The sequence below is a fragment of the Vanessa cardui genome, chromosome 2 (genome assembly GCF_905220365.1).
Source record: "Vanessa cardui chromosome 2, ilVanCard2.1, whole genome shotgun sequence".
NCBI classification, from domain to species: domain Eukaryota; kingdom Metazoa; phylum Arthropoda; class Insecta; order Lepidoptera; family Nymphalidae; genus Vanessa; species Vanessa cardui.
The window spans coordinates 14157617-14301795 of NC_061124.1; the positions used below are offsets into that span (position 1 = coordinate 14157617).

At 32.5% G+C, this 144179-nt stretch overlaps 2 protein-coding genes across 2 annotated transcripts; both read right to left on the reverse strand.

Moving 5' to 3' along the window:
• Positions 1-12488: 12488 nt before the first annotated feature.
• LOC124542712 (neuroligin-4, Y-linked-like) lies at positions 12489-89335 on the reverse strand. The gene is made up of 11 exons (XM_047120633.1): positions 89086-89335; positions 35012-35516; positions 33729-33946; positions 22280-22432; positions 20813-21013; positions 20235-20733; positions 19977-20067; positions 18875-19048; positions 17849-18000; positions 15022-15140; positions 12489-14306 (listed from the first exon to the last, which is right to left on the reverse strand). The coding sequence occupies exons 2-11, from the start codon at positions 35371-35373 to the stop codon at positions 13312-13314; spliced, it is 2964 nt and encodes a 987-aa protein (XP_046976589.1). The 5' UTR covers positions 35374-35516; positions 89086-89335; the 3' UTR covers positions 12489-13311.
• Positions 89336-136722: 47387 nt separating this feature from the next.
• LOC124541800 (uncharacterized protein K02A2.6-like) lies at positions 136723-140978 on the reverse strand. The gene has a single exon (XM_047119723.1). It carries the CDS (start codon positions 140801-140803, stop codon positions 136835-136837), a length of 3969 nt encoding a protein of 1322 aa, XP_046975679.1. The 5' UTR covers positions 140804-140978; the 3' UTR covers positions 136723-136834.
• Positions 140979-144179: the final 3201 nt, after the last annotated feature.

The window sequence follows — 144179 nt, forward strand, 5'->3', positions numbered from 1 at the left end:
AAAACCAAAATCACTATAGGTGTGCCTATAAAATTTGAGGAGTTCCCTCGATTTCTCCAGGATTCCATCATCAGATCCTGATCTCCTGACAATGGGACCACCTGTAAAACATGCCCTTTCAAGCAAAAAAAGAATTGTCAAAATCGGCCCAGCCATCTTCGAGTAATTCGGTAACATACATAAAAAAAAAAAAAAAAAAGGCCCCGACGAATTGAGAACCTCCTCCTTTTTTTGAAGTCGGTTAAAATCGGTTAGTGCCATCTAGCTTCCAACCTTACCATCCTGCTCGCTCATTGGTCAAATCAGATACGCGCGCAATCCGTTACATACTTCCGTCCCTTTTCACGAAATACCATAATCACTACCATAAATAGAGATAGCATAGAGGGAGAGAGAGAGAGAAAGAGAGAGATACACATCAAAAAGTGATATGTAATCGGAGAATTGAATGCTTTTAATTTAAGCAAATGTATTATTTCTAATTGAAGTGCTTTTTCTCACACAACAGATAGGATGGACAAACGAGACACTTGACGGTAAATGATCAAAATCGATCGCAAATACTGATAATTTCTTCGAAAAAAAATGCACCATCAAATTTCGGGACTAATGTTATGTACCTACATTTAAACTGGATCAAATACGCTTTAAAACGAAACGCTACATTATTTACGGTTAAGCTTTACCGTCTTGATATAGAATATGTGATGAGTGGAAGGTACGTGACTAGCTTGACTTGTAATAAGCCCTACAACTGTAATATTTAAATTATATACGAATTTTTCCATTTCAATAATATTTGTATGCTTGATTTACTCATTGATCAATATTAATATTTAAATTAATATTTTATTTGTTCTGTTTTTTATTACAACATTTTAAATTACGACTTTATTCCTTTATATACAAAAAGGAATTTATATTATTTTGATATTGGTGAATTTTTATATTGAAAATGGAATGTCTGGAATTTAAAAAATATTAGTTGATCCGAAATTCGTTGCTAGTAACAAAATTCCCTGGAGTTCGTGGTAGTCTTAATAGAATTTCGCTTGTTTAAAATTTTACGAGGGCTTATAGGGGAAACAGTTTTTAAGTAGATTTCCAGTGTTTTGTCACCTTAAACATTTAAGTTCTAAGTAAATTGTTCTTACTTATAACACTAACGAAAATCATTTTTGTTCAAAGCGAAAGACTTTTATCACGAGTCTGATATCATGTAATAAATATTCGACTATTATTATGTAAACTCCCGTGCCTTGTATGGAATTATTAAATTGAGTGAACAGAGAGTTACAGTTATAAATATTCATATAATGTGGAAGTATTACACGAACTTCAATCCTTAGAAATCTACTTCCAGTTTAGAAAGAAACAACAGACCTGAAGTAACGAAAGAAACTCAGCACGATAATCTTTTAATAATATATATCATCACCAATATACATATACCACACCTATTCTCTACATATTCAAACTCAAATATTGTATTTATTCGTCGCAAAAAAAAAAACACTAGATAGCAGTCATGTTCAGTCAAAAACGAAGAGTACATTTGACATAAAACATTTATTCAATTCATCTGAGTGTTTCTGTTCACATATCACAAAAGTTATTTTCAGATAAAAAACTGTGGATCTCTCCCAATATTTTGATGTAAAAAATAATACACTTTTACGTGAAAATCTAAAGCATTTGGGTCAAATAAATAAAATGTATATAAGTTTATAATCATTATGTTGACAGCGACAGAGAAAAATTAAATAAAATCGGATTTAAAACCAAGACATCTCAGTGTGTCTGGTAAAATATATTTGCAATGACACGTTTGATTTAAAACGTTGCACTCAATCCATAACTTAAAAATCCTATCATGCCCAAGTAAAATTCAGTTCAAAAAATGTCATTCGATATTTCAGATATGATGTCATTTGGGCATGTCATTTAAAATCAACGTATAAAAATTCAACCTTGAGTTGTTTCTCTTATTTCTTTTTTTCGCCAAAAGAAGTTTTATTTAAAAAAAAAAATCTCGAAATGCCTCTCAGATATGAGATCGAAATTCAAATCTTTGTTCCACAATCCGAACATAGATAATGTTAGTATTATTATCAGTATCAGTAGCGCCGAATTTAGTTGCGAACTTTTCGGGTTAAGTGGGGTTTAGCGAGTATAATTATTATATTTGCAGAGCTCAGATTAAGAGACCTTTAGTGTGAATGATTACCATAATTAAGTCACATAATTCCGTCATATCTCTTTTAGAAGATTAATATCGGTAGTAATGATGAACCGTACTTATGTATTAATACTACAAATCTAAGATAACCTGTTGCTAAAAATGCATGATTTTTTTATGAGCTGAGATGGCCCAGTGGTTAGAAGACGTGCATCTTAACTGATGATTCCGGGTTCAAACCCAGACACCACTATATATATGCTATATATGTGCTTACCTTGTGTTTGTGTTCATAATTCATTTCGTGCTCGTCGGTGAAGGAAAACATCGTGGGGAAACCTGCATGTGTCTAATTTCACCGAAATTCTGCCACATGTGCATTCCACCAATTCGCATTGGAACAGCGTGGTGGAATATGTTCTAACCTTCTCCTTAATAGGAGACGAGGCCTTAGCCCCGCAGTAGGAAATTGACGGGCTGTTGACTTTACTTTTACAGATACATGACATATAAAAACTTGTAATAATTATTTTTTGATATCTCACTGATGAACATTAACTGTAACCCCATAGGTATCCTTACCATCATAACATCTTAATTTCTAAGGCTGATGACGCATTTTCGATATAATTTTTTTTTAATATTTCTTAAACCACGAATGTCTAAAGGCCTCCATCTAGGTAGGCGAAGACTTTTGAAACTTTTATACAAGCATTCACACGTTCTTTGTTGTGTCTCAATAAATGTCATAAATTTGTCCCAGAATGTACGTACCATGATATGACGGCACTTAGTATGCGATGAGGGTTGCACAGAAAGCCATAAAGCGTATCACACTATACAAACATCAGACAAAAGTCGAAAATATAAAGCATTGGTTCTTTATTGAAAGAAAATAGGCATTCAAGTTACTGATCTACCTGATGGTGATATTAACCATTTAGATATTAAGACATCAGATCTCTAATTATGGTATGATAGAGCGAGGCAGCTTAACTAGCTCTGAGAAAAGACAACAGATTTTTTTTATGGTATAGGATGGCGGACGAGCATATGGGCCACCTGATGGTAAGTGGTCACCATTACCCATAGACAATGACGCTGTAAGAAATATTAACTATTCCTTAAATCGTCAATGCGCCACTTACCTTGGGAACTAAGATATGATGTCCCTTGTGCCTGTAGTTACACCGGCTCACTCACCCTTCAAACCGGCACACAACAATACTGAGTACTGTTGTTTAGCGGTAGAATAACTGATGAGTGGGTGGTACCTACCCAGACGGGCTTGCACAATGCCCTACCACTAAGAAGATAGAGGATAAGTAGGATAGGATAAAAGAGAATGAGGTCCAACAGTAAGTTGGATTATCCAGGCCCAAATCTTTTATTTATCAACAATACACGATCATGAAGAAGAGCACAGGCAAGGAAGACCTACGAAAGTGAAGTCTGTTGTAGATGAATATCTACTTCGATAAGATTGTACCAATTTACTTGATGGATGCTTTCCGTATTGATAGCAATTAGACTAGCAATATTATAACATAAATATTATTCGTCAGTCGTAATAAAATAATGTCTAAGTGCTGCAAATAAACCAACTTTGCCATTACAGACTTTATATGCTCCTTTAAAATGACGCGCCATTTTCATTTTTATGGCGTGTTAAAGTAACATTGTGTCTAATTTCGTTACTTAGAGATGATGCGTTATTTTATGAAGCATCTGAAATGATTCGAAACATTTAAAAGTACATGGTTATTTTTAAAGACAAATACAATTGCTTTTTTTTAACGCGCGTTAGTGGTTAGAAGTCTTATATCTGAGGTCAAAACCGGAGCAGGTACCTTTGACTTCATGTAGTTAATTACTATAATAATGATAATAATGGTGAAGGATAATAACCCGGATGAGAATCTGCCACTTGTATCTACCAACTCGCATTAAATTAGCGTAATAGAGTAACCTTTATATCTCCTCAAAAGAGACCGGAGGCCTTGACCGAAGAAAGCATTTTTACTTAACATTAGATATATTTTTTTTAATAATAATACAGATCTTATTAGATAGCTCATTCGATTATTAATTTTATTATAATAATAAAAAAGTTCAAAATACCTTGGTAACTATCTGAGAGTTATTTTATGAAATACTATAAATATTCCCTTGTAAATTCTTTCACATCGAACTTATTATCTCAATTTTCAATCGCTCAGAAAATTATAGGGAAGTTAACACGCAAGTCATTTCGCTACCGACATTCCTTTAAAACAAAATAGTTCAAGTAAACATGATTTTTAAAAAAGGCTCCTTAATAACATTCAATTATTTTCCGAAGAACAAGTACGTTTTAAATATGAATGCTAAAAGTTATTTTCTTAAATTGCCAACAGTTTAGGTTCAATATATTCAAATGATATATAAATATAAATATTGGACAACATCACATACATTACTCTGATCTCATTGTAGCTAAAGCACTTGTGTTATGGAAAATCAGAAGTAGCGACGGTACCACAAACACCCAGACACAAGACAACATAGAAAACTAATGAACTTTTTCTACATCGACTCGAAACGAAACCAGGACCGTTTAATAATTAATTTGGCATGAAAATAAAATTATTAAGTGATATAATAATTTTATTAAGATTACTTAATAATTTTAATTGTTCAATAAAAATTCAAAAATAAACGTAAACACTCTTAGAAATCTTAATATGAGAAAAAAAAAATTCCATCACAACTATAGAAACGTTGACCAAAAATTTGACCATGAAATTGGATTTGACCTTGATTTAGGCCAATTTACCTGAAGTACTGAAAACGCTGTGAAGATATGATGTGTTTAGAAATATTATGAATACTATATGAGTCGTGGAATTCTAAAACTCTGCATGTGCATATTTCAGTACGTAAATACTCCGCACGTTAGATACTTCAGAAGTATTCAAGTACCTCTAAGTCCGCATATCTTCGATGCCAGAACAGGGTCATCAATCGACAAAAAACCATTCATATAGTTTTAAATTGTTTTAGAGGTCAAACATTTAAGAAAAAAGTTTTCGTTTACACGAGTTGTAGTTTTCATTTGTTTTTTTTATCCCAGCTAAATTTAAATATAATTTATTATTCTATCAATTTTTTTAACGGCAGGACAAATGAGGCTTTATATTTTAAATTTAACGATTCTGGTATAAATGGACAAAGTTTTTGTCGTAGACAATTTCTATACAATTGATGACTACTTTCGGTATATCATTTATTAAGGTTTTTGTTTAAAATAACAGGTTATCAATATTAATAAATCGAACTACAATTGTTAAACATGTCAGAAAAATCCAACCACCAGAAGGTTTTATCGGAAACGCTGTCTAATTTTGAGGTATAATAAAACAATAGATAGGGAGAATATTACTTTCTTATAGATTTATAGATCTATGTTAAAAAAACTTCTGTCAATCCGTGCGAAGCCGGAACGGGGCGCTAGTAAAACATAAAACCAATGCAATATGTTTTAATGAGTTTCTGAGTTGTAGTAGTAATGATGATGGAATATGATCCACAATGAGGATAAAAAAGAGGGCGAACGAGTTGTGTTATTCCTCTAAGTGGTGGTTTTAAAGGGCTTATTGATTTAATTCGGTTATTAATCAGGTAAGGTCAAATCAATTTATTAATTTATCAGGGTTTATAAAATCAATTATAAACATAGGCTGTTACAGTATTGGCACTACTCGCACCTTCTCCCCCCGCCTCAATAGGCGCCGCAGGGATTAGTCCCCCCCCCACCAGTACACTGGGAATCCACCCTAGGTGTTGGAGGCAAGTATAGGCGGGACGACCGTCAGAGCGTCACGGTAGCCTGCTTAAGCGATCCCGTGGCGTCTGCCGAAAGACGGTGAGGGTACCGCTGGTTTTTTAGTGGGTAAACCCGGTGTGCTTGGGCGCACTCAACGTCCAGGGGTCCGGGGAGTCCCGCACCCCCCCACTTTACATCGGGTGGGGGAAGTGCATAATGCGTTTCCAGCGAGAAAAAAAAGGCTATTACAGTATTATTTTAAAGAAAATATAATGACATCAATTGTATGATAAAGTTGGAACAATAAACGTGTAATTATACCAAATGTTATACTAAAATATTCTAAAGGAGATACGATCGGATATCATGATATGGTCGGACATCCATTTTTAATGAAATGGTTCACGTCAAAAGGATAAATTTATTATGAAAATTCGACGCGTACACAACAATATTGTTAGTTCAAATCTCGTTACGAACTTTCATAAAACAGCACAGTCTTTGTATTCGAACAACGTACGAACATGAGCAAAAAACGTTCGACGAAAACTAAAAATATTACACTGGACTTTCAAATTCAGTTTGAGAATTTTACGCGAAAAAAGAGTCATAATTGTACCAGCCCTTACGAAATGCATACGTTGCAACGTTTTAAGCATCCTTCAGTTTGCCGGAGGGTTTGTAATTTGGGTCAGAATATAAGCCTATATCTAGCAAAAAAATTGAATTTGATTACACCTCACATTTTTAGCAACCGTTGAGGCAAATTATTCCTATTTATTTTATATTGAATGCTACATTCAAAAACCGGGTTATTCTTGACCTGTTTTTATGAAAAATGCTAATTTTAGGCTCCTTTGGAATACGTATTTAATGGTTACATTAAAATCTCAGCTTACAGATTTTAATTGAGCGGGAAAGAATACAATTTTTTGGAAAATATTTATGTAAAAAATCATTGAGGAATTAGACTTTAAACCAAACCCAACAGGTAAGATGGAGTATACAAGATTAATTAAAATTTCTGTTCCGGTGTGTGAAAAAACCATTTTTGTAACTCTTTAAATATATATTTAATAACTAGTAGCCGCCTTTGACTTCGCTCGCGTTTATGGGCTTGTGTTATGTCATGTGTTAGGCAAAAAAATGTAACCTATGTGCTTCCTTGAAATTCAAGTTTGCTCCACACCAAACCAGCGGTTTGGTCGGGAAAGAGTGACAGACAGACAGACAGACAGCACAACAACAACAACAACAACAGCCTGTAAATTCCCACTGCTGGGCTAAAGCCCTCTTCTCCCTTTGAGGAGAAGGTTTGGAACATATTCCACCACGCTGTTCCAATGCGTGGTGGAATACACATGTGGCAGAATTTCTATGAAATTTGTCACATGCAGGTTTCCTCACGATGTTTTCCTTCACTGCTGAGCACGAGATGAATTATAAAGACAAATTAAGCACATGAATCAGCGGTGCTTGCCTGGGTTCGAACCAGCAATCATCGGTTAAGATGCACGCGTTCTAACCACTGGGCCATCTCGGCAGACAGACAGACTTACTTTCACATTTATATTAATAATGTAGATTATATTTATTTAATAAGAAAAATAAACATACAATAAGAATATTTCCTAGTATCAATAACAATTGTAAATAGAATTTTAATAAAACAAAACGATTTTAACAAAAACTATGTGAGAAAGTTCAAGTTGCTGCGGTTAAATGATCAAACCACTTTTAACCCTTACCCGCAGAAAGGGTCGTTTCGTCCCTGAAACAGAAAATGTTTTTTACGATTTCTAAGCTGAAAACTACAAATTACTATTACATATACGATTAATGTCCTTATATAACATCGAATTCTTTAAAAACATTAAATTTTGTGATAAAAATGGAAACAGAAATTACAGAATTCTTCAACAAACAAACTCGATATTTAAATAAATAAATCAATAAATATGAGATAACATCACAAACATTACTCTGATCCCAATGTAAGTGGCTAAAGCACTTGCGGTATGGAAAATCAAGAGTAACGACGGTACTACAAACACCCAGACCCAAGACAAAATAGAAAACTAATGATAATCTATATCGACTCTGCCGGGAATCGAACCCAGTCGGAGTGGCGTACCCATGAAAACCGGTGTACACACGTTGGAGGTCGTCAATGATATATCATTCTAAAGGAAAATTTTTAGGCTTTTGTAGTTTCTTGAACATATAATTGTTGTGGAAAAGGATTAACAATTTAATTATCTACATATTACGTACATAACAACAACAGCCGACACATGTAGGTTTCCTCACATTGTTCCTTCACTGCCGAGCAGTAAGCAAACCTTTGTCAATTTTAAAATTAATTCCCTTATTAAGTATCGAACTCTCAGTACCTTATGAATCTAAACATCAAATAATTGCGACGCAATAAGTCATTCTCAATTGGTAAAGCAGATTATCGTTCATACTGAGTACACGAAAATAGATCTTAAGGTGACGAACATTTTCTTACCCCGACTGTACAATAATGATAAATTAATTAATTTTGTTAAGGCCAGTCTGAAAATATTTAAAAAAAAACAATACAAACTATTTCATTCCATGAACTAAAAACCTAAGTAAAATTACAATGAACATCCGATATGAGTCTAAGCAAGTTTTATTATGTGGCAAAACATCTCATTAAATGCCGGCCTCTACCTGCGACATAAATAGCTCGTGTGTCGTTTGTTCATATAAAAGCAGTATAAAGAATGTGAAATTTTAAACAAGGTTATATGTAGTGTTGTTATAAAGCAAAATAACCTTTGTGTTTAGGCCAATTAGAACTTATATTCCTAATCTGTTTTCATGACATCGTATTTAACGTATATAATTTTTGAGGAATATTTTATTATTAGATAATGCTAATGCCTTAAATATTTACTTTTTACTTATAGTTTGGCCGACGAATGGGCCACCTGATGGTTACCATTACCCATAGACAATCAAAATCAAAATAAAAATAAACTTTATTCAAGTGGGCTTTTACAAGCACTTTTGAATCGTCATTTAACAATTAAGTGAAGCTACCACCGATTCGAAAAGTAGATTCTACCGAGAAGAACCGGTAAGAAACTCAGTAGTTACTCTTTTTCAACATTTAAAAAATACAATCATATTAGTTAAATACAATTATGTGTGTATGTAATGTATTCTGCCTGGAAGTCAACAGGTATTAATTCCAAGCTTTTTTATCATCTACAAAATCATTTATCGAATAATATGCCTTTTTTACCAATGTATTTTTTATAAACGATTTGAATTGTCTATGGGTGATGGTGACCACTTGCCATCAGGTGGCCCATATGCTCGCCCAACCTATAACATAAAAAAAAATATGAAACGGTAAAGTTAAAAATGTTAAAAATGACGCTCTTAGAAATATTTACTATTCCTTATATCGTCAATGCGCCGCCAACCTTGGGAACTAAGATGATATGTCCCTTGTGCCTGTAGTTACACTGGCTCACTCAACCTTCAAACTGGAACACAACAATACTGCGTGCTGTTGTTTAGCGGTAGAAAATCTGACAAGTGGGTGTTATCTACCCAGGCGGGCTTGCACAAAGCCCTACCACCAAGAATGATATGAAAAATGTCGCCACGGTTTTTCATGCTTCTTTAATGCATTGTATAATTCTGTACAGAAAACAATATGCCTTATTTGTAGATGTGATGTCCTAGGGTATTTTATTATACATTCAAATATCGTACCCCAGGAAGGAAGTACTTACTAACTTTGTGAATTCGAAAGCTTGGTGTTACGACTTTATGTATACTGCTCGTGTTTGTACGAGTGTTTGTCACTGTTTATATCAAAAGCATTGATTTTATTATGGATATGTGTAATATTATGTATTAAAATAAATAAAAAACAAACAGACTTAATTTGAATATCATTTATTGTCAGAAAAACTAAAGTAATTGTCGACCTCCATGGTCGAGTAGTGATTAAACCGATTTACATGAGTCACGCCACTCCGAGGTCATGAGTTTGATTTCCAGCCAAGTTGATGTAGAAAAAAGAATAGTTTTTATATTATACATACGTACATACTTTTCGATGCTGTCTTGGGTCTGGGTGTTGGTGGTACCTTCGTTACTCCTGATTTTCCATAACATAAATGCTTTAGCTACTGACATTGGGATCAGGGTAACGGATGTGATGTTGTCGAATATTAAAAATAATTAAAATTATAAAGCAATTTATAAATTATTTATAATTTAAGTAACATCCTAAAGTATTAAGACTTGATACTGAGAACAATGTAACGAATATATTAATATATTAAACGAGTATAAACGTCTGTTAGTTGTCTTACTTTATTAACCGCGTATGCTGATGAGTTGAGTGTCCCCTGAGGGATGATAAATGAGTATTCTATTGCGGCTTCGAATTTAAAATAATTCCTTAAAGTATTGTGATATTTACCAAGATACCTTATCATAAAGCTAGCTGAATAAGTTGTTGTTTTGTATAAGGAGACGTAAATGGAACATTTGCCATTTAAATCCTTATTTTTAGTGATCCAACTGTTATTGGGCCCTAATTATGTTATAAAAAAAGTCATGTGTATTGTAAAGAACTTTATTTCTTTGAGTAAAAATAACACACGTCAAATTATGGGCAAATGCTTTTGGGAACGATAACTTTCCTTTTATGCAAGCAAGGTGGTACGTATGTGTGAATTTATTCCAACGTATGTATTTACTGACAATAATTTCCTTGACTGCAAAAAAATATATTTTGTTAAAAATACTAACCATTCTTTACTACGCTAATGATTGGGAACTAAGATTTTATGCCCCTTGTGTATATAGTTACGATGTTTCACTCGACCTATTTAACTGGAACACGTCGATACCGAATACTTTCTGGTACTTCCATTAATAATTTCTAGCAAGAAATTTTCTAATATATATATATTATATACTATATCTTTATTATTATAAAAAAAAAATACATTGGTAGAGGCGTATTACTCAATACAAGATTTTGTAGGTAATAAAAAAGCGTGGAATTTATACCTGTTGACTTCCACGCAGGATATATTAATTTAATTAATTGTATTAACTAACATGACTTCGTATTTTTCAAATGTTGAAAAAGAGTAACTAGTGAGTTTCTTGCCGGTTATTCTCGGTAGAATCTCCTTTCCGAACCGGTGGTAGCTTCACTTAATTGTTAATTGACGATTCAAAAGTGCTTGTAAAAGCCCACTTGAATAAAGTTTATTTTGATTTTGATTTTTTGAATCTAACCGATATTTGGTATTGTTGTGTTCTGGAAAAGAACGTTTCTAATTTGAAGGATAAGTGCGCCAATATAACAACAGGCAATAAGGAAATGATATCATTGTCAATTTAAAGAATTGATATGATTTTTTCTTCTTCTAAAATTTAAAAATGCTACCAAATATAAAACCTTTGCGTAGTATACTGTGTGCACTAAAATATATCGTTATATCGATTTTAATGAATTCACCTACAAGAGTTTATATAATATGTAACACTGAAGGAGTTTCATGTTCAAAAAAGGATCCTTGGATGGACAGCATATAAATTGTCAAAGGCTCGCTTTATAGAGAAAATAGTTTCTCAAAAGCACTTAGCTTTTAAAGGACGTCTTTCTTTTACCGCCGTTTGACTTAAGTTCCTTTCTTTCTCTTGTATCTTAATCTAGATTTTCAAAAGTACTTTGTCGGATGCAGGTATAATATTAAGAATAGTTTCGTTCTCTTACAAATTTAATATTCGTCATCTTTACTTGCTGTGTAATGTCCAAATTAAAAAGATAATATGATTTCTTTTAAGGATTTCGGAAAATATAAATGGTTGTAGATATTTTTGTAAAAGAGTTTTCTATGTAACCCATACTGTCATATGAAGTTACTCTTATCTTTATTTTTCTATGTTTCGAAGAGCACTCACAGTCTTGAATCCTTTCTCGAAAGTCATGACACTCCGCTGTTTCATCCATTATCTTGAGCTAAAAGAGAGTGTATCTATGTGTAAATGCATACAAGGATACTTAAGGATTTATTTTCGTAGTTGTGAATAGAGAAAAAAATATTTTTTTTTTTTTGAAACAGTAAAAAGTATTTAAATAAAATATACCATTTAAGTTAAAAGAAAGAAAATATATGAATATAAATCTTTTAATACTCCTTCGTTTGAGGTAATTAATTTATAAGGTGACTTAAAATTACCTAAATTAGCTCGAAACACTAAATATAATATGATACAAGCAATTTATGAAAATATATAAAATAAATTTAAAATTGGAAATTGAAAATAACAAAAATTATATAACTTATTTTAATATTTATTTAAAGACAATATTTGTAGTTACTGTTCTTTTCGACAGTGGCTTTTTGAAATTAATGATTTTCTAAATATTATTTATTTCATAATATTTGACAAAAAATGAAAAAAAAATTACGAAGGAAAATAAATACGAGATACCATTTGTTATGATTTTATTCCATCTTATTTCATGTTTCACTTAATACTCATAAGATTTTAGTAACGGTAAGATAACATAGCGGTTTTCAAAGAAGCGTTCAACGAATTGATCTTTTGGTTGAACGATTGATACACAATTGATTACACAAATACACAAAATTTACGAATACATAACACAAAAAATACAATTTACGTAAAAATAACAAATAATTTCATAAGAATATTATACAATTTACAATTTAAATATTTTGTATTTTTTTTTCTTTCAAAATCAAATATTAATTATATTATCTGTGTTAAATTTTGAATTTGGAACCTGCAATTACAGAACATTAAAAATAATTTACATGAATCAAGATTTCACGATCGGTAAATACAGAAAATTTGACACTTAAACTTGGATCAGTAACTTTGCGATAATACAGTCTTTAGGTCCTAAACTATATACAATGACGTCATTCAGAATGACTTTAATCTAGGGCAAGAACATTTTAGTATTTGATTTTTTAATATTGATGTCACGAACTTTTTAAACGATGAAGTTTAAAATTAAATCAACAATGTTTCGTAGCTTCGTAATCCATTTATAATGGAGATGACCATATTTACACCGGGGAGAGTTAAATATACGCACATTATGACGTCACGTTGACCAATACACCTATGAACCTTAAAATGTTAACGTTATGGTTCAAATTAAATACATCTATTTACAAGGTTTTATACGATATTCACAACTATGTTTTGTTCAGTGATCATATTATTTTGCGTCCATATCACAACATTCACTTTACACATAATTGTAAATATCTTCCATTTCTCATACGTTCATTTCTGACATCGCCGCTTGGGGGACCCTCGATTTCTGGGAGAAATGCTGAGACGGCGGAGACGAAGAAGGGACCGATCCGTTCCCAGGTGTTTGCGACTGTCCCGTCTGAGCTTGAACATCAGGTAAATTTCCACTACTCACGAACGTAGCATTCTTCGGTAACGTCATACAATTCGACGCATTGCAAATCTGATTCTGATAACTGAAGCCCACTTTTCTCGGTAATGTCGTACACTGACCTCTGTTCGTTGGACTAGATTTCTGCATTAGATTCGACATTTGAATCCCAGTGTGACAGACGTTCGGACAGTTTGAGCTCGTAAAATGTGGCACACGATTTGTCATAGCGATTATCGCGTTCTTATCTTGGTGATCGATGTCGACAATCGTGCTGGAACTTTGTGAGTGTCCCACGAAATAATGCGGATGTTTCGAAGATACGCTATCGAAAGTTGCGTTATGATTTCTCTTCTGTTGCTGTAATGCTTTTACTTGCAATCTGGTTTTATCTCTTTGATAATAAACTCCGGCAAATATAAGAACATTCAAGATTAATAGGGAACATCCAATAGCAATCGTGACACTCAATGCTGTCGAGTAGGCCGTGTAACCAGCGACCTCTAAATTGGATACGTCTTGAGAATGAGAATTGTTGGTCTGACTTTGAGTGACAAGTGAGTCGGGTCGGGGCGACATGACGCTGATGCAAGTGGTTACGTAAGTTTCTATCGTAGTAGACGCTATATCTAGACTGACGTTATAAGGTCTTCGATAAAGCTCCAACGTTGGATCATAGTAGTTAGCGCGAGTGAGTGGATCAGGGCGCACTAAACCGTCGTACAATTCCGGGTCATTGTGGTTGCGAAATAGGTTGTGTTTCGCGACAACGTCCTTCATCCCGGCCCGATGGATTTCCGGGATTAGCCGAAGCCACACGGACAGCTGGTGGGCTCGGTAATGGTTTTTCATGCGCGGCTTCATCCCTGCAATTGAATTTTCGGTTAAAGCAATTTTGGTTAAAGCAATTTTTTTATCTTTTAATATACCTTATTTGATTCAATCGTATGGGAAACTTTTCAATTAAAATTTTAATAACGCGAATACATTGTTGAAGTTCGTTAATAAACAGGAGTAATAAACGGAAGTCGAAATGCCAATAATATTAATTAATGTCACCGATGTGTTTGAATATTAAAGTCATCATTTAACTGAGTTGACGTTATTTAGTAATTGCATTCGACGCATCAATTTACGATATTAATATTTATTTATGCGAGCGTAACCGTCGTTAATACTACGCATAATGCAATATTTTATAATGGGGTTTGATTTAAATAACATTTTCGAATCGTGACATGTAATTACTGTTTTTGTGGCGTATTTTATCGCGAATTAAGAATCATCCGTTAATTTACACGAGCGGTGCGGTGGCATTGAATTGATAGTTTGCAATTTATCTCATTATGGATATTTTTTATGTGTTCGATTAACCTTAAATTGACTGACGGATATATATATGTGTGTATTTTTAATCATTCCTTTATTCCATGATATTAAATCTCATACAAATTTTGTCTTCATAACAAATCCTCAACGTTGGAATACTTTTAAAATGATATATTAAAGCCGCTTCAAGTATACAAGTAACCATGTAGATTAAAAAATACTGTGTAATCCAGCTATCCTTAACAAACTTACCGATTTCTAAGTACTTTTGATGTAACGTGTCATACTCATCCCAGAAGATGCTCTTAAATTTATTTCGTTCTCTGGATATCGGCAATACAGCTTCCTGTTTTTGGGCTTCATTCGGGTTTCTAAGGGTAAAAAAATCATATATAAATTACACAAAGATCATACAAGTTGTTTATATTTCGAAGCTATCTTAATTAAAAATTCTTAAGATAGATATATTCAACTGAGATGGCCCAGTTGTTAGAACGCGTGCATCTTAACCGATGATTACGAGTTCAAACCCAGGCAAGCACCACTGAATATTCATGAGCTTAATTTTGTGTTTATAATTCATCTCGTGCTCGGTGGCGAAGGAAAACATCGCCAGGAAACTACATGCGACTAATTTTATAAAAATTGTGCACTTTGAATCTTCTTCTCAAAGGGAGAGCCGTAGCCCAGCAGTGGGAAATTTACAGACTGTTGTTGTTGTATAGATGTAGTGTACAGTTATTTATAACACGAAAATATTGAAACATTTTAGCTCATGTAGTTTCATTAATGTGACGTTATTACGAAATGAAAAGCCTTTTAGTTCAAAGGAAGTTTAAGACAAAATACTAAAATACCACATGTCCAATATTTCACCATCAAAATTCAAAATCGTGCTGGCAACAGTTGTGTGTAAGCACCGAGTGACCGACGTTATAAATTACATTATATTAGAGGCGAGAATGCGGTGGACCAACCTTTACACAGAGGGCTGCGGTGAGCCTACACGGTAGACTGGCTATTAGGATTATGACAATATTTATCTAAAAATATTCATAGCTTTACTAAAAATACCTTATGCATTCAATTAATTTAATACCAGATAGTTAATTATATATTTTTTATAAGTTCCCTGTTTTTATTATAACGCAGTTTTTCTGAGAACAGAATGCGTACATTTTAAATGATACTTAAGATGTAATATGTTCCGTGCAAGAATTCTAGGAACTAATATATTTTACTCTCTATCTCTACGTTAAGTGAAATTTCAAGGCACTTTTTTTAATTTAAAACTGGAGGACTGACTGACTGTACGAGTATATTCGAATTAGTATACGTAATTATTTGTATTTGTTTTTAAATTATAGCTTTTTTATATAGGAGTTGACTGTCAAATAGGTCACTTGATGGTAAGTGGTTACTGCATACATTAACGCTGTAAAAATATTAACCATTTCACCCATCGCCACTAAACTTGGAAGCTAATATTATCTCTTTTGTGTCCGTAATAAATGCGTTTCAAATTTGTAAAGATGCACAGTAAAATAATATTATTTTTATCTGAAGAAACGACAAATGAATCGAGCCGTTATAATAAACTTCGTTACTTTAAAAAAAATCTCAGTTACCAAACGAGGTAAAACCTGAAGACTAGTTGCTTTAATATTATTTTAGCTCATTCATCTGAAGGAAATTTTCTGTACCATCTGTTCAGTAAATCGTACTTCGATAATCAGCAGTCTATTAGAAAATTGCTCTATTCAGTGCACTTTTCAATCTGTATTTTGCGCTACTTTATTACATTACGACGCTTCAATAAATGAGGGTTTAAATATATAACAGCTAGAGCTTAAAAACTCCATAATACTTAGGAAATGTATCGTATCCTGTTAAGGAGGCTTGGACTCTATTTTAAGAAGTTAATATAGAAGTGGAAGAATTTATTGATCGCTACAAAACTCCGATGTAGATATATGTTAAATTAGGGAAATAAATTTAAATTAATGGATTTTTTTAAGTCAAGCAAATCTGCAGAACCGAGATGGCCAAGTGGTTAGAACGCATGCATCTTTATCGATGATTGCGGATTCAAATCGAGTACCACAATATTTTCCTGTGTTTTATTTGTGATCATTCATCTCGTGCATTTGATTCATCTCGTGCTCAGCGGCTAAGAAAACATTGTGGGACATGTGTCCAACTGGTATTATAACAGCGTGGTGTAATTATCTCCAAACGTTCTCCTTAAAGAGAGAGGAAGCGAGATATATAGACTGTTATATTCAGTAAATCAGATATCTAGGTCATACATAAAGCATTAAGAAAATTTACGACAAAAATTTGCAACCTTTTCACCGTAAAATTTCAATGCCAATAAAAACGTAAGAAAACACATGAATGCTGTGCTTCTCATTATATTGAAAAGCGAAAAGATCTTTATTGTTTATCACACAATACATTCACAATTAGCATTATTGAAATTGCATACATCTTGTGCACATTTCGCTATTGTTCCTTTGTGTGTCACTAGTTTTATTTGTATTATTTTCTTGCACACAGGAAGACTATTGTCCCTTTGTCTTTTAACGTGAAAACTGCTTCGTTGGCGTTTCATTTGTTCTTTAATTCAAGTTCTTTCGTTTCAGATTAAGAAACCAGTGGAATCAACTTTTATTCATGGAGTTTCACTTTTTAGTTATTGTTTGAACATACTGTACTTGTATTTGTTGGAATCGTTTAAATATGTTCTATATTTGGAACTGTGTGTGATATTACGCAACAACAGCCTGTACATTTCCCACAGCTGGTCTAAGGCCTCCTCCCTTTGAGGAGAAGGCTTGGAACATATTTCACCACGAGTTACTGAATTTTGATGAAATTAGACACATGCAGGTTTCCTCACGATGTCTTTCTTCACTGCCGACATTAAAAACAAAAATTAAGCACATGAATATTAAGTGCTGTTTGACTCGGTTCGAACCCATAATCATCGGTTAAGGTGCACGCGTTCCAACTACAAGGCCATCTTAGCTCTCTGTGTGATATTAATGTAATAAAATATACTAAAGACAGTACTTACCCAGTCCTTACGAAATTAGCCATGTATAGTATAAACGCTTCGGATAATGCGATTTCAGATTTTGTATAATTCTTTGGGAAATGACCAAGTCCTTCGACTAATGGTGCTCCAAATAAGTACGGCAGTTCTTCTCCATGTACGGAACCCATGCGCTAAAATTTAAGCAACGTTATTAGCAGCTGAGTTAAATACCATTGTATCACAAGGAATATAATATTAATCTGATCGAGGTGATGCTTAATATTAATATGATATGTCAATTTTTCTGCTTTCCACACACTAAATAAAGATAAAATTGTACTTATGTGAGTTCAAAGCTTTGTTATTTAATTTCAGTCGCTATTTAGTTGACTTGTTAAAACATTTCAATGAAATGTTATTAATATTCTGTAACAAAACTCATTGAACTATTTCAATCAAACTAAAATAGCAAATTCAATCATACCAATTCACGTTTCATTGGGCAACGAAAATACGTATTGTCGAATAATCATAGAGAAAATTGGCAAATTCTTTTTAAATCAAACAAATATATTATCAGTTAATAGAACGTTCGAACATAATGTAGTTTTAAATTAAGGAATAGTTTATACTTAAGGATTACTTACTAAGGGTATACTTATTATTTCACAAAGTTTTATAGTATAGGTTTAATTTATTATTCATTAAAACATATGATTAAGTTCAGTGTAAGTATCCTTTTGTATATTTTTCTTTTTTCTTTAAAAAAATATTTTTTTTGACATTGTCTACATAAGACATTACTGAAGTAATCAAGGCCTACAAAGGAACCGAATTAAAATCGACAATTAGTATTCAGTTGTGAAAGTAACGCAAATTTGATTGTGGAACAAATTAATATGTTGTACAGTAAAAAAATATTATTTTAAAGAGATTTTTATGCAGACGTTTTTTCTTCCCAATATTATTACAACTAATTTTAGATTAATTTAATTTGTAAAAAGTATTGAAATATTACTTTCGTCCAAATAAATATAAATCATCTACGGTGCATAAAATACGTACTTGAGGATAATCTCCATCCTTAGTTTGATAGTCGAAGACATAGAAGAATGTATTTGGACCAGTTCCTACAGAACTCTTACTGACACTTAAAAAATCTCCAGTCTGTACCAGCGGAGCTACATACTGTGCGTCTGATAACGCCAACACTGCCGCGTCTCGTGTATTGATTGGGTGCTGTTGAATTAAATTCAGTATAAGAGCTAATTTCAATATATTATTCTTTATTGAGACCAATAATTATTAAAAATGACTTATAAGTAGAAAGAAATAATGTTTCCTAGAAAACAAGTTTGAGGAGATTTATTTGTATAGAATTTGAACCCTTTAATATGGCACAGTTGTTTTGAATCGAAATACGATCCGAAAAGCATCGAATCTAATCTTCAGAGCTAGATTGGTGCCAAATGACTTTTGTTTCGCACTTCACCGCGCTTCGATATAAATTGTATTAGGAAATTGTATCAATCCGTTTAGATCTAAATTATCATTATACTATTAACAACATTCTTTAACTTATTTGTTTCGAAGATTATCACAACAATGTTTTTTTTTTTTTCAAATAATGATTGCATTTAAAAAAATATATAGGACAACATCACATACATTACTTTGATCCTAATAGAAGTAGCTGAAGTACTTGTGTTATGGAAAATCGGAAGTAGCGGTACCATAAACACCCAGACCCAAGACAGCATAGAAAACTATGAACTTTGTATACATCGACTCGGCCGGGAATCGACCCCGGGACCTCCGTTTTGCGTACCCATGAACCGGTGTACATGGTACCACGGAGGTCGTCAAACAACGATGTATATAACAATAGTGTTACTCATTTGTATGCTTTCGGTGATTTGATAATATCTTGTGTCCAGATGTCTCACTAAAACCATCTTTATTACAATTTACTACAAAAGTCCTATTACTTCGATTTAAAAAGGCTTGATCTCGGTTTATTTTTCCAATCACGTATGTAAGTAATGTGAAGCCGATAGAAATACTCTGATCAAGAAAATAATACGACATGAAAGGGATTGGCAATCTATGCTCTGACGGGATTTATTGTAGTGCGTAATAAGAAAATATATATAAGGGCGAACTTCACCTGAACTGTCCGCTCCCAATCTGTGTATTCGTTGACAATAGTGAAGAATATTTCACTCAAATGATATGTGTAGGCATTTCTCACATAAGTCCTGCAATATTATAAAAATAAGAGCAAAGTTTATTCAGTTCTATTTCTAGAGAAACGTAAACATTCCCCATTATTAGCCTTATTATTTCTCGATGATTCGTACATTATCGAAAGCTATGAAATCCCTTAAATTGCGTAAACTCCAATTTGCTATATAAACACCCTTACCTTATTATTCTATCCCGCCTCTCACCCTCGAATCCGTTTTGTATGTCTTGAGCCGAGAATTTCCAGAGAGCTTCGCTCGTTACCACTCCGAATAGTAGATCATATTTATTTTGCCCGCCCCTTATCCCGAAAATCCTATCTCCGCTCCTTTTGTCCGCCTTGATATTGTTGACACCGGATACGCTGGTAAATCCTTGGAGGTCGTTCGGTATGAAGAATGTGAGTAGTTCTTTCGCATAGTCAGTCTTTACTACAACACCATCAACTGACGGACCGAACGCTGTGAGGTAGCTTGGTGTACTAATTTCGGCTGACATTAGCTCTTGAAGAGGAACTTCTCTAAGGCAGTCTACAATTAGCTCGTGATCTTTGACGACGTCATCAGGGAGAGTGCAATTGGACTGCTTGGCTAGTTGGACGGAATAACTAACGGGGTCTTCTACAAGTGCCCATGAGCTCAACGCTGAGCCTGATAATAAGATCGCTCTGTGGAAGAGACCTAAAAGAAAACTTAATATTTGATTGTGCTTTTAAATTTGGATACTATATTGAATAATTATTTTTTTTTTTTTACTTACCGGGCATAACCGTTGGTGATATCATTAGGAAGTTGATACAAGCTGCTCCCGAACCATGTCCAAGCATTGTCACATTGCCAGGGTCTCCTCCAAATAAAGCGATATTCTGCTGAACCCAATGTAATGCTGCTATTTGGTCCATTAATCCATAGTTTGCTACTCTTGCTTTCATATGCGGTATGGGGTTTGCATTTAGAAAACCTGTGAAATTATTCTTTCATTTAGCTAAAGTTGATTTATTTAATATTTAGATAATAAAGTTTTAGTTAATTATAATAATTGGCTTTCTCGTATTATGGAAATATATATTTTAATGATAAAACGTGTGTTTTAAATACTAGTACTTGCATTCCTGTTTTGTCATAGTTTTAACTGGTAGGCTTGATTATTGCTATCATCCTGAGTATTGTTTATCTACGGCCTGTTAAATAATATACTCAGTCATATACCAGCATATGCTGGTTTTGGTAAATACGCTTATTAAAGTTACCTTAGTTTATGTGTCGTACTATTAATAGGGTCCTAATTTTCTGTATCGAAACTACCAATTAATTCTTACTGCACAATATTTATATTTAATTTGTCAAGTTATTCATAATCTGAAAAATATTTCAAACTAACATTAAGTCCTTCTTGATGAAAAATTAAGAACGAGCTGTTACTCGGTTTTATTTTTCTTTGGCTCCAATCTAATTATGCACAGCTCTTGTACGATAGCTTCGTCACGTTTCACTTTACTTAATTAAACATTTCTTGTAGCGCTTTTCTATTACAAAATAAATATTACGCGCACATGGAATATGCAGTCCTATTCCTAATACGTAGAGTACATTTTAGTTTAACGTTGAAGTATATTTTACAATTTTAATGAATTCATTTTCGCGGCAATTTAGAGTACGTGTGCATTTAGGGTGTCACATCCTCTGGGTTCTGAATGACCTGATTACTATTAAATATAAATTTGGATCTCACGGTCGTTGAATAAAATATGTTAATAATGTAATCACGCTGATATATTGTCTAGTTAACCTTACAAGGGCACTCGCTACATTCTATTATGAAAGAAGATAAAATTTGATCACATTAATTATTCGACTAATAAGTAAAATTAAGTAATTCTTTGGGTTTTACGCGATAATATTTCATGCTTATAGTATACATATGATGATATATTGATTGAAATAAATCCGATTTATTTTGATAGCATTCCGAAGGATATCAGTGCAACAAATGCAGTCAAAATAAAAATATAACTAAACAAGATATCCGTTTTTTATATTACTCGTACGGAAAAATTAAGTTAAATTATTTGCTGTTTTCAGTTTTAAAGCTGACTTGGTGTTGTGGAAATTTTGAAGATATATATTTCATGTACCTACTAGCATATCGCTTGAAGTGAAGAATGTCGAGAAATTTCGAAACTAAGCATACATAAGACCGCAAACTTTCAGCACATGTTTAGCTTACCCAATATTCCGAGACGGTAGTTGATTGTGATGACCACGAGGCCCGCATAGCTCGCCAGAACGGCGCCGTCGTACACGTTGCCCGAATTCCACTCGAACGATTCACCGTGGATGAATATCACCACAGGGTATTTAGCTTGGAGTGTTGGACCAACTGTAAGAGGCAATTATTTCAAGTTTCTTGGCAGCTTGCAAAACATAAGATCATAATGAAGATATTCTGTGGAGTTAATTAAACGACTTACAGCAGTCAGTGTTTCCTTGTACCAGTGTCTTTATGATATGAATGGTTCTGGCAATGAACATACTTATTTAAAGGTATATGACATAAATTTACACATACATGCATATTAGTACAAATATCATAAGAGGTTTTTCTCCAATATTGTACAGAATTACATGTGGTTTTGATGATAATGCCATATCATATACTTAAATTTATTCGTAATTTTAAACGAGATAGCTCAGTGGTTAGAATAAGTGTTCTCTCGAAAATACTACGAAACTTTAAAATTGAAGCACATATACCTACAGCAAAGAACGTAATCTTTTCAAGTAAACAGAGAGACAGTTTATAAATTGTTTCCGATAAGTTACCTGGGTTCAATTGAAAACTGTCTGTATCTAGCCTATAAAATAGAAGCAACTGTTCGATAAAGTATCACACTTTAAGGCAAAACGCGACCCAGATAAAAGTCAATGTCTCTGAGAATGTTGTCAACGAAGGTAGGCTTTGTTTACGCTATCAGCGTTTCGCATGACAGATTCGAAGCGTTCCAGATAAATTCCTTCTTTGGACACAATCCAAGACGATGAAATATGTTTCTCTCATTGAATACGAATGAAAGCGCTCATATTGTTTAAGAAAATAAAGCGGGATTAATATTATGTGACAACGTTCTGGGAGTATTATTCGTATTTATGATGGTTAGGTATTCTGTCACTGGAGTTGGTTATTTTGGTAAAGTACGAATAATCCTACAGAGAGTATCGTATCGACTAAAGTTACCCACTAATTTTAATCTGCTATTGCCATAGAGCGAATGAAAATTTCGTTTTCGAAAACAGCTATTTAGACAATGTTGAAATAATCTTATTTTGAGTGTCTTAAATATGAGACAACATCACATACATTACTCTGATCCCAATGTAGTAGCTAAAGTAATTGTGTTATGGAAAATCAGAAGTAACGACGGTACGGTAACGACCACAAACACCCAGACCTAAGACAACATAGAAAACTAATGACAATCTACATTGACTCGACCGGTAATCGAACCCGGGACCTCGGAGTGGCGTACTAATGAAAACCGGTGTACACACCACTCGACCACGGAGATCGTCAAGGTCTACATGTTTGTATGTGTGCGTGGGTCGAAAAAAAATTGTGAATGAAAAAATTCAACTGAAAAATTATAAATCATTATTTATTCTACGTCAATATATCAATTAAACAAAATGTACTCAAAAAATATATCGGCAGCTGAAAAGTAAATACTGTTATATTTTCTGATAAATGTACAATTGAAGCGAAAACACTAAATCATGTGGAGTATCGTCGATAAAATTTTCAACAAAAAAAATATACAAAACATATTTTCCGAATGCACTATCCGATAGGTATAAGCTTTCAAGTCAATAAAAAGTTTATTACGACCGGGCCCTGGTTTACGGAATATAAAATTTCAGTAAATTCAATATGGCGCAAAAAAAAAAATATAACACTGTTAAAAGGTGATTACTTTTGAATATGTTCCGGATACATGTTTGTTAAAAGTGTTTACTGCTGTTTTGTTTATGAGGCCCTGGTACTATTTATTTAGGTTTAATCTTTTTTTTTTGTATTTGTTACGGAAACAAAATTTATTTACATAAGAGCGCGAGTCTTTGCGTTTATTCAAAAGACTTTTGTGGGAATTTTGAAACATGTGACAGGTTTTGTTTTGATTTCATTTCGTGGTAAAATCATGGAACATTATTTAAATGTAATTTTTTTTATTCAGCTGTAATTCCTTTCTCTAACCGACTAAATCTTTATAAAATCAATTTGTAACAATTTAGTAAATTTCAATCAAGAACCAATCTTCACTTTCTGCACATCTACAGCTCTAGCTGTAGATGGCCTATGGTAGAGAGCTAGAGCTCTTCGCTATTGATGTATAAGATATATGTACGTAAATATAGTATATACAAAAAAAAAACATATTGTTAAGAGTGATAACAGCATTTCCCCATTGCAATTCCGATTATCTGAGCGAAAAATAAACCAACTCTTCCTGAGACAGTTTGGAAACAATAAGCATGTTCCTCGAGTCGAGATGGCCCAGTGGATAGAACGCGTGCATCTTAACCGATGATTGCGGGTTCAAACCCAGGCAAGCACCGCTGATTCATGTGCTTAATTTGTCTTTATAATTCATCTCGTGCTCAGCGGTGAAGGAAAACATCGTGAGGAAACCTGCATGTGACAAATTTCATAGAAATTCTGCCACATGTGTATTCCACCAACCCGTATTGGAACAGCGTGGTGGAATATGTTCCAAACCTTCTCCTCAAAAGGGAGAGGAGGCCTTTAGCCCAGCAGTGGGAATTTACAGGCTATTGTTGTTGTTGTTGTTGTGTAAGCATGTTTCTCAAGTAACTATATCGGCATCACTGATCACATATTTAAAAAAAAAACTGTAAGCTATGTTTTAAATTTTCAATTAATGTAATAATTGTGTTTAGTAATAAAAAGGATATCCACCAAAAATACGGAGAGGGTACCGCTGGTTTTTTAGTGGTTATACTGGTAAAAAAAAACTAAAGTAATCCCACTGCTGGGATAAGGCCTCCTCTTCCGTTAAGGAGAGGGTTTGGAACATATTCCACCACGCTGTTCCAATGCGGGTTGGTGGAATGCAAATGTTGTATGATGTTTTCCTTCACTGCCGAGCACGAGATGAATTGTGACACAAATTAAGCACATATATATAGTGGTGCTTGCCTGGGTTTGAACCCGCAATCATCGGTTAAGATGCACGCGTTCTAACCACTGGGCCATCTCAGCTCTTATTCTCGTGTACTAGAACAACTAGACATTCTGTCTCACATATCCCTCACTTCATGTGAGGTAATGCGTAACGCGTTTTTCCAGTTAGATAAAAAATGTTAGGTTAGGTTAATGGTTCGTATGTAAATCCTAGACAGACCACTTTAAACCCGAATATTGAAATCTACTAATAATAAAATCGTATAAATGCTCACTCAACTGCCCGAACAATGCTTGTTGATACTGTTAATATAAATAAAGCTATCCAAACAAATCGTGCCATAGGAGACAACAAAAAAATAGGTCTCAATAGCGAAGTAGAATAAACATTCGCTCAGGCGTCGCCACAGCGTGGGACTCCTGCCCTACTTAAAGATATTTTCAAGCAAAACATCGGTACGTAAAATTGTGAATTCCGCAGTCGCTATGCGGTTGTCCAACTCTATTCTCTGAAAATATCCTTTATTTTCTCAACTATTTATCTAAAGTGGTTCTACTTTCAAAATCTTTTCTACGAGGTTGTTGACCTCGTATTCGAAGCAAATATATGACAATAGTAGGTCATTCTTTTCGTTGATATTTATTTTGTGGAAATTATAATTGGGTCAGAATTAACAATGTTATTTCGTTTATTTTTTGTTTATTGCAAGTTACTTTCGATGGAATATACATTCCGCAGTATAACCACAGCTTTGTATCGTGATTTTATGATGATGAGTCGTGAAAACTTGAATGAAAAATACTTCGACTTTGATTATATTTTATTCTTAGAAGTTTCTTCTTCCAGAGAAAAACAATAGTTGAGTTCGTCTTATTGTGATTTCTTATTTCAATTTTAGCTTTACGTATCTCTTTTGTAATCTTCTTCCATACTCAGCATATGATTAATTAACAATCTCAATATTAATATTAATACTGCCTACAATATTCTTAATATCAACTAAATAAATATTTACTATGCCAATTGTAAACTCGTCGAAAATATTGTTTTTTTTTTTTTTTAAATAAAGAAGTCATATTGATGCAAATGAGATTTTTGGTTTAACTTTAAACAGCAGTGGACATCGTTCTGCGGTGTAAACGGTCCAAAAAAATACTCTTTTGGATACAGCGTAGCTGGTATAACATAGTTACTGTTACAGTGTACTATCTTAGGGAATTTTATTTAGGGGAAACACCAATATCAATACAAATTCTGAGTTTCCTTAAGTGCTCCATTTTAAGTCTGAGGTATTTTATTCAAAAATATTCTTATAATTTGGAAAGTTAGTTGACTAAACAAATGAAATGTTTTTTTATTAAATAATTATGTTTTAATAACGAATTACCGTAAGTTAGTGCCGCTACTGATATCGTCATATATGCCCTAAATCTGTTTTTGTTTCTGCTGTTTTTTATGGCCAATGTCGTGTGACCTTGAAAATGTCGAAAACTGACATGGCCCAGCGCTGATGTAATTACAAGCGACAGGTGCTTGAAGAGTAAAATATATTGGGTTTTTCTATAGAAAATTTCAAGACTGAGTTTGGAAATTGAGTTTTCTTTCAAAGTTATGCATCGCAAGCACATATTTTTAGTGCAACATGTTGTTTCAACTCATTCCTCAGAACGACGGATCACATTTAACTTATTTGGTAATTAATGCTGATGACGCGATTGGAGAGCAATGAGCGCGTTCAAATACTTTGACTTACGTTACATTTAAAAACAAACTAACAATTTTTATCTTTACGGTTTTATAATACCGACAGTTTCTATCACAGCAGCGGAAATGTATCAAGCCGTTTCATTTAAAAGAAAACATTATTATGTAAGATATTATAATGTCCCTGCACTCTATTCACAAATAATGTAAAAACGTACATCTTCCATAATTGGTTGTGTACAAAAGCACTCTAACTCAGGCACGAAATGTGGGTCACGTGACTTGACGTGATATGTTCCACATTTACATGCAGATGAGTCTCGGCGCGTCACACTTGTAGTTTACGTTCCCCGCACATCACTATATTAAATTTCACTGACTGACTCATGTGGTTTTGACACTACATTATTCACATGAAATTTCGTACTTCGACCACGAATATCTTATTAGTTTTCTGGTTCAGACGGGCTGTAATGAAAATTAATTGACGTGGAATAATTTGTATCTTAATACGACAAGTTTCATAGATGATTATGAAACTACGAATATTAATATCGAATTTATGAAAAGTTTAAAATTTCAATTCATCAAATATTCTATCGCAAAACATCTGTTATATTGTTATGATTCGGTTTATACGTCCATAATTCTGATATATAAGGGTGATAAAAAAACAATGACTCTTTCAAAAAAATACAGTTGAATTGAGAACCTTCTCCTGTTTTTGAAGTCGGTTCAAAATGAGGAAGATAACAAGAAAGTTAAGATGTGTGTGTGACACATTATTTTTTATTTATTATTAATTTATACTTCATTGTTGACCACTAGAATCGTACAAAAATTCTCAGAATTATGTAATCTGTCGGAATTATGACTAATTAGCCATTAATTTATAGTGTTAATTTATCGTTAGTTGTTGCGTTTTATAAAATTTTTCATTGATACCAAGGCTTTAGTTCAATTGGCTTAAAATGGAAAAAGTATCATCGTTCGTTGAAGATTTTTCCTCGATCATGAATTACAACGTGGAATGACTGTTATAGAAAAAAATAAGAAAAAAACTATTACAGGGCACAACATGGTTCATCAAAAAATTGATGAACCATGATTGTGATGATTAATGCGAGGCATATATGTAGTATACTCCAGTATAGTTTTAAGAATAAATTGTTGATCACAATACAAATAAATCATTTGTATTATTATTTCAATATATGTTTCTAAGAGCTAAGGAATTATTATTATAATCTAAGACTGGATTAGAATAGCGGAATACAGAGAGACTTTTACTCAACATTGGCACACTTTTATATTATGTGTAAAACAAATGGTCCATCTGATTTTAAATAGAAACCACTGCCCATATTAGCGTATCGTAACTATTTCTTACATTACCAGTTCACTACAAATCTTGTGCCTGTAATTACTCTGGCTAACTCATCTTTCCAACCCGAACCATAATAAGTATAAATGATAAGTAGTTGGTACCTATCCAGAAACGATCCCACAAAGCCCTACCTCCAAGTATAATAAAGGAATGTTTTCATTTTTAAAATCGATATCGTACATCGATACATCGTCATTAATTCCGCAAAATGAAAACATTTTACCTCATCATTCCTGTTCATCCCGTTGAATGGCGCTTGTTTATCGAGTGTGCTTCATAATTACTTTCATGTTTGATTCAAATTTCGATTGATCTAATTTTGTTTGTTAATAATCGAAACTGTTTATTCTGTTGCCATGCTAATATGGAGCTTAATTTGTTTTGTCCGCAATTGAGCGAAATCGAATTCTATTTAAAAAAAAATCGTTGATGAAAGATATTTGACTTGATTTTTTTTAAATTACCAATTATAGTCAAGTATTTTGACAAGTGATAGGACAAGACAATTATGTCAAGGCTTTTGACAAGTGATAGGATATCTAATAAATACATTTTTATACAAAATATACAAGGAGGTTTATATTGCCTCTTTAGTGTAATAGCTATACACAAATTTCCTGAGGTCTAGCTCTAAAACCAGGTCCTGCCAAGAAAAAGCTTTTAAAAATCCGGGCTCTAGATGTTGGTACATTTCCACGCTCGAAAAGCACGTCAAATCGTTGGTCCTGCTCCAGATTTTTTACTGGAGTGAGGGATTATGATACGTATTTGCACACACACTTGTGCACAATGCAGTTGGGATATAGATAATAATATGTCTTACGTATTTGGTTCCCCTTGACAAAAGCCGCCGTTGCCGAAATCGGTCAGGTTCACATTATAGGCCGTTATGAAGTTTTTGAATATATTCAAGTAAAAACAATATCAAATCAAATCAAAATAAACTTTATTCAAGTAGGCTTTTACAAGCACTTTTGAATCCTCATTTTACAATTAAGTGAAGCTACCACCGGTTCGGAAAATAGATTCTACCGAGAAGAACCGGTAAGAAACTCAGTAGTAAACTCTTTTTTAACAATGACTATTGAAATAAGATTGACTTTAACTACTAATATTATGTCGATTGATATAAAAATTATTCGTTGAAAAAATAATGATAAGTAAAGCACACAAGATTGTAACATAGACGATAAAAACGCAACAAGAACAACAACAACAGCCTGTAAATTCCCACTGCTGGGCTAAAGGCCTCCTCTCCTAATAAGGAAAGGGTTTGGAACATATTCCATCACGTTGTTCCAATGCGGGTTGGTGGAATACACATGTGGCAGAATTTCTATGAAATTTTTCACATGCAGGTTTCCTCACGATGTTTTCCTTCACCGCTGAGCACGAGATGAATTATAAAGACAAATTAAGCACATGAATCAGCGGTGCTTGCCGGGGTTTGAACCCGCAATCATCGGTTAAGTTGCACGCGTTCTAACCACTGGGCCATCTCGGTAAAAACGCATGGCACTTTAATTGTATTTGATACAACTTTGTGTTTCAAATATTGAAATAATTACTGAGTTTTTGCCGTTCCTTTTAGGTAAAATCTGTTTTAAATATTATTCTGTAATAACACGACTCAAAAGTGCTTACGTACTGCATTAAAGTATATTTTGGCTTAGCATTGAAAATAGTAAATATGTTTTTAATAATGAAATTGTTTATTTTATATTAGCTATTGCATCAGTTTGAGAACATTATATACATGATAAGCATTATTTTATGGCTGTTCATCTTAAAAAAAAATCGCAATTTTAGGTAAAAACTTTTAAGGACCCAATTATGATAGCCTCTTAACATCAAGTGACCCTCTTAACATTCGACAGCCTGCATACCTATTTAAAAAAAGAATCGATAAACAATTATCGTATTCATTTGTAATGTCTAAATAACTTTATGAAAGTTAGCTAATCGATAAATAGTATAAGTTTGAGTAGAAATTAATAACGCTACGTCAAAAGCACCCGACTCGGTAAAATTTAATATTGCGATGTGCGAGCAGCGTAAACTAAAAGTGTGACGCACCAAAACTCATCTGCATTTAAATTTGGAGTATATCAAAGTCACGTGACCCGCATTACGAGCTCGAGTGTTTCTGTACAAAAGCAATTATGGAAATGGGTAGACTATTTTCTTAAAGTATCTATTGTCTTTTGTTTTGCTAACATATAACTACATATAAAATGATAAGTTTTTTTATATATAGTTCTCTTAGTAGTAGATCTACTAAATGTAACTCTTTTTCATACAATCATTGCTATAAAAGGAATGCCTAATAAAACCATACTAGAAAAGATCGCATCCATTGTAAACTCTGATTAAAATTTTTCGTCTTGAAACGACCGATGGCTGCGGTTTTCAATAGTCTATTGACATCAAGTATTAAAATTTACTGCAGATAAATCACAATGGAATCCCCTTTCATTAAAGCGTTAGACCAGAATTCATTTATTGGTTCGCTTGTTCAAGAAATATGGTTCTAGCTATTGTTTTGTTTGAATTTTACTTCATGTGAATATTCGGCGCAATATTTTGGAAACTTGCGATAAGTAGGTCAGCTGGTTATTTTTTGTAACGCTTTCAAAACTGGGTGTTTTATATTCAAATAAGAAAAATTGTTGTTTTTTTTCTGTAATTAAAGGTAATTAAACTTCTGAGAGTTTGAGCAATGAATGTTATTTGTGGTGTGATAAGTTAAACAATGTTCTGTCCCTTTCCTTCGAATATCAAATCATCGATGTGAAGAATAGATAAAAGACTCTTGTTAAAACACTCGCTAAATAAAGTATATTCCATCGAAAACATGAATGTGAAATGACAGCCAAGTTCAATATTATAATATAGGCCTTGGTTGTTGACTTCAATGACAAAAATATAATTTCTTCTTATAACATAGGAGAACATATATTATATTGTAGTCTAAGCTCTGATTTACCAAACATTTAAGTAAGGCTGTTAGATTCTGCTGATCTTAATTGTTCTTTTTTTTCAACATACAAAAAATCATCTGATACACCATATTGCCTTTTACGGGCAACTCATTTGAATCACAATGAATAATTGAATCATTATAAAAACATGTTTGCAATATCCAAAAAGTCAATCAATCAGTGCAAAATGAATCCGTTAGGACAATAAACATGACAGTAAAAGATATCTATAAAATAGCTGAAGTTTGGAACAGCTGAAGTAACTTCTCAAAGACGTATTGCAAACATATTATAACTACTTGTAAAGCCTTGTAAAAGGTCGTCTGGGTAGATGCGGCCCACAGTTCACTTCATTCTACAGCCAAATAGCCATACAATGTATGGATATGTTCCAATTTAAAGGCAGTGTTCCAGTGATTAAGGCGTAAGGCGTGTAACATCTTTAATCCTATGTCTGGCATTTTGACGGTATGGCTAAATTGGTATATATTTCTTACAAAGCCAGGGCTTTTGAATCAAGGTAACGAATTACTATCAGGCTTACTTTCATTTGTTTTGTATATAATCTACTATTTTATGAAAATATAAACAAAAGGCAATTATAAAAACAATGAATATTTATTCCTTTTGACGTTTATTATATTTGTGTAAGAACACACGTTTCCATGTCAGCTTCAGGAATATATAATAATGAAATATACTCATAATATGCAGAATGAAATATTATTACATCGAAATTCAAGCTACGGAATTGCATCGTCGTTGCATTTTGTAATTTATGAAAGAGAATTGGACTGTTGGTTGAATAAAATATAATAAAAGTTGTATTATTTGTTTCATTGTGACAATTATGAATGGTAGAATAATTTGCAAGAACAAAAATATATATTAAAAGAAAACATTATAGAAATTTGCAATTATTTTCTGAAAGACAAAGAAATTATCTCTTCGAAGAAAATGTTCTAAATTGCTAATATATTATGAAAATTCATTAGTTGCTAATTCTTCCTAATTAATAGCTTTAATATACATAAAGGAATTACTAAATAAAATTTCACAGCAATGTTGTTTTATGATTTCGCTAAATGTAATTTGAAGTTATACAAAATATGAGGTTGAATGCAATTTCAAAGCAAATTTCAAAGGGTAATGGCTATTGTAATAAATCTCTTGACCGAATTTTGATGTACATCAAGATTAATTTAGCCATTAAAATTGTAATTTGAAATAATTTTACGAGGAAAATTTCTCTGGATCTTGTAAAGCTAGGGTATAAACTAAAAGTATTTTTGTTCCTTGTTTTTGCAACGAAATTCCACATTCACATCTAATCTAAATATTATTATGAACGTAACTCTGTTTCTGTGTGTTTCACAACTGAACCACTTATTAAAATTTGATGGAATTTGGTACGAAGTAATACAGAACTCCAAGGAAAAGTACATGATACTTTTTTAATTTGAAATACTTGACGACCACACAGCCTATACATAAGAGAAGCTGGTGACAACTTGTCAAAATTATTTGTTTATAGGTCGAGGTCGAACTCTTAGAATGGGTGACAAGTTCGAGTGTAAATGTCCACCTATTTGGAATAAATTGGGTATAGAACTCATTAATGCCACTTTTACCAAGCTATGATAATTTACATCATGAACCCTTAAAAACCATAATTTAAAATTTTAAACGCAATTTTTCCATTTGACCTAACATTAACAAAATATCCAACTCAGTTGAGTAAGATGTTTCTATCACCAAGATAACACTATGCGCTATTTGTGGAAACGTATTGAATACATTTGTGCGTATTCTCGATATCGAGTGTTCGAGGTTGTGTTTAGGTTTGTTCAGCTAAAATATACATGTAAAAGCATAGCGGAAACGTGGAACGCGAACGTAGATAAGTATCATCATTGTAGTTTCAGATACATATTCTTCTGTATTTTATTATTTAGCATTAAGAGATGTTCCAAATTTGAATTCGAATATTTCAAATTTGGAATTCCAAAAATAACAGACATGTAATAAATAAGCTTTAAAAAAGACTAAATAATTTCATTCCATTGCTATAAATTTAGTGCTCATAACAACACCAGTTTCACAGAAATTTTAGTTGTTCATTTTCCAATTTTAAATTAATAGTTCGTATCATTTTAATTAAAGAAAAGCGTAACAAATGTTCGCATTTCCATTGAAATGACAATTGTATAAGCTAAATAAAAAAGGGCTATATTTAGAACTAGTCGGTTTTCTGTATGGAATTAGGTCTTCTTTTGTCACACAGGGTTTCTGTATTGCTTTATAAACTTTAATGAAGAATATGTAATATACGGAGGCTCTATTGAAATTCGTCCCTTTATTAGAAATGTGCTTAGTAAATAATATTATATGTAAGTTTGCTATTACCTTGAACTGGTGTATAAATATTCATATATAGACAGTCTTCGCTTTGATTTTTTAATCTCGGCAGTAACCTCCTCAAGTACTCAAGTCTTCCTTTCGGCATCCTTTCAAGAGTGACAGTCTCGTTCGAGATGTCGGGTAATCGTTGCGGACAGGCTGGTCCCATTTGGTCGACTGTCTTCACGTCATCCCACGGCGCTGGCGCCCGAGTTGGGGCAAACCTTTAAAATAATCAATTAATAAATAACAACAGACGGCAGATGGTCGAAAAAAGATGGAGTGATGATATTGCAGATGTAGCGGGAGCGCTTTGGACGAGAGGTAGACGGAGATAGCTGGCAATATTTGGAGGAGGATATTCTGCAATAGTGCGGCCCTTACATAGAATAGAAAATATACATAGAGGACATAGACTAATATATTTAATAATAAGAAAAGACAACATACTAAAATTAACACATAAACGATGATACTGTTATATGCAACTAATAAAGGAAATAAAGCTTTATTATTATTATAATTTTTAGTTTTTAAACTAAATCACAATGTAAATGTTCTATTCGAAATAATAGACGACATTTCATATTTAATGAATGGCTTTGTTCAATCTGATTTTAAATCTTTATTCATTGTACGAACGTCGTAATCTATCTTTGATCTTGTAAATTGTAAATTAATCAATTCTCTATATGAACTGTTATGATAATAATTTATGTATGACTCGGTACTGTTATAATATAAATCTATAGCCAAATATTCAATTCGCATTCTATAGTTCCAAGACCCTCAACCATAAATTATTCTCAATCTAATTGAATTGCTAAACTATTGGATTTGTCATAATATTCGCTAGATACGATATATTTTGTTAAAGTTTGACAATGAAATCCGGGCAAATGAACTCTTGAAGCCACTTAACTAAATTCAACATGTAACTTAAACTCTTGGAGTATTTCGTCCAAATTATCTAAATAGTACTGAAAATAAAATTAAAATTATATGTCGTAAAAGTATTTTTTAGTTTGTATATCGACTTTTTTATACAAATTTTCTTTTGTCATTATAAATTTATATATTTTTACAGTTGCATTAATAGATGCATCATTTAAGTCTACGTAGGCGTTGTGTTTTTCTTTATGATAACATTATAACTTCCTCAATAACAAACAATAATCAATCATCAAGAAAGTTCTATAAAATAATAATGGTTAACAAAAATTTTTCATACACACTACTTACTTATGATTTTTTAATTGAATGTAAAACTTTAGTGTTTTCTGTCATACCTATTAGATCCTGTAGGAGGCGTTGCGTACGGAACACCTAAATATGCTTCTACCGGTTTTAAATATTTATGTTGATCCATAGGAAGTATTACTCCTTGCAATTTACCGTATCTTGTACCTATAATTCTGGTCCTTAGCATAGAATTTCTGCCACCACTAAAACTGTTTCCACTCGAATTCACACTCAGCAGTAACACTAATAGTACCACTAATGTAAATCTCTCCTGAGATTCTAATTTGCATTTTCGTTTCACAACGTTATTCTGTTGAATTTTTAATATAACATTTAATAAATTGTTCACTCTCAACGAATACTGTTTTATTGAATTGCAGATGTGTAATGGCAGTTTATTGATGGCCATTGTCCTCGTATATCACCTCTGCGAATACATTTCCTAATTTATTTATAACTTTTTCTATGTATATTTTCATTGCATATTTGTTACGATCGTGTTAGGAGTCGTCCATTGTCCGGCTGTGTTGTTGGAGTTGCCTTTTATTGTACCTGTAACAAAGGAATAGTTCTAATTGTATTCAAGTCCAATTAATTCGAATCTGTCAAGAGTATCGAGTTTAATCTCGCTTTACTCTCTAGTTTCATCCATCGTATAACTTATTTGACAAGTTTATAAACTAATGAAATTTCTAAGTAAACAAAGTCAAGAGATAATTGAAATAAATTAGACTAGTAATCATTTACGAAAGAATAATAAATATCACTTAATCAATGTTAATTAAATTATTTTCTTATTTGTTTCACGTTCTTATTTAACAAACACACGAGTGTACTGTCTTGTATCTCAAATCAACACATTCGCCTATAAAGAAAGTAACAAGTTTATTCTCTACTGGGTTAATGCTATGCTACCTTAAAAAAAGAGAAGGATAATTTTGGAGTATGAAAGCTGATTCCAATATGTGAATTTAATACGGGACTAAATATTATATATGCAAGTTTCATCGCGATGTTTTCTATCACTGTATAGACTAGATGTATAAACACATTTTAGACTGAATAAAACCTAATATATATATATATATATATATACCTAACTACTTAGTTGTTGTCGTATCGTTGTTTTATCGCCCGGCTTGGTAACTTATTTATATTGATCGATTCATAATATTCGGAATGACTAAATAGCTTCTGATTAAAAGACAGTTTAAGTATACAGAGACCCTTAAATTTTGTTATCTTTAAATCAGTACACGCATAGTTTCGAAAAAAAAAACAAATATGCTTGTAATGACGTATATTTCAATGGGTAAGAAATAAATCAATGAACAAAGTATAACCTAACACTTTAATGATACATTAAGCAGATTTATTTTCAGTTAACATGTATCTCATAAAATTTCATTACAATAATAAAATAATAAAGTATTCCCTAAACATGGTACAGAAAATATAAATTAAAAGTCGTGTTTTGTTTATTATATTTTACGCGTGAATTTTAAAGAGAAAGGTTCTAAAAACCGGATATAACGTACGGGGCTACACGCTCGTTATTGTAAATTTATTATGATAAAAATGTATTCGTTCTTCGTGAAAAAATTGAGGCTAAAATGATATTATGACGTGAGACTTTCCTTAAAAACACACGTAGTGCTTTTATAGCAACCGTTTTATTACAATTACTTGATAAGTAATGTTTGATCCGTGAGTTGTTTGCTGTGGTAAAAATAGGCGGTATAGCTAGCTAGCCTTCGTGCTTCGCTGAACGTGAAAGGATTTATTAAACAGCCGTTAATCGGTATCTCTGTTTTAGAGTGACGGGGGACTTGGAAAGAGAAAACTAAATAGGCATCCAAATGTTTAAGCATATCAAAATTATTTTCATAACAATTGTTATAACTGGAAAGCCGAGATGGTCCAGTGGTTAGAACGCATGCATCTTAACCGATGATTACGGGTTCAAACCCAGCCAAGCACCACTGAACCCACATGTGTCTAATTTCATAGAAAAACTGCCACATGTGTATTCCACCAAGTCGCATTGGAACAGTGTGGAATATGTTCCATACTTTTTACTCAAAAGGGAAAGGAGGCCTTAGCCCAGCAGTGGGCTACTGTTGTAATGGAGACCTTAACTATATTCAAATAAAACTAACAGTTACTCTAAAAATCATCAGTGTTAGCGCATGTAGCGTCCCACATCAACGACCGTCCCTATTGCATGGGAAACAATATTGATCAGATCTCAGATTAATACCTCAAGGCTAAATAACTAGTATCTAGTACTTAAATATATGCAATATAACATAAATCAAAATCAAAATATACTTTATTCAAGTAGACTTACAAGCACTTTTGAATCGTCATTTAACAACTATAACTATAAGTGAAGCTACCACCCGTTCGGTAGTAGTAAATAGTAGTCACTATTCTTCAACATTTAAAAATACAGTCATGATCGTTAAATATAATTATGTATGTATCTATTTATTCCTCATATTGTTACTGAGTGAAGTAAGGACAAACCAACATATATGATAAAAAGTAAGAATTTATAATTGTAATAGTATGTTACATACAAGATTATGTAAGCCACAAAGAGATAGAAATAATTGGTCACGTGACATGTGCTTTCACTTTCAATACATTTTCTAATCTTCCTGGTTAGGATTTAAGAGACACCATTGTGTCACGATTCCTTACAATTATTTAACTTATTATTCGCTTTAGTCTTAAAAGAGCCTCAGATTATTGTTTATTACGTTACAAATTAGCTCTTACTTCTCAAAATACGTAATCATCTACATTCTCGATTGTTCACTTCACTCTTCAACTAAATGTTAGCTTATGCTTTACCCGTGATATTGTTTACTTTGACTAACTATAATTGCGTGAAAATAAAATAAATACACGTGCGGGTGTGAATGCGTTTGTGTTCACGCTTAGGTCGCAGCCAATAAACAAATTGTGAACAAGCGTGAAACGCGTAAACAGGCGTGAAAATTACCCGCTTTCGCATTCGAGAATGAAAAAACTACAAACTCAATTTAATATACATGCACACTCACACATACAAACGAATGGAACTTGAATCTTTAGACCACAGAATAGACAAACCAGTTTGATAATCGAATATTTTACATTATTTAAAACTAGCGACAATACGGTGTCAAATGGATACGATTTATATGTTATGAGCCTGTATCATATAGCACTCAATAATAAATAACTTTCTGTCAGTAAAATAAATCAATAGCTCCCGAGATTACTTCCTAAATCCAAACAAACAAATTTTATTACCTTATACACATTACTATAGATATGGAATAAATAATTATTAAGATTTCTTGGTGGTAGAACGTTTTCTGGGTAGGTACCCACTCATCATATATTCTACCGCCAAACAACAATACTTAGCGTTGTATTCCGATTTGAAGGATAAGTGAGCCAGTGTTACTAACCGCACAAGGGATATGACGTATTATATAACTTTATATTATATAGTTTCATCTTATTACGGGTACGACAACGGTTCGGATTGTAGATTTTACCAAGAATAGCCGTCAAGGAACTCGACTATTTATAATTAGTATAAATGGCATTCGATATTGAACCTGCCAAGTACAATATTGTACGCACAATACAACACATGAAAGAATTAGTGACGTACTTATTCCATTTTTAAAAAGAGTGATACATTATTAATAACAAAGCAAGAACAAAAAAAAGGTTAGCTTTTATCATTAAAACGCCAGAAACAACATACTCGTAAAAAAAACACGATTCCGCGAAATGATTACGAATGAAATACATTTTTAATTACACAGTTAATATAATATTAAATTGAAAACCTTTTTGTTTCATTAATTTACGATGTTTTTTGGATGAAACTGATTCAACGTAAGCCTTTGATTACGCTGGTGAATTTAAAGCTGAGCGAAATATTTTATTAATAGCTTTTTTTCGTGTTATATATAAAACATGGCCTGAATAATGTTTGAAGCTTGTTTAGAATTTGAGGTCGAAATATTTAGTACTAGTCACCCGCGGTTTTACTCGCATTTTATGGTGTTGGTTGTCATGTGTTAGGCAAAAAAGCCTTTGTGAACTTTCCTGAAGTTCAAGTTTGCTTCACATCAAATTTCAGCGAACTCGGTTCAGTGGTTTTGTCTTCAAAGAGCGACAGACAGAAAGAGTTACTTTCACATTTATAATCATCAATCAGGATGATAATATGATCTTTTTTTTTGTTGTTGGTGGCTTTGTTTTTTTTTTATGGAATAATTTGGCGGACGATCATATGAGCCACCTGATGGTAAGTGGTCATCACCCATAGACAATGACGCTGCAAGAAATATTAACTATTCCTTACATCGTCAATGCGCCACCAACCTTGGGAACTAAGACGCTATGTCCCTTGGGCCTGTAATTACATTGGCTCACTCACTCTCCAAACTGGAATACAACAATACTGCGTACTGTTGTTTAGCGGTAGAATATCTGATGAGTGGGTGGTAACCCAGGCGGGCTTGCACAAAGCCCTACCACCAAGTTGTTATAGGGCCAACAGAAAATGAGATCCATCTTACTTAAGCAACGTTGGCGGAATTAAAACTAAAAAAATAATAATTTAAAGTTATTAAGTTTTATGAGAGAATTAGAGTTATGAATGTCTCATAATTTTATGGATGATCAGAATAAAGAAGACAAAAAGGTTCTATAAAATAATATAATATATACTGAATATGATGAAAAAATACTGTAATTCAACTGTAAGAGACATTTGCGCATTGAGAGTGCGCATTTAAATTTAATAAAAAGTATTTGTCCACTTCGCAGATTTTACTATTACTTATAAATTCTGTATTAGGCATTTTTTGTGATATTAAGTTGCCGTTAGCAAGCTCCCGATGTGACGGCGGTGTGATGTCATGTGTGAGGTTTGCGCGCGGTTCTGGACAGTATGGACATTTCACAATGACTTTATTATTACTTTATATATCATTCTAAAATAAGAGTAGCTTAAGTTACTCCTTAATCCATCAGCTATCTTCCAATGAAAGTCCCGTCAAAATCAGTCCAGCTATTCCAAGAATTACCAAACAAACATTCAGACTACAGTTGTAAAAAATGTTCTTTTGGAATATGTAACATGTATTCATACACACACACTTAATAAAAAGTGATTCGTTTAATATTAATTATATATGGATAAACTACAACTATAAATAATACATATCATGAGATATCTTTTGTGAAATTTTAAATTAAGAACACAAAAACTATTTTCAGAATGAAAGCCAGAACAATGCCGCTTTCAACGATTCCTCATATTTCTAGTTCTCTTGAAATAAATGAAGTACGAGTACGTACAACAAAAGTCTGTGTAATCAGAATTGAATCCAGGGGCTTTCACTAAATGGTCCTTCGAACATAAAGTTTTAAGACTCTTAATCTAATTGAGAACTCGCTACTTGTCTTCACGTTCTAAAAAGTTTCATTCAAACATGTAATTTTTTTTATTCGAATAATCAAAATCAATCAACATCAAAATTTGCTTTATTCAAGTAGGCTTTTGAAAGCAATTTTTGAATTGTCGTTTAATATAAGTGAAGGTACCACCGGTTCGGAATGCAGATTCTATCGAAAAGAACGAGTAAGAAACTCAGTAATTACTCTATATAATTCTATAATTTACAGTTTACTTTAAAATCTTTGTATACGATATAAATAAATAAATAGTATATAACATCACATACATTACTCTGATCCCAATGTAAGAAAACGAATGAACTTTTTCTTTATCGACTCGGCCGGGAATCGAACCCCGGACCTCGGAGTAGTGTACCCATGAAAACCGGTGTGCACCCCACGGAGGTTGCTTAGGATAAAACTAATAACTATAATCAAATATAATCAAATATCAGCTCAATCAATTACGTTAAATTGTTAAATTTAGATATTTTGTATTAATTAGACTTGGCTCGCGTTAAAGGGATCAGATGTTATGTATAAAATATGTCTACGGCCTTCAGGGTTTCAGGTTTTATAACTAATTGCAACAAGTTTGTTCAATAGAGCCGAGATAGCCCAGTGGTTTAGCACTGAATTTTCATGTGCTTAAATTGTGTTTATAATTCATCTCTCTTGGCGGTGCAGAGAAACATTGTGAGGAAACTTGACATGTGCAAGTTCTCTGTGTACCGCTAAATCTAACCGGTCAGTAACTTTTTCCGCTCTCCTAAATTATTTTTTGTTAAATTAAAACAACTTATTAAATTTCAATCAGGAAAACTCTTTGTTTCTCTGCACATCCACATCTTAAGAAGCTCTTCAAAATGAGAACATAACCAATTTTGTATGTGCAGTTATCGTGTCATAAGATAATTCGATTGTATTCATGTGTATATGTATATATGTGACTTGTATTAAATTAAATCAAATAAAACACATAACTACGTAACACAAAGAGCGTTCGACGTATAACAATAAAGTAATAAAAAATATTACCGCTTATTGAAACATACTTCAAAGTCAATCGGAATCAATGGGTGCTATCGTTTATTTAACGATGAGGAAAATCGTAAGAAAGTACACTCGAAGTCTCGAAACCTTCTATCCCTGAATGTCTAAAATATGACGAATTGCTCATTCGATATTCCTCGCGAGAACGCCCGATAAATCAATAACGGCCGTAACTCCGAAGTCGCGTTGATGAGGAAATAAAGAGAAATCTAATCAAAAGCATTCGAAATACAATGTATGCTATATTTATGACGAATATCTATCATTGAATTTATCACTTGACATGGTTTATGTATGGAATTTTTTTTTTTTTTTATAATATTCTAATAACCCGCCCGCCTTCGAACGGTAGAAAATCTCATTGTATATATACTACACAATGTCATCATATACAAATATCATAGCTTTTTGTCTTTATACAAACCGCTATGTCCTTGAATTTTCAATTTGTAATATCTTCGATCTTCGAAAATATTAATTTAAATTACATGCTTATAGCATATTGATCAATATGAAGTGTACAGTGTATTTAGGACACCTAATTGAATGAGGATTAATTATGTACAGCTTAAAATCGCTTCGAAAATAAGCCATTCACTCTCGTTCCTTTTTAAAGTGCACAATACTGTAGTACATTACTTTGATCCATCTTGTAGGGTTCAGAAAGCTTTGCAATGTTAGCGTAAAAAATAGTGTTTATTTAGGAAAATTTGATTTAGAGTTTTCTAACCTTAAATGATCCGTGTCTCTCTACTATATTGTGATTGTTATATATATAATATAAACTCTGAATCAATCCATAAAAAAAAAACTCCAACAAAATCCGTTGCGTAGTTTTGAAGATCTAAGCATATATACTAACAGACAGCGGTAAGTTTTTTTATGCAATGTAATACTTTATATTAATGAAAGGTAGATGTGCCATTAGTTGGCAATTGGTAAGCAACAAATTAAAATGATTATAAAAAATGCACAGCCAATGTTGGACCAACCTTGGTAACTAAGATGTTGTAACAAGGGAATACTTGTGCCTGTAGCTACATAACTACACACACATAAACCAAACCCCAACAATACCCTTTAATGTTTGAGGGTTGTATGTAGTTAGTGTAGTCAATGCTATGCATGTTAATGCTTATTAAATAAAGTCACTATAAACCGAATGTAAAATTAATTTAAATATTTTACATTTATGGTTTTACAAAATCCATTGAAGTTTATAATTGATTTAAAATTAAATAGTTTGAAAACGTCTAAAACTTGAACGAATTTTCATTATAAATTTTCAATATTCGATAATCCGTAATGACTTTAGAATGAATACCTTAACGGCAAAGCTTTGAACGCGATGAAAATTTGTAAGCAAAAAATGTTCGTAAAATAATTAATTATAAATATTTTTTTTATTATAATGAACAAATTTGGATGACTTTTTCTGTAAAAATTATGATAGTTGAAAAGTGTGAATCGAATGTTTTAACTGATTCCAAAAAAAAAATAACATATACATAAGGTCAGGCTGTTTATCCGTTAATGTTTATTTTCAAAGTTTACTCAAACAGTATGACATATTTCATCAGGACGACCAAGGAAACGATGGATGGAATGTGTGAAAGACGATATGGTTAGAAAGAATGTTACTTGTGAGATGACATCTGACAGAGAAGTATGGAAGGAGAAGACATGCTGCGCCGACCCCAAATAAAATTGGGATAGGGGCAGAAGAATGAACGAAATGATGAGAACATTGTATTAAGATTGTATTTATATCCTAAGAAACCAGCTCGTGTGAAATGAATTTCCTCAACATGTGTGACCGACGCCTATTCGAGCAACGCGCTGGAATAAGCTCCAAAAGTCTAGCAATGAAATTTTTACATGCAGTTTTACTATTTATATTTCATTCGGTTTTGAAAACGTTTTATACAATTTGTGTGATTTACGCGAACGTAGTTACATGACGTTCTGTGTACTTTTTTTAACATGCGCATCTATTTTCACAAAAGCGTACTGGTCGTAAAATTTGAATGTATTATTTTACGTTTGAAAATACGTAACGATTCACGTAAACCTACATAGTAAATAGAAATATATAAAATTGTTTGTATGAATTATCGGCGCACAGCCTAAATTATGGAGTGTAAAAAACTTTTGAAAAATAACTATTTAATAATTATTTTATATAGAATAATATCAATGAATTACTAATATATCTACCTTTACCATTTAACGGAATGGCAGCTTCGTTCTTGCATCATCTATTCCCGTTTTTAGATTTTATTAAAAAGAGAAATTCATTCTGATAACTATGGCCTTAACTATGTCGAGGTACTGAGAATACTAATTTTATTTAATTAATTAAATTTAAATATTAAAAACTTATCTATTCTTCGATGTTTTTGTAATATTTTATATATAAATAAGTCGAAAATAAATTTAACACATGCCGCTTTCTGCGTCGAGACTTGGAAGCAGCTGTATACGCATTTAATTCAATCTTAATATTACTAGAAATAAAGAAGAACGGTATAAAAAGCAGCGCAAGGAATAAAAAATAATTTTAATATAAACTTCAAAACATATTGATACCGTTTTCTTGCATTTCTTACGTCATCATTGCGCCATCAACCTTGCCCTCGAGATAAACGTTTCTTGCTACCGATTAGTCCTACTGTTGTTTGTCATTCGATTCAGTAATTTGATTCCGTGGCATCTTATCTTTTTTTTATGAAATAGGTTGGTGGACGAGCATATGGGCCACCTGGTGGTAAGTGGTCACCATCACCCATAGACAATGACGCTGTGTGAAATATTAACTATTCCCTACATCGTCAATGCGCCATCAACCTTGGGAACTAAGATGCTGTGTCCCTTATGCCTGTAGTTATACTGGCTCACTCACCCTTCGAGTCGGAACACAACAATACTGCGTACTGTTGTTTAGCGGAAGAATATCTGATGATGATGGTACCTACCCAGGTGGGCTTGCACAAAGCCATACCACCAAGTAAAATATATCTTCTATAAATATATTAGCAACAAATTCCTATTAATAACTACTTTTCGTCTGCAACTTTATTCGCGTGTTAGGGGTGTAAAAAGTATGTCCACTTTTTGGGATCAAGCTTGCTTCATACCAAAGTGATTGAAATAGCGTTCGATGATTCAGTGTAATCCGTAACAGAGCTACTTTCGTATTTCATTATTACAGATTATAAAGTTTTTGTAAACATGACGCCATCAATTTCTAATCCGTCGAGACTAATTATCAAAGACAAATAAATCAGCGGATGCTGTGAACAATCTCAGTATAAATGGAATTTAAATTGACGTTTGAATAAGATCCATCGCCTCGTGGAAATGTGGCGACATCCATAATTGATTTCCAATCGTCCCTCACAAGCTGACTCCTATTTTAATCTCATCTCTCAAAGTGTAATGGAAGCATAAAACATTCGTCGTTCAAATGTTATTTTCTCGCCATCGTCCGTCTCAGCTAATTATGTTAACGGAATAAAAAAACAAGGTATTTGTTGCCGTCTTGTTAAAATTTACATTTTTTTATTTTTAAACGGGAAATTTAAAACCGTTCTCGTGCTGATTATGCAAACATAATACAAAAGTTAATCAATCAAACCCAACTTTGTTCAAGGAGGTTTTAACGCTTGTTAAACGCTTTTTAAAAAACGAATTAAATGTATAAGTACCGCTGGATCGAAAAATTTATATAAATATTTTTGTATTTTGATTTATTTGACGGTATAACAATATAATTTTAACATTATTAATGCATTCCTACACGGAGCTATAGATGAAGTATCCTTTGTGCTTCAATCATTAAAAAGACCAGTAAACCTGGAGAACAATACTGTCGATACAAAGACGTTTGTAAGCGAAACCTGACTGCTTGTAATATCCCCCTGAACTCTTGGGAATCACTCGCTAATCAGAGACTCTTGTAGCGTAATACTTAATAGGGCTTCTACTATCTCTAAGATAAACTTCAATACCAAATGCCTTATTATTAGATACATCTCAAATCCAAGTATTGCTACACTTACAATAACAAAAGCCAACGCTATCATTCCTAACGGAAGTATTAAAACCAAATGTGACTTTTTATCGCCAAACCAGGCAAATTTGCCATTAACGGACACGTCAAATAGGAAATCATGGGCTTCCTAAAATACAATATGGTAGTAACATCATGATAGTAAAACTTGAGAATCGGTCATACCTGCCATATCAAAAATAAACATACATTTATACACATAACTCTGCCTCATATCTGGCTCCATATATACCAAAGAGTTTACACGCAACGAATTCCAGCTACAGAAATACCGCGAACCAACGAGTGCTCTAAACTATTATATACCAGCTATGTCTTCAAGCGAATTGCGAACTAATATAAAACAGATTTGGAGGAACCTTATTCGATCACCAAGAGGGCTTTCAATATTACGAAAAGAGAGAAAGAGAAAGATATAGAGTTTAAGACAGATATCGAAAAATTATTGTATATATGATTTAAGCCATAATTGTACGCATTAAAATAAATAAGTATTAATTTTCTTCATTCAAATAAATTATCTTATTCATGTAAATAATAAGGAAAGAAGTAACGAATATTTATTACGCACTATGTAATAGAGAGTTTGCGGAGAGAAGAGTCACGGCATAAGAGAGCGTCATGGCTTTTGGTGACGCGGCCTAAAATTATTTATACTCGTATATATCTAGATAGAGTGCGACCGGAAAGGACTAAATGAAACGAGCTAACTTTATTATGTTGGTGTGTGTGACAGCTACACTCGTCACACGTATGCTTCTGTATTAGTGCGCGTAAGCTTTTTTTCGACTCGATGGCCACTCTGACAGTTTATTTATACATTTGACATAGTTCTAACTTTAGACATTCTAGAGTCTCTATTAAAACAACCGCTTTTCACTTAATGCATAAGTAAGAACATTTAAACAATTTTTGTATGTCTGTCTGTATGTTCCGGCTAATCTCTGGAATGGCTGGAGCGATTTAGACTTTCACTGGCAGATAACTAATACAATAAGGAGTAACTTACGGCAATTCTATTATAGAATTATATATCAAATACAGATGAAGTCCAAATACTGTCCAGTATGCCACCACTCTGCTGTGACGTCGAGTGCCCCCTACCAACATATTAATATCACAAAAGCTGTCTTATACATAAATAAAATTATAATAAAATCTAAGAACGTAACAATAACTTTTTTTTTATTAAATTCAGAAACGCAAAGCAAAGCTAGTCTAGCCATATAAATAATCAACAGTCACGGCATACAATACCTTCTCATACTTTACGCCAATTTCCTTTCACATAAAAAATATATTTGTACATGTTTAATTTAGTCACTAGACTTCTTGATTAAACGCTTGTTAAGATTCCTTATTTGAAATTCGAAATAGCTTGCTCACTCAACGTAAGATCACAAACAATGTAGTACAGCCTCAACTATTTCATTTAAACGTATACCTATTTGCAACTTGTGTTAATTAATTATAATTATGTACTGATAATTAATTGTCAACTTAAAGTACTCCAGTCGTGTAATCTGTAAAGGCTTTATGTACTATTATAGATATAGATAATAATAGTAGTTGTATTATATTAAAATATATATATCGCCTTAGATACTCGAAGTTGACATCTGTGCCATGTTGATAGGTTCATTATCCTTTTCCATCATAGTAGGCTTCGAGGGTATTCCGATGATAATAAATGAATTCTTCCTTGTAATAAGATCGATAGATTTATATAAGTAAGAATAAAAATCACGCTCACTAGTTATAGGCGTATCTTTTTGATCATTTCCTTTTTTAATTATTGTTTTACAGCAGTGGTAGTCAAATGGGCCACCCATAACCATAACCACTGCTTTTAAATTTAGTGGTTTAAAAATGATATTCAATATAGGTACTAAAATGTTATTTGTTATAATGTTATTTGACGACCTCGATGGTCCGAGGTCCCGGGTTCGATTCCCGGCCGAGTCAATGAAGATTATCATTAGTTTTAGGTGTTTGTGGTACCGTCGTTATTTCTGATTTTCCATAACAGAAGTGCTTTAGCTACTTATATTGGGAGCAGAGTAATGTGATGTTGTCTTATATTTAAAAATTTAAAAAAGAATTGACACGATAACATTTGTCGTGCTTTAATAATAATAATCTAATAATAATAATCTATTATCGACTCGTGCACCGAGCTAGACTATTCTACTAGAAAGAAAATGTATAACATACTGAGAAGTTCGTTTCATGCATTCAATCGGCATAATCAGTACAACAGTTTTTTTTCAAAGATAAGCGTCAAGTTATAAAATATTTTAAATAAATGTAAATACCAAAATTATCAAATGAATGATTTGATAAACTGCGATAGGTAATTAAATGTGGTTTCTTTGTCATGGTCACTTAAGTGTTTAATGGCTGGCAAGACTTTTTTCTTGGTGGTAGGACTTTGCAAATTCATCTGTACAGGTACTACCACATAAATTTGATTTTAGAATTTATGTAACCATGACGTCATCACTACTCAAGAGACATTCCAAATTTAAAACTGTCGCCATTTTATTTTAATCAATTTATTAAAGTGTTTATCCAGTATCAAAAACACGAAGGATGATAGTTACAAGTCGTATGTAAATGAGAGGGTTTCTGTGGATGCGTTGTTTTGTTTTAGTCGCTCACGTTTCTCGTTTTTGCTTCTAAATAGCAACTTACCGTGGTCCTCTCATTACACGAACGACGACGTGAATATTGCGCAGAAATCTTTTTACAAGCGCAATGAATACGCCCGTTAACATAAACAGTACGTGTTTTATGTTTAATGAAGTATATTATAACGAATTAACAATTTAATTAATGAATGTAATTATTTGATAGAGTTGTGTGTGCGTTTGGGTTCAGTACTTTTTTTTAATATACTAGATAGGTTTTTTCAAGTATAATGACTATTTTGGGACCCGTGCTAGATTTTTTTATAATCAATAAAGAAGTGAAATGTTTTGATCGAGAAAAAAAAATGTTGACTTTCTATAACCTTTGCAGCTCTGTCAATGAAACTCTAAAATAATACATTTTTAGGCTATTTTTAAATACAAGAAATAATTTATACACCTTACAGAACATAAGATACCATTGAACTTCAGTTTTCGCTTTTAGTTGTGAGCTACATATAGGTGGCTCACCTATTTAGGACCTGACCAAGTTATCATAGCTTACCAAATTTCTTTTTTATATATTTCCTTTCCTTTTTGTTGTTTTTTTTGTAGATTAATGTTGTCTACTTATTATATTAAGTATTTATTTTTTATTCTCTTTATAATTGAGCCGTGTTCTAAATAAACATTCTTATTTTCTTTCTTTTAAATAGATTAATAGTTTATGCGAGCTGAGATGGCTCAGTGGTTAGAACGCGTACATCTTAACTGATAATTGCGGGTTCAAACCCAGACAAGCACCACTATATATATGTGCTTCATTTGTGTTTATAATTCATCTCGTGCTCGGCGGTGAAGGAAAACATCGTGAGGAAACCTGCTTGTGTCTAATTTCATTGAAATTCTGCCACATGTGCATTCCACCAATCCGCATTGGAACAGCGTGGTGGAATATTTTCCAAACCCTCTCCTTAATGGGAAAGGAGGCCATTAGCCCAGCAGTGGGAACTTTACAGGCTGTTACTTTACTTTACTTTATACGATAGTTCCTGAGATTAGAGTAATCAATTAAAGCCTGCGTGTGTGTTTGTATTGAATTTACAAACACAGACGCAGGCTTTAATTGATTATAATATTGTATATCATTATCACTAGCAATAATATTATTAATCCGACTTTAATATATTACACACATTGCTCTGACTCATATTTAAGCAATTAATTATTCATAGCAATAAATGATACTAAATGCCAATATGTTACATCTCTCATGATCTTAATCCAAATGCTTCATTATCAAAAGACAATTATCATAATAATACACGTATAATATACGCACGTTCGTAATTTAATATTAATTTGAATTCTACTTAAGTGTATGCCTTAGTGATTTCGAATATATTAATTTTATGTGATAGTGTTAATTCTAATGATAAATTTGTTTTAGAACCATTGCGAATTCATTTGTGTATTAGGAAGAAACCCGGGTAAGAGCTATAAATAAATAGCTTAATGTGAAAAAGTTCTAAAGCTTCATGGATTACAAATTGTAATAATTATCTTCAAATTTTGTCATTATATATTAGATTGTTATCAAAAATATTATAGAACAAAGGTTAGTCAAATTATAAGTGGAATACAATGCACGGACTGACAGTTTATTTTATTACTTATCATCGTTATCATAAGATAGTATATAACAAAGTCGCTTACCGCCGTCTGTCCTAAGTATGCTTAGATCTTTAAAATTACAAAACGATTTTGGTGAGGCATTTTCTATAGATATATTAATTCGAGAGAAAGGTTTATGTGTGTAATAAATGTGCAATATAGTAGAGAGACTGATAATTCTAGTGGTTTCTAAAGTGATGAATTAAAAAAACACACTTGTTATATACATATAAATAAAAGCCGAGACGGCCCAGGTACCAGAGGACGTGAATATTGACTGATGGTTGCGGATTAATAACCGTGCAAGTACCAGTAGTTAGGGTATTGAGGTCAGTGACTAAACCCAGTGACTACATGTTGATAGGACAGTAAGTCCATTGTAAGACGGCCACTGAGCTACAAAAACATACGTGGACAATCTACAGCTGGTAGAGACTGTACGAACGCGTGTATACAACACCATTCGCACTGGGCTGACATACTTGACCCAAAAATAAATCGGATGGCTAGTCAATGATGGACTGATTTATCAACTTAAAGTCAGCACTGAGCTGGCCTGAAACTAGGTGTGCACACGAGTCCAGTAACAAATCAGTGATGGATTGGCTTACTGTACTGCATTGTTATGACCCGTGTCAACCAGGCTTCATGTATGAAAAGAACATCTTTGCAGACACGTATGGGATAGATATTGTTTTGTTTTAAATGATTTCCTTTTCAATTAAAATGTTGAGTGAACCTATCATTCAAATCGAAGTACGAGATACTGACGATTAATGGCAGAATAATTAGTCAGGGGGTGGAACGAAACCACTAGGAAGTTATTATTAATGTCCAATTTTGATCCCTCGCTTTTTGCACTCAATCCTGGTCGGTATAAACTTTTGATAAAACGATTCAGAATATTAATAATGCTGAAGGCAATCCTTTGGTATAATAGAATAAATAATGTCATGATTATACATTACCCTTTCAGGGCTCATGACGAAAACAGACGTATAATCTCAACGTTTTTGTGATAACTAATGATTTGGATACGAGGTAATTATTGGTACTTCCTTAATTATCTGAAGTACATGCAGAGTAATTAACATTTGAAGGTAGCCTTGCTACGATCTGAGATGTTGTAGACTATGCAGGCGAAAGGGCTACTCGTTGGTGAGTGGTTACAACAACACACAATAGCCTGTCAATTTCCCACTGCAGGACTAAGATCTTCTCTTTCTTTGGAATATGTTGGTTGGTGTGATGTTCCAAAGCAATTTGGTGGAATACACATGTGGTAGAACTTCTATGAGATTAGACACATGCAGGTTTCCTCACTATGATTTCCTTCACCGCCGAGCACGAGATGAATTATACACACAAATTAAGTACATGAATATTCAGTGGTGCTTGCCTGGGTTTGAACCCGCAATCATCGGTTAATATGGACGCGTTCTAACTACCAGACCATCTGGGCTCACAGTGGAGTAGTCACAGCTACTCTTAAACATTAGTGCCGTAAATTTTTAACCAATCCTTACATCGCCAAGGCGTCCAAACCTTTGAGTTGTCACTTGTGTGTTTAGTTACACTGACTCACTCATACAACATAATATACTAATTGCTTCGTAGTAGTATATACGATGAGTTGGTGGTTTTTACCTAGACAGACTTGCACAAAGCAATTTCACCAAGAGAATATTTTTGTCTCCACCAATAAAAAGTGCATACACAAATAACTACACAGCTCGTTTTAATAATACTTGCTGGAGTTTATATTCTGCTTCAGTATGAAAAGATGTGCCATTTGACGAGTGAGTTTTATTCATGGACTTTCTCATTGTTGGCGACATGTCGTCTATTTAAGATAAATTTGGCAGAACATCAATGCACTGGCAACCAAACGAATTCTGTTTTATTATATGCCATGTCATTGTCTCGTGTTTATTTGGAACTATATGCATTCTGGAATGAAAAGTATCATCGCTTTAAAATAAATGATAATTTGGAACCTTATCGTAGTGTGATGATTCTAGAGTTACTGAATATAAAGTTTAAAATTGTTGTCCTTTTCTGTCACCTTGTTTTTTTAATTTTTCCTCCTGCTCTGCTTCTCTAATTTGCTTTTGTATTCTTCCTTTCCAAAATCACGTACATTCGCTCACTAAACTAAATTACGTAATATAATAATATACAAAATCGTTACCAACGATTCTTACTTTAAGTTGGTGCAATGGTCGCGATGGCCAAATAATTGCGAGGAAACCTGCCTGTGTCGAATGAAATGCATCTGCCACATGTGTTATATATCACATTCGAATAACCTTCGCAAAATTATAGGATGTTTTATTTCAACGGTGGAATATTAAAAGGGCGTAACTTTAATGTTTACTCGTACATAATCCAGCGTTTATAAGCGTGTATTAAAAGCTCAAGCCTTCATTCGTGAATTGTCGACGACTTCGTGATCTAAATTTCGTACAGTCTGTAATTAGTAAACTGAACGGTTGTGTAACTTTGTAATTAACTCAAATACGCCTGCGGCTTCTTTCTCGTTCGAGCAAAAATGCTTTTTCCACTTCTCAATTACTTTATATAGGTTCGTTTTATCTAATAAATGGAATTCGTTTTCTTTAGCTCTATATTGTTAGAGGTTTAATTGAAAATTAAAAAAAAAACGACCTAGAAACTCCTTTCTTGTTTTTCATTTATATAAACACTTCATGAGTTTGTTTTAACTTCGTGTCTTTATTTGTTTTTTTTTTAATATATCACATACCAAAAGTTATGTAATTTAATTTTAAATTTTATAATCGAATTTGCTCGTTTGATAATTGCTATCTAATAAAAGAAATAAATATAAATGGACTTACGAACTATTTATCGAAAAAATATGTGTGGCGTACATTTTTTTACAGGCTTAGTCAGGTATTTTTAATTTATTTATTATTATATTTTTATATAATATATAAATCATAAATAAATAAACAAAACCTAATCCAACTTATGCTGGCGCATTCGCTAAATTGTTTTTTTTTCTGCGGTATTTTAATTCGTAACTACCAAAATGATATGTGTATGAATGTTGCCTATCCTTAAATAAATGAAAATACCAATGATTTATTACAACCCGCCATTTACTGTAATGGAAATTCGTCGAGTTGTTTTGACTGCTCCCCGGAAGGTTCATGACCCAAAAAAACTTTAACTTCCCGTTGTATATTCGTCTTTCAATATAACCTTTATTCTACTCGTGCGTGGCTTTACGGATAGTTAGTTCTAGAAAAATCTATATCTTTTTATAGATAATGGTGCAATATTATGTAAAATTATATAATACTAGTTGCCGCCCGCGATTTCGCTCCCGTTTTAGGGAGTCATGTGTTAGGCAAAAAAGTAGCCTATGCCTTCTTTGGAGTTAAAATTTGCTTCATACCAATTGTTATCAAATTCGGTATATTAATAAATAAATAAATATGAGACAACATCACATACATTACTCTGATCCCAATGTAAGTAGCTACAGCACTTGTGTTTTGGAAAATCAAAAATAAAGAAGGTACCACAAACACCCAGACCCAAGACAAAATACAAAACTAATGGTAATCTACATCGACTCGGCCAGGAATCGAACCCGGGAACTCGAAGTGGCGTACCCATGAAAACCGGTGTACACACCACTCGACCACGGAGGTCGTCAATATTAGTTTGGCTGTCAAAAAACGACAGGCAGACAGACAGACAGAGTTACTTTCACATTTAAAATAGATAGATATATTTAGATAAAGTATCCTGTCATTTCCATTATTGACATATTAAAAAGAAGCCGAGATGTTCGAGTTTCAGAACACGTGCATCCGAATTAACACGTATAGTTTGTGTTTGTAAATCTTGTATCTTGAGGAAACTGACCTGTTACCAACAACTCCATTCCAGCAGCATAATAGAATAAGTGTCAAACGAGAGGGGAGGTCTTAGCTTGGCACTGATATGTTTACTGATATGTTTACAGTTTACTTAAAGTTTTATTTTTTTTATTTTAGTTTATTTATATTAAGAGAAAATATTTTTTAGGGTTCCGTAGTCTACTAGGAACTGATTTCAAAAAGTAGGAGGTTATTCATTTCAATTCGTCTGTTTATTTTTTTTTATACGATAATGTACTGGGTCAATCAAGGGGCTTGTATCGTTTCTTTCTTTTGATTTTGAGGCGTGTACGTGTGCTGACACCGGCTCCAAATATAACAATAACTATAACTACGTTATATAATCGTAAATCGACTTTTTAGTAGTCTAATATTTTTCATTTCATTTTACTTAGGGGGACTATAAAATAATATGTAGAATACGCAATTATTTTTATTACTCTTTAGTGCATATTCATTTGTTTTAAAATAGTGTTTTCTTTGAAGTCAGTTTTTCTTTTTGTTAACATTTTTATTTAATTCTACATTATATTACGTAATAATAGAAATATTGTATAAATTTAAATAATTATTTAAGAGACTATTACATTTAAAGTGGGACATTTTATACTTGAGTAATGAAAATGGATTAGATTAACAAAATCGTTCAGCATTTACTTTTGACCTATTTGTGGAAAGATTCGGGAGTCTTTTATGAAGTCATTCGACGTGTCCGACGTGATACTTAGTACGGAATGCTTTTATTGCGAGTGGATTGATTCCCGCTATATGGTTAAGTTAAGGCGCTTACTTGCTCGATTAATGGAAGCGCTTTTCGCAAATCCCTTTCAGTCAAAATTAATATTCAATCTTATCTATAATCTCTAGATTATAAATCGAATTTTGTTAGGATGTAATTAAAAGTATTAGGCATATTGACTAGTTAAATCCTAAATGGCCTTAACAGATGATTGCGGTTTCAAACCAGGCAAGCACCACTGAATATTCATATGCTTAATTTGTGTTTGTTATTCATCTAGAGCTCGGCGGTCGTGGGAAACCTGCTTGTGTCTAATTTCATAAAAATTCTGCTACATGTGTATTCCACCAACTCGCATTGGAACAGCGTGGTGGAATATGTTCCAAACCTTCTTCTCACAGGTAGAGGAAACCCAGCAGTGCAATGATGTTTTAGTAAACAGATATGTTATTAACGCGCAAAAAGTGAAGACTAGAAAACGTCCTAATTGTGACGTTTGCCTTTAGGCGTTTTACGTAGTAATACGTTTTGCGTAATTAAAACATCTAGTTATCCCTTTTACTTATTGTTTTTATCAAGCTATCCTTTTTACTTTTAACAAAATGTAAAAATAAACTAAAATAAACGGTCCCCGGCGCGGCACACTTTTTTCTGTTGTTTAGTATGGATATAATATATCTGTTTATAAGAATACCATTGCAGCAGTGGGGAAATTTACAGGCTCTTGTTTTTTGTTGTATTAACTTAACAATTTTTTTTATTAAAGCATCTTTTAATGTCAGATTACAGGTTGTATAATGGGTGAACTCTACTGGATTTTTTTGTTTTATGTGCTCCAATAGCGTATCGGTCGATTGTGGAAAACTTAAAGCTGTTTTGAAAACTTTTGATTTAAATTGTATATTTTTTATTGATCATCTCTACGTAAGTAAAACCTTTTAAAAATTTAAAGTGTTAATACAATAATCATTTTACGTACAAATACCCCAAATAGTACTCCTTTATATATTTGCTAGAATCAATGACAAAGGAACGCTTACTTTTACTAATGAAGAAGTATTGACATATTTTACCTCAGTAATGGCCTGACAGTTTCATTGTATTTTTAGGGCGCAGTGTCATTTATCGATTTGAATACCTTACTTATTTTCCTCGGTGATAAGGATTAGCGCAACAACTGACCATATATTTTATGAAGTAGCAATGCTTCGTATTATTGTATGCCGGCTAATGAGCCAGTGCAAATATAGACACAGGTGATATTTTGATCGTCAGATTTGGTAATGTATTAGTGATACATCCGGCAGAGTCTTCTGTGACGCGCCCACTCGCCCGGTGACGCTGTAAAGGCTACTCTGGCCAACAGCTACTATCAATTCGCAAAAAAAGCATTAGTGATACTAGTAGTTCTCCCGAGAAATTTCCCGTTTATTCAAAGTATTTTTTAGGAATTTCGAAACCTATAACAAGTTGTAAATTCTATCAACTGAAAAGTCACTCGAGTACATTTTCGCCAATATAACGAAAAGTTTTATAATTAAATTTTAATGTCATATAGTATTTATTTGCATAGTTAGAATTGAAATTTGTCGACGTTTGTAAACTTTTTTGATATTTTCTCATACACCCATAGTACCGCTCTCTAACGGGACAGCAATATTTCTTCTCTTAAATAATTCTTTGCTTTAGTACTTTTTTTAATTTCTATTGAATATCTGTGGCTGAAGCTCTGTAAAACGTGACCATTATTTTATGCGTATCCATCGTCCCATAATTATTGGGACAAAAATTGGCTTACGGTATTAATACGATTAGGAATGACTAATACATATTCTTGGAAAGAATTTTTTTTAAGCCCTGATTGTAAATATAGCCATTCATTTCAATCACAAGTTAAGTATTTAATTACTCTGTGAAAATGATGACTTTATTTTTCAGTAGTAAAACACATCGTCCCTTTACATTTAAATTGGTTTTCTTAATAAAATTATACCCATATAACGACTAATCTTTCAGACTGAGTTAAGATTTATTTTATATATTATAAAATCCTTTAAATAGCTATATAAAGCACTAAAGTAATTTAATGAGAGCCCCAAAGGTACTAAACTCATTACAAGTTTTAAATAAAACGCCTTAAGCATTTCTATTTAATTCTTCATCTTGAATACTCAAGAGGCTGTTAGTCTCGTTAATTTTTTTCGATATTTTGCTGAATATCCATTAAAAGTATTATTTTATTAAATTTATTGTATAAATAATTCTTTTTTTTTATAAATGTACAGAAAATAAATGTTGAAAAACTCTCAATATTGGCGGTGTAAGAAACGGTTAATATTTTTTGAAACGCCACTGTTTGTTAGTGGAGCCCATGTACCATCTGGCTGAAAAAAGGCCCATCACATTAGCTAAATCAGCATTTCCAATAATTGTCAAAACCCAATTAAGTGAAGTTTTTATCTCACATATGTTTTTTTTTTTGCAGTGAGACAAATATTTGCGTAACGACCTAGTCTATGCTACTTACTTCATCGTATAGCACGTTCTCAATATTTTAACAGTCCTTTATTTAAATATCGTAATATTTTTATTTTACTGATTTGAATTGAAGTGTTTGAAATACAATTGAAAATAAAATGTATAAATTTAATTAGTTTTTTTGTTTTCATAACGATCATACGTTGTTTTTTTTTTTATTTATAGTCTTTTCAATTTTTTTCAATATAAAATGGTTAGTATATTTAATTTTTATAATGAAAGTTTTTGCTATCTTATCTGCTTCAGCCAATAACTTGCCTCCAGGTTGGTATAGTGCTATCTACATCTGACCATCCTGACCATACTGAAACCACTTATAGAATAAGTTCCTTCAAACGAAGCGTAAAGAGGCGTGGAGAGGTCGACTAGTGCGTTTAATTCCTAATTAATCCTTGACTGTCCTGGCTGTTTGGACTTCGCTACCACTTACAATCAGGTGGAAGCGGAGTCACATATATAGCTTTTTTAAAAATATTATATTTATATTTAGTATAACACCTCGCCTCATTGCCTCCACTGGTGACAGGAGGGCTGGTTCGTTTTTAGCCCAGAGAATCGGAATTCCGATTCAACGGTGAAATGCTGCTAGCATTCTTGCCACTATTCCACGCGGTCAAGATTTATACTGTAACTAGTTTTAGTTCATATTTGTATATATTTAAGCATTTACTGTTATTAATTCTTATATTAATAAATAGCTTACATAGTCGAGATGCACCAGTGGTTAGAACGCGTGCATCTTAACCGATGATTGCGGGTTCAAACCCAGGCAATATATTCCAAACCTTCTCCTCAAAGGGATAGGAGGCCTTTAGCCCATCAGTGGGAATTTACAGGCTGTTGTTGTTGTTGTTGTTACCTAGTACATATATAAAAGAAAAAGAAATTTAAATAATATATACGTTCCAGATTATAAAATAACTAAATTGAAATCTTTAAAATTCCATATGAGTTAAGATTATAAGTACGAAATATAAGTTAACAGAAAAATAATGACGACTAAAAATAATAGAAGAACGAGGCTGTATCCGATTACGGAGTAACCAAAGAGGATAATGCTGTTTGCATTCCATTCCGCTTGCATGTAGGTACTTATAGTTTCACAGAAATTTGATGCGAGGTCGTTGACTTTAGTAGAAACATCTAGAGTATGACGTCACTAATATTTAACAAAAGAAATTGATGCTTTTATTGTAAAATATTTTCTCTAAGATCTTTTCATTACTTTTCTATACTATTCGGATGAGAATACAATAACTAAGAACCTTCAAGTTGAATTAATGAAAGGTTATAAGCTTTTGATGATGATAGATTTATTACCAAAAGGTTGTAAGTGGATACCTTCGCCCGTAGATATCGGTATTGAAAGGAATATTAACTAGTCCTTTAATCAATGCGCCACCAACCTTAGGCATTAAGATGTTATGACGTTTGTGCCTTTACACTACGAGTATACAATTTAAATTTTGCTATCTATATTTTTTTTTTCTATTTAGCAATAGAATCTATGCAAATCCATAAATTTAAATAAAACTAATTATAACGGATGAATCGCGTATATTAATTATTTTTAAACATCCCGACGTTTCGAGCACTTTGCAGTGTTCGTGGTCACGGGTAGACTAAGATGACATTTGTCTATTTGAAGAACAAAGGAAATATTATTAACAACTACCGCCAACGATTTCTCAATTGATATCTTGAGTAACGTTCCGGTTGCACGCAGAAGGCACTAACTGTATCTTTAGGTCTTGCAGTCTGTTGGATTTGGGATTTTAAATTTTTAATAAGTGGATCCCAGGTGTTAGAAAGTCTCCAACCATCTTCTCTATTGAAGTTCGGATGTTTTTGAATTTCAATAGCCTCGCGTATCATTCTAGGAATGAATCTGTGTTCTCTAGCGAGGATCTGTGGTTTATCAAATCGGATAAAATGGTTAGGTTTATCCAGAGCATGTTCACAGACTGCAGACTTAGATGAACGCCTATTTTTGACATCTCCTATATGTTCCTTGACCCTGGTACCGATGCTTCTCTTTGTTTGGCCTATGTAAGATAAACCACACTCACATTCGAGCTTATATACTCCTGCAGTTTGTAAAGGGATATTACTCTTGATAGGTCTCAAGAACTGGCTCACTTTCTTATGAGGCTTGTAAACGGTTTTTATCGAAGCTCGCTTCAAGATGTTGCCAATCCTGTCTGTAACTCCTTTCACATATGGTAGAAATGCAGGTTGTCGCTCAACTGTGGGTGGCTTGATACGGCTTCTGCGATGCTGGCGAGGCACGGGCAGCTTGTTCTGATGGAGTGCAAGCTTGACCTGACGTAGCTCGTCCTCTAGGTGTTCAGCATCGCAGAGATGGTGGGCTCTCTGAAACAAAGATTTGCCAACGGTAGCTAACTGACTAGGGTGGTGGTGCGAGTCACCATTGAGGTATTTGTTGGTGTGTGTGGGTTTCCTATAAACTGTGTGACTTAATGTATTATCAGGATTCTTGATAATAAGGATATCAAGGAAAGCTAAAGAATTATTTGCCTCTAATTCCATAGTAAATTGAATGTTTTTATTTATAGAATTAAGATGTACTAAAAATGCAGATGTCAGATCACTAGGTAATATTGTGAAAGTGTCATCTACGTACCGTTTATAAAACCTAGGTGTTATTGGTCCGCAGCGAAGAAAAAATAATTAATATACGCGATTCATCCGTTATAATTAGTTTTATTTAAATGTGTAATAATCGCGAAAATTTAAGACAACAAATCCATAAAGTAAAAAAAACTCTAATATTGTAACTTCAATTTTAAAGAAAGATACATAAAGATATATATTATTTTTATCTTAAATCACATTTTAGTATGGAATAATCTTTCGCAGGAAAAGCTGTCTGTAAAGTAGAAATTAATTACATACATTAATTATAATGTCATTTATTTCTAATCAACATAGCTGTTTTTAAAGTGTAGCCATAAAATACGAATAAAATCGCTAATTACCTAACCACTCAAAGTGAAATATTCTTTTCAATTCGAAAATAAAATAACGCTTCCACTTCGGAACTGTGGACACTAACCTCGGTAATAAGAAACGATCTTAGTTAATATCTGTGGAAAGAAATCTCCCGCTTGGCAAGCAGCGAAATCCGCAGTGTTACACCCCTAAGTAAAACGGGTCAAGAAACACTAGTGGCAGGGTTGCCAGCTGAAAATTAAATTAAAAAAAAAAAAACTTTTGCTATAAAAGATACATTTTGACGTTTTTTTTTATTATACGCGATTTATTAAAGTTTATTTGAACGTCCAATTAATTTAACTTCGTATGCGTTTGAATATTTCCTATTCGAAATTCAAATATTCGAAAATATCTGAAACAAGAGTAATTAAAAAAATGTTTTTTTTTTTTTTTTTTTTGTGGGACAATCAAAACGCTTGAATAATAAAATAAAAAAATATACAGCGATGATATTCATTTGATTTAATTAGTTTTTCCTCGAAATGATAAATCTTGAGTTTTGATTCTCTCGTTTCGGTTTTAATTGTCAGTATATAATTACTTCTCGAATACAAAAAAATAAAATAAAATATCTTTTGATTATATATATTATATACCTCCTCGTCCATAATATTTCCTTTCTAATACAAAAATCACTACAGCAAAAAAGACAATGCGATAATCAACAATCCAAAGTTGAAAATACCGCAATGGTTAGTCCGATGATCTATACACAGCTAATAAATATTCCCTATCGACAATTGTGCCAACCCTAGTTCCAACGCACTTTTATTGCCTCGACCCCATTTAAAGCCGGCTAAGCGGTTTTTAGCGAATGAAATATTTTATAATGTCCCTTTTTGCTTGTTTTTTTTTTTATGAAATACGGTGACAACTGTCTCATATTTCGGATGTTGGCTACGACCAGCCAGGACATGACCCTGTTTTTATATCTTCCCATAATTATTTTACCATTTAATTATATCATTATATTTTGACATTTATTAAGTCAGCTCGGCTCAACGTAAGATTGATATTGTATATAAGTCAAGATTGTTCTTTGCGTTGAAAACTGAGAATTGATGTTGATCTAATACGCTTTGTCAAGAGTTTTGATATACTATGTATCTGAGACCAAGTAGGAGTAGAGTTTCTGGAAACTTGGAAACAGGGTTAAGTTTTGGCATATATTTATGAAGTTAAACTTAGTTTTCTGTTTCATAAAAAAATTAACTTGGAGTACTGTAAGAAGAGAGCTAAAATGGCCCAGCGGTTAGAAGGCAAGCAATTAACCAATGATTGCGGGTTCAAGCCCAGGCAAGAACCACTGAATATTCATGAAGCAGTGAAAAAAAAACATCGTGAGAAAACTTGTATGTGTCTAATTTTTTAATATAAGTACTGCCACCGTGTTCTTCTATGTGTTTCGAGTTTTTCGTACAGAATAGCTGACAATAGTATAAATGTATATAATTTAGCAAAATCAAAACATTCTTTATTCAAGTAGGCTTAAAATAACGCACGATTGAATCACCACGCTACATTGTTAAAATAATTTTTCCGCCAATGTAATACATACAAATACAAAAGTAGATTTCTATTTATGTATGTATTTATTTATATCTGATCTAACATATGCCCTTGTTACACACGTTTGCCATCTCGGACTATTTCCTCAGCCGCAAGATTGCCCGGAGATCGCCTCTTAAAGATAAGGTTACCTTTTGTAAAATCTATTACTTTGTTTTATATTATTTTCACTGTAACTCTTTAGTCTATATATTCAATAAAGTGTATTATTGTTATTATACAGGGTTATTGGTACTTTGACCTATATCTGTTAGGAGGTGATAGCGGTGACTATTTGGAATAATTTTAACGCCCATATGCATAGTGCAAAAGTGAACAATTTTTCAGTTATCACGTTTTTCAGCTATTTTTAAAATTTTTCAAAAGTGCAATTTCAAAAATTGATTTAAAGAAAAGTATCGGTTATAATCTATTTTTTTCTTGTGTTTTATAAAAACGATTAAACACTGGATATTTGTTAATATTCAAACAATAATTGTCGTTACAAATTTTAAAATGTGAGACGGAAAAAGAAATTATTTCAATATTTATTTGATCTTTTTTCTTCAAAAAAGCCTTAAAATTGAAAAAATCATTTCGAAACTTGGCCTGTGGATTATTTTAAAAACCTTACCGTTTTCTTAGTTTTCCAAAAATGTATAAAAAGAAGAATTTGTACTAAAGGTCGCTGTTTAAAATTCCCAGAAAATTAATTAAAAATAATATCCATGTAAAAAATCTTATTTCATATTCATTGTAAGCCAAATGTAAACGAGTGGGCGCTTACATTTGGCGCTAAAATTATAAAACCTTATTTAAATGTCAAATAGAATACATTATTTCAGATAGAATTGGAGTTTATCAATTAAAATTTACTTTAATTTTCTTTTATTTTTTAGTAACGCTCTAACCGGCCAGTATTACTTATTCTCACTCTGTAAAATTAATTACAGACTCCTCTTTCTTTTTCTGAACATATACGGCAGGATGTCTACAACATAACTGGGACAAAAGTCAGCTTACGCTCATTGTATATAAGACGATTTAAGCAATATGTTGTTTGGTAAGATTCTCTAGAAGAATTTTTGAATTTGGAACAACACATCACATCAACAAAGTCGTATTTGACACTCAAATTCTTAAAAAAAAAAACACTCACTAGCTTAATTCAAGCTAATTTCTGTATACACTACATACATATTTTTTTAACACAATCTTTATATATAGTAATTGAATTACTTGCTATAATCTGTCCAATGTTGTATTATGTTTTTGTACCGAGTTTAGTATAATTATACTTTCTAACAAGTTCTGATCCGTTATTATCTAGTCTGAATACAATACGCGTTGACTGTAGTTATTTTATAAAGTTCGTGTTACCGAGATTCCATTAGCTAAACAAAGGGAATTCATACTTTCTAGAAAATTCTTGTATTTATATTTTTATTTATGTCGATCATATCTGAAGACAATGCTGTTCAAACATGTCTTTAAGGCCGTGACGTCAAACGTGACGTAATATTGACGATAGTACTAAATAGAATCTTTTAATTATATACTTATATAACGTTTGATTAAAACAGTGAATCAAAGTCATAGTATGAAATATATATAGCCTACAAGTTGTCGCCCGCGGCTACGCTCGCGATTTAGGGGATTGGTTGTCATATTTTAGGCAAAATACCTAGCCTATGTCCTTCCTTGGAGATCAAGTTTGCTTCTGAAGAAATTTCATCAAAATCGGTTCATTGGTTTGGTCATGAAAGAGTGACAGACAGACAGACAGAGTTACTTTAATATTTATAATATAAAATAAAGATTACAACTATAATAGGGAAAAGGAAATAATCCATTTGGCGGTAAATTGACGCGATATCATTGGACGTGATTTATCTATGATATTCACTATGGATATGCAAAATGATGTCGTTTTGATCCTCGACGAAACTGTTATTGAAAATTTGGAAGTAAAAGTGGAAATAAGTGCAATAGTATTGTAATTTATTATAAATAAAGGTATATTAATCACCAACTCTTAATAGTATCTTAGTGTATTATCTTCTTTCTATTTCCATTGGAATACGCTATACATATCAATAAGGTTAGATTTAAAAATAATTCCATATAATATTGAATGTTTAAGGTAAGGAATAACTAAATAATATTTTTAGGGCGAGAGATAATATGTAGGTATAAAGTAGCTGGCGTTGTTTATTATCTGACCTTGAATTTTTACGACCAATAATTTGAACTGAAATAATTTCTGTTCAGCCTAAGGTCTGTGAAGGTTGTAAAAACTTTATGAAGACTGAACAATACCTCGATTTTATCTTCGAAGTTAAAACGCGAAGCCTCTAGATTCTTATCTAAAGTACGGTATTACAACTGGTGCCTTAATTAAGATATCTCTTAGTCTGTGAGAGGAAAAAAAACATAGTTTTATCTGGTTTGAAGATAATTTACATAAAAGAATTGAAATTTAAGAAATTTTTATCTTGAAATTCTATTTTTCATAAGATACAAAATCGTCTATTTTTGTATTAAGTAAATTTTGTAAAGACGTTATTAAGTGTATTATCTCGAAATATATAACCATGTATCAATATTAATATTAATGGATGATTTACAATATATCTGTAAAGTTTTATTGAATTAAGTTAATTTTTTCTGCTTAATACATTTAAGAGATCATTTAAAATCAATAAAATAAACATAAGTATATTATTTCACAAATTCGATTCCCGATTCTCCCGTCAAAAAATGTCACGTTGAGACAATATTATGGGATGAATATTATATTTTTAGCAGCAGTATTATCAGAAGATCATAATTATTCGCTTTCCTTAATAATTATTTGGAAACAAACTGACGAATTAACTTAAGCTCTTTAGAATCTACGGCTGTATCACTAAGTCCCAAATATGTAAACTTACTAACTAATTCAAATAATTACGAGTATGTTGATATAAATAAAATTAAAAATTCCCATCTTAAAATAATCCATACCTAAGATTAAAGAAAGATGTAATTGCCATTATAGTCCAATATCCCAGAGCCCTAAGATCTACGTCATTTTAGTACAACAATATACGTACATGGAGATAGAAATATAAAATTCGCAGAAAAAACTTTTAGTGAGAAATATAATATAGATTCTTGGTCGAGATTGTTAGAACGCGTGAATCTTAACCGATGATTGCGGTTTCAAACCCAGGCAAGCACCACTGAATTGCGTGCTTCATTTACTTTTATGTCATAATTCATCATAAAAAGTCGCGAGGAAACCGACATGTCTAACTTTAAAGCAATCCTGCTACATGTGCATCCATCAATGAGCACGGATCCTAGTGGAGGACGTGACGCTACATGGATTGACACGCTGGCCCCGTCTCCCATCCGAGAAACAATGTTAAGAGGATCGAAATTGCGATTCAATTGGGAAATACTGCTAGCATTCTTGCCACCATTCCACGCGCTCAAGATTTACACAGTAACTATTTTTAATACGTATTTGTATATATGTAACGACATTGTTTTTTTGTTAAACATCATAAACAGCTTAAGCAATCTACATCATTTTATTACTTAAGAGAATAATAAAAACATTATTTTAATTTCAATAATATTTTTAAAGTCACAATGTGTCGCTCTTTTACGACAAAACCAATGAACCGAATTTGATGAAATTTGATGTGAAGCAAACTTGAACTTTAAGGAAGGACATGGCTACGTTTTTATTTCTAAAACGCATGTGAAGCCGCGGCGACATCCAATTATCAATACATAAAGGTATTAGATTAATTGAAAAACATGTAATCCAATTACTAACTAGAAAAACTGCTCTCGAATATTAATCGATCTTCTCATTAAAAATGAATCGCGTAACAATTTACACAGACCGCTGGAAAACGAGGATAATTTTCAATGTAAAGCAACAGGGCAGGTATCGGCTGAAACACGGCTTAATTTATCGTAAGGTAACTTGAACAGCGATGTCAGTTTCGAGCAAACTTGATAATGAAGCAGGTGTTTATACATTAACGTAGCTTAGCGAGTCAACTTTTAATGTCGTTAATAGCACGATACGGGTATTAATTATTCCTGGACATAAATGTACCGTGAAACGTCGTTAAAACTAAAAGCAAATTACTTAGCATTTTAGCAAATAAACGATTAAACCGAGCTTAGATTATATTTACGTGGCTCTTTATTTGTTAATCGCGATCATCTGGTCAAGCATTACTGACCTATTACAATATCATAAGGTGAGGAAATTTGTATTAAAAATATAATATAAAATTCTTAACCTTAATCAGAAAGGAGCTATCTCTTTTCTTTTGTTAAAGAAACAGAGAAAGGCAAGAGAATTTCACATACGAAAGTACGGTCAGAAAGAACTTTTCTTAGATACCCCGTAGTACGTACTTGCTACTGATCTGCTCAATATACTAGGAGAGTAATTGCAATCTCAAGTTTTGGCACGATTTGTCTAAATTTCTCTGTCGAAATTTGAAAATTTCTTCGGCGATAGTATCACGAAATTATCCTTCAAACCACTGGTAATTATTATTTAAATTATGAACAAAATTATCTAAAAAGTATGACATTAGCAATTAATATAATTATAATGTCATCTAATGGCTCTGAGCTAAATTGGTGCTAATGAAAATTAATATTTTGCAACGTAAAGTAAAATAAACGATAGCAATAATAAATACGCTGGAAATAACGGAAATTATTTCCGTACTGTGACATTATATAATAGTTTTGGAACTAAATTTAGTTTCATAGAAAATTATAATTATTTAATCATAATGCTGTGTGTTTACCTGAAACAAATACCATTTACAGCATGGATTAATTTGGAAATTACTTGGAAATTTAGTATTAAAATAAGTTTTGTACTAAGGTCACGATTTCGGTATATTTACGTAGTCATAAAAAATATGTAAAAAATAGTAATAGTTGTCTAATAGCGAGCTATCGATGGTTTTATAAAGAGGTAACTTTACTGCCTTGAGAGCTGAGAGCCAAGTGGTTAGAACGCGTGCATCTTAACGGATGATTTCGGGTTCAAACCCAGGCAAGAAGAAGAAGGAAAACATCTCGAAGAAACCTGCATGTGTCTAATTTCATCGAAAATTTGCCACATGTGCATTCCAAACCAAACCGCATTGGAACAGCGTGGTGGAATATGTTCCAAACCCTCTCCTTAATGGAAGAGGAGGCCTTATCTCGCAGTGGGAAATGTCCAGGCTGTTACTTTATTACTTTACTTTATGATTACAACAGAATATAGTTAAGTGTTACCATAACAAACCACCGTCCTTACCTAAGGAAATAAAATGTTTATTTTTAATAGAAAGTTTTATGCGAAGTAGAACTAGCATTAACACTTTGCAATTCAAAACAGTACTTTCAGAAATATCACGATTTATTTAAATAAATGCGCAAAAAATTACGCAAAGCATATTGTACGACTTACAAGAAAAATAGGGTAGGTATCTATATATATATCGGTTAGATTATTATCTCATACACACGAACGAAGTCAGGTCGACTAGTGACTTTAACGTAATGAACAGTTCACTTCAATAATAATGTACATTTAATAACTATGTACCAGACTTCTGTAACTAAGATGTCCCTTGTGCTCGTAGTAGCGCTAATCTTGATACTAGAACAAAACAATTCACACACACTCACGCATACACACACACACACACACAAAATTCTACCAGGAAATTTCATTTCAACATAACGTTTTCTAATTTTATATATATATATTAACTTTGAAGGCTATGTTGCTCAATGTTTGATAATGAAATATCTTAACCTATAAAACAGAATGTAAGTCTTAATTTCGATGTATTTTCGCAAATCACAATATATTCCCAGTCGAATTTAATTTCGGAGAATCTTCGGAAAATTTTCATTAAATTTAAAATATGATTTCAGTTCGAGATTTAAAACTCAAGCAATTCCCCAGGCTATGCTCTGAGGCAATTTATGAAGATGATTCGGATTTATATATACTAGTGACTCGCCCCGGCTTTGCAAGGATCCAATGCTGGTAGGTACTAAATATACTACGGAATGCCTTAATACAACACACTGTGTGTTCGTGTGTGTGTGTGTGTTCGTGTGTGTATGTGTGTGTGTGCGTGTGTGTGTGTATGTGTGTGTTCGTGTGTGTGTGTGTGAGTTTTTTAAATCTGTAACATCTTCAAAAATATTCATTAAAATTACATGCGCTAAGGAGCCCTATTGATCTATATTAAATGGACAATATATTTAAGGTATTTAATTGAATAAAGATAAATGCTGTTTTGCTCAAAATCGCTTCAAAATACGAATACATGGACAGACATCGTTTAGAGGCTTTATTTTATGTAATGATAATGATGATCCAGAATACTCTTATAAAGTTTTTTTTGTAAATTTTCACATAAGAAATGGATAAATAGAAACCCTGAAGATGTAGTTTACATTGAGTTCATAAAATTTAACATAGAATAACGCTTTCAACTACACAAATGAATTTCAGAGTATTTCATTAGACGTATGAAATACTGAACGCTGATTGGTAGAATTCTACGATGACGTCACATTATACCACTTAGCGTTAAGCATTTGTTCGGATAAGTAAATTAGATTTTGCTCATAGTTTCAGAAACCGGTGCTAAGAAGAAACGCTAACTAAATTAAATACTATGTAAAATATTAGATAATATTAAAAATTTCTAAAACAATATTTTCCTTCAAGATAAAGTTTATGCAACACATAATAGAAAGTTGCATGAAGTTGCTAACTTACTCAGTTGATTTTACTTTACGTTTTACGTGTAACAATCTAGTTACTTTGGAACATTCTGAAGACAGTTTTGACTTTCACGGCGCCTTCGTAATATGTTTTAGAACGTGTAGAAAGAATAAACTATATGTGGCTGTCTCGCTTGTGCACCGACGGAACTGTTATCGACTTTAAAAACTTTGGCCTATTTATTATATAACAATGATCATTAAAGATATTTGAAATCAGTAAATCTGGCTATTCTTTCTTTATATATATTTTGATTACATCTAGAAGAGATTAAGTACCTATTTACCAAGTTGTAGGTAATGAAATATTTTTAAAATTTCTATTACACATATTCGGAACTAAGTTCTTTACAGTTAAGTGAACTAGTAGATAGTTTCACGCAATCTCTAATCTTTCAACCCCTTTTTCACTTTCTATTATACACGATTATGCAACAGTAAATGTGCCCGCCTAGCACAAAGTCTCGCACTAAACTTTGAGTGCGTTAGAATTAAACAAAAAAATATAGTTGTAGCCTGAGTTACTCCTTATTACATTTTTCTGGCAGTGAAATTCTGGTAGTGATTTAGCCGTTTCAGAGATTAGCCGGAACAAATAGACAGTCAGATTTTTTTTATGGTATAGGTTGGCGGACGAGCATATGGGCCACCTGATGGTAAGTGGTCACCATCGCCCATAGACAATAATGACGCTGTAAGAAATATTAACTATTCCTTACATCATCAACGTGCCACCAACCTTGGGAACTAAGATGTTATGTCCCTTGTGCCTGTAGTTACACTGGCTCACTCACCCTTCGGACCGGAACACAACAATACTGAGTACTGTTATTTGGTGGTAGAATAACTGATGAGTGGGTAGTACCTTCCCAGAGGGCCTTGCACAAAGCCCTACCACCAAGTATACTTTTTTTGTAAAGAAAAGTATGATATGCGCATATCGTAAAAAGTCATTTTAATATTATATACAGACACTCCAATTTTATTACATGTATAGGTTACTTCAAGATAGTTTTTTGGTATTGCTTTAATTTGCTCGGAATTTTTACACAGGCTATTCCCTACATTGTTTATTCCATTCTATTGCGTACGATATTTAATAAATAATGTATAGAGATAGAAACTTCGTTTCAACTGAGTGTCCCCAGACATATCTTTTATTTCTTTGTATTTCTATGTATTCGTTTATATTAAAAGTCATAATATTATGTTGCTATGATATTATGAAAAATATATACTATTTATTTAATAACATTAAGTGCTTTAATATGAATTAAAAATAGTAACTTTACAAATCTTGACCGCGTGGAATGGTGGCAAGATTTAGTGGCATTTCCTCATTGAATTTCCGATCATCTGGGTTAAAAACGAACCAGCCCTTCTGTCACCAGTGGAGGCAATAAAGCGAGTCGTTACACTTTTGATTAAGCTTTTTGCACCAGCACTAATAACTTAATAACACACAATTTAGTTGAAAATGTTAGTATTAATTTATCATTTCAGAATGTGTGATCAAATTTTCCAATAAATTAGAAACGTGTCTTCATCTACATTTCATTCATTAATATTATAACACGCTCCTTAAATTGGGGACTATTTATCATTAATTCCTATTATAAATTAATTTACGACGTGAATGAATAAATTGTACAGAATTGAACAGTGAATAATTCTATAACAACCATTAAAAAACCGTTTTACCGTGAGCGAGGGTAAATTCGTGAGGCACGACACACAGCCCGTGTCACGTGATATGAAATGCTTACAGCCGCGAATAAACTTTATTGTTTGAACTTTGATCAATATTCGGTTAGTTGATGCGACTTTTCGAAACAATTTCGAATTTTCGAATCATTTATTTTTTTATTATGAGTGTAAAAAATCACAGCAAACTTCAATCAAGATGCTTTGAACACTTATGGATAGTCACGTGATATTAATATAAATAAATGATCTCATGCAATCAACGATTCGAAACTAAGATTATCGTCTGAGACGAACCGAATTCAGTAGTTTCCCTTATTTTAGACATTTTTACGACGTTGGCGTTGTAAAAATATTAACCATTCTGAACACCTAAAAGCTGACATGGCCCAATGGTTAGAACGCGTCCATCTTAACCAATTTTTGCGGGTTAAAACCCAGGCAAGCACCACTGAATTTCATGTGCTTAATTTATATTTATAATTCATCTCGTGCTTCGTGAAGGAAAACATCGTGAAGAAACCTGAATTTGTCTAATTTTAACGAAATCCTCCCTCATATGTATCCACCAACCGCATTGAAGCAAAGTGGTGGAATATACTCCAAAATTTCTCCTCAAAGGGAGTGGAGGCCTTAGCCCAGCAGTGGGAAATTTACAAGCTGCTATTATTGAAAATGTCGTTGTACACCTTGTGCCTTGTCATCTAAGATTCTATGTGTTTTAAATCTTGAATCAATATAATGGCTCACTTATTATTTCTACTGAAACACAGCAATACTAACTTTCCTCCCTCCTACGAAGTGAAGTAAAAAGAGAAAAATTATGTACAAATACGTCATCAAATATAATGACTATAAATTAACATAATTATATATCATGACTATAAGTTCAAGAATACTAAATCCGCTTTATTATTTATAGATTCGTAACCATCTACTAAATGCGTCACCGTTGTGACGCTCGAAGACTGTTAGCCATACCAGTAAATATAGGTTTGATAAGCTAATGTTTATTTTTATAGGTATAATTTATCAAAGGTAATTTAATGAAGCGCTTATAAAGTCCCTTAGAGGCAGGATCATATCTATAAACTCTTATAAATGTCCCAAATGAACGTAAGATTAACGCAGTCAGCCTAATGACAATAAGAAAGTAAGAATATATTTCCCGGGCTTCAGCAAAGGGCTCTTTACATTAGGGACGCAAATTATTCACTTCGCAGCTATTGTATGTTTTTATGTACATGCTTTTCTAAAGAGCCTGTATAAATTCCAATGCTGGGCAAACTTCATATCTTGAGGTATTTTTAATGTGTATTGAGGAACATTCGTTTGGCAGAATTTAATTTTACACTGAGCTTAATTTGACGACTCGCGTGGTTGAGTGGTGGAGCACTCTGAGGTCCTGGGTTCGATTTCCAGCCGAATCGATTTAGAAGGTTTATTAGATTCTCTGTCGTCTTGGGTCTGGGAGTTTGTAATACCTTCGTTGCTTCTGATTTTCCTTAACACAAGTTCTTTAGTTACTTACATTGGGATCAGAGTAATGTATGTGATGTTGTCCAATGTTTATTTATAAATTTTAATTATTAAAAATAAAAAGAACATCTCTTTAATATTAATACGTATAAGCAGTGTCTGAGTTTGAATCCGCAACCTTCCGTTAAGATTCACATGTCCAAGCCACTGGACCATATCGTATCATGCTAATGTGACCAACAAAATCCTTTACACAAAGTTTTGTTGCGTTGTCGGTCGCCACAAACGCCCACGGACCGTCGTTAACATAATTACTTAACCAATAAAAATATATTATAACACAAACATGTTTTAACCTTGAACACCAAAAATGGATTATGTGAGAGTCCCATGCAACGGACGTTTATAATGAGATGGTAATACAATAACATTCGAATTTAGAACTCAAAGTTTTATGTAACATCCCATTTTACAATACACTACTAACAATACAGATTTTAAATCTGAAAGTATTCTGAAGAAAGAAGTATCAATAATGTTATCGAAGTTTTGTTATTTTTCCAAAGCATTTCAGAATGAAAAACAATGTACTGAATATAAACTATAGCTATAAATATGCAATATTTGTTACCCATAACGCCGTGTTTTAGATGGTAAAAAAAGAGAAACAGGCTTTGGTAACACGCCAATGCTTTCATGGCTATATGTTGAAATAATAAAAAATATGTATAGATTCGGTCGATTTCACCCGCGGCGCTTTTCAAATCAAAGGGTCTGAACGGTTTCATGGTTTTTATATTTCGTTCATTTTCATGCAAATGATGGCATTTTTTCGTTTGTGCAGAAAATGTGATTTTCTTTAATATGTATGTATTATTGTAAATCGAGTGTGCCAGTAATATAAAAGTTACCCTTGCCTCTGAGTGATGGGATTTACACCAAAACTGAGATACTGATGGATAGGGGAAGCTGTCTTTAAAGTGCGATCAAAATTAAAATATACTTTTTTCAATTAGGCTTTTGGAAGCACTTTTGAATCGTCATTCAACAACTTTATTAAGTGAAGCTACCACCGGTTTGGAAAGTAGATTCTACTTAGAAGAACAGGCAAGAATGAAAGTAGTTACTCTTTTTCAACATTTAAAAATACAGTCATGTCAGTACAGTATGTAATATATCCTGTCTGGAACTCAACAATTATTAATTCTACACTTATTTATCGTCTGTAATCAAAATCCTCTGCAATTCTCGCTAATGCTTATGACAACGCAATATCCCGGTTGCTTCCTCTTCAGGGTCGCCTGAAACCTTATTATTTGTAATTTACGTGTCTATAGCCTCAGAAAGACTTTTAAAGACCAGAGCTTCGAGGCTTCTTATTTTGTTCTAAAAACATAAAATGTAATCGTGCAGTTCCTATAGGTGTGCACATAATTCTAAGTTCCAAAATCGGCCAGTCCAGTTTCATACTAAAGTATTGAGAAAGACTTTGGGTATACCACTCACAGGCGTCATATCATCCACATTAGAATCTAGAAACATGGTTGAAAAATTTAAATTAAGAAGGCAGTGATGATAATCCGTCTGACAGACAATCATCAAAAGACCTTCGTAGAAACATAATTTGCTCCTTTTACAAACGTTATTTTATAATTGCGCAACCAACCTATGGTTAGGTTAGATCCCAATCAAAGATGTTAATCACCCTTCAACCCGAAACAGATCAATACAGAACATTCATATTTGACAGTATAATAATTATTGATGAATGACCGGTACTCAAATGTTCTACAAAAATCTATACCATCATATAAATTACATTTTGAAACGTAATACTTTACAAAGTCGATTCTAAAACTGAAAGCATATTTGCTAAAATAAACTGTTTATACATAGTAGTATTAACCATTACTAGTTACTTTCACTTATCCCTTCTCAAGGAGTTTTGAATCTATCGCTGTCGATACCAAAGTATCCCACATTAGCAAAATGGCTGTCGTTAGGAATAACCACCGTCAGCTAGGGATTGTGATTTTTCAAGCACTCGACGGAATAAAAAAGTAGTGGAAGCAATTTTGTAAGTAAGTTATATGATATAATTAACACATATAATGGGTAATATATTTGAGAAGACAATTTCGGGATTATGAAACTTGACTAAAATGTTATTGAAGTGACGTCAGCTTTATTTTCCAAAAATGTTATGGTGATGGAATCCAAATTGATTAGAGTACGAATTTCGATTAAGGATTGTACGATTATTCGAAATTCAAAATGCGGTTACTTACTAACGGTTACTTAAAGATATACACACAAATTTGAATTAAATGTTTTATTTATTGATGATGAACGTTTTAATGATCCTAAGATAAATAACAAAGTCATAAACGTTTTTCAATTCAGACAGAATACTTTTAATACCAATAAGCACGAAACGATACGTAAGATCAGTAAAATTAAGCAATACTAAGACAATTTCATTCTGTGAATAGATAGTTGAACATCGATTATATCAAAATTGCTGGTCAACTTCTAATTCGAAGTTTCCCAGCGAGATTAAATTTGATAGACACGTCAAGATAGCAGCTGCGTCAGACGGAAACGAAGTTAAACACGATGACAGTTGATTTGTCCCAAAACAGACATAAAGCAACCCACTCCGCAAATACCCGAAGAAAAATCTTATAAGCTCGCGCCGATAAAAAAGATTTCAATGAAATATAGTTACACTCATCCTATTTACATAAAAATGTTTGTCGATGCGATAACGCTTCGAGAAAACGTGGACCAAAATGTTTGTATTCATAAATCGCGTGATATCTGTTTTCTACGACGCCTCCGGAAGATCTTTCATAATCCTTTATGTACGAATTGAAGTATTGCTGTTTTGATCCTGATTTACGATTTTCCTATAAAAAAATCTTATGCAAATATCAAAACTATGTCATATACAGTCCTGGCATTTTTTCGGTTATCGGTTTTGTTAGTCATCATTCATAAACAAATTTTATGTTCAAGTTATATCACTTTTGCTTCTACCTAATCACACGAGCTATTAATAAGAATAACAACTAACTCAAACTTGTCGCTGAAAACGACTGTAAAACCTAATAAAGTGATATGACATATTGACTTTTATAATACTAACATTTGATGAAAATAAGAATCAAAATAGCGTATCAACGTAAAATCAGTTTTCAAAGAGTGAAATATGAAGTGAGCTCTTACAGAAACTGCTGAACTTTAATAGTAGAATAACTGATTAACGGATTGAGGAACGTTTGAAATTGTACTCGATATTTCATTCAAAAAATTTCCAAATTTGTTTCTACGACTTTTTTAGAACTTGTCCATACGATAGCCGATATTTGTGTTTTGTGGAAATAAAAAATTGACTCTAACGTAATATAACATTACCTGACTGTTACGTTGAGAAGGAGCAAAGTTTATAATTTCACATGAAAAAGAAGAGGCTTAAAGGCTTGAAGACATCGTGAGTACACCTGCATGTTGTATACCTGAAACTGCACTGAAGGAGGTCAGTGGAAGTGGAGGCTATTTCCCAATGGTGAGTCGTCGTTACGAACAGTTCCTGTGAAATTTTATCCCATACAATCTACTAGTAGTCAGCTGCGGCATTGCTCGTGTTCTAGGGTATTGGTTATAACATTTCGTCAAATTCGTTTCAGCGTTTTGGTGAAAGAGCCACAGACAGAGCCACTTTTATATTTATATAAATAATAAATAAATATGAGACAACATCACATACATTACTCTGATCCCAATGTAAGTAGCTAAAGCACTTGTGTTATGGAAATAAGAAGTAACGACGGTAACACAAACACCCAGACCCAAGACAATATAGAATAACTAATTGTAATCTACATCGACTCTGCCAGGTATCGAACCCGGGACCTCAGAGTGGCGTACACATGAAAACCGGTGTACACATCACTCGACTATGGAGGTCGTCAATATATATATATATATATATATATATATATATATATATATATATATAAAAACTTAAACCAATATGTGAGAACGAAGATTAAGTAATTTCACGTTTTATGTACCAAGTAAAGAGGTTAGTGAATATTTTAAGCTGATATATAAATGGAATGTGAACGCTACGTATGTGTGTGTTTAGCATTAATTTTATGGATTGTCAGATTGTCTATTATTGTATCATAATTATCATTACTTAGTATAAAACATTGTCGAATAACTCACTGGCATCTGTCTACATACATTGGTACATAGGTAGCTAAATAAAAAAAAGTAAAGTAACAGCCTGTAAATTACCCACTAAGACTGGGCTAAGGCCATTTCTTCCATTAAGGAGAGGCTTTGGAACATATTCCACCATGCTGATCCAAAACGGGTTGGTGGAATGCACATGTGGCAGAATTTCGATGAAATTAAACACATGCAGGTTTTATTAGGTTTCCTCACGATGTTTTCTTTCAACGCCGAGCACGAGATGAATTATAAACACAAATTAAGCACATATATATAGTGAGGCTTGCCTGGCTTTGAATCCGAAATCATCGATTAAGATGCACGCGTTCTAACCACTGGGCATTCTATGCTTCGATCTATAAAATTACCTTTCGGATTTTGACGAGTTTTTATATTAGATAGAGTGATTCGAGAGCAAGGTTTTTGTATATAGTAAATGGAATATATGGTAAAAAACACTGATAACGGCTGAAAAACTGAGAACTTTGTAAGAAATTCTGCAATATATTTACTATTATTATTGCACCCGTGCGAAGCCGGGACGGTTCGCTTTATTTTTATGTTTATAATTACTATAACAGCTTAGATAAGTAGCAGAAGGATTTACAAACCAAAAAGATTCATCAAATGTGTCATTTCATTGTAGTTGACTAAACATTTTTTAATATTTTCAAATATGAACAATTAATATAGCTGTCCTCTGTATGTCTCTATAAATTTTCTAACTAATTTATTATTGATCTAGCATATTATTTGTAAGATTTCTAAAATATTTGTAATGAATAGTAAAATAACAGAATATCAATATTATTTTATAAAATAATGAACAATAAATGATAGAAGATAACCCTCTGAAACGAAACTAATAAATGGTACTAAATATAAATATCTTGTTCTAAACGAGCAAGTAAATTGTACGGTATTTCATTTAAAATTTAATATATCTGGGCCATTGGTTTTAGCTCCACATCAACAACAACAGCCTGTAAATTCCCACTGCTGGGCTAAAGGCCTGCTCTCCCTTTTTTTGAGGAGCAGGTATGGAACATATTCCACTACGCTGTTCCAATGCTGGTTGATGGAATACACATGTGGCAGAATTTCTATGAAATTTGTCACATGCAGGTTTCCTCACGATGTTTTCCTTCACCGCTGAGTACGAGATGAATTATAAAGACAAATTAAGCACATAAATCAGCGGTGCTTGCCTGGGTTTGAACCCGCAATCATCGGTTAAGATGCACGCGTTCTAACCACTGGGCTATCTCGACTCATATTTAGCTCCACATATGTTATTAATTTAAGAAAAATAAAATTGAAAAATATTTGTTTTTAGGTAACTAAAATTTCTAAATAATAAAAAGATATCATAATGTTATTATTTTACAATATATCTTAAATAATTTTGCATAGTTGTACAGAATATAACAGCAGATAAAATAATAATAAAATGAGTATAAGTCACATTATTTTAGTCGTAAGCAATTTAAATTTAAAAGTATCTCGTGAATTTAAACATTAACAAAAACTAAGCTTAAATAAAACCGTATAGAAGAGAAAGAGACAGCAATAAAGAAAGAGAGGAAAAACATTTTTAAGGCTGAAGCGGGCTTTTTACTTACGTGATGATTTTTGCAAGATCACTCTACGTAAGCGGCGTAAAATAACTTCGTTCTAAAAATGTAATATATTTTTTCACCCAAAAATATTTTATGTTTCGTCACTTACCAAAGTTAACGATTATATTATTTCTTATCAACTTGTTATGGCTGTATTCGTGTACAAAGTGTTTAGTTTCAAGCAAATAATATACGTCACATTGAAAATATTTTATCTTTATAAATATCCATAGATAAATTACAAGATGTAATTAGCTTATTGTGCTCTAAGCATTGAATATTCGCTGAACGATAAGTATCACGTTTAAACATTATCACACTATTGTAGACCCAGATGTAGATAAACAGGAACATCAATAATTAACAATGATTAATATGGTTTACAAAACTTATTTTTTACAGTTTTCTATACAATCATCCATTATCTTCCGCATTTCCCAGATTAACAATTCCCATGTCAAATTCAATAATATTCTATTTTTTCTTTTATTTATAAAAATGTCAAACCAAAAAGTATACATTATATTTATATAATTCTGTATCTTAATATAACTCAATAGCTAGAAGTTATACAACCTTAAATGATCATTTATAAATATTATATTTAAAATATTTTATAGGCTTACACTATACACAATAACAAATATACAAAAACACATATTAAAGTCTTTACATAGTATAAAACAAAGCTAACCACTGTCTGTCCCTATGTATGCTTAGATTTTCGAAATTGCGCAACAGATTTTGCTATGTTTTTTTTAATAGATACAGTGATTCGAGAGGAAGTTTTTTTTATGTAGTATATTAATATAGTCAAGAAAAACTGATAATTTTAGAAGTTTCTTATCCTACAAGATATATGTAAGTAATTCAGCAGTTTGTGTGGTCTAATGACTTAAAGCTATGAATTTTGTATATAGTACATTCTGCAGTATATTTAGTATCAGTATTGCATCCGTGCAAAAAGCATTATGTGATTCTGTAGGATTATTAAATATAGCTTAAATACGTTACTATATTTCAACAATTCGTCAAATCAGGTGAGCAAATTTAGCACATGATGTTAAATGGTCCTTTGCCAATACCCACTCACACTGTATGGTATTATAAGCCACTCTAACACCGTCAATGCGACACTAATCACGAGATCTAAATTATGTCCGTTGTGCGTATAATTGCGAATTGCTGCTTGGCAGTAGAATTATCGGTGAGCAGGGTATTTCCACTCACGTGAGGCTATACAAAGTGCGACACAATAGGTGATGTTTGAGGTTTGAACATTCGTGAATCAATTACGTTGAATTTTCTTTGACACATACATTACCTACGAGTGTCAAATTCAACATTAACACTCACCATTTGCCTGTCAATATTTCATTTGCTTTGGTTATACAGTGTGTTTTTAGTTATTTAAAGGGTATAATTTAAGGGTAATCTTACTTGGGAATGCGTTTGCTACTGAAGTGGTTAGAAAGTTGAACGGTGTTGATCTTTAACACACCCTGATACCCTCATTAGCTTTACTCTAGTCTTCTTCGCACAGCATTAACCTATCCTGGTGCTATTTAATTGAATAAATTATCCCGAGTCGAAATAGATTCGAGTGTCAGCCGTGATTTGTCGGTAGTATATCGAGTTCTTCCCAAAATTACTTCAGTTCTGACAAACCCCATTGTCCCGAGGATCAGCGAATGAGGGGTTAACAAAGGTCTATCCGACCTAATTAGAGAGTTCTCTTATTACGGGGATGGCGTGGGTACGAATTCTCAGCGTGTTTTGCTTGTTAGAACGAATTTCGTGTGGGGAATACTCGAGGTGGAAATTAAAATTATTTATTGCGATTCGTGGAGAGTAAATTGGGTGAAGTGATTGATTATTCGGAATTGGATCGTAATTTTCATTTTTGATGATTTTCGATCGTAGGTGAAATATATTTGGGATCAAAATGGTGTGTTCAGATTACGGTGAGTTTGGTAATTTTATAATGTCTTCTTTTGTAAGGTAATATTGCGCGTTTTAATCAGCCCATCAAAAGAGAGTTTTCATGCTACATGTTCATTTATTGATATTTATTACATGCATCGTAATCAGTGGTGAAGAAAAGGGTCTTACAGAAACCGGAATGAGGCTGATTGTATTTTAACTCACATGAACCACCAACGCAGTTTATAAAACAGCGGGGAATTATAGGGCTATTACAATTTTTTTAACTCTTCAATTTTTTATTTCTATAGTTATCGAAAAATAAAGATCTCTCTAAAGAAGAATAATTTTTTTTGTACAGAATGGATTTTATACAGAACAACATCAGCAGCTAAATCATAACCTAAAAAAAAGTTTCGAAAATTTATCGTTGATTTTTAATTTTTTAAGTTATTATTATAGTTATTATACACATTCTTCATATTTTTACGAACAGAAAAAAAAAAACAAAAATAGAAAGATAAAAAAAGTTTATATTGAATAAAAACTTTTTTTTATCATCCAAGCTTATTTTACGGTACTAAGAGAAAATAAATTAATAAACTACTACTTATGTTCGTTACTACATAAGTACATACTTTACTATTGAATAACATAGTCAACACTAGAAATAAATTGACTTATCTAACTATTTAATCATAAGTGAACCAAGAACCTATCAATATTACTTTTAATTAAAGACTGCCATTGTATTGGTACACGTAATCCTGCATTTGTATAAATTGGAGGAACTATTGAAGGGATTTTACCTTTTGGTTGTATCAGGTCAAGTTAACAAGACCCTTTTTTCTTATTGATGAACTGAACCCTGATAAATTAGGGATTGAATGGTATATCGGTACCGTAAGAGCAAATGGTCATATGTAACACTTCCTGGTTTCGTGCTTAGGTCATCATTTTGATGTCTCGAGGTCCTAAGTTCAAACTGCCTTATCATTTGTTGGACATTCTTTTGACAAATCCTGTGTAACACTCAGATTTTAGAGGACATTTTTTAAATCTCGTGATTCGAAAGAAAAAATTGTTTGTCATGCAACAGAAGATTCTCCGCACTTATTAGATCTTCGCCCATCTTACCAATAATTCTGGAGGATCTTTCTAAATAAAAATGTAGTTCAGACGCAGGTGAAATTGTTTTATGTGCTTACACGAACAGTGACAATATATTTTGTCGTATAAATATGCAAGAAACCATGAATATGATTATGAATTTTAATAAGTGAATTGACCACGACGTCAAATATTCTTTATATCTAAATATTATTTATATTGAAGATAGATATTTAAAAAACTTGGTCTCCAGTTATCTAATATTTAATATTTTTAACCGAATTGAAATTCTTATTCACTTTATGCAGAATTTTGCTATAAAGTATCTAATTCGAGTAAGTAAAGACTTAATAAATTGTCCATCATACTAAAACCCATTAAATTACGCGGTTTGAAATTTACACACGATAATGTATGCAAGGTAAATGATATCAATATAAACAGACATATTTACATACACATTCATGCACAGGCATTTCTAAAAGCCGCACTAATCTCGATTTAGAGTGTTTGAATAACGATATTTATGACACCAAATATTTAGTTTATTTGCAAATATTACACACATATTTATGGATATATTTCAGCATCCGAATTTAATATTGATAATATAGTGCACAATACTCCTTCATATAAAAAAGGTAAGCGAACAAATGGAACGCGTCCGATTACGATAAATGGTTACCATCGCCCTAAGACACTGGAGCCGTAAGAAATATTTGCCACAAAACCACTGCTGATTATCATAACTAAGATCTTATGACCCTTGCCTGTAGTTAAATTGACTCAGTTATCCTTCTATTTCACTGTCATTACAATACTAAATGTCACTTGGCGGTGAATATGTGATATGTTGGTAGTATCTACTTAGACGCCCTTGCATAAAACCTTATCAAAACAAACAGAAAAGTTAGGGACAACTGAAATTATCAATTTTGACTGAATTTACGTACATTTTAAGCTGCGGGAGTGTACACACTTATACTTGTATGATAGAAAAACCCAATAAACGGGTCCTGATTGCTCGTGTCCCACAACAACCAGTTACTAGACCAATGAAGTAGCGAGATAGGTCAATACAAACATAGGAGAGATTTATAAATCATCTTTCAAGAACAAGCTATCGTAAACATAGCAAGACAGACGTAATCTCTCAATAATGAGATGCTTTAAAAGTTTAAACTTCAATAGTTTCCAATCTACTGAGGTAAGTGCATTAAGGATGCATATTTCAAAATCTATACATTATAAAAGTGTAAAGGGGACTTATCCGTGCAGTGAATACTTTTTGGTGAGTTTGCTTTGAAAATTAACATAGACAAAAGTTATGAAACACTTTTATTAACTTTGCACGCAACTGCATAAAACGTGGTTTATGTTAAAGAACTACTTCGTACAATCGATTGAAATAATTTAGAAAAAATGTAAAAAGGTCTTACTTTAGTAGGGTGTACAAAGGTTTTCATGGATACGTCACTCCGAGGTTCGGTTCGATTCCCGGCCCAGTCGATGTAGAATAAGTTTTCTATGTTATCTCAGTGTTTGGGGTACAGTTGTTACTACTGATTTTCCACGACACGACACAAGCCTTTGGCTACTTTTCTTGGTATCAGAGTAATATACGTGATGGTGTCCAATATTTATAAAAAAATAATGTGTTTTTAAATATACTTTTCATTATATATTGTCCGAAGTCATTTTTTCAACTGTTAGTAATAATCTATGCCCAAATCTTTTGAAAAAAAACTATAGGTCTCGTCCTATCTATATACCAAAGTAGGAATTAAACCATATTTAGTTTTTTTTTATAAAATTGAAACTTTGAGAGCCTCCATTGTGAAGTTTGAATTTGGCACGTTTGTCTACATAATATACATAGGATATTATAGTTATTACAATGGTTTTATACTGTGTTATGTGATTGACCTTATTTTGTAACAATTTACATTTGTACAAAAATGAAAGGTAACGCTCTTGATTATTTTCCAATAAACGAATATCTCTGAATCACCCATCACGAGTTTGATCGTTAATAACCTTACCATTTATTACTGTTGGTAGACAATGCATTACGTAATATTATATTCGGATATAATTGAACAGTCGTTTATAGATTGGATGAGAGCCGAGACGGCCCAATGGTTAGAACGCGTGCATCTTAACCGATGATTGCGGGTTCAAACCCAGGCAAGCACCACTATATACATTTGCTTAATTTGTGTTTATAATTTATCTAGTGCTCGGTGAAGGAAAACATCGTGAGGAAGCCTGCATGTGTATAATTTCGTCTGCCACATGTGCATTCCAACAACCCGCATTGGAACAGCGTGGTGGAATATGTTTTAAACCTCTCCTTAATGGAAGAGGAGGCCTTATCCCAGCAGTGGTAAATTTACACGCTGTTACTTTGGATGAACATTGTTGTAAAGATGGTTTTCAAGAGTATGAAATGTTTACAATTAATCTTTCTCCTAATTCAAACCTGACATAAGTATATTTAGTATTTCTGTGAATGTTTCACGTAATATAAATATAGATTTTAAAATGAAGTAACTCAAATCAATGAGGACTACATTCTCAAACAGCAATAATTCATGCTTTTAAATTGTATCTGAATATGCAAGCCGGTTTAGCATATAATGTTAAGTAATTAATTGTTTTATAAAATGAAGAATGGAGGACGGAGGTGTAACTTTCGTAAGGCTCTCCACTTTTGTTCGGAGTTCTTTGTGTATCTTTGTCATTAAAAACAAAGAGAGGCGAGGTTTTACGCGCATGAATATACATTTCTTTTTTTTTTACTCGGAAGTTGCAAACTCCGTGTTAATGTAGGTAAAAAAATCCTTTATTTTATATCGTCTGTGAAGAACATGTATTTATACGAGTCCTTGAAGCATTATTCAAGTAAATAAAACATATGAGAACGTTTTATGCTCTGTATTGTGACAATTTTTATCGGCTTTCCATACATTTTTTGTGATTGTTACTTTATCAATATTTTATGCAAGAAAAGGGATAGCAAATCATACATAATTAAATAGTTTATATTCAAAAATAGTTAAGATGAGACATAATTGATTACTATTATCGATAAGTGTATAATAGTGTTGTTCGTTTTAGTCAACTACACAACAAACTACCAAATATCTACCCAGACTAAGACTACACAGCAGCGGTAATGAAAAATTATAGTCTTTTGAGACCTGATTCCAAATTTTTGAATTGTATCGGCACTAAAATCATATACAAAATTTTAGTTTCATCGATCGATAGAACTGTTTTATTTTACTATCATATAAATCCCATAATACAGACTTTTGAGATTAATCTCGAGACATTAGAAATAATCAGAGAACATATTTTAATTATATTTATAGACTAAGAAAACTAAGAATACTGTCTGAAATAAATGAAAACAAAAACATAATAAAACGTGAAACATCTGTCCCTTAGGTCGGTAAATATCAATATTTTAGACGTAAGATGGAATTTTTTCTTTTTTCTTTATACGTAAAAGTGTATTTCAAGGGACCTATATTTGTCAATGGGAGCTGTTGATCAGTTGTTTCAAGTATTGTGTTATTTGTTCGAAGCTTATTGCGATTTCTTCGCAGACTGGTTAATGAACAAATTAATTTATCATAGTCTTGGTACTCGTTCCTCAATTGTTTTCAATGGATTTTATCTTAATAAGATTTAAGAATTTAGTACATTTTCAACCGACTTCAAAAAGGAGGAGGTTATCAATTCGCCTATATTTTTTATGTTTGTTACCTCATAACTTTTAAGTGTGTGGACCGTAATTATTATTTTTTTGTTTGAAAGGTAGTAAAGTAGTGCTTCCCGTGTGGTCCCATTTTAATTTAGTCCGGTTCCGATTATAGTATCCATATGAAAACGACATAAGCCTTACATTTACATTGTACTGTATGTATGTATTGGCTCCAATATAATAATAACTAAAACTACGTTATGTAATCGTAAATCGACTTTTAAGTAGTCTAATATTTTTCATTTCATTTTACTTAGGAGTACTCTAAAAAAAGTATGTTAAATACGCTATTATTTTTATTACTTTTTAGTGAATACTTATTTGTTTTAAAATAGTGTTTTGTTTGAAGTCGGTTTGTTTTTGTTAAAATATTTATTTATTGGTACTAAAATTGGCAATATTAGATATAAGTTCTGGCAATTTTTCAGCCATATCAGGCAGTGGGACTGTCTGTCTAAGAGACAAAATATTATGGCTTAGAATTTCAATTTGATGGCGTTAAAATATATCTTGTACTCAAATACAGGCTTATCTATGTGGAATTACTCTAATGCTTCGATAGGTTAGCAATTCAAAATGATCGCTAAAGAATTAGGCAAAGAACTAACGATCGAGCAAGTGTAGGAAGTTCGTTATTGCCGACCATTTTTAAAGTTCAAAATGAGACTTTACCTAAACCCAGACAACTTCAATGTAATATATAAACGAGAAACCACCGAGGTAGTAATAATGGCCCTTATGATGACAAAATGAATAAACTACAACAATTAATTATTTGTTTAATTGAACTGAGATGTCCCGGTGGTTAGAACGCGTGCATCTTAACCGATGATTGCGGGTTCAAACCCAGGCAAGCATCACTATACATATATATGTGCTTAATTTGTGTTTATAATTCATCTTGAGCTCGGCGGTGGAGGAAAACATCGTGAGGAAACCTGCATGTTTATAATTTCATAGAAATTCTCCCACAACACAGCAGGAACAGCGTGGTGGAATATGTCCCAAACCCTCACCTCAATGGAAGAGGAGGCCTTATCCCAGCAGAGGGAAATTAACAGGCTATTACTTTACTTTAATACTTACTTTTAATAATTACTAGTTTACCATTGGTTAGAGTAATTATATTGTCGATATGAAAAACCACTACATAGACAATTAAAATATCGTTACAAACATTCGTCTATTTTTATAAAATTCTTAATAGAGAAAATAATTATCCATACATGTAATTACAATATTTTATATAATAAAATTGGAGTGTCTGTTTGTAATATGAAAATAGTCCTTTTTTACTCAATGCATATGATTGTATATATACACGGTACATATACCAAAATAATTTTTTTTACAATTTTTGTCTGTCTGTCTGTTTCTACCGGCTTATCTCCAGAATGGTACGACTGATTTCGACTGATTTCGGGATTTTCATTGGCACATAACTGATATAATAAAGAGTAACTTATGCTACAATAATATTTTTTTTTACATAACAGCACATCCAATAAATATAAGAAAACACAAGGATGCGTTTGTTTTTTTTTTATGAATACGCCAATTTCTGGAACTATCAGAGATTTGATTGGTTTTGAATTTGATCCGATTCTCGTTGAATTTTGTATCGAACTTCACGTTACGACTGACGAGAACGCAGCATTAATGTTTCTCGCTGTTGAGAACAGGCGGAAATCTTACTCTGAATATAAAATTTCAATAACAAAAATAATAAATGATGGTCTTGACAACCGTTTTCGTATTGAAAAAACAGCTATTAATCAAAATACACCTTGCTATGATTATTTCTTAGAAGATGAAAGACCAGACAAAAGATTTTAATTTTCAAAGTCGCTGAAAAGTCGCTGGAACTAATAATTAAAGTTATAGCGAAATTGTTTAATCTTGAACCTTGATTTTTTATAATTATTTATGATTAATAATATAGACTTTTTATAAATGTAACAAACGTCAAATAATCTAGCCGACACAAGATATTTTTAAATGTTTTTTTTATGGAATAGATTGGCGCACGAGCATATGGGCCACCTGATGGTAAGTCACCATCACCTATAGACAATGACGCTGTAAGAAATATTAACTATTCCTTACATCGTCAATGCGCCACCAATCTTGGGAATTAAGATGTTATGTCCCTTGTGCCTGTAGTTACGCTAGCTCACTCACCCTTCAAACCGGAACACAACAATACTGCGCACTGTTGTTTAGCGGTAGAATATCTGGTGAGTGTGTGGTACGTACCCAGGCGGGCTTGCAAAAACCCCAAAAACCAAGAAGATGACCTAAAAAGTAGTATTACTGATAAGCACTATAAGACTTAAAAGGAAAATATTTAACCTTGAACCTTAATTTACTTATAACATTTTTATTAAAATAAAAAATGAAAGTCTTTTTATAGAATATTGCTTTTATAAAGTGAAAAGAAAGAACTAGATCTCTTCAAAGGCAGTTCCAAGCCAGAAATTTAAAAAAAAAAGCGTTGAAGGTTATAGCGATAGCGCTCAATCTTGAACTTTTTATTTTCTCATTGAATAGTTACGTTTACATAAATATCAAAACTATTCTATAGAAACATTGGGTACTCTTTGCAAGAACTAGATTTTTTCAAGCGATAATAATTTGATTTACCTCCATTTGTAGATCCATTAGCTATAGATGAATGCCGCCTTTAAGCACGTTACGGAGACGCTTTGACGTTTTATTCCCCTTTGAAAATTCAATTTATTTTTATTGATATTTCGTTTTATTTTGAAATTTATTGCTTATGCTAATAAAACGTTATTGTGACACCGGCCTAACTTCGTATGTGAAAGTAATATTCTTGCATTGTTTTGTTATAGATACATTTTGACTTATAAGTACGTCTCTTACTGTGTAATAGTAGCTATCCGTACTGTTTTCGTTCTTAAATAAGTATGAAAAGTGATGGTGACTTAGCCAAGCATTTACTTCATAGAATATTTTTTTTGTTTCAATATACAACTTTGACTGACAGATAAACGAAACGATTTTATAATAAGTAAAGACTTTTATTAAATAAGTATCATCGTTGTCTCGTTTCGAAGGCTGGGCTTGTGTTTGATTATCATAGTTGGCTCTTACGACATTTTATAATAAGTTAAGACTTATTGTGTTGATAAAGCATTATCATCGTCTCCATGCGAAGGCTGTATGAAAACTTTGAAGTTCTACTTAAAAATGGGCTGATGTTTGACATCGTAGTGTGCTCTTACGACATCTTCGAATTAAATGAATTGACTCTCATGCTAAATTTCATAGTTCTGTACTAGAATTCCACAGACATATTTAACTTTGCCGTTTCATAAATTTAAATCATTTAAAAAAAATACATTGGTAAAGACGGCATATTATTCAGTACAAGGTCATACAGACGATAAAAAGCGTGGAATTAATACTCATTGACTTCCAGGCAGGATATATTACATGCGTATATAATTGTAACTAACTAACATGACTGTGATTTTTAATGTTGAAAAAGAGTAACTATGACGATTCAAAAGTGCTTGTGCCTTCTTAAATAAAATATATTTTGATTTTAATTTTTTGTTTTATTGTAATTATCATCCAAACAATAGCATTAAAAATAAATAAAAATATATATATTTTGTGGCATTGGGTAAGTTTAAGCCGATAACATACTACTTCCCAATGGTATATATGTAGATATAGACCAAACACTGACCCAAATTTCAACGAATTCATTAGAGGAATACGTTACCTATTGCCAGTTAATATAGTGTTATTACTGTTTAAATATATACGTATTAGCGTGTTAATATTTTAATCATAGAATATTATTAACTAAAATTGAATGATAATGATAATCAAGGATTACAATAATGCTCCTTTTTATACGAATAATTATTAATGATTTTGTAACACAAGCTGTGAATTATTCCCTAACAACTCACACACACACAAATCGCAAATCCACAAACAAACAATAATATATTATACAATTAATTAAATATTGTAATCTCCTTAAGTAATTTTTTTTTCACACAAATCGCATTTATTTTTATCTTATTATTTGAATTAAGAACGAATCCATATTTGTGTGGTCATAAAAAATCTTCTCTGATTTTGAAGAATTATACTAATTTTATCGATATTGAATATGTACAATTGTACATCCCTTTAGGAAATTTTCTTCAAGAGACCTAAAGAGGCTTCGTGGTTTTAATATAGAATAGCGAGCCGTCTCGAAAGGGTAGTAAGTACATGGTCTTAGTGTCGAGGACAGTCTGAGAGGAACAACTCAACTGTGAATGACATCCTTAGTTTATTAGTCTATTTACGCACTTTCTTTATCGACAAATATATCGACTTTCACAAATATTTATAAATAACATTATCTAATTAGGTAAGGTAATTTTGAAATAAGAATATTAATGTCGTTTAAAAAAATATTTTCCTTTTTTTAAACGATACTAGAGCCACTATCAATTTAAAATAATCGACCCAATATTAATATAAACTTAATTATTATAAAATAATAATTATAAAATTAAATTACGTTAAAGTTATCGCGAATACACATTACATCACGTTATAAAAGTACAAAACTATAATTCAAAATAGAATTTCGTTTATCAAATAGGTTATGTTAATATAAATATAAAACAAAACATTTAATTTAATTTCAAAACATTAATGATATAATCGTAGGTTTTATTGGACGTTGTCCCCAATAGCCAACGATCCAGCCGAAATACGGTACTAAATTTTATATGAAAACATAACCGTCAAATTTACTCACATAGTGCAAACGGCTCCCAAAGGGCTCGAGTTGCTGGGTCGAGTAAAAATTACATCAACACAACACTAACACTTCACTTAAAACTTATGTATTTTAATATAATGAATCGATTAATTTTTTAAATAACCACCAAGTACGATATTCACAACACTATCTTGTTTATAAGGACTGTCCATAACACGCGAGCGTTCGATTTTCGAATCTTATGACGTGTTCGAATTTCAGTTGGACGCGTCGTATCTTTCACCGGCGTTCCGAACACACTGAACAGTGTAGACCCGGCCGTGTGCCTGAGTATAGCTGGCTCTTTCACTCTCGAACGGATTTGACGTTGTAATATCGTCTGTCTCGCTCGCACAGCCTGAAAGAGCGTAGAGAGTACTCGTAATACGTATAGGTCAATATGAAACCTCCTCGGGTGCTGGAGGCTGCAGTTAGGGTGACCATGCAAAGTTTGATTGTAAGTTGGAGCCTACGTCACGATTCAGCGATCAATTTATTATCAGTTTCGAAGTTTAATACACGAAGTTTCGATTGACTTATAATTGATATTAATACTTTTTTGGCAAGCAATGTTTCAAAATTAAATCAACGCTTTTGATTAGAATTTGTGTTACAGATCGTTTTGGATAATATATTGTAATTCTAATTAAAATAAAAAAAAATGTAGCTGTAATATGAAACCACTAAATACGTTGCGAATAATTTTAATAATGTTGCCGCCAAAAATGTTCATAACGACAAAAACAATTTATTGTGTTATTTTATACACATATGTATATGTAAAATAAACAATATTTTTTTACTAAGATAAATAAAAAATTTAAACGTGATCTCGTGTTAAAAATTCGATAATCTGAATTGAAGTACACTCTAGTCAACCCGCTTCGTACCGGCGTTTACGACGCATGCGTAGAGCAACGCAGCGTCACAGAGTTCTACACACCCCGACCACAGAGTAGCTACTACAGTTACTTTTCGCACACTCATCGAAACTAACGCACACATGCAAAAATACGTATTACGTTTCATAAGAATTTTGTTTTTAACTTTGATTCGAAATTTAAACTTTGACAACGGATTTCATGTCGATATTATAAAGAGGAAAAAGGCGGAAAAGTTTTATTTGTTGTTGTTTTTTTTTAGTATTCGTAAAATTATTTAATTCGATAGACAGTGAACTTTTATAACTTAAGTTTGTAATGTTGAGATGCAACTGGACTGGAGATGATGATTATTATTCTCTTGTATATTTCTTGTTTACTTAATATTTTATTTTACTACGATCTGAGATGGCCCAGTGGTTAGAACGCGAGCATCTTAACCGATGATTGCGAGTTCGACCCCAGGCAAGCACCACTATACATATGTGCTTAATTTGTGTTTATAATGGATCTCGCGCTCGGCGGTGAAGGAAAACATCTTGAGGAAACCTGCATGTGTTCAATTTCATCGAAATTCTACCACATGTGCATTCCATCAACCCGCATTGGAACAGCGTGGTGGAATATGTTCCAGACCCTCTCCATAATGGAAGAGTTGACTTTAGCCCAGCAGTGGGAAATTTACAGGCTGTATATTTCAATAGATACATATGATATATAAAACAGTACTTTATGACTCACAAAATTTTATAAACAAAAACTTAACATGTAAGGTTTTCACGAAGAAATTAATGTCTGTAATAAGTTTGTATGTTTGTTTGTGTTTGTTGTTTAATTTATAGAATATATTTAGTGAAACCATAATTATATTTCGCGCTTACTAAGTCTAAAAGTGTACAAATAGAATATTTTATAGCAAATAACTTATAATAACTGATAATTTCAAGGGTATTTATTATTTATTGTTTATGTAAATAATTACATAAGCGATATTTCATACAGTGATATGAATCATTGCCAGAGTCTGGCGCCTGCTTTAGCATGCGAGTTCAAATAGGCCATTGATTTTCTATGAGTAAATAATTGTGTTTATATTTCATTTCCTGGTCAGGGATGAAGTAAAATAATTTGAAGAAACATATTTACAAGTATATTGACTAATAGTCTGTATTTATATCTTCTAATCTGCATTTTAGTTGTCGTATTGGCCTCCGAGTATGTTTTTTATAGTATAGGTAGGCAGGCTATCAAATGAGCAAGTTGATAGGAAATGGTCACCACCGCCTTTAATGAAACGATCGCCTCCTGGCTATTTCATTTCATTAAAATTGTTTATATAATATATGGGACAAAAAAAACCCGCTGAGTTTCTTTCGCCGGTTCTTCTCAGGTCAGGTCATTTTCATTTCCGAACCGGTGGTACTGTTTCAATTGACCATCAATAATAAAGTGTCATACTTCTATATTGAATAAAGAAATTTGAGTTTGAGTTTGAGTTTAGAAATAAATAGACATTGCTTACTTACACCACACCTGCAATCTTGAGAGCTATGATGTTATGTCCATTGTGTCTATATTTACACTATACAATACTACAACACTGAGAACTACTAAGCCTCAATAGCGCGATGGTCTATGGATTGACTAGCGATGTAACAGTCGCAGGATCGATCCTGGCCCCTTGGGCTATTGTCGTATCCATTCCTAGCACAATTGATCAGCTTAAATGGAGGGGTAAATAGGAATATTAGCGATATCTTAATTAATCGTAGAAAATATGATAAGTGGATACTACCTAGGACAACCTCACAATACACTATCACCAAACAAAAGCAATAATCTTGACAAGAAATTACTAAGAATATAGTATGAAATTAATAGCGTCGATTATTGATAGGCTATAGACAAACATTTGAAATAAATTGAAAATCAATCCTGTCCGACCAAAGATGAACCCCGAAAAATGCTTGTTGATAAACAAAATTGCAATAAGGAAATAGATAATCCAAACACTACCCTTTACCCGGATTTGCCAATATTATCCTTCATTCAGAAAATCGGCCACGATAGCGATTTCCGAATACCAATATGTCAGGTTTAATTTATACGGATTGAATATTATATTCATTAAATAACCTCAGTTGTATACAACTTCCGATTTGTTATTTGTAAACAAACATTAATGATTTCCTTGAATTATACATTGTATTCACGTTGACAATGAAAGATATATACGAAAATAGCCTATGAAGGAAAATCGTTTATTAGCAATAATAATGGTTATAAAAACCGGAAAGCAAAATTTGTTTTCGTTTTTATTTATTTATCGTTGAGAACAAAAAATAAGCTTCAATAATATTATATTAAATATTACATAATAGAAAGAGACAGAGAGAAAAAGAAAGAGAAGGCACGATCTCCTGTAGGAAAACAACAATATTTCCGTAGGTAAAGATTACTGCCAGTTTACTCCACTATAAATCTGGTGAAAGAATTTAGTTCCAAATTGGTGTTGTGACTACAATAGGTATATATTTTCAATGTTACTTAAATAAGTTTGATTTAAATCGTCGACATTATTTTACAAGGTGCTATTTAAATTAAGCTTAGCGCAAGAACGGCTGTTTCGGAGATCCGTTGGGAAGCCTTTGTACAGCAGTAGACTTCTTCTAGCATGTTAAATATTTGCAACTGTGTATATTCCGCCGAATTAATAGAAATAAAAATATTATTTACTAAAGTGTTGAATTATATTTAAAGCTACACCCGGTGCCGAATTTTTAATCCGAGAAGAACCGTGAAGAACTATAATGGTTTTATTCTTATCCACTATTTTAATAACAGAGTATGCCAGTAAAATATCATTGAATTTTTTTCAAGTTATATATAGGTTTACGGATGACCAGATGATGGATACCTAATGGTAAGTGTTCACCACTACCCATAGATATTGGCATTGTTAGAAATATTAACCATTCCTTACATCGCTAATGCGCCACCAATCTTGGGAACTAAGATGCTACGTACCTTGTGCCTGTAGTTACACTGGCTCACTCTCCCTTTAAACCGGAACACAACAGTTCATCATTATATATTAGCCTGCCTAGAACACATTTTTTATCTTAAACATAATCTTGTATTGAGAATATTCCTTAGCTAATAATGATTTTTCACAAGAGTTTTAAATTTTTTAATTGACCAAGTTAATAATAACTAAAATATCTTATTATCGGAACGAATATCGTGCCACAGGAAGGATGTATTAACTTTGCGAAGTCGGAAACTAGGTGTTATTAGTTTACCTTTCCTCCACGTGTCTATACAATGAGTTTCTTTCAAAATGATCTGTAATATAATGAGTATACTGTAAATATACCCATTGTCAAAAGCATCCCGAAGAGATATGAAATTTGACATAACATTTTGATGGTAATATAACTACCAGTTTGTACGAACTTTTGTATGAATATTTTGTATGCTTTTGAGAGAATTTTGCTATTAACCGACTTATTTAAAAGTGTATGTATGAACTCGATTATATTTTTAAATTGAGCGATTAATGTTATCCACGTAATATAGATGAGATGAGATGTTCCTTTGAACATTTGAATCTAAGTGTTCAAAGCGGCGGAAATAATACTGATTCGTATTCTTAATTCGCGTTTACGAATTAATTTATGTATAGCGTTGAAATAAAAAATCCTTATTACAAATCTAAATAAAAAAACCAGCATAACAGTAACATGGAGTAAACCATTTTTTTACAATAAATACTTAAAAAGAAATGTGATAAAATATAATGTATTTTTTACTGGTCGAAAATAAAATGTAGTATATAGTTATAGTAACGTAACCTATACATAATTTCATAGATTATGTCCTAGGACCTCAAGTTTGTCGCTTTAGCCGTGACAGACAGACAGAACTACTAATATGTATAATGTATTTTAATATATAAAATTGTTGTCATTCATTATGAGAGCTATGATTATTCTGAGTTAAACTCACCAACAAGGCAAGCACTACTCAATTTTCATATGATTATTTTATGTCCGAAATGTATATTGGGGCTCAATACATAGTTGATGAGAAATTACTTATGTGTCACACAACGGAGCAAAGTGATAGAGGAAGCTAAATAAAGAGGTCTTAAACAAGCAGTTTGATTGATTTTATTTTATTTTTTACAAAATAGAGAGTATTAAACCTTACCGCATATATTTATGTGACCTTGAAGTTATTGAAAAGAACAATCAGTATAATTACAAATAAGATAGAACAGTGTGTACTTTGATAAGCCAACCTAAGGTAGGTTGGCTTAACAGAGTTACGGATAAAGTGAATTTATTAGAAAATGTTCCATAAATCTATGCTCACACCTTTGGCAGTGATTGCAAAATGTTGTCATTCCATATCAAACGCCAGACATATATGAAACTGTATCTGTATCAGTTCGTGTATTGGCCTAACTAAGCGTACCATAGAGTAATGGATCAAGACTGGAAAAACATCAAGTTAAAAATTTATAAGCATATAAAATTATGGAATAATTTGGGCGACGGGTAATAAGGCCACCTTAAATGGTCATAACTGACCACCAAAAAACGTGCTTTAAATATATATAACTACAAACACCATGACAAATAATTTTCTTTTGTTTGAATTGAGTTGAGTTTATACATCTAGAATGTATCTCCTAATATTACGGTATGGCAAATCATTGTTGAACTCCCTAGTATTTACTAGTGATCCATAATATAAAAAAATATATTAAAAGCAGATGGTATGAAATGTTTAAAATATTTTGAAATAAGAATACAATTCCTTTTGAATACGAATAGAGTTCGTCTTTTAAGAAATGACACGGATTTGTGATCAAAATTATGAATTTATCACAACGGTCGTTGCCGTTAAGAAACCTCGATATTTTCCGACGCTGTTTATTATTACAAACATCAAGTCTTCCATACTAATTTCCGTATCGGGGGCGCATCGGGTAGCTTTTTCTTTTGCGTCCGTATTACGAGACTGTTCATTTTTTACGATTTAATATTTTTTTAAGACACTTCTTTTAATGCATTTAATTTTTTAATTCATTTGATACATAACTAATTATTAGATTAAGCAAAACAGTAACTGACGTAATAATAGAATAATGAATTACGTTTTTTTATGGAATGAGTTGGCGGACGAGCATATCGGCCACCTAATGGTAAGTGAACACTATCACCCATAGACAATGAAGCTGTAAGAAATATTAACTATTCCTTACATCTTCAATGTGCCACCAACCTTGGAAACTAAGATGTTATTTCCCTTGTGCCTGTAGTTACACTGGCTCACTCACCCTTCAAACCGGAACACAACAATACTGAGTGCGGTTATTTGGCGGTAGAATAACTGATGAGTGGGTTGTGCCTACCCAGACGGGCTTGCACAGAGCCTTATCACCAAGAATATAAATTATATATGTATATATTTAATAAAGGCTTGGCTGAAAGATTCTCGTATTATAATATTTGCAGCTATACAATCATATTAATTTTTCTACTCAAACCTAATCTTTGATAAATTTAATACAATGCGAAACAACATTAATATTCATTTAATTAAATCACCGTTTCATTTTCAATTTTAAATATCACATCTAAATAATAATATCTTATGAAATATTCTCCTGAGACTTAGTGATGCCGCTGACTTATTAAATTCTCGGAATACAAGACCGTGTCTATCGCTTTTAAATCCTGTCGTTTCAATGCAAACAAAGTGTGTATTGTTGAATGAAACTAAGTCCGAATGCTTAAGCAGAAGGGCGAGGGCGCCAACAATATAACTAGTTTACAATATTCTCTATTTAAAATTGCAAAGTATTTACATAAAATGTACTCATATATTTAATTATAAATGCATATTTATTTATTATAACTTCACTAGCAACCTTTTCGTTTTCGCAAGTGTGCAATTAATGAATTAAGAAAATCGTTACATAGTGAAAAACAACGTCGCTTATCATTCTGTCACTATGTATGCTTAGATCTTTAAAATTAGACAAGGAATTTTGATGCGGTTTTTAGAGTAGGTAGATTGATTCATCTGTGTAATACATGTACAACATAGTAGAGAAACATTAACAGCTTTAGACGTGGGAAGCCGGAGCGGGTTGCTAGTTATATAAATAAAACTTATTTGTACAGAATAAAGTTTGGATCATCAGTTCCGGGGATTATCTCTGCAATGTATTCAAGCAAATATCTATTGATATTATTAATAAAGATTCAGCATTATAGTTATAGGAGGTTTATCGAACGATTATGAATAAAGATTTTTATCGAACGTCTGATAGTCTTAAATGACGTTGTAACTAATATAGGTTTATACCATCGATAAGTGTTTTATTATGAATAAGACAGTAAATCTAGATAGGCTTTAATCAGATATAAAAATAAATAATAGTAATCTCAGAATAAGGAGCTCGACGACTTCGTGAGTTTTGAATACAAAATAAGGTGTTATCGAAGATTTCTTATTGCTGCACAGGGCAAGATTTCAAATACACAGATATGGATAAAAGTTGAACTTAGTGGTTGAGGAAATTTAACGTTGTCACCATTTGGGTTTGTCCTACTCATGATAATTCTAACTGTAATGCTACGTTCCGATTTGAATGGTGAGTGACTCAATGTAATAGGCACAAGGGACTCAGAATCTAAGCTCATAAAGTAAGTGATGCATGACGTGTGATGTAAGGCATGTTTAATATGTCCTACGAGGCTCATATCTATGGGACGATCAACAGGAACAGGAGACAAAAGATCTTAAATTCCAAAGCAACACATCGGTATGTTAAGGATTATTGGATATATAATATTTCTGACGAAACTATTGTTTATTGGTGAAGATGATACTTACCCTCAGGTTGCCTATTTGGCCATCCGACTACCCACATCATGGTTAATATTTTAAACGTATTTCTAACGATTAATGGTTTACTTATTCTACGATCTACTACGCTGCTACGATCTGCTACGATCTGCTACGCAGCTACGGTTTGGTACACTGCTACGATGCTACGACACATAACATTAAGCGTTAAACGATGTATTGCAACGCATCAATTTCGCTGCTTAAATACAGCAGCACAGCATTGTGGTGATGTTACGACAAAATGAAATGTTTTATTTTTATTGCAACATACTCGTAACTTCACTCTGAACAAAATGCAGTTACACTATTTACTAGATTGTAAAATATTTTAATTAAAAATAATAAATATGTTTTATATTTTAGTCTGAGTGGAAAAGTTGTACCATAAAAAATGTACTTTATTTTTGTTGTTTTATTTGCATTCACCAATCGCTTGCTGACATAGTTTGATATTTATTTCACTCACTCATTTTCATCTCTACTCATATCTCTCTTTTTGCTTATGTTATTCCCAATACTATTCATCTATTATTAAGTCTTGGGTTATAACTACCGAAATTCATATGTAATCTTCTTCTTGATATAATAGATATATTGATTACAATTAATTCACCCATTAAATACGTTATAAAATATTTATAACTTTAATAATTTTAGTAAATTTAATTCATCTTAATAAACAAGTCTAAATGGATATTGTAAATTTATTATTAAATCTTTCTTTCATATCGAAGAGTTCTTTTTTTAAAGTAAGACTTTTTTCTATACATATTTCAAAAACTAAACTAACCAGGAACTAACTTGTCAAAATAGAAAAATAATAAACAGCCTTCGTCTCGGAATTGAGCTTTATCTCATTATGAAGAAATAAAAGAGATCTCAGATACGATACGAATTAATTCAACACGTAGTATCAATACTGCTTCACGTTGATTTTAATATGGTAAATCCCTGTATGCCCTATATTATATCTTCCTTACCAAGATTAATACAAGTTGTTCTTAAACAACTATTAACTTGCCCTGTTATGATTTATATTTCATTTCAATTCACTGAACAATTTCAGCCAATAAACACATGTAATTAATAATTTAAATTAAAAAAAAAATTAATCATTTTCCAACATTTGCTCGTGTAAAATATTGTGTAATCTAAAACAATTTCCGTTTAGAATGAGTTTTGGTGAAAATTTTCCGACACAATACAATATAGTCAGTATTTCTCTTTATGGCGTACTGAAGTGTTACTTTGCGGTATAATAGAATGAAGTAATAGGTAGAGTATAGAAGTGGAAAATGCTTAGAGATTCTTAGTTATAAAATATTTTGTTTGATGTCCTATCTAATATCACGTATGACAACTTTTTTTACGAAGACTTTTTATAAATTACGAATATGGTAGACTGGGTTAAATATTGCACAATATTTATTTATTTTATTTTATTTATAGTTTTCGACAACACCACCGGCATGTTCACAAACTATTAAGAAAAAGTAAGAAATAAATTCATGTACGGTGTGATACACCACTACAGGCATTTACATTTTACATTACAAATAACAAAAAAATAATAAAACATTACACTCTTACACTTATATATCTTTAAAATAACAACCTACCTATGTAAAATCATAAGTAACAACTGTACCACAAGTAACCAGACCCGAGAGAACGTAGAAAACTAATGAACTATTCCTACATCGGCCGGGACTCAAATCCGGGACCTCGGAGTGGCATACCCATGTAAACCATTCACATATAAACCACTCGACCACGGAGGTCGTCAATGTTGTAAACAAAAGTCAGAAAAACAATATCTTATAAGTTTAAAAAACTTTTCAAATAATATAACATCTCCACGATTCACTGAGTCCAAATTTTCATATCACACCCCGAGGTAACAACAAACGATGCTTAGATTGCACAGTTTATTTCATCTCAGTCGTCATGTCATGTCATATTTACACTTGCCCGCGCTACGTGAGACGTGGGGTGTGGTGCGTTTGACGGCGATTTTGTTATCCTCAATATGAATAAGATAAGACTAAGTTATAAAATTATTTAATTCCTTGTAACTAATTTACGTAATATATTTTCTATTAACAAGGTCGTAAATATTATTTTGTTTAAAGAAATAATCAGAAAATATATTTTCGATTTCAATTGTAACATAAAATATTTTTATATTTAGCTTACTATGAAGAATTGAAACTTGTCTTAATATTGAGATAATATAGTAAAACACTCTAATTCTTTACATATAAATTAAGATAGTTCCGTAGTTTGTAACCAAACGTGTATGTGGACAATAGAACAAAAACGTAGAAATTATGCATTTACATCATGTATGATGATCCCAAAAACACGTCATCAAATTAATAAAAAAGTATGATATAATACAAAATCAAAAAATTCACGATAATCGTCTGACGCTATATTTTTTTATAATATTATATACTGAAATCTTCTGATAAGTTTAATTTATATTATTTTAATTGTTTTCAATTGTGACTTATGAAAACAAAAGTCATCTCAGTTGTATAGATTGTTGTATGTAAAATACTCATATATTATGTCAAAAGCTACTCTGACAGTAAGATCGAACCCCTAATGCTCGTCCAAATGTGAAATGGTACGAGTTCAGCGTTGATAGAATTCTTTATATCACCGCCCTCTATTTAGAATTACGCTGAATAATACTACTTTGAATTATTGTACTTACAGTAGTTGATTCTTTACATAAATTTGATACATTATTTAAATTTATTAACAATATTATAATTATTTCACTTGGTATTAAGGTTGTATAGGAATTCTGGATCATGATAGCATGCGATAGCGACCCCGTGGCGCCCACATATACAATATGACACATACACCACCCCCTCTCACTTCCATGTGGCGGAAACGCGTAACGCGTTACCCAACGAGATAAAAAAGCCACGTCTGGATAGGTACCAGCGATTAATTAGATTCTCCAAACACTAATACTGTTATGTTACAGTTTTAAGGTATGCAGGTGCATAATATCTTACTTTCAATGCATGGTTCATGTAAGGATGTAAGAAATGGATGCATTGAGGATGTAAGGAATGGTTAATATTTCTTACAGCGTTAATGTCTATGGCGGTGATGATCACTTACCCTTAGATAGCCCATTTGCACGTACGTCTTCCTACCTTGTTATGATAAATGTTTATGTTATGTTAAACATTTAATTTAATTTATGTTTATGAATAATAAACGGAGTTTTTAAATTAAATTATTATGAATAAAATATTGTCTCACTTTTTTATCTCATCACTGCTAAACCACTTAACTTATGAATCTAATGAATTTAAGTAGCTATAAATAATGACTAAAGACATACATTTATTCATATACTAAAAATAGAACTAAAGCGTTTAAGATATAGTATTATTGATGCTTACAAAATGTTAGTAATAGAGTTTCTAAAATAAGCTTACGTTAAACTAAACTAAGCTTTGAAGTTAGTATTACATCTATCATTCCATTTTTAATCTTTTTTTATTATTCTGTTATAGTATAATATCAATAGACCACATAATAATAATCGTTTAATATAATTAATGAATAAATTACAAATCGTAAAGACTAAAGCGTATAATTCTAGAGTAAATTCTAGATAAGTGTGGCATTGCCTTAATTGACCTCGAACGCTTAGCCATAATAGCTGGCGCATAAATTAAAGGAATGTTTCTTAAAACTGTCTATTTCTTTTCCTAATTTGCCGTAATTATCCACACTTCCCTTTTACTTAACGTTTGCGGGAAAGAAAGTTTCCAAAACGAATTCGGTAAGGATTTTTTTTTAACTTCTTAAAAGTATTTTATTATTAAAATCGTAATTTTACAAATAAAAAATCCGAACGAACTTGCTCTCGCTATGAATGTTTATATATCAATAGCGCAAGCCGATTTTTGTCCCAGTTATTTTGGATTATGAAATAATGTTTATAGTCTCATTTTGAAGACCTCAAGCCTTAAATGTGCAGAAAATTAAAGAGGATTCTTTATTGCGATTCAGTAAATTGTTACGAATTAAGAAAGAACTAATTTTAAGAGAGCGGATAAAGTAACTAGCCGATTATTAGCTATAAGAACTGAACTAATGTACTATTTGATAATAATTTCATTTAAAAGAGGTTTTGTAATTTATGGCGCCAAATTTAGATGAAATACTTTCGATTAGATATTGTTTACAATGAAATAAAAAATAACCTGTGATAGACTTCGAAATTCCTAAAAAAATATAATGAATAAATAGAAAGTTATGTGGGAAAGCTACTAGTTAAATAGAAGACAATAAGATCCATTAACATCGTTCGAAAATGATTGAATGAAAATATCATGGTTTATAAATTCTAATGGTATATAATTTTATTGATATATATAAAGAGAGGCAAGAGTGGAAGGAGTTGCCTAGTAGAGTTTTCATCACGTGACAGTTTCTACCACTCACTCTACTGTAAGCCGCGTGAAAGAACTTCAGTTAAATAAATTAAACTGTTAGTTAGAACTAGCCCAGCATGCAGACGATCACATAAGGCCTAACCTAACCTAACAAGTAATTTAATAGTTACTCTCTTTTTTGAATAACACGCTGGTAAGCAGATGGCACAGTGGTTAGAACGCGTGCATCGCAACTTAACGGATGATTGCACATTATATACATATATATATATATATATATATATATATATGTGTGCTTAATTTGTGTTTATAATTCATCTCGTCCTCAGCGGTGAAGAAAGACATCGTGAGGAAACCCGCATGTGTCTTATTTCATCAAAAATCTGCCACATGTGCATTCCACCAATCCGCATTGGAACAGCTTGGTGCAATATGTTCCAAACCCTCTTCTTAATGGAAGAAGAGACCTTATCCCAGTAGTGGGAAATTTACAGGCTGTTACTTTACTTTACTTTTTACAATTTATTTTAAATTACGATATTAACTAATGATAAGGATATTAAAAAAATAAAAGATAAAATCAAACATTCAACTTTAAAAACCCAACCTTAAAGTATCTTAAATATGAGCTCAATCTTCTAAGAACTTGAGGAAGAATCCATAAAGCCGCTGAATTGTGGATTATCAGATAATACCTTCAAAGACGGGGAAGTTCTTTCATAATACTTTAATGTAAATATTATGGTATAACAAAAAGTAATTAAATGGGAAGCCTTGGGAACAGAGATGAGCGTGCAACATGCGTTGACACGTTGCTCGTTTCATGGAAACAATATTTAAAGTCAGAGCCGCCGCTACAAATTCTGAAGCCAACAAATACAGCAAATATTTATAGCAAATTATAAGTTATATATTTGTGCTGTTTATAGCAAATTATAAGTTATATATGTGTGCTGTTTGCAATGGAATTTCTTCAATATGTAATAGAGCAAAATCTATTCCGAACAATAATATTATATTACGGCTGGTTCATTTTTCAACCAGAATATTGACATCGACTCAATAGTGCTTACACTTAGCATTATCACCATTCGTGTTATAATTTATACAAATGTCATTTTAAATTAAAATTTATATAAATAAAAAAGCTTGTAAATGTTTCGCCGCTAGGCCAAGTGCTAAATTCCTTAAATAAAGTTACGATCTTATACCACCACATTTTCAATGAAATAAGACGCATGTAGGTTTCCCTATAATGTTACAATTACAAATTAAGCACATGAAAATTCAGTGATGCTTGTCTGGGTGCAAGGTGCAAATGCAATGATTATTTCAAATTCACTTTTTAATCTAAAACCATCTCGACTCGATTATATACTATCTAAGAAATATATGAATAATTTGTACGCATACTAAATAATAAAACAATTAAGATTTACGTTTAATAGTTTTGTAAAACGATGACAAAATCTCTTGTATAGACATGCTCGAATAAAATATAGTATTTTAAATAAATATAAATTAAATTTGAACCCAAATGCTGTGCCCTACATATTAATTCAATGTATTGTTTCGGCTTCTTATCCTGTAAATTTATTATGAGTCGTTAAAATATCATCGTTTCACTCATCCGAGGCATAATATTCCATAAAACTTTTTTCATACTGAACTTCATAATGTAACTTTGATGTCTGCCTTGAAAAATATAATCAAATTATTCTTTCACGGAGAAAACAATTTAGTAAATCTTCTTTGATAGAAAAAAATATACATTTTTCAACGTATAAGTCTTAATAAAACGGTAAAATTTTTGCACAAAATTTTAAGACGATTGCTTAAAGAAATATTAGCCGTGTTAATGTATTTATGTTCATAGCATAAATAATCATTCTATTTCAATGATACCTAAAATCATAACAAAAACTTTGTAAGTAAAAGATAATTTCCCGAATTAAAGAAACAATTCTAAATTTTATTTAACAAATAAAATGCTAAATTATGCTTGATGTATATATACTGTATTAAAAAATTGCTCATAAAACTATTTTATGCATTATCTTTAAATATATAAATAACAAAATACTCAATTTCAAACAAGAAAAAAAAATCACAATACACTATATACAACGCGTAAACAAGTTAGAACGCCCTCAGAACTTTCTCTATGAATAACATTATGCCTAAAAAACTCGACAAAAACTGTCCACAGAATTTTCTCATAAAAAACGAATTTAATAAAAATGAGGACAACCCTATCGTGATCAAGGAACAATGTTAACAACGGGATGCATCAATCAACGTCGGGTCGATCGTTTCCATTGTATCCGTCAGTAACGACATTACTTCACCGTGAAGTATTTAATCGTTGATATAAAAGTTAAAACTAAATTTTTTAATTTGTTGTCTGTCGTTTTTTAATGTGTTCGTATTTTTTTTAATTTATTTATTGTAAAAGTTACACCATCGACCTATATACTAAACACTTAAAAATAATATTTCATATGGGGAGACTTTAGAAGTGATACATCTTTAAAGGTGTACTCGTAAACAGCGTTCAATAAAATCAAATTTTAAACTAAATTATATACTAAATTTAAGAATTAAGACATAACTAAAACAAAACATAAAAGGTAATTACATAATAATGAAAAAAAAACTAAAACATAAGCTTATTATGAAGTGAACATGCTGATCTCTTGCTATAATAAATGGTAAGTATGTATTATATTCTATAATCATTGTAGATATCGTATTTATACCTATATTTCGAAAAATATTGAACTGCATGTTTGGTTAGCTAGTATTAAAGTAACAAATATTTCTTTATTTACATAAAATATATATATTAAATTAAAATAATAACATATTAATTAAAATATCAATATACTATATACCAATTAAAAATAATTACTGTATAAATCATAATCGCGTAGAATGGTGGCGAGAATGCTTTCAGCATTTCCCCAAAACGCAATTCCGATCTACTGGGCAATGTGGTTTAAGATAATTGCTTTAAATATCATTTTCTAAAGTACCATTTTGGCACTAAAGAGTTGTTAACCTTTCGTGTCAAGCATACGGACTAATAAAAAATAAATTTAATCACAACAGAAGAACGATGAGACTCTAGCCGGCTGGAAGGAGACACACATTATTAGATCCCATAACCTATCCGACACGTGCTGAGATCAGCCATCATTGCACTGGTTTTATTTGGTAGGAATACCACACAAATAAAAAAGGCACATCTTATGACAGGTTGATAAATTTTAGACAATCAAGTTGAACATTACTTTTATGAGTTTTATCTACCTAGATCATATTACATCTGTATATTTGAATATTTTAAGTTTTATATTTAATAAATAAGTTATTCAACTAATAAGTGCATATACGTATACTTATATATATGAACGCAATTACTCTACTATTTTTTAAATCATTCTTTTTATTGTGAAATTTCTATTAAAACTACTGGTAAGTGTGTGCATGAATAGTTTATTTTATATAAAAAAAATATTTACCTAAACACTTTTTCATTTTTAACGTTAGTATGTTATAAAGAATCTAGTTTTTCACTTATCTCTTACTAGTTTTTGCCCGAACTGAACTTAGGGGAAGGCAGAAATTTAAGTAGTAACTAATATTTCAGACTATAATAATCTATCTCGACGCTAAATTTAATATTCATCCTTTCAGCCGTTCTGATGTGATTGAGTAACAAAAATCCAACGATTCAAACTTTAGCATTTATAATATCAATAAGACTGAAACAAAACGAATTTGTCTCTTTTATATTATTAGTTAGATTAAAACCTCTGGATATTACGTCACATTACAGACTATTTATTCACAAACTTTGCTTATTAGCACTGAAAACGTTTGTATACAATGTAAACGGGCATTGGAAGTTGCTCTCCTGAAAATATTGTCGTAATGTCATAATGTTTTTATTGGGAAAACTTTTATTACGCTTTATTTTAACGAAGATTTATTTTTTTACCTAAACACCGGGTGGGAATTTGGCTAAAATTTCGTTAATGGATTTGTTATTAATTTTCTGTGTTACTTTAATTAAACATAAATTGTTATTAATGACTAAAGAAAATAACTCTAGTGAGTTATTTAAGATAAAATCGAAACGGCCTGTTAATATCCAAGTGGGTTGGGTTTTGGTATATTTTCCTATTGAAACGGAGATTTGTAAAATTTTCCAGACCGTACAGACAATACAGTAAAAATAGTTTGAGGTTAAGACAGCCTGTATATCCACAAGTGTTTAGCCATAAGTGATCAGTGTAGTTTTGTTTATTATTTGTAACGAATTAATTTAATTAAAACAAATGTGCAATAATTACAAGCTATATAAATTAAAGGGTCGAATGTATTGATCATGCCAGATTATACGTTACTGAAAAATATTCCGCGAAGAAACCCCACATCCCCATCCTATGTTTGCAAATTATTGTCACTAATTTTTCAGGCGTATGAAACTTAGATTCCAAGAAAGAATAGGTCATTTTATAACGTCTTACTATCTCACGTCCAATTTCTTAAGACGGGGGGTCTTAAAACAAAATTGTTAACTTAAAACAGACATACTCAAAAAACATCTGTACATTTATAGAACAAAACACTCAGTTTCGTCAAATTCACGATTAGGAATATAATACATAGGAATTAAAACGAACTAATAAAAAATATATACACAGCTTAAGAAATAAACACAAAATGAATCTTTATAATCTTAGGACGGGTGGGTGTTCTATGCTTCGCGTGCTACGCTAGCAAGCCGAAGTGAATACGCGAAGTCCATAACATAACTTCGAAATTGAGAACTAAGTATCGATCTATGTATAGAATCATCGGCTTACATGCAGTACGTGAATGGAATAATAATGATTATTTTAAAATTTAATTAAAATAATTAATAAAAAATTAAATTTAATTTAATTAAGTAATAAATAAAAAATATAAAAAGGCAGTATCTAAAAATGTGTTAAATACATGAATTATGAACATTTTGTGTAATTTATTTTATGGAAAACTTGAACGACTTCGATTATTAAATTTGCCATTTTGAGTATTCACTACATAGTATAAAACAAAGTCGCTTTCTCTGTCCCTATATACCTATGTATGCTAAAATCTTTAATACTACGCAACGGATTTTGATGAATTTTTTTATAGATAGGGTGATTCGAGAAGAAGGTTTTTATATACATATAATTCAATCAATTTAGTAAAGAAACACTGATAATTTTAGAAGTTTCCACTGTGATGTTATATCATTACACCCGTGCAAAGCCAGGGCGTGTCGCTAGTAACAAAATAAAATACGTAACTATTTTTATGATAGTTATTACTTATCTAATTCAATTAGATTCAAAGAATAGTTACAGCTATATTTATACAAGAATTACATGAAGATTCGTGTCTGTGTAGCGTGTTGAGTGCTCTTGCTATAAATTACCTTGATACTATTATTTTCAAACTATTTAGGCAAACGTTAATAAAAGTCTAAAGCTCTATAATTATAATGCAGTAACCATTATGAACAATCACAATGATTACAGGCACAAACATTCAAAAGGCACTGCAATCAAATTGGCTTTTATGAATAAAACAAGTGCATTTATAGGAATTTCGTATGTATATTTTGTAGGTCATTATTCGATATAATACAGATACACACATTTGCTAATCCTCACTGATGATGCGTGATGGAATAAGTTCCAAGTTCTCTCTTAAAGGAAGATAAAGCTTAGCCCAGCAGTGGGCCATTGCATACTCTTACTATCACAGAGGTAAGTTTCGATTTTTTTTTATCTTCTGAAAAGTGACATATGTACGTATTAATTTTACATTAAGGAGAGATGGCCCAGTGGTTAGAAAGCGTGCATCTGAACCGATGATTGCGGGTTCAAAACCAGGCAAGCACTACTAAATATTCATGTGTTTATTTGTGTTTAGCTATAAACACATCTCGAGGCCGACGGTGAAGAAAAACATCGTGAGGAAACCTGCGTGTATCTAATTTCATAGAAATTCTGCCACATGTGTAATCCAACCCGATTTGGAACGGCGTGGTGGAATATGTTCCAAACCTTCTCCTTAGAAATCCTGGGAAATTTATAGACTGTTGTTGTTGTATTTCTTAATTTTCTTTCTAATTTAAAGATTATGAGTTAATATGTTGTATATTACAAATATAGATCACAGATACTAATTGTAAAGTGTTGATAACGAAAGCATATTTTTATTTACATTAGAACTATTCGCCTTAAAACCTTAAATGTACACAAATAAAAAATAATTACGATACAAAACATAAAGCAAGTCACAGCTTTTCGAATTTTGTTATAATATATAGCTTTATATCTAAGCGTAGTTTGCAAATTAATATTATGTTATGACAGTTCTCAATGAAGATGTTGAACTACCAATAAATAGTATAATTAGCGCTACGCGGACAGCGTTCGTGTGTGTCATTATCGTTTGTTTGTGATGTTTGATGTTCATTGGAACCGACAGTTTAATGTCCTCCCTGTGTCCCAGTAATTGACAATTCTAGTTCATTGTATACATTATCAACCATAAATACGATTCAGAGAAACGAAATGCGCAAGGCCAGTTTTAATAAAGAGTTATAATTAATTGAACTTATTAAAATATTTGTATTTTTATGTCCTGTTATGTATTAAAAACTAGTGCCCGCGACTCCTCGTGCGTTTGAATTTAATAAAAAAGTTATTGTTCAGTTTGCGGTTTTTTACTATAACTTAATAATTTTGTATTAAGCAGATTTTTTGTTATGAATTCTTTGGTAGGAGACACCCGTCGTGACAGCGGAGAGACAGATTTTGGACATTGCAGGACATTTTTTTTTAATAAAACATAATAGCCTAAATTACTCATGACCACATCAGCTATGCCGTTCCAAAGATTAGCCGAAATAAACAGACAGACGAACAAACATTCAGCAAATATTTAATAAAAAATATATCGGTATGTATTTAGATCTCTCCGTTCGATCGGCCCAACCTCAAACCAATGGTCGTGCCGGGACCGATATCTGTCGACAGCATCCCCCTCGACCTCTACCTTGGCCAGACTATCCAACTAGGCCGGCACAACTTCGAGAGGGAGGCTGATAGAAGGATTCGGTTGGGCTGGCCAGCGTGCGGCAGGCTTCGTCGGGTGTTTACGTCGGCGATTCCACTCTCTGATTTTATATAAGCACCCAAAGTTATATTGACGTAATACACATTTTAGGTCAGAAACTAATTGCCATTAAAAGCACAGCCTAAGCCTAGACGTCTAGTTTAACGGTTTAACTTTGCACAGTAATTCTTTATGGAAATGGGGTGATCACTAACAAACAAATTCCTTAATACTGTTAAAAACTATACAAAATCATATACAATGTCATAAATATGGAAATTAATATTCAGGATTTTAAAGACGGATATGGTAAAATTTAGAATGCAATTTTGTAAGAATAAAATGTTTGCCGTTGTTTATGTTAAAAATATGGAAAACAGTCATAATGCTTGCGTTTATGATTAAGAGCCAGTCATTATAGCGTTTTTGAAATTTCATCCCAAAAGAAGATAAAAATTTCGATGAAAGCTTGTGTAGTAGTCATTTCATAACTAGAAATCTGAGATATATGGGTTATGCAGTCATCAAAATTTATAAAAAATCGGGTACACGGATACGTTTAAATAATTATAAAAAAAAATAGTAATAAATAAAGAAATTTTGGACAAAATTACATACATTACTCTGATCCCATTGTAAGTAGCTAAAGCACTATGGAAAATGAGAAGTAGGTACGACGGTACCACAAACACTCTGACCCAAGATAACACTAATAAATTTTCAACCGACTTCCAAAAGGAGGAGGTTATCAATTCGTCTGTTTTTTTTTTTTTTTTTTTTTTTTTTTTTTTTTATGTTTGTTACCTCATAACTTTTTACTGGGTGGACCGATTTTGATAATTTTTTTTTTGTTTGAAAGGTAGTGCTTCCCGTGGGGTCCCATTTTTTTTATTTTTTTTTTTCCGATGATGGTATCCATGTGAAAACGACATAAGTCTTAAATTTGCATTATGTATATGCGCGACAAATAGGTGAATAACTGAAAATCACGTTAACCAATTTTGATAATTCTTTTTTTATTATAAAATATATACTTCTAGGGTAATTTGGTGAAAGTTTGGTAAGGTTCTGAGCACAGGATCCATGACAATGTAACGGAACGGAAGGGAACGGAACAATTCTGAGGAGCACTTTAGCGATACTCGGTCGAATCTTTTATTTATAGGTTATTTGGATATTTGAGTCACCTTCCGTAATGTGGTTATGTTTATGTAATTATCATAGTCGAATATATTAATCAACTAGCTACCCACCCCGGCTTCGCACGGGTGCAATACTGATACTAAATATACTACAGAATTTGTTTATATACGACATCACATCGCAAACTTCTAAAATTATCATTGTTTCTTAACTATATTGTTCATGTATTATATACACAAACCTTCCCCTTGAATCACACTATCTTTTAAAAAAAACCGCATCAAAATCAGTTGGACAGAGAAAGCGACTTTGTTTTATACTATGTATTGAACTCCTAAACGGCTTACAGTTAGGGTGCGGTTTGGGGCAGAATTTCTTTCTGTCTTTAATCAAATTTTGTGTATATGATGTGATGTCATATGATGTATGACATAGCATACGAATAGCTCTTTTGCAAAGTTTTTTTAGTGAGGTCGATTACAGCTCATTCCAGGGTGGTACCTTGTAGTTTATGCCGCATGACGTATTAAAGCCGCATTTTCGAAAGTCTATTTTTGCTTTATTGAAAGTTTCTTTTGAAATTGTCCCTGAAGTAGTTTCTGATTCATATTAACGGCACGCTTAATCTATCCATATTAAGAAAAAAATGTTAGTCTACATCAGCTTCACTTAAAATCAAAAAATAAATAAAATTTAAAAAAAAAAAAAACCGACTTCAAACTAAACAGTATTTTAAAATAAACTAAAATGCACTAAAAAGTAATAAAAATAATTGCATATTTAACACATTTTTGAGAGTCCTCCTAGGTAAAATGAAATGAAAAATATTAGACTACTTAAAAGTCGATTTACGATTACATAATGTAGTTATAATTATTGCTATATTTGGAGTCGGTGTCAGCCAACCCTATACTATACCTATCAAAAAACAATACGAGAATACTTTAAGAAATGTTTCTTACAAATTACCTTTTATACAATATTATACTGGGTCAATCAAGAGGCTCGTATCGCTTCTTTCTTTTGATTGTTGAAGCGTGTACCCGTGGCTGACACCGGCTCCAAATATAACAATAACTATAACTACGTTATATAATCGTAAATCGACTTTTAAGTAGTCTAATATTTTTCATTTCATTTTACCTAGGAGGACTCTCAAAAATGTGTTAAATATGCAATTATTTTTATTACTTTTTAGTGCATTTTAGTTTATTTTAAAATACTGTTTAGTTTGAAGTCGGTTTTTCTTTTTGTTAAAATTTTATTTATTACAACATCGACTCGGCCGTTAATAGAACCCGGTACTTCGGAGTGGCGTACCCTTGAAAACCAGTGTACTACTCGACCACGGCGCTCGAGCTATTTTCATATTGCAAACATACACGTCAATTTTATTATATGTACAGATTAGTTATCTTACGCACACACAGACATATTGGAAGTACGAGTTTCACTCATACATATAAAAATCGATTATGTAACATTTCTTATTTTTTAATTATCTACAATTCGTTTCGACAATGAGAGTTAATCATAGAATAAGAAACAGTACACAGATCACATATAAACGCATTATACGCGACATCCTTTTGAATGTATGAAGCGGATGTTTAAGACGAAAGTGCCTCTGAATTGATCGAATTCCTTTGTGAGAGAATGCTTGAGGAAAAATTCCGTTCAGCTTCACGGTATATTTGAGAATTTTTTAACAAAGGAAAACATTTTACCTTTTTAATGAGTGCCAATCGATTTGTCGAGGTAGCTGTTTTAAATAAACTTCCGTTTGAGAGCAACAAACAAATTTTTATTAATGATACGATTTTTGTTTCGAACAATTTGAGTGGAGAGGTTATTGTTGTTGTTGGAATTAAGACTTGTAATAAGTTAAAGTAGTTTGGTAAAGTTTGGACGTGAATATTTTGAAGTGTCTGTTAATAAATAAGAATGCCGATGGGAAATATTTTTGTAGTTTTTTTTTTATGAAAATATTGTGAGATGAGAGACAGTTTTTGCGATACACGCACGAGTGACACGAAAGCTACACAATGAAGTTTACACAATAAACCGAAAATTAAGTGTCAAGTCCCTTGAAAGAGAACTTTCGACTAACGTTTAAGTTATAGAGATGAAAAATAATAATTAATTACATTAATCATAATAATTATTTGCGTAGAACGTTGAAAATTAAACGCCTTTTTTGTTCGCTATACATTATCGTCACTAAATTTATTAAGATCGTTTTTGAGGTCGGGACTCATAATTTTATATTAATCTTCACTTAGTAATTATACAGAGTAGATTTTTTGGAACATTGAGATGACTTTTCTTGGTACTTTGTGCAAACTAGGGTAGAGACCATCCAGTCATTATATGCAATATCGCCAAACAAAAGAACTCAGTATTGCTGTGTTCCGGTTTGAAGGGTAAGTAGAGCCAGTGTAACAGGCATGATACATCTTAGCTATGTAAAGTATGGTTAATATTTCTACAGTCTATGGGTGGTGGTCACCATTTACCGTCAGGCGGACTAGTAATTGAACCTATTGCTATAACCCAGCACAATACTATGCAAAGTATTGCTGTTTGAAAGTAAATAAGTACTCTACTTTCAAACTGGGTAAGTCAGTATGGTTCACAGAGCCTCATAATCCATTAAATATGTATATGCTATGATTATATCCCCTTTAAATTTAAACAGCAAACTCAAACACAAAGCGCTCGAGTGTCTCAACTAATTTCTTCTAAATAAGCAATGTGCTCTGCGATGAAATTCTTGATGCGATGCATCTATTCAGTCTGGAGCGACTGTACGTTGTTGAATCTTCTCGGAATTTCAAACTATTCAAAGCATCGCATTTTACAAATACTTCGCAGAGAGATAACACTACGGCACGTTCGATTTTTGAATAATTAAATTTATCAAAAGAATAAAACGTCACATTCATTCAATGCCGTCTGGTATTATACTTATCTGTAGTACTTATCTTATATTATTCCTTAAATTTTATTTGTACTATTTATATATTTCGATTCAGTAGTTAATGTATTGTTTTGTACACATGTTTTGGATTGTATTATTTTATTAATGTTGTAAGATCTGTATTCATTTCACAATAAAAATATATTATACTATTATTATTAACAATGAAATGAGTTTCAGCTTAACGTGCCGTTTTTAAAAATTGAACTATTCTATTTCACATAAAAAATAACAAATTAAACCTTTTAAAATAAATGCGTACACAGACATAAGAAGATTCCTTTATTGCAGAGATAAAATAATATGAGTTTTGGGAGAAACTTGGAAAAGAAATGCGTTTAAAAAAGTTGCGATTGTTTATGAATTATGCAATGAAACGCAATAGTATGTGTTACACGACATCAGCCTTAAAAATTCTCTTATTTATTTAATTAAATATACATAATTATAAGTATTATATATATATATATATATATATATATATATATATATATATATATATATGAGACAACATCACATACATTACTCTGATCCCAATGCAAGTAGCTGAAGCACTTGTGTTATGGAAATCAGAAGTAACGACGGTACCACAAACACCCAGACCCAAGACAACATAGAAAACTAATGGTAATCTACATCGACTCGGCCGGGAATCGAACCCGGGACCTCAGAGTGGCGTACCCATGAAAACCGGTGTACACACCACTCGACCATAAAGGTCGTCAAAGAAAAGAATATTGTGATAGTAATAAACTGAGCTGTTTCTACTTTAGGTAGACTGCTGCCTTGGAATGTGTGAGCGGCCTCGTTGTCAAGAAGGGGGGGATATTATTATGAGCGTGAGATGTTCTCATCCCACGCTTATAACTATCCCACCCAACCACACGGCTGGGCACCGGTGGTCATCGGTGCTGCCAGTCATTTTATTCGCCGCAGGGCGTCAGCCTTTGGCACTCGCCCTTTATTAGCGGAGTCGGGAATGTACGTCACATTTCGGCACGGAGGCAGACGAGAAGGCGCACCCTAAGAGTTGTAAGGTGCTGTAAGCCTCGAGCGTTCTCGGAGCCCTTTAATCAGGTGGCGTGGTGGAAACTCGAGGAGGTCTAATGGGTAGGACGGGGCACTAGGCCACGGTAAGTCCCACATACCTATCCCGGTACCCAGACCGGGTAGCATGTGTATTTTCTCCTCGTAAACTTAAAAAAAAAATTCGAACCCGCAATCTTTAGATAGAAAGTCTAATACATTATATCTACGGTAGTATATACATTAAAGTATAATATATCAACTGTGTAAAAACGGTTACTTTTATCGCTATAACGAAAATATGTTTAATTTACCTACGTTTTTTATTGTACCAAAAGACAAAAGCACTTTATCTTCCCTGTAATATATCCGTAGCACAATTCGTTTGGATTGCGGACTGTTATCGTAGCACTCGTTACATATCTCCGCGTTTCTTCTGAGGTAACTTGTTTTTCTTGTTACGCTGGATTAGCGCGTGATAACGTCTGAAGGGGCATTAGCTCTGTAATTGCTGTGTTATTTTTTTTTAGCGATTAAGATAGAGGAGGAATTTATATTTGTGACACGCGTGAACTTTTATGTTACGATTGTGTTATTTCGTGAAGTCGCTCACGTTGATTTTCATTTGTTTCGTGAACCCTTAAGTAATCACTGGCATTGTGTTGATTAAAACAATAGAAGGTGCACATTAAAATGTACTTAATTTCTATAAAAATCTTGCTTTTATTCATATAAAGTGATATAGATTAATATGTAGTTATATTTCTTAAGCAATTATACCGACAGATGGACCTCAAGAAAATTTTTAAGTAACAAAATTGAATACAAAATCCCATTTACGCGAAACGTAGGATCTATTTTCGATACAACAATTATTATTAAAGTAAAATATATTTTAGGTATTAACGAAGTGTAAAATACGAATGCGCGAATAAGACACAGAATCTTCAGTAAATGAGCTCTGTATGTAATAACTAGCGACCCGGCCCAGCTTCGCACGGACACTTGATATGTATCATTATATTATGACCAAATTACATTAAATCATTATAAATTGTCAATATTTTAATCTGATGTATAACATATATTACTGTAAAATTTAATCGAAATCTGTTCATCCGTTTTTTTGTGAAAGAGTAACAGACATACAGCGACCTCACATCACAAACGCATTTATTACATTATTAGGATTTATTTTAGTTCACAACAATTCACTTTAGTTCTTAAAAAATATATATTCCATTATGTGATGATTTATTTCCATGAGAACTTTCTCAGATAACGATATTATTTTTTTTACAAATATATCGGCTTAAACCCGAACCTCGGGTTCAGTGACCTTATAAGTGATGTGCCAGACCAATAAGATAGACAAATATTAATTACGTCAAAGAAAATATAAGACCAATTTTCGCCCACGGCTTAGCGTATAGGGTGTACGAGTATGTATAACAATAAAGTCTATGTCTTTCCAGTTTCAATTTGCGTCAAACCAAAGTCCATGAAATTTAGCTGAGTAGTTTGACCATGCAGGCATAATATGTACATATAGTTATATTCGTATTAATAATATTAGTAGCATATTATTCGATAGGTACAAGATTTAATAGATGATAAAAAAGCGTGGAGCTAATACCTGTTTACTTTCGAGCAGGATATATTAATTTAAATAATTTTATTAACTAACATGACTTCGTATTTTTTAAATGTTGAAAAAGAGTAACTACTGCCGGTTCTTGCCGGTTCTTCTCGGTAGAACCTACTTTCCGAACCGGTGGTAGCTTCACGTAATTGTAAAATGACGATTCAAAAGTGCTTGTTAAAGCCTACTTGAATAAAGTTTATTTTGATTAAATATATAATGATTTTAATTTGAATAAAGGTCTTTTAAACTACTATTAGGTTGAACAGGCAGTAATCGTCACGTGATGAAAATGGCAATCTTTTCCTCTCTTTTCCTTTCTCTCTGTTTTTATACGGCTTTATATATTGTTATTTAAATTTATATATTGGTATTGTTTTAATTCAGAATTAATTTTTAATAATAATTTAGTCGTTGACTTTTTTATGGTATAATTATGTTGGCGGACGAACATATGGGCAACCTGATGGTAAGTGGTCACTATCGCCCTTGGACAATGACGCTGTAAGAAATATTAACTATTCCTTACATCGTCAATGTGCCACCAACCTTGGGAACTAAGATATTATGTCCCTTGTGCATGTAGTTACACTTGCTCACTCACCCTTCAGACCGGAACACAACAATACTGAGTACTGTTATTTGGCGGTAGAATAACTGATGAGTGGGTGGTACCTACCCAGACGGGCTTGCACAAAGCCCTACCACCAAGTAAAGTTATGACATGACATATTCATAAACGTTGTTATTTCATCGTGTATTTAATAAGTAAAATTTGTGAAATATAATAATAACTCTTTATTTATTCTGAATCAATATATTTTTCTGGTGACACCGTCATAACCTCTCATTCAAAATCGTGGGACCGATTGTGTACCATAAATATGCTAATTATCAAAATCAAAATATACCTTTTTCAAGTAGGCTTTTACGAGTACTTTTGAATAGTCTTTTAACAAACTACATTAAGTAAAGCTACAACCCGTTTGGAATGCAGATTCTACCGAGAAGAACAAGCAGTAGTGACTCAGTAGTTACACTTTTTCAACATTTAAAAATACAAAATCATGTTAGTTAAGTACTGAGGGCCATTTATTAGCATAAAGCAAATGGGTTGGAATAAATAAATAAAATAAAATGCAACTTCATTACGATTGAGTGTTCCACGGTACTTATACGTTTTTTAAATAATCTTTATTGAATCGGCTAAGCAATATTAAAAATCATTTGAACATGAACTATTATTATATGAAACAGAAAATATCCTGTGCGCAAATATGCAAACGACATATGATTGATGTGGGTCCTTAATAACTTTCCACCAGCTCAATATATTTGGTATTAGTAAAATTATATTTTTTTATGAATAGTTATCAACATAGCACTGCATGAACACATTTAGAACAAGAGCATTTTTAATGTAAATATATTTATATCCTTTCTTATTATGGAAGATTTTTAAACTTAAGTAATCTTACTGGGACGTTTTTACAGAGTTATTAAAATGTGAAATAAGCAGCTATACCATAGATGATAAGGCGCCGAGATGGCCCAGTGGTTAGAACGCGTGCATCTTAACCGATGATTTCGGGTTCAAGCCCAGGCAAGCACCACTATATTCATGTGCTTAATTTGTGTTTATAATTCATCTCGTGCTCGGTGGTGAAGGAAAACATCGTGAGAAAACCTGCATGTGTCTAATTTCATCGGAAATCTGCTACATGTGCATTTCATCTATTATGATATATTAAGTGCCAATATCAGGTAGTAGACATACCATAAGATGCTCCTTGGTAGACTTACCAGTGGATTTACGTAACATTTACTTAAATGTTAAACAATTGAGTCCACTGGTAAGTTAGCCTAAGTAGGCTTACTGACCGTCGTTATAGAATTGCAGTTGAGAATTTACAATATAATAACAGTTTAAATATTTATCTGTTTCATGTAAATGTGGGGCGACCATATGAGCATTTTTAGATATAGTATAAAATACTATAAGTTTGCCTTTAGTTGTTTACTGATATATTTCAATTCAAGAAATCGTATTCATTATTTGAAATAATTACTTTTGCAGAGAATAATATTCACTTATCAAATTGATGACAAGATTTTTACGGATTCTTCTAACTTTATTAAAAAAGATATGAGGTTATTCGAATTAATATTTATATTTTGGGTTACATTTTGTAGTAATATTGTTTGGGCTTAGAGTTTACGACCTGTTTGAGCAATCGGATGTTTACGATGGAGCGCTTAAGATATGTAAGTATATTACTGGTGTAAGGAAATGCAAATTGAACTAATCATATTTTTATTTTTATAATACGTACAGGCGGATCCATCTGATACTAAGCGGTTACCATCACCAAAAATATATTGACGCTGTGAGAAATATTAGACACTCCTTGAATCGTCAATACGCCTCCAATCTTGGTAACTTAGTTTTTATTACTTGGACCAGTGATAATACATCAAGCTGTAACACAAACATACTAAGTTTTTCTTGGTCTAGAGTGGGAATGATCCCCACCCAAACAAAATGCACAAAACGCTACCAGATAACTTCTTTACCAATACTTATATTTATATAATGTATAAAATTGTAAAATAATGTCATAAAAATTGATAGAACAAATTCACGTAGCGTTATAGTTCGTAATTTTATAATTTCTGCTACGCTTGTAGTGATTGCTCGTTAGTCGATTTCTAATTTTATCCGTTACCTGATCAGCCTTTGTGCAAGTCTTAATTTATATTCCCGACTTACCTAGTTTAATTATGTTCTAAAAGCGGTCGTTCTAATAGGGCACCTGAAGGTAAATTTTGTCGAAATAAATTCGTGTTGTAAGAAAATCCAGTCGCCATTCATATGTATCAGCAAATATTAGACCGAAAGCAAGTTTACTAAACAGAGCCATAATAATTACAAGATTTAGTTCGTCTTTGATTTTTACTTATTCTATGATAAGTAACCAAGCTTTCTCTTCAAGAGAATAAAGGCTTATCCTTTACCAAGTTAGCTGTCATTTATGACGCTTTTTTTATTTCAATTTAATAATCTGATGCCAATTTTTCATCCCTTATAAATATAAGATTTAATTTAATCGACTACACCTAAAAAAAAATATTCTGTGCCAATTTATCTTTAACCATTCTTAATATTGTACTCAAAGTACTCAAATTGCCACACCCAGAGTTAATTAAAAAAACCTTACTCTATATCCTTCGGGACTAAAATTATCTCTACAACAAATATCACCTAAATCGATTTAGCGGTTTCAGCGTGAAGAGACAACAGATAGAGCTACTTTCGTTATCATGATATTAGAGTAGATTATGTAGTATTCATAAATAATTTGAAATTTCCATCAATATCAACCTAATTTAAGTAATATATTTTAAATTGTCTGCCCTTAATCATGCTATTATGCTATGCATAAGGAAGTTAACTGTGATTACATTTCAAAGGATGTTGAATAAACGTCTAAATTAGATTAATGAAAAGTTAAGCCTGTTGCCATACAAATCATGATAAGCGATAATTTTCCCAATGCTATATTTGGCTATAAAATAACACTGACATATCTCCTTCAATATAAAGAAACAAGAACAGAAAAACATATCTTAGAAAAACAATTATGTTTTAAAGGATAACTTCGATACTTCAACAATTCTAAGACAAAACAAATCTAAGTTAATTACCCTATTTTGTCGCACCGTTTATGATATTATTTAGTATTTGTAGGCAGACAGGCGAATGATCCTGATGGCAAGTGATCACCGTCGCCTATAGACCCATTACATTTACAAGGTGCGGACAACCTTGGCTCATTTATTATTCTAACCAAACAACGACGATACTAAGCATTGTTGTTTGTCAGATGAAATTGCTTTATCGATCCTCAATTGTATTTCTTATATTTTGATTTATTTAATCGCATCGCTTGGCATGCGTGGTAAGGTCTCAGACTAAAAAATGCTGCGAATCTCATATACGATTAATATTCGTGAAGTTAACTTTGTTGATAAAGTATAGGTATTTGAGACTAGGTTAATTTTGATATATACATATTATATATATATATATATATATATATATATTTAAACTAGCTTTTTAATTCAGTCGGGCTCGAGATCTGTTACGAAGATTTTACTTATTGGCAATGCCTTGTGTAAGTCCGTCTAGGTAGGTATCATACACTCATCAGATATACCGCCAAACAGCAATACTTTATAGCTATTCTACAGGTAGTATTGTTGTGTTCCGGCTTAAGTGTGAGTAAGCCAGTGTTACTTGAATTGTGTAACTAGAAGATTGGTAGCGCATTGACAGTGAAAGGACTCGTTGAAGAAACATAGCATCTTAGTTCTCAATATTGGCAGTGTGTAATGTGAACAATGGTTTTTATTTCTTATAACGTCAATGCTTGTGAAAGGTGACCACTTCCCTTCAAATGGCCTATTTGCCCGTTTGCCAACTTAAAAATGACGTTAAACATATATCCAAATATAAAACCATGATTTTAAATGTGATTATTATCTCGTATTGAATTTTTAATAAAAATTGTTATTTTTGCAAAATAATGGGTTCAAACTTTAAATTGGTCATGAATAATGAATAAAAATTGTATTCATTATTGGCTTTTCAATCCTCAATTCGTCTATCAATAGCTCAAAATTTCAAGCTTTCATTATTTATTTATTTTTTGTATTTACTTCTATCATATCAACTAAATCTACTAAGGTACAAATTCTATGATTTTTTCGTAAACCCGATTATATCTTAGAGGTAATGTCAAATTTGTCCAAAATATTTGATACTGTACAAACAGTTCGTATACGCTTAAGTTCATCAGCACTTTGTGTTTTAAGTTAAAGGTAAGATCTAAGTCAAAACAGAAAGTGCTGATGTGCAGTTGGTAATTGTTCTGGTAATATTAGTCCTGCAGATTTAGCTTCTTGTAATTATATGTGGGAATACTAGAGTTAGACACATTGTTTCATGTTGTGCCCTACTTATTAAATGCCTAAGTAATTATGATAAAGATTATACATTGAGCATATGCGTGGTTTTATAAGTATACAACTGCTGATAGGTTCCATATAATTCCTGTGAATTTAGTAACAAAAGAATTGGGATAGTTTATTATGGGCATGACCTTTAAAATCTACTAAAAGTCTGTATCTATGGCTATTTATTAATTAGAGGAGTATTTCTATACTATTTTTCGTATTGTCTTTGTATACAAAAAATTTAAAATTCTGCAAATAATATTATAGTTTTATTTCAGACAAAAACATTTTATTAAGTATTCTTCTCACTATCGAGCTTGCAATTTTCAATGGATGCACTTCACCGTTACAAGTCCTTTGTACTTATCCCTTTCATCTACACCCTAGACTTCATCAAAACCTGGATCAAGTACTTTGCACTGACTTACCGACATAGAAGAGGAAGACTATACCTAGTGGCAAGAACGTAGGTTTTTATAAATTGTACGAAGCTGTATTAGAACAAAATTTTTTTACAGGTGACTAAATAACATTTGGGACGTTCTTGTAAAATTTTAAATGCTTTTCGGTGTTTATTGACAAGTAAAAACATACTTATTGCTGTCTCAATCTTAAACAATAAAATTATGTGGCAAAGGTGCCACCATATAGATCAGTCAAAATCGCAGATTTAAGCCAAATACATTCACGTCTATCCAGAGGCGGGGGTAGCCACTTTCCATGCGGTTAGCCTCCTTTCTGATAGCCGACAATACAAAAAATATGTTTGAAAATCAACAAACAACGTATTTTAAAATTTAGACAACTTGAAATCATTGAAGATCTTAACAGTAAGCATTAAAACACACGATAAAACTATTGTGATGAGAAATTTAAAAGTAGTGTCCTCACAGTATAAGTTAAGACGATGACCTTACCAGATTATCAGCGCATCAAAAATATGAGGTCAATGTCCTCCCTATTGTTGTCAATATCAAAGATAGTATGAAATGACACCCGAGTGGCTATTGTGCGAAGTCTAGACGAATATACTGCATCTTCTTCATTAATGCTGGAACTTAACAAATCTTTATTGTATATTGCAACCAATCGTTTGTGAGCTACGAATGAGGAGCTGATAAATCCTTTTCACCATTTCTTAAACTATTAACGGACAAGACTTCAATAGATTGGCTGGATCAAAGTTTAATTTTCCTCAACTAATTTAATAAGTCATTTTGAATGTGGAACATCTTAATTTTATCAAAACGTTATACCTATATCCAATAATTAGATTGATCCCACTGAGTTAATTTAATTTATGGTATTAAAAAATCTATTTGGTCGTGAAAAATTTACGGTATTGATCACAAAATCTATCGGAAATTCTCGAGGACTTTACTATAAAATAATGTTTAGGCACTGTCACTGACATTTTGATAAAAAGTCTCAAAATATATTTTTCATGAATATTGAAGGAAATCGAATAGTTAGTCCAAAGTTAGGTAGAATTTTTGTGTGAAAAATCAAGATAGGTATTCAACCCAATGTTAAGCGGTCACCTCTGCCTAAATACATTGACAATATTTTTCCGCCTAGCACATTCCCGGCATTTTGCCAGAGCCCGCTTACTACTCAATACCGGATTGAACCGGTTTTTACCTACGTATAGTAAAATGTTCATATACAGAGCTCACCCCAGCTCTGTATATGAACATTTTTGACATGATCAATTAACTGTTTGGTCTGTGTGTGCAGTACCAGTACATTTATTTAAGAAGGTCATATGTCCCACATTATTTATACTATTATTTACACTATACTAACAATAGCACTACCGATGTTTATATATATAGAAAATGAAATGTTAGATCAAGTGATTTGATAAAAACTTGAAAGACCGACAACAGGCGATATCTGAAAGATCCCACGTCAATATTTAAATATAACCTTTGTATATTGACGTTGAATCTTATAAGGGTAACAGCCTGTAAATTTCCCACTGCTGAGCTAAGGCCTCCTCTCCATTCGAGGATAAGATTTGGAGCTTATTCCAACACGTTGCATAAATGCGGATTGGTGGATACATATGTAGCTGAATTTCGTTTATATTAGATACATGCAGGTTTCTTCACATTTTCCTTTACCGAGAACCACGAATTATAAATAGAAATTTAGTACAAGCAAGTACATGATGCTTAGTTGGGCATATTTTTTTTATAGTATAGGTTGATCACCTGATGGTAAGTGGTCACCATCACCCATAGACAATGACGCTGTAAGAAATATTAACTATTCTTTACATCTTCAATGTGCCACCAATCTTGGGAACTAAGATGTTATGTCCCTTGTGCCTGTAGTTACACTGGCTCACTCACCCTTCAAGCCGGAACACAAAAATACTGAGTACTGTTATTTAGCGGAAGAATAACTGATGAGTGGGTGGTACCGACCCAGGCGGGCTAGGATAAAGCCCTACCACCAAGTATAAAGCTATTATAAATATGAGTTGAAACGGTACCCCATAGTTCATCAAACATTTAAATCGTTAAATTTGTTTCAAAACACGATGCTACAAGAAATAATTTATACAAAAGTATTTTAATATAAAATAATGTCAGCAATCTGGAGACCGTTTATTATAATCAAACTTGTTAAGTAAAGTTCTAATTATTTTTATTGGAACAACTAAGGCTCTTCGTAAAATTAGATGTCAATCGCGCTAAAATGTAAAGCTTGTTAAAAAGTCTAAATTAACATTATGTAACGATAATAAACAAACCTATAGAAACGGTAAAGAAATTATGTCCATTGTATGAGAGCCCATTTTATATTTAGTATTAGTTGTTATAGTAGCAACTGAAACACATTATCAGTGAAAATTTCAAGTGTCTATCAGGGTTCATGAGATACAGCCCGGTGAGCGATGGACATCTGTCCGTCTGTCACCAGGCCGATCTGTCGTCCATCTAGACGGGCGGACAGACAGCGGTGTCTTAGTAATATGGTCCGTTTTACCCTTTGGCTACGGAATCCTAAAAATGGATGAGAATATCCGTAGAAAGTAGAACCTCAACGAAAAACGAAAAAAATATCTGTAATTGTTTTTTGTTTTTTAAAGAAATAATTTGTTACCCACAGCTATATAGGTAACTAAGGATCGTTAATTATTGTAAATAATGTATATGAAACTGTATTTTTTTTATTAAATTTTAGTATTCAGTTATAATATTCAGTACTTACAAAGTTCGTGTTTAAGAGTACTTTATTGAATCCGATTATATCTTATTAACCGATATACTGAAAAGTGGAAGGTGGATTTAAATTTAATTCAAATACTTTTAGAAATACCAACTTCTGTGATAGATTGCTGCTAATCAGTAAAAGATCTTAAGGAGATAACAGTACTTACCATGGTTTATGAACTCGAAGGGCTTTCTGGTTACAAAAAGGACATAAGTCCAATTAAAACTGGACAGTTTTATGGTCCGAGATTTTGGGTTTAAGGAAACAATGGGTTTGCGATATCTTTGAATTAACTTTAATGTATAAAAACGGCCTGTACTTGTGTTTCTATTGCATTAGAGAGCTACAGGAGGAAGGTCTTTAGGATTTCTTACTGAATCGTCATTAAAAATGATGAGAAAATATTATTTTTTTATTTTAAGTAGGTAATTTTGTAAATTGTATATGGACCGAGATGGCCCAGTGGTTAGAACGCGTGCAGCTTAACCGATTGCTCGTTCAAACCAGCTAAGCACCATTGAATATTCATGTTAATTTGTGTTTATATTTCATCTCATGTTCGGCGGTGAAGGAAAACATCCTAGGGAAACCACCATGTACCACCCACTCATCAGTTATTCTACCACCAAATAACTGTACTCAGTATTGTTGTGTTCTGGTTTGAAGGGTGAGTGAGCCAGTGTAACTACAGGCACAAGGGACATAACATCTTAGTTCCCAGGTTGGTGGCACATTGACGATGTAAGGAATTGTAATATTTCTTACAGCGGCTTATGGTGACCACTTACCATTAGGTGGCCCATAAGCTCGTCCGCCAAACTCTATCATTAAAAAAAATCATAATTGTGTTGTAGAAGCACTCATAAGAGTCTGATTAAATTAAATATATTTCATATGATTTCATATAAATATATGGACATTATAAACATTGAAATAACTAAGCAATTAATTTTGCCTCTTATCATATAACTAGCATATCGTCGCGGTATCGGCGCTGTTAGCGCCTTCTCTCGATATTATAAATATTATTCTGTGTGCATTTGATATCGAGTGGTTTAATACGGTTGGAAAATCACGAAGGACAAATTAATAAACTATAATAATCTCTGCAAACTGAACAATAACTTTTTAATTAAAATCTAACGCGCCCGAAGACGATATTATTATTTATTGATTATACAATTAATAATATTGTTATTTGTGTTCGTGGAACAAATAAAATGTCCGCCTTAGTACCACCGAATTGTCATATATTCTATCGCTAAGCAGAAAAACTTAGTATGTATATTATTATTCCGGCTTGAAGGTTAGATGTATCAGTTGTAAGAGGTAAAGGGACATAACATCTTAGCAAACTCAATAGGTGGGTGGTGCATTGGTAAGAGCTGTGATTTCTTACATCGCTTATTGTTATAGGCGGTGATGATCAATTTCATCAGTTAGTCAATTTACACGTCTGACTACCTACATCACAAAAAAAAAACAATAAATCAACAAGAATTACAATAATAAAACAACCAATAAACAAGCCGTTAACGAATTCTCTTAGCTGATTCATTTCCGCGGCATATTCGCAATGATCATAACAATTTGAAACATTTTAAATGCTTCAAAATAATACTTTTATCGGTCCTTGCAGACGGCACTTAGCACCACTTACGTTGTAAAGTTGTGTTTAAACTCGGAGAGAAAAGGAAAATTTATTATAGTATGCTAATAAAACAAGAACTAATAAAAAATCGTAACATCCCACGCTACGTTTACGAGTTCGAAGTGTGAACGTAATATTGTAACGTATGAGCATTTTGATCGCTTAAATATATTGCATTATTTGACGGAATTTATATTTGATCAAAATCAAAATATACTTTATTCAAGTAGGCCTTTATAAGCACTTTTTAATCGTAATTTTTTTTACGTTATAGGGGACAAGCGAGCCCATGGATATCTGCAGCACCAGGGGGCTAGCAGGTGCGTTGCCGGCCTTTAAGAAAGGAGTACGCTCTTTTCTTGAACGTTCCCATGTCGTAAAAACCGCCGGTGAAAGCTGAGTCCACAAAGTGGTTGTGCGAGGCAGAAAATGTCTTAGAAATCGCGCTGTTGGGGATTTTCGGATATCGAGGTGGTGCGGTTGAAACTTCGAATTTTGACGAGATGTCCGAAGGTGAAATTTAGCAGCCGGGATTAATCCGAACATTTCCTCAGAACATTCCCCATAAAAAAATCGGTAGAATGTCATTTAACAACTATGTTAAGAGAAGCTATCACCGATTCGGAAATTAAATTACCGGAATTTAATACCGCGAAGAACCGACACGAAACTCAGTAGTTACTATGAATATGTATGAAATATATCCTGCCTGGAAGTCAACATGTACTAATTCCACTCTTTTATATCGTTTGTATAATCTTGTATTGATATATCAAATATTCCACGAGTATAGTGTCGTACAGGAAGGTGGCATTTAACGTGGGTTTTTTGATTATATTTAGTTTACATTTTTTATTTTATTTATATTCTTTATAATATATTATATATTTATGGTGTAATTCCAAACAGAGTTCTGTAGTTATACTAATAATAAATGAGCTTTCATAAAGCACTAATGCCGAAAAAATACTGTAATACATACACCTTCTACTCAAAAGAAAGGTTTTTACAAAGTTTTTAAAAGGCCATTTAGTGGTTTGAATAAGTCAAAAATATTAAGATAGAGAAGTGTCAATATTTGTTTAGAATAAATTTAATCGTTCTATAAAATAATCTTCAATAATATTATATCGCTGAGAAGATGTGGTCTTGCGTTGGATTTAAACTAAGATGGTATTATCTTATATGCAAATAATATGTTGGAATTTAACCCAGCAGAGTGGAGCAAACCTGATAGAACAGGATGCGTCACGACTTGTGTGCATTGTTATAAATATTAATATTCTCGAATGAATTTTGCGCTCCGTCGCCTTAATGAATACTAGAACTGTTTGTCTTGTAATAATACATACTGAATACTATAATTATTCACTTGAATACGTATTATAATTTATATTATAAACATTTAAGAACAAATTTATAAGTTAAATATAAAAGTAAAGTAAAGTAACAGCCTGTATATTTCCCACTGCTGGGCTAAGGCTTCCTCTCATTAAGGAGAGGTTTTGGAACATATTCCACCACGCTGTTTCAATGCGAGTTGCTGGAATGATGTGCATTAAAGTAGCATAATTTCAATGAAATTAGACACAGGTTTCCTCACAATGTTTTCCTTCTTTTAATTTATCTGTCTATCTAATTATAAACACAAATTAAGCACATATACATATATATAGTGGTGCTTGCCTAGGTTTGAACCCGAAACCATCGGTTAAGATGCACGCGTTCTAACCACTGGGCCGTCTCAGTTCTTCATTCAAGTTAAATATAAATTAACGAATAATTTATACTGTACTTGTAATATATAATACGTCGATTGTTTTACACCAAAATTTGTATACATGATTTTTGTATACTAGTGATATTCTCTTATTAGAGATGACCAATCCCTTAAAGCAAAGCATCTTCACAGATGATGTTATATTGCACAAGTGTGGGTGTGCAGAGTGCACACACAGATAAACTCTAAACACACACTCATAATCGGTATGAGTTTTAGTGCAAAACTTAGCTTTAGGATTACCGTGCTTTATCGAGTGACTCTTAAATATTACGAAAATATACTTTTAGTGACTTTTTAGAGTCCTTAGTTTGAACCTAAGACATCATAATCTGCAGCCTTATAAGCAAATCACTGAACATTAGAGGCATTATGATAGTTTATAGAAGTCTATTTTCTCATGCATTATCTTAAACCAACAGCGCGTAGTAAAGCCCGTTGAACAGAGCACGTCACTCTAGACGTTTTCATTGTTGTATTAATTTAAACACCTATTATGTACAGTCGGGGTAAGACAAGGCTCGTCACCTTAAGATCTATTTTCGTGTGCTCCGTATGAGCGATAATCTGCTTTACCGATCACGAATATATGACACTGATGGACATATTTTGACAGTCATATCTAATTTGAATTTGTAATGACTAATTCAATAAAAAGGTTTCATGTTGATATAAAACTAGACGTAGTCCAAAGATGTTACACTATTTTGAACCAAGTTATCATACTATGTAAGTTTAATTTTATATGCAGCTTAGTGCTTGAGTTTCAAAAGATACTAACAGTATACGATTTGGTAAAGGATTTCATTTGAAAATTGACGAAGGTTTTCTTACTCTGACTGTACTTGGTTTTGCATCTCATCGCTGTAATGCAAAGCGAAATTGTTAAGATAATATTATGGCTGTGGGAAGGGTCTTAGGTTTACTAGCGACTTACTCATAAGTTCTCTATAAATATATGTTACTAGTTGTCGCCCCTGATTTCGCTCGCGTTTTAGGAGTTTAGTTGTCATGTGTTAAACAAAAAGATAGCCTATGTCCTACCTTTAAAATAAAATTTTCTTCATATCAAATTACATCAAATTCGTTTCAATGGTTTGGAAGTGAAAGAGCGACTGCCAGGCAGATTGACTTACTTTCAAACTTGTAATATTGCTATAGAAGTATAGATTAAACTTCATACAACTTACGCACGTTATATACTTTAAATTACTATTGATTGTATAATTATTATTATTTACAGATAAAACAGACAATTTATTAAACGCTTTTTGTCTGATTTGCTAATCTGACGAAATACTGAACGTTCATTAGTTACCGATCGTCATTGATGACGCGAACGTCATCAACTGCGATTGACCAATGAGCATTTCATTTAAAGTCTTAATAGTTTATAATGAGATCAGCCTTCTAGAAAATAAATGTAAGACAAAATATATCAATATTAAAAAAATATAATTAAATTCAATAGCAACTTTGTATCTGTATGTACACGTATATACAAACAAGATGTCTATTTAATGTATTCGTATATTCAGTAAAACTTTATAGTTTTGATGTGTGTAAATGAATTCATATAATTAGCGGGTCTGGTTGGTTATCGCGTAACCCACTGATATCGGATTCCGCTGTTTTTTTTTTAATAAATATGAGACAACATCATATACATTACTCTGATACAAATGTAAGTAAAGCTAAAGCACTTGTGTTATGGAAAATCAGAAGTAATGACCACAAATACCTAGACCCAAGGCAACATAGAAAACTAATAATAATAACCTACATCGATTCGGCCGGGAATCAAACTCGGACCTCGGAGTGGCGTACTCATGAAACCGGTGTACACACTACTCGACCACTAAAGTCGTCGGAGACTATCTTGTTTCTTTTGTCAGCTTCCAAAACAAAGCCGTCTAAATATTTTTGTTAAAGCTACGCTTGTATATACAGCAGAAATTTTCGCGTGGAGCCGGAAAAACAAAGAAATTATTCCCTTGGATTATAAGCACGATTTATCCTTCTTTGTGGGATGTTAGGCAATGTTGGAATTTGAGATTTCGTTCCAATTTCAAAATATAATATTGAAATTTGAATGAGGTTAAGTTATAATTTCATAAAAAGAATCTGTCATAGTTTGCATGTCTTGGAACAACAACAGCCTGTAAATTCCCACTGCTGGGCTAAAGGCCTCCTCTCCGTTTGAGGAGAAGGTTTCGGAACATATTCCAGAATTTGTATGAAATTTGTCACATGCAGGTTTCTTCACGACGTTTTCCTTCACCACTGAGCACGAGATGAGTTATAAAGACAAATTAAGCACATGAATCAGCGGTGCCTGCCTGGGTTTGAACCCGCAATCATCGGTTAAGATGCACGCGTCTAACCACTGGGCCATCTCTCAATGTCTTGGAAATGGGCCACCATTTGCCCTGCCACGCCATGCCCATAGACATTAGTACTGTAAGAAATATTGATCATTTCTCAAATCACCAATGCACCACCAATTAAGTCTTAGTACTTTTCATATCAATACCTTTTCATTATCTTTACGAAACTTAATCGGCTTATATGTTATCTTACTATTGTTATTTATATAATTTTGTCGTTCATTTTCCGATAAAATAATTATTACGTTATTATATACGTGAAAGTATGTGATTGTAAAATAGTTTCTCTTATAGTAAAAATATCTCTTTTTAGGGTTCTGTATCCCAAAGAATAAAAGAACTCTTATAATTTGTCTGCTATTCGTTTGTCTGTATGTCCATCAAGAAACTTTTTCTCAGGAACTCGTAAAATGTGAAGTTGAAATTAAAAGCAAATAGTCATAACAATCAAATTATACAACTGTATCGCGTTTCACTCTCAAGGGAATCTAAACCTATTGGGTTAACCCGTTAACCTAGAATTGATGGAAAATCTTTCAGTATTGTGCAGTTGTACCCTCAGAGAATGATTTCGACGTGCTCATTCGATTGCTCAAAATTAAATAAATATTAAACCGTATCAAATTCGAAAATTACCTTGAAATTTCATCATAAACAAATAAGCTTCGTTAATTAGTGTCGAGATGGCCCAGTGGTTAGAACGCGTCCATCTTAACCGATGATTGCGTGTTCAATCCAAGGCAAGCTACGCTGATTCATGTGCTTAATTTGTCTTTATAATTCATCTCGTGATCAGGGGTGAAGTAAAACATCGTGAGGAAACCTGCATGTGACAAATTTTATAGAAATTCTGCCACACGTGTATTCCATAGGACAACCCGCATACCCCCACGGAACAGCGTGGTGGAATATGTTCCAAACCTTCTCCTCAAAGGGAGAGGAGGTCTTTAGCCCAGCAGTGGGAATTTACAGGCTGTTGTTGTGTTTATTTTTGTAAATAAGCTTAACTTAAAATTAACGTATGCGATGTAAACAAAGTCATAGTCTAAAAAAACTAACAGTTCAAAATTAAAATATCACAAAGTAAAGTTAATTCAGCAAAAAGCAAAATTATGATTAAATTAAACGCATTCTAATCTCCTGTTTTCACAGCGTAAACGAACAAAGGGTGTACCATTAGCCTCGAAATTACATTAGCAATTAGGAACATCTGTGGTCAAAACACAAGTAAACTTTGCATTAATTTTTTTTTTCACTATTCATTCCGACGCTTGTACTCAATTATACTTGGATTAGAACGTCACTCATTGAGTCGAAAGGGGTTTTATTTGGGTAATGATTGATGTTACATTTCCTAAGCAATTAATGCTCAAATTTCACTGTACCCGAAATATTTAATTACTGTATTGATACGAATTTGAAAAGATACGTGTTTATTGTCGTTTCTCTTGAATTGTGTGATGGGAATATTGATGAGTTATTTATTTTTACTCTGTGGATAGACTGAAAAATGACTAAACCCGATGAAGAGTTACCAATACCTGAAGGCTACGGTACCAGAAGTATTAAACATATCATCATGTTTAGTTAATACAATGACAGCAATATCTTTTTGATTATATTGCATTGTTTAGATTGATCGATTATTTTACGAAGACCGAATCCTGCAGGCAAACCATAGACACGGTTTAATTAATCAAATATAACATCAATACGAAAATATGTGGACGAGGTAGGTTGGCTTATTGGTGATATAAAAATGGTTAACATTTCTTGTACCGTCAACATTGTCTACCAGATACTCATTTGTATGAACTTATTCTACCTATATCATATTTAAAAAAATAACTCGCCTTTCAAAGATAAAGTTTTCTTGCTCTAATACACACGCATGATTTTTTCCTTTACAATCGACCACAAGATTAATGACTACGTGAATACTATATAATATTAGATACATATATGTATGCATTTTAGATATCAGGTACTGTACATTATTTTTTTTTAATATATTAATATTACACTGTATTATTTATTATGTTTATATCTTCTTTATACACCCCTACCTCTTTCTATGTCTGTTTTCCTCTACCTTAAGGTTGCCTGGAAGAGATCGCTGTGTTAGCGATAAGGCCGCCTCGTGTTCATCTTTCCTAACCGTGTCTATGTGATTTATTTACTGGTGTACAATAAAGAGTATTTTGATTTTAATTTGATTTGATATCTACTATCTACTTGCTCGAGCTTGAACTCGAAACCCTTTCCACTTTTGATTCGAATGCTTTTACCACTGAGCCATATTTACAATATATCGTACTTTTAATAACCTTCACATTAACCTAATAGCACATTTGCAGGAAGTTAAGCCGTATTAATTGTTACCTATCACCTGTAGCTTTGTTCGTAGGAGCTTAAACATTATACAATAATGAATAGCACTTAAGACTTAGAACTTTAAAGAGGCTCTTTGTACCCCCTTGGGACTTAATTCTGGCGTGGGAACATTGGGTGGTTATTATCAATTTAAAATAAAAATATATAATATAAATAAATAATTACTTTATCTATATTTCTAAACCATTAATATATATTTCATTCAATAACCAATAAAATGTTGTCTCTAGGATATTAATGTATATACTTGGATACGTCAACTGTGGAAAATATTGATTTACTTGACAGTTTTTGGCAGAATCTTTCTGAAGCTTCCCTCTTCGTTCCTTGCTAGCTGTACATTTAGTTATAACTATACATACACAAATATGTACAACAATAATAAAATATAAGTTACTCCTTATTACATCAGGTATGTGCCCGTGAGAGCATACTTAACAACATATAAATATACTAACGAGAAGAAATATAACTGAATTAGTTTGTACGATGGTAAATCTTTGAGAAAATGATTGAGATTAACCAATAAAATTTCCTAATTTAATATATTTTTCCTAATTTATTTAACTAATATTTAAAAACAATTTAATAATAACTACTCAAGGTTACTTAAATTTATGATAAATTTCATAAAAATATTTTATCAAATTTCACTCAATTTTAAGAAAAGAAAAATAAAAAATTATGATGAATCCTAAAACTTTTAAAATAAACTTTGATTCCAAGATTGGAAAGAGAAACTCGCCAGTATAAAGAAATTTAACATAAAAAAATTAGACGCCTTATATTGTAGTCGTTAATCATAATAATAGAGATGTCCTCAAAAAAATAGCCCTCGATTACACCGAGACAGCTATTCTGTAGCTGAGATTGCCCAGTGGTTAGAATGCGTGCATCTTAACCGATGATTGTAAATTTCCCACTGCTGGGATAAGGCCTCCTCTTCCATTAAGGAGAGGGCTTGGAACAAATTCCACCATGCTGTTCCAATGCAGGTTGGTGGAACGCACATCTGGCAGAATTTCGATGAAATTAGACACATGCAGGTTTCATCATGTTTTCCTTCACCGCCGAGCACGAGATGAATTATAAACGCAAATTAAGCACATATGCTTGTTGTGGTGCTTGCCTGGGTTTGAACTCGCGATCATCGGTTAAGATGTACGCGTTCTAACTACTAGGCCATCTCTCTGTTTTAAATAAGTTGGATATAATTTCAATTAAAAGCTATACTATGATTTTTCACAATAATATATTCTTAGAAAACTTGCAAGGAAATTAGACATGGCCACCATTTCCCTGCAATTACTTGTCAAGGCTAGTGTTGGGTAGACGAAAGAATCTACGTGAGAGGGATCATGACAACCTCAGATTCACTTTTGAGCGGGCCCTTGAGAGTGATGATCGTTAGATATTAGTTTTTTGAATATTATTTTGTTGTTTTCCTTAGATGTGTCCATTTTGGTTTGTTAGTAATTATATATAAGAAATAGTATTAAAATTGATGTGTTTTATTATTCTGAATTATAAGAGATAGAGTGGGTTCAGTCTTGTTTATATATTTTTAGGGTTCTGTACCTCAAAAGAAAACAACGGAACCCTTATAGGATCACTTTGTTGTCAGTCTGTCCGTCCGTCCGTCCGTCTGTCAAGACTCTTTTTCTCAGGAACGCGTGGAGGTATGAAATTTATATCAATTACTCAGGTCTACTGTCCCTTGAAGCTGTGAAAAAATCAAACTTCTAAGCCAACGCAATCAAAAGATACAGCCGTTTATGCCGCAAATTTTCGACACTTGCAAGGGAATCAAAACCTACAGGGTGCTTCCCGTGAACTCAGAATCTTGAAATTTGGTACGAAGCAACGTCTTAGAGCATAGATAAAGGAAAAATTACGAAAACCATAAATTTTTAGTTACATCACATAATATATATTTTTTTAATAATTTTAAACTTACTACCCATTTCCTCATAAACGCGTAGAGGTATTAAATTGAAATTCATACCAAATACTCAGGTCTATAATACCTTTAAGCTGTAACAAAATCAAACTTCTATGTCAACGCAATAAAAGAAACAGCAATTTAAGCTGCATATTTTGAAACTCGCAAGTACTCGCAAGGGAATCAAAACCTAAAGGGTACTTCCAGTCGACCTAGAATCTTGAAATTTGGCATGAAGCAACGTTTTCGGAATTTTTCCTTTATGTGTGCTATCACACATAAAGGAAAAATTCCGAAAACCTTAAATTTTTAGTTACATTACAAAATATATATTTTTTAATAAATATAAACTTATTACTTTTTTCCTCATGAATGCGTAGAGCTATCAAGTTGAAATTCATATCAAATACTTAGATCTAATTGCTTTTAACCCGTGAAAAAAATAAATAAATGATATGTGTTAATATAAAATAAAGGATTACTTAAACGATAAAGAGATCTTTGTCTTAAATTAATGCTCCTCCATCTTTCCCCATTGTAATGTTGTGAATTTCATTTTGCAATAAAAATACCATAGTTATGACTCGTTGAATATTAATAATTATATATTGAGGTTTCAATATATAATTATTAATATTCTGTAACAATTATTGTATAGACAAGGTGGAAAGGTGAACTTATAAAACCTTATTTCCGACTTATTATTTATTTAATTATTCCAACCAGTCATTTCTGCAAAAATATTACACAATTATTTGTAGCTTAGCGTATCAATAATTTTAGCGCCATGCTAAAAGAAATCCTTAAATATTACACAATAGAAGATTTCATTCATGTTAAAGAAGCGTAGCATTTGTTGATTTCCAGAAGGAATATAATACATAATTTAATTATACGTGTAATAATTTAGAAGTGTTTTTCAGTTCACCCCAATAATAAACTTTTCGTTTTTAGGTAGACTACAAAATCAAACGCTGTTGTTGTTTGTTTTATTTCTTAAAAACCAACTTCAATCATTCCATTAAGTCGTAATGCCTAGCGAGCACGTATTTCATGTTTTACTTTGTGCGATTATAAAATGTAATCGTAAAAACAATAAATTTGATTAGAATTATTCAAAGAATTAATGTAAAGCACTCTTTCGTTTGTTGATATTATTAATTTCTTACTTTGTTTATCTGTATACAGATAAGTGTAATACATAGATAGATACAGAAATACCGATAGTTATCTTAGACATCTGTTCGAACTAATTAGCAATTATTCATATGAGGATTATACTAATGCAATGGACACGTTTAAGACTTTATGCGCCAATCAAAATCAAAATTAAAATAAACTTTATTCAAGTGGGCTTTTAAAATAATTTTTGAATACTCGGTGGTAGGGCTTTGTGCAAGCCCGTCTGGGTAGGTACCACCCACTCATCGGTCATTCTACCGCCAAATAACAGTACTCGGTATTGTTGTATTCCGGTTTGAAGGGTGAGTGAGCCAGTGTAACTACAGGAACAAGGGACATAATATCTTAGTTTCCAAGGTTGGTGGCACATTGACGATGTAAGGAATAGTTAATATTTTTTTACAGCGTCATTGCCTATGGATGATGGTGACCACTTACCATCAGGTAGCACATATGCTCGTCCGCCAACCTATAACATAAAAAAAAATCTTCATTTAACAATTAAGTGAAGCTACCACCGGTTCGGAAAGTAGATTCTACCGAAAAGTACCAGCAAAACAACACAAAAGTAGTTAGTCGTAGTCAGTAGTCAGTAGGTAGTACTATCTTTCAACATTTAAAAAATACAAAGTCATGTTAGTTAATACAATTATATAAATTAATATATCCTGCCTGGAAGTCAACAGGTCTTAATTCCAGGCTTTTTTGTCATCTACAAAATCTTGTATCGAATAATATACCTTTTTTACAAATGTATTTTTTATAAACGATTTAAATTTAGGAAACGGCAAAGTTAAAAATATCTGCGTAATTTTATTATAGAAACGGATACTTTGCCATGCCACGGATACGTTAGTCATAGTGTTAAATAGTACAGTTTTAGACTGTAAATGTCCTACTGATGACATTGTTATACATAAGAGTATATATTTGTTACACCTTTGGTGGCAAACTTTTTGATAGAACTTCATCACACTTTATCTTCTCTTCCCAACTTCATGACACTTCATCAACTTCAGCACAAACGGGTTATTTATGAAAAATATAAAAATTAATTTAACAATTGGTAGCTTGATGCTTGTCTAACTTTCGGCACGTCGTCATTGATTAAGTTATCTATACATAATAAAATTGGAGTGTCTGTTTGTAATATTAAAAACGCCCTTTTTTACTCAATGAATATGTATGTACACGGTAAATATACCAAAATAACATTTTTTACAATTTTTGTCTGTCTGTCTGTTTGTTCCACCTAATCTCTGGAACGGCTGGATTAATTTTGACGGGACTTTCACTGGCAAATGACTGATATATATATATATATATAGTTATTAACAAAATACGATCTTATTACTGACTTATTTATTGACTAGTACAATTATTTACTATAAACAAAATAGAGAGAGAAAAGACAGGTCACATCACTTTTCCTCACGTGACATTTTCTGCCACTCATTCCATAAAAAAAACAACAAAAATTAACCTTAAAAAAGTAGTGAAAGTTAAACAAAATAAAAACAGTACGAAAGAAATGAAACCGCAGAGAAAGTTCTCAACGGACAATATTTACGGAATGGAATCCGTCTGTGTTTAAAATTCTGAGACCATTTCGAATTCGAAAGAAACAAATTTTAGCTATAACCCTCAATGACGTTTTCTCCCACTGGACCCACCGTCTTGCAAGTTTGCCAGAACAATAAAGTTGAATAAAAATTTAAATTTCTTCTCCACGCGAGGGTATAAAAGATATCGGGTCAGGCTCCGTTTGGCGTCTCTCCAGAAAGCAATCTTGTCCGGCTTTTTGTTCAGACGTCACGGTTTAAGTGTGTTGGTAGATATAGGACACAAGTGAAACGCGCTGTAGCTCATTACGCACTGACTTTATTGGCGCTCATCTGTGGTGACGCAGCACGCACCTATATATACTTATTTATCTACTATTTCCTCCCCCCTTATTTGACAATTATTTTTATCTAAAAATATTTTTTATAGTTTACTCTAGGAATATTTCTCAAAACCATCTTAGTTTGCGTCCTCGTCGAGGGAACTGATGCAAGTTTCACATCACTTCGGTGTTGATTTTCCTCCTCACTTCGATTACTGTTCCCCGGTTGAACCAGTTGGTTTTTAGACACATTCCTTGACAAAACAATTTGATTTTTGTGTTTTTTAACATTAATACCTTCACAAGTCTTTATTAAGTATAACACTTTACCCAACTGTTTGATAATAGTACCTTTACACCACACATATCTATTTTTATTTATAAAAGATTTAAACATCACTACATCGTCTGGTTTAAAATTAGTTCTTAATTTTCCGCCGTGATATTTAGTCTGCAAGCACTGTTTGTTTTGAACATGATTATTCAGACGAGGGGACGAAGGCGACGGATGAGGAATTAAAAGATCTAGTATTGACCTCAGTTGACGACCGAATACCAGTTTCGCGGGAGACACCCCCGTTGTACTATGCACAGAATTCCGATAGTCGAATAAATATTTTAATAACCTATTATTCATATCTTGCGCATTTTCACCTAGCAACAAAGCTGTTTTTATGCCCTTTTTCACTATTTTAACATAAGTCTCTGCTTGGCCGTTACTGGAGGGATGGTATGCCGGCGAGGTCAAGTGACATATTCCGTTTAATTTACAAAATGCATTAAACTCCTCAGATGTAAATGAAGTGCCGTTATCGCTCACGATTGTTTGAGGTACCCCGAACCTAGACATGAATTCACATAATTTACTAATAACCGATCCCGATGTTATATTGTTATTCATATTAAAACACTCAACCCACTTACTGTAAGCATCAACTATTACAAAAAACATTTTATTCTGAATTGGTCCAAGGAAATCTATATGAATTCTATTGAATGGTTGTGTCGGATACGGCCAGGGCGCCGGCGGAGCGCGGGGTGGCGATTGCCGCATACTAATGCATGTTGAACAATCTCCGATCATTTTTTCTATCGCTTCATCAATTCCCGGAAACCAAAATCTAGAACGGGCCTCCGCCTTAGTTTTTACTATACCTAAATGTGACTTGTGTAATTCTAATAATATGTGTTTACGTAAATTTTCTGGAATAACTACCTTATGCCCCCGCATTAAAATTCCATTTTCTAATGATAACTGCAACCTACATTTAAAATATGGTAATAAATTACAATCATAAACTTTCCGAGGCCAACCCTTAAAGACATAATCACTAACTTGAGTGAGTACCGGGTCATTTTTAGTCTCATGTTTTAACTGATCTAATGTCACCGGTAAACATCCTTCTAAAATAAAATTGACGTATGTAGCCGTCTCGTTCCATCCACGTACACTACCGGCGTCTTCGCGAGTTCCTCCCGGACTAATACTCGCAGCTCCGTCGGTCGACGCCGCTGCTGTCGCCGGCCGAATCCCGCGCGATAAGAAATCTGCACTATTGTTGGCGCTTTTGACATACTCAATGGTGTAGTTATATGCTGACAAAAATATTGCATACCTTTGCAACCTATTTGCAGACACCTCTGGAATACCCCTATGGGAACCGAAAATTGAAATAAGCGGCTTGTGGTCGGTTCTTAATATAAACGGCTCGGATCTAGCATATAAATATTGATGAAACCGGCGTACCCCAAAGATTATAGCCGTGGCTTCTTTTTGTATTTGAGAATACTTTTTTTCAGCTGAGTTTAGCGTTCGTGAAGCGAACGAAACTGGACGTTCTAAGCCGTCGGCTCCGACCTGCGATAACACCGCCCCTAGCCCGTAAGGTGAAGCGTCCACCGTTAATATGATTTTTGCGGTTGAATCAAAATGAGCTAATACGTTTTCTGAAGTTAAAAATGTTTTTACTTCCAAAAACGCCCTTTCGTGTTGCGGGGACCACGACCATTTAGCTCCTTTTTTTAATAAATCATACAGAGGGGCTAAGTGCGTGGATGCATTGGGTACAAAATTCCTATAATAATTAATTAAACCTAAAAACGACTGTAATTCTTTTAAATTTTTAGGGACTGCAGCTTCTAAAATTGCTTTAACTTTTTCTGACGATTTCCTTATCCCGTTTTTATCAATTATATATCCGAGATAATTTATTTCATTTTTGAAAAATTCACATTTCTCTTTTCTTAAAGTTAAGCCCGAATCTTTTAATCTATCGAAAACTAATTTTAACCTAGCCCAATGTTCCACCTTGTCTTTTCCTGTAATAAGGATATCATCCAAAAAGCAAAGTACGCCATCTATCCCCGATAAAATACTTTCCATGGCCCTCTGAAATATGGCGGGGGCCGAAGACAACCCGAACACAAGCCGTTTAAATTTAAATAACCCTTTGTGTGTGTTTATACAAGTGACATGTTTATCATCTAGCAATTCGAACTGATTATACGCTGAAGACATGTCTAATTTTGAAAATTGTTCCCCACCATGTAATCGTGTAAATAGTTCTTGTATAGTCGGTAAAGGATATTTCTCCACTAATAACTGTTTGTTTAACGTTTGTGAATAATCAGCGCATAGACGAACCGTACCGTTATGTTTTAACACCGGCACAATAGGTGACGCGTATTCCGAGAACTCGACGGGCTCGATGACCTTGATCTGCAATAAACGGCTTATTTCTTTATCTATTTTATCCCTTAACGCAAACGGAACCGGCCTGGCTTTCATAAAAACTGGTTTTGCATTTTCTTTCAAGTGCAATTTTATTTTATATTTATTAAAACAACCTAATTCGTCGGTAAAAATATCCGAGTATTTTTTTAAAAATGATTGCAATTCCGATTCCGGTACCGACGACACATGATAACAACCGTTAATTGGTGATAATTCTAAATTAAATTTTGAAATAAAATCGCGACCAAGCAATGGCGGCCCTCCATTTTGTATGACATAGAAATCTAATACGTTTGTTTTATTGTTGTATGTCACTGGTAACCTAGCTATACCTAAACTTTGAATTAAGCCTCCGTTATAACTGATAAGCTTTTTGTTGGTAGGAATTAAAGTAACACTGTTAAAATAAGAATAATAAGTTTTATCTGATATAGCGGTTACAGACGACCCACTATCAATTTGAAATTTTAATAAAATATTATTGATAGATATTGTTTCGGTCATAGGCCCCCCGTTATTACTGCGAATATTAAAAAACTCACCGTCGTCACCCTCGTTCACCTCATCTGAGTCTACGTAATTGACTTTTTTACACATTCGGTGCAGGTGACCCTTATTATTGCACTTCTTACACCGGTAATTTACAAAGCGACACTCACTAGATTTGTGATTCTTTCGACCACACACGGAACACTTATCACCGTCACTACGATTGGTGCGGCCCTTTGTCATTTTAAACAAAGGGTCAACGCTGACTCCTTCTGCTGTGCCTGCTGCCGTAGTCGCCATGCGTGCACACCGCACGCCCTCCGCCAGGTCAACCGCCTTTGCCATCGACAACTCCCCGATTTCCATTGCGAAGAGTTTTTCTTTTTCGGTACCCGGAAGCATCCCCATCACAAATTTGTCTAGCAAAGCTTCTTCTAAATTCTTGAAACTGCAATGGCTCGCTAGACCTCGTAACCGCGCCGCCCACTGCGCATGCGACTCCCCCGGTCGCTGCGACGCCGCGTAAAAGTGATGACGTTCTGCAAACCCGCAGCGCTTTGGAGTAAAATGTACATCCAAAACTCGTACAATTTCCACATAACTCACTGCGTCAAGAGTTTTTGGAAAAACGAGATTGCTGGCCAGTTGATAAGTGCTCTCGTCGAATGCGCTGAGCAATATGGCGCGCCTTTTAAGACCTCCTTTGTCCGATTCACCATCGATGTCATTTGCCACGAACCACTGCTGGAGTCGACTTTTATGTGTGACCCAATCTTGATGCTGATGATTAAATGTAGTTATATTTCCAAAAAACGGCTTTGAATTGGAAAACATTTTAATCCGCCTCAATTCCTTTGTTCGTTTTTTATTTTTCGCTTTGTGGGTAGATGTTCCTCGTCGCCACTGGTAGATATAGGACACAAGTGAAACGCGCTGTAGCTCATTACGCACTGACTTTATTGGCGCTCATCTGTGGTGACGCAGCACGCACCTATATATACTTATTTATCTACTATGTGTCGATGTTGAATTTTAAGAGTTGCTTTTTAACGCTACACACTACCTCTACATTTGTTAAATGCTCTTAAAATAAGTTAAGGCAGATTGCAAGAATATGTATTACATCTACTAATACTGATCAAAGTGTCTGTCTATTTTTATGGATTACATTTTTTAATAAATGACTTTGTCACATATGAAAATGAAATCTGTAAAATAGTTCCAAATCGAAAATGTATTTGTTTTATCTTAAGCACATAACAATTAATTTATGACTTTCATGATTTGATATGCTATGTCAAAATTGAGTTTAGATCCATGAGTTATATCCACTGAGCAATATTTATATCTTCTTTGATACATTATTAAACATCACAAATAAGATACATAACAATTGACGATCTGAATGCTAAAAGTACTTTCTACAGATACCCTTAGGAATTGTGAGAAAGGACGTTTGTAGGTGTTCGAAAGAAACACAAATTATTTAGACGTACATACAAAAGCATACAAATATTGTTAGTTACTACAAAAGTACAATAGAATTGAATATAAAGTAGTAATATTATTTAAATTTGGATTGTGATTATGTGTATCGATACAAAGCACATTAAAATAACATAATTTACTCTTATATTATAATGCGAAACTAACTTTGTCTATATGTTTGTTACATTAAAAATTATTTTCATAATTTTAACTTTTTTTTATAATTATATAAAACGTCAAAAAAGTGTCAATGCGCTAAATTCCGTGCCATTGACCCATTTCCCACTTAATTTATATCAGTGTTGCTAGTATAACGCTTCAACTTGGCATTTTCTAAAATTTTAATTAATAAAATAAATTACATTTATTTTAAAGGTACATTAAAACAATTATTAAAATAAGATTTTAATCATCTAATTCGTTTGCTGAATTTGATTAGAGCTCATTTCACATCGTTTCAGATTTATTTAATAGCTGTCTTCCAGTTTAAAGGTTAGTTCTTCGATCTAGGTGTCGGAGTCTGGTTATGATAAATTTACTTTGCCTCATATTTGGCTTTTCTTAATTTTAATAATTATTCCATAATTATTTCCTTGATTTAATTATGGATATAATTCCTTATTCATTAAGGGTGTTTTGGTAGTGATACTGGTCACACTCGCTAACCTTTCAAAGGTTCGTGAACTTTCGATTTCGTTCTTTTTGAATTTTGGAACTATCGGATTCACACCGAATCCAAACTTCTAATTCGATATACTGAATATATCGGTGAGTTGTGTTAATAATTGAGTTTCTTAATTTATGATTGTTTAGTATTCAGTGCTTTAATAGCAGTTATCTTTTCAGAATTTATATTAACAATGAAGTTTTGAAGTTTGACAGAACTTTATATCATGTTTACCGACTCGTAAGAAATTGTAAGTCTTTAATTCTTGTTTTTGATTAAATGCATTGGTTTACAATTCGAAAAGTCGTAGTCATGTGTAAATTGTGGTTTCCAGTGACCCTTTGAAATGGTTCTCCGGAGTTGAGATCGTCAATTTGTGTAAGCAGGACTTTGAACCTCCAGAAGGTAAATTCGTGCTTACATCTCTCGTTAAAGGTATTTATCATTTGCTTATTTGCTTAACTTATTGAACCTGTATATTTCGTATTACAGGAGTTTTTTTTTTTAATCGGATTTACCCACCACGTGGACTTCTTGAATGGAAATATTAAGAGTGAACGGCTCCAGGTTCCTGGTTGAGTGTGCCCAGATAGCAGCTGGTGCAACTCCAAGGACGGCAGGCCTGTTCCCAAAGCCGTTGTCGGTATCCACGTGTAGCTGGAAACTTTGGTGATGTACCCCCTTTTAATTATATTATAAATTTCGTTTACACCGGTCTGGCAAACGGTGTATTCTTTCAAACCACATCAACTAATTTAATCGTCAGTGGCGCCTAATTTTCAACCTTAAATTTTAGATTAGTAACATTGAATTTTCAAGCTTGCCTTTTATCCCAAGTGACCCACGCTGAGTCTAGCTGGCATAATTTTATATAATAGTCATTATAAGAAGTAACATAAGTAACTAGTAAATTAAGTAATTGGTTGTTTATAATACTATGTTACTGTGCATTAAAAATTTTATAACCTAATATTGTTTCTTTATACCCAACCACCAGAAAGGTAACATGTTAGTATATCTCTTTCTTGATCAAACCACTGAACTGAATTGTGTATTAAATGCTCTCTTTAGAGTTAGACTATATATTGGCCAGTGAAACTGAGGGCGACAACTACTCAAATCAAATCAAATCAAAATAAACTTTATTCAAGTAGGCCTTTACAAGCACTTTTGAATCGTCATTTTACAATTAAGTGAAGCGGTTCGAAAAGTAGATTCTACCGAGAAGAACCGGCAAGAAATTCAGTAGTTACTCTTTTTTAACATTTAAGAAACACAAAGTCATGTTAATTAAATACAATTATCTAAATTAATATGTCCTGCTTGGAAGTCAAAAGGTATTAACTCTACGCTTTTTTATCATCTATATACACAAAATTAAAAATCAGATGAAACAGCGACACGGATAACAAAGATACAATGACAGAACAATCGTCACAATCTAAAGTTTCGTTTTCAAGTCATAAAGTATCAAGATTTATTTACTGTCTATAAACACTTCAACAGATGCAAGCATTAAGTGTGAAATTCTAGATGTAATCACGTCTACAGTGTCTCTCTATTGTGAGAGTTCACTAAACAAAAGCGCGGTAAAAGTCCCCATAACAAAACAAAACCCTTTTACAACAAATAAATAAACTTCGGAGTTGTGATTCAGAAATAGTACAGTAAAGGACAAAGCGTTAGCTGAGGCTAAAATTGATTTACCTTAACAAAGTTGGAACGCTGTAGGTAATAACAATAGTTTCATCGATATATCAAAGATTGTGTGGGAACACGGTGGGAATGTTTCGCGTCTGATTCGAAAAGTTGATAACAGTTTGTAACGTGTTGTTACTCACGAGTCCACTACTATCGAACTGATATTCAGAAGTTAAATCACAGTTGCGAGTTTGTACTATTTTTTTAACACGGAATAATTTTTAACAGATATAGTTTTCACAGGGATTTTTTTGAAAGCGTTTAGACCAACATAAATTGTTAAGATATATCTCACTCAATTGGCCACCTGATGCTAAATAGTCGATACTGCTTAAGAAGTTGAAACGTTTTCAT

What these genes read in the sequence shown, in the direction of transcription:
- LOC124542712 (XM_047120633.1), bottom strand. Translation starts at nt 35,373, where the DNA reads ATGGCCATCAATAAACTGCCATTACACATCTGCAATTCAATAAAACAG. An exon ending in CTACCGTCTCGGAATATTGG is followed by an intron (nt 21,014 to 22,279) that starts GTAAGCTAAACA and finishes ATAATTTCACAG; the next exon opens with GTTTTCTAAATGCAAACCCC. An exon ending in AGGCGGGATAGAATAATAAG is followed by an intron (nt 20,068 to 20,234) that starts GTAAGGGTGTTT and finishes ATAATATTGCAG; the next exon opens with GACTTATGTGAGAAATGCCT.
- LOC124541800 (XM_047119723.1), bottom strand. Translation starts at nt 140,803, where the DNA reads ATGTTTTCCAATTCAAAGCCGTTTTTTGGAAATATAACTACATTTAAT.